Source organism: Mustela lutreola, chromosome 8, assembly GCF_030435805.1.
Source record: "Mustela lutreola isolate mMusLut2 chromosome 8, mMusLut2.pri, whole genome shotgun sequence".
NCBI classification, from domain to species: domain Eukaryota; kingdom Metazoa; phylum Chordata; class Mammalia; order Carnivora; family Mustelidae; genus Mustela; species Mustela lutreola.
In genome coordinates this window covers 109,338,780-109,460,675 of record NC_081297.1, presented here as the reverse complement: position 1 = coordinate 109,460,675, position 121,896 = coordinate 109,338,780, and the positions used below count along the sequence as shown (strand labels likewise).

The 121,896-nt window shown below is 41.6% G+C and overlaps 1 protein-coding gene and 1 long non-coding RNA gene across 2 annotated transcripts; both read left to right on the top strand.

Annotated features, from left to right (window-relative positions):
- Positions 1 to 4,481: 4,481 nt before the first annotated feature.
- LOC131839820 (uncharacterized) lies at positions 4,482 to 111,509 on the top strand. The gene is made up of 5 exons (XM_059187530.1): positions 4,482 to 4,688; positions 4,744 to 4,951; positions 19,015 to 19,138; positions 103,924 to 104,065; positions 110,396 to 111,509. The coding sequence occupies exons 1-5, from the start codon at positions 4,482 to 4,484 to the stop codon at positions 110,432 to 110,434; spliced, it is 720 nt and encodes a 239-aa protein (XP_059043513.1). The 3' UTR covers positions 110,435 to 111,509.
- Positions 77,064 to 82,903, top strand: LOC131839192 (uncharacterized). The gene is made up of 2 exons (XR_009356851.1): positions 77,064 to 77,670; positions 82,399 to 82,903. It is a non-coding gene; the product is annotated as an uncharacterized LOC131839192 (long non-coding RNA).
- Positions 111,510 to 121,896: the final 10,387 nt, after the last annotated feature.

The following is a 121,896-nucleotide window of genomic DNA, read 5'->3' as shown; positions in this document are numbered from 1 at the left end:
AATCCTGGAAATTTCCAGAGATTTTGCCAAGAATTCCGTCTGTACAGTCTGATCCTCTACGCAAGCTCTACAGACTGGCTTAAATAGAAGTGAATTTGAATAAGCGAATTTGAGACACTTCCTGCCAAATGACACTATCAATTACTGCCAAACCAAAAATATTCTTCCATTTTCATATAGTCCCCCAACCCAATTCATGGGCATTGTGACAACACAATAACCTCCTGAATTTCTAGTTTTCCCAGTTGATTTTAACTATGGCAGGTTAGCCACATACACTGAAAACCCTGTCACAGCCTTTGGCCCCCCACCTTGAGATGCATGTGCAGATGGAGAGCTAGCTCAGAATCTAGGGTGTTTCTCATAGGAGGGAATATGTTTAAGATTTCAAAATCAGACACAAGAGGCATCCAATTATGGACTTATAGCCCCAAGTAGGAAAGCCTGCAAACCATGAAAAATACATCCTTAAAAACCAGCACCCCTGGGGCACCTGGGTGCCTCAGTGGGTTAAAGCTTTTGCCTTCAGCTCAGGTCATGTTCCCAGGGTCCTGGGATCGAGCACCCACCATCGGGCTCTCTGCTCAGCAGGGAGCCTGTTTCCCTTCCTCTCTCTCTGCATGCCTGTCTGCCTATTTGTGATCTCTGTCTGTCAAATAAATAAATAAAATCTTAAAATCTTAAAAAAAAATAAATTAAAAAAAAAACAAAACCCAGCACCCCTGTGCTACCAGGCCCCCACCTGCCTCTGGGAACATCATGCTTCCATTTGGATATTTCGTCCTGGGTTTTTGTATCAGGGTACAAGCTGCATGATTTGGGGCTCAGTAAATATCAAGAAATAAAAATATTCATGATCTGTTGGGATTATTCCCAAGAGCTCCTGGTGGATTTATTTACTCCCAACAGGGAGAAAAATTGGTTGAATATGGCAAATTAAACATTTCACAAGCAGGCGGAAGATCAGCCTCTTAGCTCCCCACCTCCTGGCTGTGGCAGAGGTAGAGGCAGAAGCTGAGGGTCAGTAATTGCAAAGGCAGAGGAAGGTTCAGTGCAGACCGAGGTGCACAATTCTAGATTACAGGTCTATGGACTAAAAGGAGTTGTATACGTGTGCCCCATTTATTTTGCTTTTCTCTTGTTCTGGGATGATATTTTGGGCTTAAATACCAAAGTTGATATGGTGCTCAGACGTATAGTACTAGGTCCTCTCTGTCATCAATGTGTATGCTAAACTCATGCTGGCTGTCATCTTGGTGTCCTATGTCCTCTAGCTGTGTAGTTGCTTATATATTTAATGTTTAAACAGAGGTGGCTTCAGTCTCTATCCTACACTGTGGAAAGTCCCGTGCCTTTCCCAAGATTTCTGCAAACCTCAAGCTGCATCCATTGCTGTGTTTGCTCCTTGCTCAGACTTCCTGGTCCTGCTAAACTCTCAGTCATTCTTCTTCTATGGTTCTTCTCTTCTTTCTATCCTTTGGTGACTCATAAGGGAAAAACAGCACACACTTCCTTGATTTTGTCACCAATGAAAGAAGTTCACATGTAGCACACATTTGTCAAAATTTAAGATAACTAACAATTGTACAGTGCCAAACAGCACAGCAGATGATTTAACATAAAACATGCCTCTTCTTGGGGCGCCTGGGTGGCTCAGTGGGTTAAGCCTCTCCCTTCAGCTCAGGTCATGGTCCCAGGGTCCTGGGATAGAGACCCCTATTGGGCTCTCTGCTCAGCGGGGAGCCTGCTTCTCCCTCTCTCTCTGCCTGCGTCTGCCTATTTGTGATCTCTCTGTCAAATAAATAAATAAAATCTTATAAAAAAACAACAACATGCCTCTTCTTAAAGATCCTTGGAGTGGTGCCTGAGTGGCTCAGTTGGTTGAGCATCTGTTGATTTTGGCTCAAGTCATGATCTCAGGTTCCTGAGATGGAGCCCCAAGTCTGGCTCTGCATTCAGCACAGCATCTGCTTGAGATTCTCTCTCTCCCATCCTCTCTGCCTCTCCCCACACTCTACCACCTAAGGCTCTGACAGATTGATCTTTGAATGGAACTTAGAGCCTTCCCTGCTTGAACATCAGAAGCAGTAAGTGCCAAGAGCTGACCCAGGCCAGAGGGAGGCCTCATCTCAACTGCCCACCTATACAGTCTGTACAAGACTGACTTGGCCTTCCTTCCTTAGCTTCCTGCACCCTTCTGCCATCATGCTCCTGCTCTCTTTCTCCTCAAATAAATAAATCAATAAAATCTTTAAAAAAAAATCCTTGGAAGGGGCACCTGGGTGGCTCAGTGGGCTAAAGCCTCTGCCTTCAGCTTGGGTCATGATCCCAGGGTCCTGGGACCGAATCCTGCATCGGGCTCTCCGCTCAGTGGGGAGCCTGCTTCCCTTCCTCTCTCTCTGTCTGCCTCTCTGCGTAGTTGTGATCTCTGTCAAATAAATAAATAAATAAATAAATAAATAAATAAATAAATAAATCTTTTAAAAAATATATCCTTGGGGAAAAAATAGATGGAGTAAATGTGGTGAAAAGTTGATAAAGTCTAAAACCACAAGGCTACATAAGGTTAATTATACCAATTTTCTGACTTTTAAGTTACATAGTTTTCACAAGAGTTTCAAAAATACACTCATCCTAAGATCATGAAGATATTTCACTGTCTTTGTTAGTTAGGGTGACAGCAAGACTGCCAATAATAACAGTCTCCAAAACACAGAGACTGATAAGGTACATGCTTATTACACTCTCACATAACAGTCTTGAGGTTTACCCTCTTAATACATTTTTCAGTGTATATTACAATATTGCTAACTACAGACACTATGTTGTACAACAGATCTCTAGAATGTATTCATCTTGCATGACTGTAAGTTGATACTCATTGAGCAACAACTCCCCATTTTCTCTTCCCTGCAACCCCTGGTAGCCACCATTCTACTCTGCTTCTGTGAATTTGACTCTTTTGGACACTTGATAAAATGGCATCATAATGAGATATCACCTTCCACCTATTAGGTTGGCTATTACAAAAAAAAAAAAAAGAGAGAGAGAGAGAGAGAGGAAGGAAGGAAGGAAAAGAAAAGACAAGTGTTGGTGAGGATGTGGAGAAACTGGATGTTGGTGGTAATGTAAAACTGATAAAGCTGTTATGAAAAGCAGTATGGAAGGGGAGTACCTCAACAAAATTAAACATAGAACTACAATATAATTCAGCAATTCCACTTTTGGGTATTTACCCAAATGAATTGACATCAGGATCTCAAAGAGATATCTTTGCTTTCATGTTCATTGCAGCATTATTTACAATAGCCAAAATACAGAAACAACTGAAGTGTCCATTGGTGGATGAATGGGTAAAGAAAATGTGGTATAGGCTGTTGATTTGCAAGCTCCTTGGGAACTTCCCTGATGAAATGTGAAACTGGCCCCCTGTAGTGAAGGGCAGGGAGAGAGGGAAGGAAGAGGCAGGCCACTTCATGCTGGTAGGTGGCAGAGTTTAACAAGCACAGAACTAACATCTTGGGTGGCTGCAAGATGAGCAGATTTCCACACCTGCCTGCGAAATCAGTCAAGTTTATATAGAAGCTTAATTAGGTTCAGTCATATCTACCATCCAGATGGTCTCAATACCACTTCATTGTCACCAGTTCATGTCCCTGGGGAAGCCTCTGAGAACAGGGAAGGCAAGCAGAACCCACATTCCAAGGACAGGGGAGGGCTGTGAGATGCTCAGGCCCAGCTCATGGGTTAACCGGCAGTCACATCCTCTTGATGACCTCCAACATAAGCATGCAATGAAATATGATTCAGCCTTTGAAAAAAGGATGTCCTACCATACGCAACAACCAAATCCAGGTTTGTGTGGATGAACCTGGAGGATATCCTGCTAAGTGAAATAAGCCGGTGACAGAAGGAGATAGGGTCTTAAACAAGGCAGTTAAAATGAGGTCAGGAAATTGGGTCTTAATTCATTATGACTGGTGTCCTTGTAAGAAGAGGAAGTTAAGTCACAAGCACACACAAAATAAAGACCATGTGAAGACAGAGGGAGAAAATGGCCATCTACAAGCCAGTGAGAGGCCTCAGAAGAAGCCAACCCTGCTGACACACTGATCTGGGACTTCTTATCTCCAGAACTGTGAGAAAAGAAATCCCTGTTATTGAATCCCTCCGGATCTGTTTTACTTTGTTAGGGCAGCCCTGGCAAAGTAATACACTGCTCATTCTGATGTAGAACAGTTTTCTTCCACTCTTCTCTACCCTGAACTCCTGAAAGCCTCCCTTGGTAGATCCTTAACCTCATTAAGCCTCCTTTCTAAACAAAGGACCATTCTCCCAGGGTACCCGCCCTTGAGGAGCGCACAGCCCCCACGGAAGCTGAGAAATTAGTCTATCTTCAGGAAGATCAAACTGTTTGGCACATCAGTCCCCTTACGTTGGAAGGGAGCGGTATAAAAGTCTGTTCTTCCTTAATAAAGAATATGCCCCTCTTAAGAAGCGGGCGGCATCTCCCGCCGGAGTTTCTCTCGTTTGCTTCGACGGCGGCGGTCTCCCCGCCCCCACTCGGTTCACGCGCATGCACTCCGGGTCCCGAACAGCCTCCCGCGTGCCCGCCGCTCGGTCCGAAACAAGCCTGTGAAGTTCTGCTTCCCGGGGATCCCAGAAATGAACTGGAGCTGAAGGCGGATGTTGGAGGGAAGGGAGCGGTTCTTTTTAACTTTCTTCAGTTCTCTTTTTCCAAAGCCACGGGGAGACACGAGGTACGGGCGGGAACGACCCGACAGGAAGAGAGACCGAGGCGCGCGCAGGCGCTCAGGCGCCCGAGCAGGCGCGGCGCGCGCGGCCGCTGCACAGAGCCGGGCAGGACCGGTGAGAGTCCGAGCGTCCGGGCGGGACGTGGGGACACTGCGGAGGAGCCAGGTTTCTCAGGGGCCTGGGCGTGAGAGCACAGGCAAGTTCTCGTCAGCCAGCGAGGGAGCCAGGTTTCTCAGGGGCCTGGGCGTGAGAGCACAGGCAAGTTCTCGTCAGATTTTCTCAGGGAACTGAGAATCTAAGAGGTTGTGAGTGTTTTGTGGGGGAGGGGCCACTGAGGCACTTGAAGGAGAAAGTGTCAAATCCTCTCAGAAAGTGGGCGAGTACGTTGCTGCTGGAAGCGGCTCTCCGATTTTAGGGCACATGAGAATCACCTGTCTTGCGTGGTGTTTCTCGCTCAGTCCCTCTGGGGTAGGGCCCGAGAATTTGCATTTCTCACAGCTGGCCCCGGGATCTCCCCTGGGAGAACCGCTGGACGGGACTAAACCCGAGTTCTTGCACTTTGTAGACCAAAGACTGTAACACGGAGATGTAGGCTACACGGGGGCATTTGGGCAGGGGGCTGTGCAGAAACGTTCTTGGAATTCTGGCAACAGAAGAGAGTTGCCAAATGGGGATCCAAAGGGACTCTCTTACCAGCGCAGATAAGAGCTGTCAGAACGAGGACGCTATCTATGAAGGTGCACACAGGAGGTGTGTCTTTTCACGAGGTCAGCTTTATTCAGCTAGAAAGTAAAGTTAAATCACAGTTATAAAGCAGGTTCAGGATTGTAAACTCAATGACAATTCATCCTGTGTTTAAACTTGGCTTCTTACACAGCACAGAAAGGGAAGACAAGCCACATAACAAACAAGATGGCAGAAGGGTGCAGGAAGCTAAGGAAGGAAGGCCAAGTCAGTCTGTAGGCGGGCAGTTGAGATGAGGCCTCCCTCTGGCCTGGGTCAGCTCTTGGCACTTACTGCTTCTGATGTTCAAGCAGGGAAGGCTCTCAGTTCCATTCAAAGATCAATCTGTCAGAGCCTTAGGTGGTAGTTGCCTTTTTTAAGTGGTCATGTATGGAGGGGTGAGGTCTGAAGGGTCTGCCAGTTTGCTGCCAAAATCCTTCTCCTTTTAAGGGGATTTCCCTCAGTTTTGGGTCTCTGCAGACCTCCTCTGGTTCTCCTTCTTCCTGGTTCTGGGGTATCAGCTGACATTGCTCCCGGCAGTATCTCCTCGCTGCAGTACCTTAATTGCTTGCGTCATTGAGACACAGACGCTTGCTTGACATGAGAGACTCTGTTTTGCTGTCTACAACTATAGAGAGAAAAGAGGATGATATTAACACACACAGAGAAACGGGGCTAACCTACTTCTTGCCCTTACTTAGAAGTCTGAAAAGTTTGAGAAGCAGATTACAAAATGACTCCAGCAGCCAGGCACACAGGGAAAGTCCTTCCATAAACGATGGCCATTTAAGATGAAGGGGCTAAAAGATGGTGTCCACAATAGTTTGTGGAGAGATATGGAAGATAAAGATGGCCCAAGAGGGGCACCTGGGTGGCTCAGTGGGTTAAAACCTCTGCCTTTGGCTCAGGTCGTGATTCCAGGGTCCTGGGATTGAGCCCCTCATCGGACTCTCTGTTCAGCAGGGAGCCTGCTTCCTCCTCTCCCTCTCTGTCTACTTGTGATCTCTGTCTGGCAAATAAAGAAATAAATAATCTTAAAAAAAAAAAATATGGCCCAAGGGACCGTCCTGCCCAGTCAGCCATGTGAGTGAAATGAATGATCACATTTTAGAATTCAGGTAAATACTACATTTTGAAATTCAAGCAATTTTGGCTTCCATCTGGAAATGTTGACTTGATGGTTGTGACGTGCTAATTCCAAAGTTTGGCTGATTTCTTCTTCAGATAACTTTGGTAATGGTGTATGTTCTACAGTTCGAATATTTTCAGAAGCTCTGGAAAAAGGGAAATGGGTGAACAACAGTCGTATTCCAAGTAATAAATGGCAGGGGAATTGGTGAAACCTGTGCCCAGAAACCAGAGTAATAGCTGTTCCTCTTTCATATTTGATCTTTAGATGCTCTCATTACATCCACTTCCTTAAGTTGCCTTCTCAGACTTTGGCATCCACCACTTGGCTATTCTGGAAGTAATGTTGCCAATCTTTTCAGGCATACCCAGTCTCAAGTTCATCTCTGACCTCCCTACTCTGTCTAATCATTCCACTACCTTTCATTTCTGGCCCAGTTCTGCGTTAAGAGCGCACACCAGCACCAATCCGTAACATGGCAGGGTGGAAAATTCTCACCTCCCTATTTCTTATTTGCTTATTCACTCATTTGTCCATTCATTTAAGAAACATTTATTGAATGCCTACTATGGATCAAGAACTATGTGCCAGAGGAGGATGCTAGAGCCTGGGGATTGAGAGATGAATGTGACACAGATTCTGTTGTTAAGGACTCACACTCTGGTGAGGAGATAGACATGTTAACAAGTAATTGCTGTGTTGTGTACTGTGCTCACCAGTGGAATTACACATACTGTATGATGGTAAAACAGAATAAAGAGTAAATAGTTGTGCTTGGGGAAGAACACAGAGAAGACATCCCAAGGAGATTGTAATCAGTCTGTGTCCTAAATAAAGTTTCCACTCCAAGGAAAAGATAAGAGCATTTCATACAGAAGGAATGGGGAAGACTTGAAGGCTCAAAGGAGTATGGCACGTTTTGGAGAGGACAGTTGGTCTGAGGCAGTTTTACACTGTGCTTAATTGTGCAGATTCCAAAGCCAAGCTATGTGGGAAAATGTGGATAAAAACAGCTTCTATCTCATAGGTTTGATTTGGAGATTTAGTGAGTTAACACATATCACCTTTAGAACAATGCTTCGTGTATAGTAAATTCACAGAAAATATTGGTTATTATTGCTGACATTACTGGCTATTGTTCTTGTTATCGTCATCACCATCATCAACATCCTAGCTTTGCTTTTTCTTTTTATCATTGAATCTAACTAGTTATATGTCTCTGTTCTAGCCTACATTCTAAATATTTTTCAAATCCATATTCTCATGACTGTCTCTATTACTATTGTGTGACTTTAAGTTCTCATTGTCTCTTCTAATACCTGGAAAGGTTTAGCCCTCAGCCGTTGTGTCTTTCCCAGCATCTTCCAAGCTTTCTATCCCCTGGACTTTTTTTTTTAAGATTTTATTTATTTGACAGACAGAGATCACAAGTAGACAGAGAGGCAGGCAGAGAGAGAGGGAAGCAGGCTCTCTGCTGAGCAGAGAGGGGCTTGATCCCAGGACCCTGAGATCATGACCTGAGCCGAAAGCAGAGGCTTTAACCCTCTGAACCACCCAGGCTCCCCTCCCCTGAACTTTTTCATGGAGCAAAGAAATCAATGGAGATGAGGTTAGAAAGGTAATCAGGGGCTAGAGTATGAATAGTTTATATGTGCGATAAGAGGATTTAACTTCATTCTGTAGCTGATGGAGAGCCATTAAAAATTTTAAGCAGAGAAATGGCTTAACCAGGTTTGCATTTTATAAAGATGAGGTGGAAATTCTAGAAATGGAATCTTAAGTCTTTCTGGAAGATTGGGGAGGAGAGGAGAGGGCAAAGGAAGAATCAAGATGATCTTTGAGGCTTTTGGCTAGAGACACTTGGTGGATGGGGGTACCATCTTTTGACATGGCTAGAGCATGGAATATGGGAATAAGGGGGCTAGAAATGAAGCTGGAGAGGAAAGAATGACTTCAATCACAAAATATTTTGGTCTTTTCCTCTGAGTCCAGAACTAAGGGTACAGAGGTAGATGCTTTTTTTCTTGGGAGAGTGAGAACAATCCTTCTCTCCCATTGGCCTCTCTTTTCTGGGCATCCTATGATGATATTCCTCTCTTCCCCAGTTTTTGAATTCTCCCCTTTCCTTTTCAGGCTACTTAAAATCCAGTCATCATTAAAGAAACAGAGAAAAATACCTCCTCTAAACATCTATTGCATGTGACTACTCTAGCCCACATTAATATCTGTGGATTTCCCATCATACTGAATGTTTGGATATTTGGTCTAGTGCTTAAAAGGTCTCTTAGTTATAGCTTCTTTTTTTTTTTTTTTTTTTTTTTTTTTTTTTTTTTTTTTAGTTATAGCTTCTTTAATACAATAAATTACTGCCCTAAGGGCAAAACAAATGATTGAGCTTCAAAAGGCACATAGTAGGAAACCTAAACTACTTTATGGATTCAGAGAGTGTTTGAGGAAAACTGAGATCACCTTGTCTAGTGGTGTCCACCTAGAATCTAACATTCCAAGGCACTGTCATCAGTGTCCATATGCCATTTTTTTTTTTAAAGACCATAATAGCTATTGTATAATTTCTTACATCAGGTCTCTCCAGGCTGCTTTGGGCAATAGCTCTATCAATCCAGTTTAGTAACTCTGGTGATCACATAAGAAATGAAGTAGTGATTTAACAAACTGCAGATCCTTAGAAAAATATTTCAAAAAATGGAGGACATGAAAAGAGGACAAAATCCTTGTTAGTAGAAATTAGCAAACAGTGCTCTCTGCCAACTGTCATGTTAATGAGGGCCCTAGTTGAGAAGCTAGCCCAGGGGCACAACCTACTAAATAGCTCCGCTGGGGCTAGGATGTAGGTCTTCATGGATCGCACTGCATGGAATTCAGTGCTCCTCCACTGAAGGGTCTTCAGGATACCAGGAATTTCTACATGGCAGGACAGAAGAGAAGAAACTACCATTTTTGAGAGTTTACTATTTACTAGTCACTCTATTGGCTGCTTTGTTATGAATTATTGCATTTCTTCTCCACAAAAACCTATTCATTTCATTTTGCTGTAATAATTTTTTTTTAATATAATGAAACTGAGACCAAGTGGGGTTAAGAAATGCTCCCCAGGTCCACCAACCCAAAAGTGGCAGAGACTTTCCAAACTCAGGATGTCTCTGACTCTTAGGTGTATATTCATCCCATTTTTGAGAAAAGTCTATGATACAGGAATTTTGAAAGGTGCTGGGAAAGATAGAGGCCCAGGGCTCATGAGAGCACTGGGTAAAATGAGAGAAACTCCTAAGTAAACTAGAAAATTCTTTAAAGCCAGTTCTTTTTAGGATCATTATCTGGACTGAGCCTCATCCTTTGCCCAGCTCTGTACTTCAGTTCTCTACGTTTCTGTTGTCATAGCCCAAGCCCTCCCTTCTTCTCCCCAAATCATTCTCAGACATCCATCCACTAAGGGACATCTGTCTAGATAGGCAACTTTGCTATGAAAGCGCTCCTCTTCCCTGAAATCTCTCTTTACAACCTAGTTAGAAATTCAGATATCATGGTGAACTTCAAATTTAGAATATGTTCATTGTAAATTAGCTCCTTTTCCACTATTTCCAGTTTCTATGATGACATTTTGATTTTTTTTTTCATCAGCTGGGCTCAACACTTTAAAGTCCCTCTTATCTCCCTCCCATGCAGGTCTAAGATCTACCTCTCTGATGTCTTTTACAGCCTTCTCTACAATCCAAAGTCACTACCACTGCTCTGTCATGGCCTCCATGACCTCTTGTCTGGATTACAACAATAACCTCCCCTTTCCCATTCCATCTCACTTTCTCTTTCCGTCCATCCCATATATCTCTGACAGATCAATTTTTCTAAAGCTCTGTTCTGGTCATGTCCTATTACTCCTCAAAAGCCAATAATATTTTCCTGTTGCTGCCAAAATAAATACCAGTGCTCGGACTCCCATGCAAGCCTCACCCAATTTCTTTTCTCATCTCTGATCTCCCCATGTAGTATCTTCTATGGATGACCATAGTAAAGTGCTTCCATACACTGTTTCCCTCTGGCTTTTCCATGTCTGTGCATTTGCTGATACTTGGATGCCTTACACTCATCCCTCCACCCCTGCTGTCATTTGGAATCCTATATATCAACCTTAGATCCTACATAAAGTAATTTTCTGGTTACCCCCAGTTAAAAGGTTCTCTCGTTTTTAGCCTCTTAAAAACATTTTTATGCCTCTCTCTGGCATTTATCAAGACTGTTACAGTTTGGTTCTTTCTTCTCTTATGTAGTAGGTATAAATGTACAACTAAAATTCAGAAAGTCAATTCATGTCAGTTCAAAACTGTTTTATATCTGACTCCAAGTCCTAGTGCCCTGAGATGAGTGGAAAAATCAATTTTCCTCAGAAACAAATGAGAATCTAAGAAACCATGGTATCCACAGAGTCCAGGTAATGAAGTTATGAGCCTTTAGTTTCCAGCCTATCAACGAGTTCCATCATCTGACCCTTCAGAGTTCTTTGAAAGAAACCCATTGGTGGGACATGCCCTCTTTCTGCCACCTACTCTTCCCCCATTAAACTCTGTCTTCCTGTTTATGGTACTGGTGGAAGGAGGGACAGGCTCCTGCCACCCATGGATCCAGCTGAATTTTATTCCCTTTTCTGTTTGCGAAAAATTCCTCCCCTTTCTTGGCCTTCACAGATAATCCTTTTTTTCTGCCTCTCCTTACTGGATACCCAATATTTTCACAAAAATCATAAAGCCTTTCACAAAAGATTGAAGGAAAGATTGTCTTCCTGTATTTCTGTTTTCTGACCTGAAACACAAACCTCCCTAAGGCAAAGGACCCAGTGAGCTCAGCGATCTTCTTAGCCTGGGGGAGGCTGAAAATCATAGAGAACAAAAACACGAGTTCTTACTTCAATCTGGAATCCTGCCACACTTGTCTAAATTACCTGATGACAGGAATAACCTTACTCATATTTCTATCTTTTGCAGCCTGGGCACATTGCAAAAATATCTGGCTTAGCAAATGGACAGGGCTTAGGAGGATTCAGTCAGGAAATGTCCAGTTTTCCCTCTACCATCACACATCCGGTTGGTTCTCCTTTCTCTGCCCTTGGACAATATCTCAGGAATATCTCTTGGCTTTATCTGTCACTTCCAAGTATTAAAACACTTATGTTTTCAGCAATTGGGAAATCCAGACCCATCGAATGGTAGACTTCTGCTCTGTCATGTGATTCACAGCTAATCACATGACATTGTCACACCTAACCTGCAGTCAGAACCCCGGATCCGGGGTGAGGGGTGGGCCGTGGTCCATTTTGACTCCGCAACCTCTCCCATACCCCGGGGTGCTACTGACACCTCCACATTCAGAGCAAGGAGAGGAGGGGAGAAAGGATGGTAAGAAAGGGGGCAAAATGTGATTATTTAGCCGGTATTGATTGAACAGCTCTCTTGGCTGTTGAATGCCTTCTCTTGTGGAAAAAACCTGAATATTGCTTGTATTTCTCGTAAGGAATATTCGTGGGTTCTTTGGAGGACAATCTCCACACCTATTTCCAGACTTCCACTCCGCTGTATTCTCCACTGTGTGTGATACATACTTTGTGTCGTTCCCACACACCTCTTTTCCTTGTGCCCAGCTTCTCTCCCTGGTGTCCATTTAGCACCCTAGAACACTGATGTCTTTCATAGCAGTGAAAGGCAGACTTGCCTCCCTTGTCCCCTGCCCCCACTGAAATCTAACAAGATCAGGCCACTCCCCTTGCCCTGCCACCAGGGGCCATGTGAGGCAGCTTCTGTCTTCATCAGGTACATGCCTCACAGCTCCTTAGTTCCATGTAGATTCCCCACCCGGGTGGGAGGACTGGAGCATCTCAGTGAGGGCTAGGTGAGTGGTCTCTTTCCCCTGATGGATCTGAGAGGTTCTCTTGCTGCTTCCTTCACTTGGCTTAGGGATGAGAGACACTCCAGAATCTGCTCTCCTAACTGACAACTCTCTTTAAAGAGAGCCTCTGTCCACCACTAAATCTCTAGCCTTCTCTTAGACCGGCTGGAGGTGGTGACAGGTGAAGGGTTGTATGATCCCATTTGACCACTCTTCAGTCCTGAGTAGATGTGCCTGCATCTCTCTTTTTAGAACTTATAGTACTCCTCAGCTATTTTTCTCAGCTTTGGATTTCAGCTGAAATTCTGAGACAACAGAAATACCTGTTGAATTAAATAAAGTGCAAACCCATTCATTTCGGGGGGGTACATGAACACAATATAGTAAGTAAAGGAGACAACTTATGACCAAAAATAATGAACTTTATGCTTATGAAAATATTCTGAGCACCAACTGGATTATGTAGGCTGTCTGTCTCCCACCCTGCTAAGGCCTGTTGAATAGCCTTTCTTTATACCTATGATAGATCTTTCCTTGATCATTTTAATTTGTTACATGGCAAATGTTGGTATAAATTACATTTCAACTGCTTGGGGGAAATTAATATCTGTCAAACATTTACTTGTAAAAGTTGAGGTGCATTTGCAAGAATTAACCACATTCTCAAGTGCTGACTCTTTTCTGAACCTAGAAAAAGGACTAACACATTCACCTGTTTCCTACCATACCATGGGGGGAAAAAAAAGAGTTACAGTGTTCTAGAAGAACTGTTTGCATGAGGGAAAAAATAGCTTTAGATTCAGGCAGAACCTTCCTTACCATCCAAGCAGCTTGTGGAATTGAGGAGCCCGTAAAATGATGGGGTCAGAACCTCAGATTGCAGGCATGGGCAGATAGTTGGGGACAGAACCCAAAGGCAGGCTCTGCAGGGGCCTGGAATTTAACCTTGTGATCTGGAGGAAGTGCTTGTGTTTGCATTTGTAACATGTTTTTCTTTTAATCATTAAAAATCCTGGCTTTATTTGCATTTCCCAGAATATGGCCCAGGGACCATCTGTATCAGAATTAACTAGAGAGCATGTTTAAATGTAGATGCCTGGGCCCCAAGTAAGACTATAAATCGGGACCATGGTGTTGGGATCCTGGAATTTACATTTTCAACAAGCCACCAACCTGTCAAGTTTTAGAATCCCTGTAAATTTCACTCTCCTTGTGAGCACAGGCACTCTGAAGAGGTATCAGATCCAGGGCTGTTTGTCTTCTTGTAAAAAAACCACCAAAGCCCCCAGTTTTAACTTCCGGTTCTTCTTGGTGCCCTGCTCTCCTGAAATAGTGTCACGTTTGGTCCCCTTCTAATCTGTGACTCTTTGTCTTTTTTTTCTCCATTTTCTGTCTTTTATTCTTCCCACTTCCAACTCATTGAGATCATAGTTTTGTTGAGTCAACCAGAATCCTTAAGTTTCCATTTTTAGGGAAATTTTACAGTTTGTTTTTTATGTCTCTCTACGAATCATTTGTACTCTGGCCAAGATTGTTTTTTGTTTTTTGTTTGTTAGTTTGTTTGTTTGTTTTAAGATTTTATGTATTTGAGAGAGAGGGAGAGAAAGTACGCCGAGAGAGAGGGAGGAGCTGAGCAGGGACCCTGCCATGAGGCTTGATCCCAGGACCCCAGGATCATGATCTGAGCTGAACTCAGACTTAACCCACTGAGCCACCCTGTCACCCTTGACCAAGGTTGTTCTAAGGGTCACTCCATGATGGCTGTTTTCTCTATAAAATGTTTTCTCTGTAAAATTCCAGAATACTTTTTGCCCCAAACTTGAGATACACTTCTCAAGTTCTACAACTTGGTTTAATGGACGACTGTGAAAACCTGCCTGGCCTAATAACACAAATCTTTAGAAACATTCAGAGTCAAAGGCCCTGCCTACACATCCAAATCCAGGCCACAAAGTCACAGGTCATGGCACTGCCAAAGTAGTCCCTGCAGGTATATTGTTCTCAACCAAAATCCCACTGTTTCAATTTCTCAATATTCCCAGCCAAGGACCAAACACTGTAGTCTCTGAGAGGTCAGGCCTTTTCTCATCTGAGTTCCTAACCAACTGAGAAACAAGACAAAGGGTGGCAGATGGAAGCCAAAATATTGTTAATAATAATAATAATAATAATAATGGTGATGATGATAATAATAAATTCTAAGGTTGAAATAAGGATCATGACCAAATTGGGCAAAAGGCCAAGACCTAAGAAGGCAGAGCACCAGCTGCTTCCCAAGAGCAAAATGTGTGGAGCTGGGTGGACAATGCCCAGTTTATTTTTGCCAAGTGTACCAATCAGATTAATCACTGCCTAGCACCTGCCACCCCCATTACCATTGCTGAGTACAGGGCCATAGGGAGAGAGGCCAAGAGCGTAACTAACAGGATACCATTCATTTGAAAGGAAATATGAAATGCAAAATTATTTTGTGATCCAAAATCTGTGATTCCAAAGTCAAAAAAGCTTTGAAACAAAATGTTTTATTTTAAGTTCGTAGAAAACTCATGTGGTGGCAAAATTAGACCTGAACTGATACCTGTAGTCTTTATGTCATTTGGTTGAATATTTGTATTTTATGATACTAAAATATAAATATGTTTGATTATGGGATGCTTCCCCAGCCCCAGTTGGATGTATTATTTAAAATACAGGGGTGCCTGGGTGGTTCAGTCGTTAAGTGTGTCTGCCTTCAGCTCAGGTCATGATCCCAGGGTCCTGGGATCAAGCCCCACATCGGGCTCCCTGCTCAGCAGGAGGCCTGCTTCTCCCTCTCCCACTTCCCCTGCTTGTGTTCTCTCTCTCGCTGTCTCTCTGTGTCAAATAAATAAATAAAATCTTAAAAAAAAAACAAAAAATAAAATAAAATACAGTATATGTACCATGTTACCTTTCTAAAGTCCAGACAATTCTCAATTATGAAACCTATTAGATCTCAAAAGTTTTAGGGGATAAAGTATGTTCAGAGTGCGAGACAATGATTGAAGATAAATTAGTAAGACATGTTGCGGGTGTGAGGAAAACAAGTGTAGGGGAGGAAAAATATCTTTTTCCCCTGTCCTTCTGAGTTCTTGGTTGGGACACACCTATAGCAAAAGATAGGTTAACATTATACATTGATTTAGCATAAGTTTTATAGGACTTGGGAAACTTCATAAGGAAATGAAGACCCAAAGAAGCAGTCAAACCTGAGTGTGTCTTTTCTTACACTAGGTTTGATGAAGAGTGGAAAGTCGGGGGAGAATGTGACAGAATGAGAAGGGGTGTGAGCTGAGTCTGGTAAACATGGGGATCCGGCAAGCCCTGTTGGTTCAGATTCGTCTTGGTGTCTCAGAGATAAGAATGTTCCTTTCCTCTGGCTGTAAGAAGGGCACTTTTTGCATGAGAGTTTTGTGTCCTACTTCAGGGGGAGGTCAGAAAACTTTTTCCACTCATGCTATTTCTTAAATTCCCTTTGCTTAAAATATTCAGTACATCAAAGTGCCATGGTTTGGGGTGTGTATCCTGAACACTGTCACAAGGGAGGAGGGAATTTGCCTCGGCTTTTTGCTTGGGATATGAAAAACAAAGTGAAGGTTTATAGTAATTAGAATTTGGTATGGGATTGCATGTCATGTTTTAAAATTTTTGGACAATTATATATATTTTTTAAAAGCATCTAAATAAGAGACCCTTTTTCCACTGGGAGATGCAGATACTGATATAAGAACATTGCTGGCAGCAGTCCATAGGATTCATGGCAATGGGGATGTTAACAATCACATGGAGTGAGTTGGAGGTCAAGGAAGATCATTCCACTTTTCTATAGAAGATCCAGATTAGAGAGTGCACATTATAAGGCTATGCAAGGAAGGATTTGAATTCTCTTTTTGCTGGCTGAACATTTCCTGATTCAAGGCTGAGGACATACTTCATCAGCTAGATAATTCCGTACAGATAGTCAAAACCATCTGGACACAATCAGGATATCCCTGCACATGCCCTCTTGGAGAATAGACAGTATTCAATAAGTTTTGTAATGGCCAACCCTGCTTACAATTTCAAATGCATTTGAAATCATCCTGTTAGCAGTGGAAAAGCCTATGTTACAATCCTCAGAGAGTATTTTCTCCTGGAGGGAATCTTGGATAGCATGACAGTTTCTGATGTCAGAGGCATAGAAACATATCTGCCATAGATTGCCATATAGAGTTGCAGAATTTTTGAGTTACTGGCTACAAGTCATTTGTTTTCACCTGTCAATCAGTGGAGAATTTTTCTAGATAATTTCATTTTCTATTATTTTTGAAATAATTTCTATTTTCTAAATAGTAATGAGGTGAAGGTACCTCATCTTTATGGAGCCCTAACTCTATGCACACTGCTAAGTGCCTTGCAAGGATTATCTCATTTAATAACGGTAATTGCTTTTGTTCCTTGAGTGCCTTCTCTAAGCCAGACACTTGATTTATACTCTTATTTACTCCTCACATCATGTCAGCAAGCTAGGTGGTATTTTTACCCCTCATTTCACCGAGAAGAAAAAGGCCAGTAAGTTAAGCAATTCATCTTTGAACCCATGCGGTGGGTGAGTGGTAGAGCCAGGGTTGAAATTAGAATCACAAGTGTGGCCAAGGCAGCAGCCAATCAGACATTGGCTACTGAGGTCCCCTACTCTGCCAGGCATTAACTCTTCAGTAGCTGGAGGGTAGTTCCTGAGACCAATCTGAGTAAAGCAGCTTGCTTTAGGGTCTAATGTGAACGGGCCGCATCCAAACAGTTGAAGACTTTCATAGAACAGAAAGGTTTACCCTACCCCTTGGTAAGAAAAAATTCTGTTCTGGGGCGCCTGGATGGCTCAGTGGATTAAAGCCTCTGCCTTCAGCTCAGGTCATGATCCCAGGGTTCTGGGATCAAGCCCCACATGGGGTTCTCTGCTTGGCCGAGGAGCCTGCTTCCCGCCCACCCCCTGCCTGCCTCTCTGCCTATTTGTGATCTCTATCTGTCAAATAAATAAATAAAATCTTTAAAAAAAAAAAAAAAGAGAGAGAGAGAGCTCTGTCCTGGTGGCTTTGATCTGCGATATTGGCATTGTCTTGCCTTCAGAATAGAACTGAAACATTAGCTCTTCCTGGATCTCAGCCCCACTGGCCTTTGGATTACACCATTGACTCCTTTGGGTCTCTAGCTTGCTAATTCACCCTGCAGATTTTGGACTTGTCAGCCTCCATAATCATGCAAGCCAATTCCCTATGATAAATTTATATACACATACATCCTATTGGTTCTGTTCTTCTGGAGAACTCTGACTAGTACAGAGGATAATAATAGTAATTGCTTTGTCAGGTTGTTGTGAGATTAAAGTCCACGTATGGTACTTAATACACATAGTAGTTGGTCAAAAATTGTTAGCTTAAAAATTTTTCCCTGACTTTACATTATTTTTTTAAATGATTTTATTTATTTGAGAGAGAGAGAGAGAGAGTACGAGCAGGGAGGAGGGGCAGAGGAAGAGGGAGAAGCAGACTCCCTGCTGAGCAGAGAGCCTGCCATGGGGCTCAGATCGTGACTGAAGGCAAATGCTTAACCAACAGAGCCACTCAGATGCTCTTACATTCTTGATATTAGCAAACATAATTCCCATAAAAGTTCAAAGCAAAAAATCAGAAAAACTTTACTTATTCTCCTAAACAGAATCCATAGCCTCAAATACATCAGGAAAAAAAAAATTAGATAAATGGTAGGAGAGGTTGGGGTTATTCATTATCATCTGGCCTAAGAGTTTCACAATAACCAGAAACCCATGAAGATGTGAAAAGAAGGAGGAATAAGAACTAATATTTAATCCTTAGTTACCTTACATCAATCCTGAAAAGTAGTCATTAATTTTCTCATATAACAGTTAGAAGGGAAGGCCTGAGAAGATGGGCAAACTGAGGCACAAGAGGCAGGGCTTAGGGCTTGGACATAGGCCCCAGGTCAGTTTAGTCAGTTAGTCTGAATGCCCTTTTTTCTGACCACATCCCAGAGATGGTCCATCCCATCACGTTCAGATGCAGAAACTCAAGATGGGGAAGCTCAAGAGCCAAGTGTCTTACCCTGGAACTAGAACCCTGGTGTGTTCCTGGCTATGGATTTACCTTTCTCAAAATAGAATCTCCCACCACTACCTCTACTCCAACTGAACAGAATTATTTCTATTTCCTTGCTTCCACTGCTTGAAAATACATACCTCCTTTCTAGCAATTGAATATGTTTTATATTTGTGTGTTTGTATGTCCATCTTCCTATGACATTGTTGCTCAGAGGAGAAGACCAGAACTTTCAGTCCTTGTATCCCTCAGAGCCCAGCATAATTCTCTGCATACAGTAGGTGCTACTAACTAAACAGAACAAACAAATGGATGAACAGTTTGAAGTCTCTGCATCTATAACATTGATTCAGGCTATGTGGAGTAACTTGTCCCTCACTTCCACCTTTTCTCACCCTCCAGACCTCAAGAGATCAAACCAGTTCTCATTGACAAAACAGACAGACGTGCTCCAAAGCAGAACCAGCAAGACATCTGGTTCTGCAGATGTTCTCGCAGAAGACCTGAGAACACATTCCTCTGAAATGTAAGTGGTTCTAACTTGAGTATTCTGTGACCAGCACCTTTTGACCAAATAAGAGAGAACAAGACAGAGAGAGACAGACAAACAGATGGACAAGAGGAGGGAGACAGAGGAAAGAAAAACAGGAAAGGTGAAAGAAAGAAGGAGACATTAATTCTGCATGCACTTTCATATATTTATAGGAAGCAGGAACTATTAAAAACTCCTTCCAGAACAGGAGGTCCTGTTTCCTAGTACATCAGAAGGAAGAGGAATGTTGATCTTAAAATCAGGTCTTAGTGGAGCCCAGAGAGCAGGAAAACATTTTCCTTTATTCTTAATGTCTCAGCAGATTGATAGGATGGAAAAATGATACTGACAAGAAGGCCCATCTCATTCCCTATTCATATCTGCTAGAGGATGGTTCTTATTTTTTTTTTGAGCTTGAAGATCTGAGATCTTTCAAAAATCTAATGAAAGGAATAGACTATCTTTCTAGAAAATACGTGTTTTTGTGTATACATATGCATGAAATACATGTGAAACATAATTTTGAATTCAAAAACCCCTAGAATTAAGAATCAACCATTCGCATGGGTGCACCCATATATACACCCATGTCTATACATAACTCTCCTGGTGGTTTCCCATTCTTCCCAGCCCTGGATCAGCCTCAAGCCTGCATGACATAAACACTGAGGTCTGCTCTTCCTACCCCAAGTTGAGATACTGAATGCAGTTTTCCATAGAAGTATGCTTCTACCTGTTGATGACATTCTAGATTGTCATTAGATTCATATTTCTTTTTTTAAATAAATGACTTTTTATTTTTTATTTGTTTAAAGATTTTATTTTTTTTTAACAGAGAGAGATCACAAGTAGGCAGAGAGGCAGGCAGAGAGAGAGGAAGAAGCAGGCTCCCCACCAAGCAGAAGAGCCCGATGTGGGGCTTGATCCCAGGACGCTGAGAGCATGACCTGAGCCAAAGGCAGAGGCTTAACCCACTGAGCCACCCAGGTGCCCCTAGATTCATATTTCTTGTACCTCGTGGGTGAACAGGCTATGAGTTTGCCTGGGGACAGAACCACTCATCTTGTCTCTTTGGGGAAATGTGTTTAATCTATTCCAACCAAACAACTCCTGAATGAGGATTTGGAATTTAGTAAGTTGGGGACAGCCTGTGCTGCGTTTGTAAAAGAGGCGAAACTGTACTATCAGGCAACCATGGAATTGGGCTATAAGCCTTGTTATGGGAAAACACAATTTTCAAATAAAAAACTGAAATATATACCCCATCACCTGAGGCCTCTATACCTTTAAGCCCCTTGTGATCTTTGTGATCACCTCTGTTGTGTAGGGAAGGTAGGGTAAGTGTAAGTGTAAGTGTTGGTAAGCATAGGAAACGTTAGACTTCTTCCAGCTGGTAAGAATTTTTATATAACCATAGATTAAAAAAAATTTTTTTTTTACTGCAAGGCGGAATAACCAGCTCTTTTAGTAATCTGAAACCACCTAAGGTTTCAATAGTTTGAATTTGATTTTGATGCATAGTCTTCTATAGAAAGCACAAGAAAAAAAATGAATAATTCATGAATGATGTGGTACATTCATGATTTATTTACAGCCCAGCACTCATGGTAACTCTGAGAACATCAAACATCCTACACCCTGTCGTGCCATTTAAAAAAGCATTTAGGGGAAGAAAAAAAAAGGACAAGCATAACACAGGAAACGTACTGTTAATTTTACAAAAGGGCAATGAATAAGAAACCGAAATTTTGCTGAGAAATAAACTGAACATTGATGAAAATAAAAGTTGAAGAAGTATCAAGAGATTGACTATTGAGGCCATGAGAGAAATGATGTATGCTATTGTTTGTTATGGTCTTCTCTTTATGCTTTTTTGTAATTAATTCTTCGTGGTATCCTGGGATTTTGTTCAGTCTTTCTGAATATTCCTATTTCCTTGTAAAATGTTAACTATGAAAAACCACCTAAAATCCTCACAATCATAAGAGGGATATACTTTTGTCAGTTTTCCAACATACTTACTAGTCTGTTGTTTTGCAAATGTCTTGTAGAGTAGCACAGATCTCCTTTCTAGCCTTTGTCATCACCCTTTGCCCACAGAGCCTTAGCAGGGAGGCCTTTTCAGTTCCAACTTCATACTGGGTGGTGCAATGCCAGGAACTGAAGTCACACTCTCAGCGGTCACATAGTTGGGGGGTGGGGAGGAGAGAGTAAGGATGACGTAGTATCTTTCTTTTTTAGCAGTATATTTTCTTCTCCATGGGAAAGTGATCATATCGATTAAATTGGGGAAAATAGTTAAGAAAAAATAAATTTTTTATTATAGGATATTATTTATTTATTTGTCAGAGAGAGAGAGAGAGAGAGCGCACAAGCAGGGGGAGCAGCAGGCAAAGGGAGAAGAAGCCCCGCTGCTGAGCAGAGAGCCCAATGCAGGACTTGAGATCCAAGGACCCTGAGACCATGACCTGAGCTGAAAGCAGATGCTTAACCGACTGAACCACCCAGTTATCCCAAAAGTAAATATTTAAAAATCCTTCATCATGGGGGACCTGGGTGGCTCCTTGCTCAGCAGGGCTCTCTCTGTCAAATAAATAAGTAAGTAAGTAAATAAATAAATAAATAAATAAAATCTTTAAAAATATTTAAAAAAATAAAATCTTTCATGATTTTTAAAAAGATTTATTTTAAAAAGATTTATTTATATGAGAGTGAGAGAGAGAGATCACAAGTAAGCAGAAAGGCAGGCAGAGAGAGAGGGAAGCAGGCTCTCCTCTGAGCAGAGAGCTACCTCTCCAGTGAGCAGAAAGCCAAATGTGGGGCTCGATCTCAGGACCCTGAGATCATTACCTGAGCTGAAGGCAGAGGCTTAACCCACTGCGTCACCCAGGCACCCCCTTCATGATTTTTCATAAAGTGCAACTCCATGTGCACCAGGAACCTCAAGGCTAAAGCACGCCCTCCACTTGGACTTCAGGCCTAGGGAACAATGTGTGTTCCCTGAGGCCAGCCAAGGATTGGAGGGGAGGCCTAGCCACCCAGCCTGAGCTGATCCTACCATCCCAGTGGAGGTGAATCCCAATGATGAACAAGCTTTTTGTAAAAACAGGTGGCTCTTGAGGGTTTATTTCCCCAGGGGCCATCAAATCCCACCTTCTCCATGAAGCCACCTCAGCCACAAACACAGGGTCACTGGTGTCTTTGTCTTTACTAAAGAAAAATCCCAACTTTATTTATTTATTTTTTAAAGATAGATTTATTTATTTATTTATTTAACAGACAGAGATCACAAGTAGGCAGAGAGGCAGGCAGAGAGAGGTGGGGGGGCAGGGAGCAGGCTCCCCGCTGAGCAGAGAGCCGGATGTAGGGCTCCATCCCAGGACCCTGAGATCATGACCTGAGCCGAAGGCAGAGGCTTTAACCCACTGAGCCACCCAGATGCCTCCAAAAAACCCAACTTGAATACATTCCTATCCTGCTGGGATGATTCTCCCCATATAATGCATTCTTTCACCTTTTATACAGATAAGATAGATGGGATTAATTACCATCCTGGGGAGACAGTTTGGCAAGTGGTTCTTAGCATGGATTTTGCCTCTGACTGAGTCTTGTGGGTTTTTTTCTTAGCCAGCTCAGGCTGCTATTAACAAATTACCATAGACTAAGTGGCTTAAAAACAGCAAATACTTATTTCTCACAGTTCAGGAGGCTGCGAGGTTTGAGATGAAGGTGCAGGCAGATTCTGTGTCTGGTAAGGGACCTCTTTCCTAGTTTGCAGACAGTTGTCTTCCTGCTGTGTCCTCACATGGCAGAGAGAAAAGTGTTCTCTCTCATGTCTCTACTTACAAGAGCATGAATCCCATTCACCAGGGCTCCACCCTTACGACCTCATCACCTCCCAAAGGTCCACCTTCAGTGCTGTCACGCTGAGAATTAGGGCTTCAACATATAAATTTGTCGTATTCAGTCCATAGCAAAGTTTATTCCTGAGTTAGGAAAAATCAAGATAAGACAAGACAAAACAAAACAAAACGAACCCAGAATTCTGAACAGATAAAAGATTCTCAGTGGGCTAAGGCCAGGGGGGCACAGAGGTCCATGAGGTCCTGGCTTCCAGCTGTGATGTGCATTTGACTACCTGCCTTGTTCACTTTCAAACCTGCTGTACCACCATTGGTGGCTGCCCCAGAGACCCAATCATTTGAAGGCTTTGTGGGAGGCATGTTAAACCGTACAGGCAGTTAGAACAGCATTTAGGGTGACGGGTGAAGCAGGACTCCATGTCAAATTCTGTTATATCCACACCTGTTGTTGGGGCAGAGCCACACAGAGCAGGTACGATGTCCACACAGCGGGTCCCAGGCCAAAGACCTCTCAGGAGGATCATAAATGAAGACAAACTGGATCCATTAAGATTTTGTTTTCTTTCTTTCTTTCTTTCTTTCTTTCTTTCTTTCTTTCTTTCTTTTTTAATAAATGGTTCTTCTACTTCCTGTCCCTTGGGTTTTTTAATTAGTCTCTGTGTGATATTCGTAGCATCTGTCTTCCTTTCTCCTTTAGGACAAAGAGTAAAGTCAGTTGCTTTAGAAGAACATGTAAACATCTTGCAAAACAAGGAGGAAAACTGAGGGTTTTTTGGAATGTAAAGGGCCCCGTTAAATGGGAAAAAGTAAAACTGACCCCAAGTCATAGAAACAATAGTTATAGGATAGGGGCGCCTGGGTGGCTCAGTTGGTTAAATGTTTGCCTTCAGCTTAGATGATCATCTCAGGGTCCTGGGATTGAGCTGTGTGTCCCATCTGGCCTCTGCTCAGCAGGGAGACTGCTTTCCCTTCTCCCTCTGCTTGCCATTCCCCCTGCTTGTGCTCTCTCTGTGTGTCAAATAAATATCTTAAAAAAACCTGTTATCGAATGGAGTAAACACTTCCACTGGGAAATCTTAGACTCTTTTTGGTGTGGGCATCATACCATAAACATCTCCCACAAGCCATACACACCACAGAGCCAAATTCAACTCAGATTATGATATTTCTAGGGAGCTTGAATCTATGTACACAACATTAACAAATGAACTCCAAACAGGTTGAATACTGTGGACTAGCTGTGTTGTTAGTAAGTTCCTCTAAAACAACGATATCCGTAGGGGTAGGGTTGGAGGTTATTTGCCCCACAAGGCTATTGGTGGAGCACCAGCATGGAAGACTTTTCAAGAAATCTGCTTTTCCTGAGAGGGGTCCTCTTCTAGACCTCTCTCTGGAACAAACCACCTGCCATGAAACTGTAGTGACTGGTGGTGCAAATCACCTAACATGGAATTGAGCCTAGAGCATAGCAGTCTAGGGGGTAACACAGAGTGTGGGGGAGAGAAAAACAGCCACACCAGACTATTTATTTCAAAATGCTGAGATTCTCTGGTCTGCCTGATAAGCACAGGACGGTAAACCTGGAAGATCTGGTCTAAGCTGGAACTGATTAGACATGAGTTGCTCACAATGGCAAATGGGTTTTAACTGGCACTCTATGCCTACCCAGCTCATTAATGCTCTCTGGAGTATTGTGTTGAGGAGGATCCTGAGGCTGTATCGAGCCCAACAGGAAAGACAACTATGAACAATGGCATTATCTACCCATGGACCAGGCAGAGGTGGAAGAGTAATGGCCAGGTGCCGTATATGTACCACCATCTCTGAACCACACGCTGACATTGAAAATTTTGGGTCTAGAAAAGTAGGTTGGAATTGTGTCATGGGGAGCTTTGAATATTAGACCAAAGAGTTTAGCCTTTATTTTGTGAAATTTTGTGGTTCATTTGGTCAGAACAGTAGTTCTAAAAATAGGGAATGTAAATGCCTTGTGGAAGATTCATTCTCTCCACTTGTCAGCAGGCCTACATTGCTCCCTGTTGTCCTAAACATTCAGTCACATGTTATACTTAAATCATGTGAAGGTATTTGAGTTTGCAGCCCTGTTGCAGGAATTCCCGAATTACTGATGAATTGTGAGATGGAAAATGACAGGCTCAGAACATACTTTAGGAAGATTGTTCTTGTGGAGATGTGAAAGATGGATTGGAGGGGGAAAAAGGGTAGAAGCTTCCAGACTAGTTAAAGAAGTCCCTGGAACCTTCCATGTAAGAGTTGTACATAACTCAACTGGAACTATGAGAATAAAAAGTGAGCTCAGAGACATTGTAGTTGTGATATCAAGGTATAGATTGGGTGTAGGGGATGGAGAGAAGAGAGACTTCAAAATGATGTTAAAGTTAAGCCTGGGACTGGGTGCAGACTGGTGATCCCATTAAGAAATAAGGAATTCAAATAGAACAAATTGGAATGTGGAGAGGAAGGAGATAAGCAGATGAATTTTAGATACCCCGCAGTTACTTTTCTGATGCTGCCACTGTTATAGATGAGATGGTCTCACTCACAACACGGCATTTCCCTAGGAAGAGCTGTGGGTTGGACATGGTGTCTTGTTTTATCTTTTCCAAGAAAAATGGAGGGAATCCAATTTGGACAGCTGGCTGTGGCTGAAGGTTTAGTCTGTGGCCATGGAATGAAGCCAAATTAACTGGGTGAAATCTGTGCCCTTGTCCACAAAAACAAAGGACTAACTGGTAATCACCTTCAGCCATTTCTGCTACAACATCTCATCAGGTATTGGCTTCCTGTCCTCAAGACCATGCCAGCTGGGTGATCACCTAGCCTTACTGCCTGGCGCAGGTATGGATGGATGTCCCACTGTCACACTTGTTTGATGCCTCATCTCTCTTGATCAAAAGTGTGGGATTGATGGGATGAGCATGATGGAGAGTGGAGGAGTGTGCTAGGTTGACAACAAATGTGGGGATGTCCAGTTTGCTGGACACCTGCTATTGCACCCTGCCTGCCCATCCAGTCTCTGAGCCCTCGTTCAGGATGCTGACTGACTGTTTTGCATCTGTTGAGTGAGGGATGGGTAACCATCTTCTCACTGATGCTTGATGCCACGACTGATTATCGCCTGCTGAGTCCTGATTTGGTGATCAGCTAACACAGTGGCTTGGTATGACCTTTTTATTGCTTTTCATGATTCCATGGGTGGACGAGGATACAGGTAAATGGCTCAAAGGTCACTCACAAGGCTGTGGATGGGGGTGCAATACCAAAGAGGCTTCATGCACATGTCTAGCCCTTTGACAAGTATAGGTGGAAGCTGGAGCCCATGAGCTGGGCTGCTATGACAGGATCTCTTGCTCTCACCGTGTAGTGTCAGGTCTCTCCCTTGCTCTGTGTCTCCCTCACGTGGTCTTTCCAGCAGCAGCAAGGTGGCTGAACTTCTTAAATGGTGCTGAGAGATTTCCGAAGCACAGTTCACATGTTTCACATGCCGCCATGGTTTCTGATGACTTAGGCCCAGAACTGGCACAGTAACCCTTTCACCTTGGTCAAACTGCATCACACAGCCAACCTAGATTTAGAGTGGAAGAGACTATGTGAGGATGTGGATATGAGGAGGTGCAATTCATGGGCTATATTGGACGTCCCCACTTTTCTCTCAGAATAAAATCCTCTGAGGACTTCTGTGAACTATCTCCCACACCCTCCAACCTCAACTCTGTTCTCCCTCCTTCCCCCACTTCTCTCTAGCTACTCTGGCCCCCTTCAGCCTGAGAAAGATGGGGTAGAAGGAAGCCATCCATGAGGTGGTAGTGGGAGCCTGAGTGAGTCTTGCCTGACATGTAGGGATCCTTTAGATAGACAAGTAATGGTATCAGAATCCCAAGACAGGGTAGAACACTTAAGAGCACTGAGGGCTTTGAATATTACCAATTGTGTGCTTAGAACATAGAGTAGGTAATGAGGTATTGTAGAAGATGAAGCTAAAAGAGACAAGGAGAGGCCAGCTGACAGGAAGGATTGTAAGCAGGAAACACTTCATTGGGCTTGAATTTTAGAAAGAGCACTCTTTGGCAGTTTGGAAGATGCAGTAGAAACTGTGGAGATTTAAAAAAATTGAAAGTCAGGCAAGACAAAGGGAGGGGCTCAACAGCTCTTTCTCTAGAGTGTGTGAGTCCCTGGGCAAAATATTTGGGGGGAACCCTGTCTATATTTAAAAAATTGATTGAAAGTGTATTACAAAGTTTTTGAACCCATAAAAGATAATTAGCTGATGGTTTAAGAAATGGATATTTTCATAATTGTTTTCTATCCAATCAGTGCATTAAAAGATTCTTTGTAGGATCCAGGGCCCTGTCTCTTCCTGTTGAGGTCCAGGAACTATCTCTTCATGCTCTTTCATGTTAGATACGCGGTTCCTGGCTAATTTAGATCTCCCACTGCAAGAAAAAGGTAGCAAGGCAGTTAGTACTCACAATACCATGGCTCTTTGCAAGCTATTTGTACGGAAGTAATACAGATCTTTTTGTCCCTGCAACTCGCTAACATCAGTTATTTCGTGCTGGTTACATCATCATTCACACCGTGGCATCATCTGATGTGTTGCCTCTGGATACTGCTTCCAGTGCTTCTCTCGGGTGTTGTTATGGTGTGTCATTGACAATGACCACAAATGCAAGTCTTGCCCAAGGGTATGCTAGGAAAAGGTGAGCAATAATTTGTTTTCTGCTCATGTGACATTTATTGATCAGAATTTTATACCTTAAGTATAAAAGAGCACATATCCAGCCATGACTTCTTTTGAACTCTTTAGGCTGGAATCCCTGCATTCCTAGAATGTTGTCTCTTTTAGTGTTAATCCCACTGGTGCCTTCCACACCACCACCTGCAGATAGGAGAGGAGCCTGTGGGAAGAGCATGGTCCCACTAGTCAAGCAATGTCCATCCTTTGTCGGGAAGGCCTTTAGAATAACCTGAGAGGGGCACTTGGATGGCTCAGTCTGTTAAGCATCTAACTTTGGTTCAGGTCATAATCTCAGGTCCTGGGATCAAGCCCCATGTCGGGCTCCTTGCTCAGCAAGGAGTCTGCTTCTCCCTCTGCCTGCCACTCTCCCTGCTTATGGTCTCTCTCTCTCTCTTTCTCTCTTTCTGACAAATAAATAAATAAAATATATAAAAAAAAAAAAGAAAGAAAGAAAGAATAGGCTGGTGGATATTAAAGCTGCCTTGCTGTTCACCCCACTATTAATTTTGTAGCCATCTGCTAATATTTTCCCTGTGGTGGTTTCTAATCTGCTCTGAAAGTTTGTAGAACTTAATCCACTTTTAAAATCTTTTTCAGTTTCCCTTTTTCCTCAGGAATTCATTTAAAATCTTTACTAAAGTCTCATCATTCTCCCTTGCGTGCAACCCTTCCTACATAAGACCGTAAGGAAGATTTAGGGAAGGGAGTTGCTACTTACAGATAATTTATTATGACTCAAAAAAAAAAAAAAAGGAAATACCAGAAGAAATCAGCAGCCCCAAATCCTTACAACTCAAATGGATTGGAGCAAAACATGCCAATGAGTGTCACGCACCTGTGCTTATTCTGCATTCAGGAGGCTGTTCTTGTGATCCCATTAACGCCTCACTTAAAAATGAACTATTTTTGCTGGAAAGTCACATAATTTCTTCTCCTTTTCTTCTTCTTCTTCTTTTTTTCAAAATTCCTTTACCAAATGGTGACAGGAGCGTTTCCCTGTTTTCCGGAGAACAGTAGGCTATTGTGCCTAAAACTGGAAAGACAAACAGTGAAGGAGGCCAACCTGACAGCCCCAACCCAGAGACAAAAGGGTTGCTTTGAGATTCTTGCCGACCAGCAGACAGTATTTTCATTATTTCAGTGAAGCTGAACACTGGAAACCTTTTAAAGGAGCAGCACTTTGTGTCTCACACACAGGGCAAGTTAGCTAACATAGGCCATACTCTCCCTGTCCCAAAGCTTCCAGAGACTACTGGCTAACAATCTATATAAAAGTGACTTCACTCAAGATGCAGAGACAAAACCCAGGCTGGTTGTAATGATGTCAGATCAAAACTGACCTCTGAAAAAACATGGAACAACTGAGAGGAATCTATTTCAGTGGCCTGCAGGCAGATGCCTGGTTAAAAATTAAGAGGAAGGATCCAGAACAGCAGTAAGGACCAGAACAGAAGCCAGGTCTATTCCAGGGGAGGATGGAGTGAGTCATGCAGGAGGAACTGCTTTTGGATCACTTGTCTTTTCGAGTCCTTGCACAGTGACCCCTGATATGTGGAGCCCCATGTCTTACTGGAATTTGAAAAGGTTCCACTGCGGGAGAATTGTGCAGACTTGTTCCTCTTATCCTCCCTTCCCTCAGACCCCCTGCAAGGCCCTGTCAGCTGGAGAGGTGCTCATTATCAACTCACACATTTCACCATCCATCAGGACACAGCTCAGTGTCACCTCTTCTGAAACCTGCTTGTTCCTTTCACTCAGGATTAAGCTGTTACCATCATGAGCTTTAAACCTTATCTTTATACAGTGTACCTTGCATTTTATTGTGCTGTGTATTTTAATGAGATGAGCCTCGCAGACACGATTTTTTTTTTTTTTAAAGATTTTATTTATTTATTTGTAAGAGAGAGAGTGAGAGCGAGCACAGGCAGACAGAGTGGCAGGCAGAGGCAGAGGGAGAAGCAGGCTCCCTGCGGAGCAAGGAGCCCGATGTGGGACTCGATCCCAGGACGCTGGGATCATGACCTGAGCCGAAGGCAGCTGCTCAACCAACTGAGCCACCCAGGCGTCCCACGATTTTTTTTTTTTTAAAAGATTTTTATTTACTTGTCAGAGAGAAAGAGAGCACAAGCAGGGGGAGTGTCAGGCAGAGGGAGAAGCAGGCTCCTCAATGAGCAAGGAGCCCAACATAGGGCTCCATCCCAGGACCCAAGATCATGACCTGAGCCAAAGGCAGATGCTTAACAAACTGAGCCACCCAGAGGTCCCAACAGGCACGGTTTTTGTCTTAGGCATCCCTGATCCTCTAAGAGCACTGGCACAGCACTTGACTTTTCTGGATTTTCTGATCCTTGGACATTAATTTAGAATGCCACAGGCTTGATAGATTTCAAAACAAATACATGCATATTAGCCATTTTGATTATCTCTTTTGTGAAATACCTGTCTATGTCTTTTGCTTACTCTTCTCTTAGGTAACATGGCTTTTCTTACTGGTTTTAGGATGCTTTATCTATTCCGGATAAGAATTCTGTGTGGTTGGGACGCCTGGGTGGCTCAGTTGGTTAAGCGGCTGCCTTCAGCTCAGGTCATGATCCCAGCGTCCTGGGATCGAGTCCCACATGGGGCTCCTTGCTTGGCAGGGAGCCTGCTTCTCCCTCTGCCTCTGCCTGCCACTCTGTCTGCCTGTGCTTGCTCTTGCTTCTCTCTCTATGACAAATAAATAAAATAAAAAATCTTTAAAAGGAAAAAAAAAAAGAAAAAAAGAATTCTGTGTGGTTGTAAGTATTGCAAATACCTTCTTCTACTCTGTGGCTTTACTTTTCATTCACTTAATGGTGTCTTTCAGTGAAAAGACATTCCTGGGGCACCTGGGTGGCTCAGTGGGTTAAGCCTCTGCCTTCGGCTCAGGTCATGATCTCAGGATCCTGGGATCGAGCCCCACATCGGGCTCTCTGCTCAGCAGTGAGCCTGCTTCCTCCTCTCTCTGCCTGCCTCTCTGCCTGCTTATGATCTCTCCCTCTCTCTCTCTCTGTCAAATAAATAAATAAATGATTTAAAAAAAAAAAAAAAGACATTCCTAATCTTATATAGTCCAATTTATCATTTATAGCTAGTGTTCTTTGTCTTAAGAAATCATTGCCTGGGCAGCCTGGGTGGCTCAGTTAAACATCCTAGTCAGGTGAACATTCGTGGTATTGGGCCCTGCTGAATAGGGGTCTGCTTAGGATCCTCTCCCTGCGCCCTTCTCTCTGCTCTCACATGATCTCTCTCTCTCTCTCTCTCTCTCTCAAATAAATGGTTAAACTTTAAAAAAATATAATAAAATTTAAAAAAGAAAAAAAGAGAAATCATTGTCTAGCCCCAAATTATAAAAGTAGTCTCCTAAATTTTCTTCTAGAAACATTATTTTTTTTTCATGGTTAGATAATCAAATGTGATCAATTTTTTCTAGACAGACATGTAAATATCCATGGCTCTTAAGTCTACCACTGTTCAGCCTAGTTCTATTTACAAATACGTAATAATACCTTGTGTAAGTTCTCAAACATTTACCTTTAATATCTTAAAAGAGAACACTAGCCAAGTTGATACCGTTTCCTACACTATGTTTACTTCTCCGAAAGCCCTTTGAACACAAAGCTAGATTAGGAAAGGCAGAAAAGATGGTATGCCAAAAAAATCTTTGGTGTTCGACAGTGCCAGGTTTAAATCCCACTGTTACTTTTTCGTTGTTTGTGACCTTGGGTAAATTACTAACTGCTTTCAGCCTTTGTTTTCTGATCTGGAAGACAGGAGTAATAATAGCTAAGATGTTGGACTGTTTGTTATGTGCTGATGTTTAACTCTGTGTCAAGTGTCTCACCTGTATGATCTCATGTAAGCCTCAGAGCAACTCTGTTAGTTCTGTACGGTTAATATCATATCATGTCCTCTTTGCAGATAATAAACAAAGCCACATAGCTCATGTTCTTGCCATAAAATGAGATAAACCATGTAAAGTGCTTAACTCAGTGCTCGGACCCTGTAAAGAGCTTCATAAATTAGGGTTCGTGAATACAGTAGTAATTATGGAAATAATTTGCATTATCCTCATCCTTAGGCACTTCGAAAGTTAGAGCTACATTCCTTATCCTCTTCAGGAAATGACATAAGGAAACCTTTCGAGTTACACATGAGGAAATTATGACATCATGTGTTGGTGTGATTGGGGTTAGAAATCCTTACTGATTACACAACCAGTATCATAATTTCAGTGAATTGCTCAGTCTTGCTTACTCCATTCTACCAATCCTTCCTTCCTTCTTCCACCCAGCCAATATTTATTAAGGGCTTAGTATGTGCCAGACCTGTTCTAGAAGCCTGTAACATAGCAATAACACAACAGTCAAGTTCTTGGCCCCATGGAGATTACTTTCTGGTTGGAATAGATGGACAATAAATAAATAAATTGGTAACTGTGTAATATTAATAAGTGCCATGAAGAGAAATGCATATTAAAATAGAGAGTGAAGAGGCAGGGGCAAAGGAATTCATTTACGTATAGAGGGGTCCAGAAGTCTGCTTTGTTGAGGTGACATTTGAATAGCCACCAATAGAAGTGAGAAGAGTCATGAGGATACTTGAGGGGGTAGAGGTTTGCAAGTAGAGAGAACAGTAATTTGGGGGACTGAGGTGGGAATGTATTAGAAATATCCAAGGAATAGCAAGGAGGCCAGTGTGCCTGGAATGGAGTGAGCATGGCAATAAATGATACCAGAGAAAAACATGGGGTCAGATCATAGAAGGCTTTAGGACTTTGGTAAGGGAGGGTATTAATGAGAGGTAATTTTGCATAATGATTAAGAACAGAGCTTCTGTTGGCAAGTTCTCCAAGTTCATATGCTACTTTTCTTCTTATTTATGTGACCTTGGGCATTATGGTATCTCTTTGTGCCTCATGTGTATAATGGGTACACTTTGGTGCCTTATCTATACAGTTTCCTCATCTATAAAAGTGTATTAATAACATCAAGTTAGGACTGAGCAAATTCTGGATTTTTTAGCCTTTTTTTTTTTGGCATCCAGGCAAAATGCTGAAATTAAAGCATTTCTCTTTTGGAGTTGTGATTCATTGAAGGTAGTAAGATTTCACTTGCATAAATACCAAACTGGATTTTTTTAAACATTTATGTATTTATTTGAGAGAGATAGATTGAGTGGAGGAAGGGGCAGAGGGAGAGAGAGAATCCCAAGAAGACTCCCCGCTGAGCACCAAGCCTGATGTGGGACTCAATCTTACAACCCTGAGATCATGACCTGAACAGGAATCAAGAGTCAGACATTTACCCAGGCACCCCAGATTTTTTATTAATTATATAGAGGATGGTATTTCAGACTTCTATCATGACACAGTTGGCAAAAGCATATCAGTGATAGTATTTCACTAATCAGTAATAGTATTGATCAATAAAAGTACTAATAACTAATTACAATGGCTAATCAGTAATAGTATTTCAACCAACAAATGGCTTTTATGTTACCAATGAGTTTCCAGCGAGACTTAAAGATAGGTCTGGATCTGAAGACAGATTGCATATCAGACCGTGTATCAGAATGAATTTCTCCTAGACTCTAGGAAGTCTGATTCAGGGCATTTTGTCAGGATGGCTCAGGTACTATGAATGAAGACGAATTTAGGCCATAAGGATACAGCCTATAAAGGAAGACAGACGTTGATGGAAGCACATCAGTATTAGTGTTCTCATTATGCAGTATAATTAGATTTCAGGTCTAGACTCCTCTGAAAACAACACAAGAGGACAAGTACATTAGGCCAAGATTTTAATTCAGAGGGTAGAGTAAGAACACATATTTTGTGGGGTTGTTCTTTCTTAGGAAAGGGTGATACAGAGTATGTGTTGGGACTGATATACATTTGGCAGCCCCAACATCTTCAATGGCTTTGATTTACTCCCCCAAATGGAAAAAGAAATACAAGTGAGAAGGAAGTTGGGGTTTATTTGGATTTCTTATTTCTAAATGGAGCATATTCTGCATTTATATCTCTAAACTGCCTTAATTTGCCATTAGCCCAAGACTGAAGAGATTATTTTTTCCTCCGGGGTGATAAGTAAGCAAAAGGTTTGAGCAGCACCCTCTATGCTGCGTTCTAGGTTAGGGATGGTTGCCAGTATAAGAAGTCTTGCTCCATTTTCATTTATTCAACCATCACTTTGTTAAACATCCACCTTATTGACCATGAGAAGCTCAGAGTTCCACCCTCTCTGGTATCTTTGCTCTTTCCTCAGCAACAGGTTCAAGGGCAAGGAGAGTCCCTATAACAGGTTTCTGGGGAATACAGTGTTATTGGAAATGTTTAAATTAGTTGTTTCGGAGAAAGCATTCTGCTGACACTGAATGTGTGGGTACTTATCATCCCAAAGGGCCAGTTAAGATGAGCCTAGAAGTTAAGTCTCTAGAACAACAGGTCAAAGAATAAAAATCAGGGATGCTGTTGCCTAGCAGGGACACAGTAACTCCCATTCCCCCCATATCTTCTCCTTTCACTCCCAGCAGGGAAGAATGTGGCCATACCATGCGTTCTAATGCTTTTCCTTGATAGAGCCAAAACCTAAAACAGGAGGCCTAAGAGCTCAGGCTAGTCTAGGTAAAATACACTCACCAAGTTGCATCTGGTCTGCTCTAGGTCTCAAGGGAATGTGCTTGGGCTTTGGCTAGAGCCCAGCTAAATATAATATGCTCCATTGCCAGTGTCATTTTCTGTCCATGTATTTCACTCCAGAACAGAATTCAGGTTCACGGGGTTCCTTGGTATCAATCCCTCCATTGCCCGTATCCCTAACAGGTGGTATAAATTTGGTTAGCCAAGAAAGCATTTTCACTGGCAAGTAGAGCATCTGGGGAGGAGAGGTCCTCAGAGAGTGAGGGAAGCTTTTATAGGATTTGGTATTAGCAGCAAAAGGGATTCCTTTTGGATGCCAGCTTGTCCAGGACTTAAAATGCTGGGGCCACAAAGAGCTGTGAGAGCCAAAACCAGTGCATCAGTCAGGCTGCCTGATGGATCTGGAGGCTCCTGACTGCCACTGCTGTGGAAGCTCAGCCAAGGAAGCCAAGCCAGGAGGATGAGCTCACCATTGCCTTATTAATGTCGCATGTGTAATACAAGTGGGTGGCAGGGAGAGTTCTCGTTCCAGAGAACACTATGTCTTACTGCCTAGTCAAATAAGGACAAGTACGTTTCAAAATGTGTGACATTTCAGCAGGAGACAGTCACAAGTCCACAATCCTTTCTCTGCAAATACAATATCCCCAAAGCTCTGAAAAACAGAAGGCTTTTTGTAAGTGCAGGGACAAAACTCATTTGGGGGGTAAAACCAGTTCTGACCATTACTTGCGTCTCAGGGCACCTACCCATCACAATCATATCTGCTGTGTGCATTTTTGTTAGTTTGAAATTTGGGTTTAATTTCACTCTTGAAAATATCTAGGTGGCAGATTTTTCTCAGGGGTCACACAGAAGTTTCACCACTATTTTCCTAGAACTCCAGATATTTCTCTTCTTATTTATTATAGGATCGATCCATGCAAGGACAGTTCTGTAAAAATACAGGCCACACACGGCCATCTGCTCTGTGTTACAGAACTCTCTGATGTAGGGGTCAGGAGGATAATAGCCACAGAGCTTGTTGAGAACTGCCTGGAAGGATCTCTGCCATGGCTTCAAAGCTTGCTTGAGCAAAGCCTGCTTCCTGTAGCACACCACCAATTATCCCAAATCACTGCTTACCTATTGTAGGGTTTGCCGTTATGTCCTTCATACCCATTTGTGAATATTATGTGAGATTTTAAGTTGGAGTAAATAGAAGGGGCTATAGTATACCAATGCATATTAGAATTAGCCTCCCTGGTTTCTTTTTACTTAATGGGGTAACTAGAAACTTCAACATTATATATGGGGTTTGCACTATACTTTTATTGGACTGAGCTGCCTTAGAGGGTTCTAGCTACTTTTTAAAATGAAACATATGCGTACATTTATAGAATACTTAAATCTGAGGGATCACTAACACCTTCCAGGCTTTCCCCTCAGCCTCAAGGCCTCTCAGGAAGCAGCTTAAATTGCATCTTCTCTTACAAATGACCAAAACCTCAAATGTTTGGAGGATTAAAGAAAACAGAAGGAAGTCAGAGAAGGGGAGATGGTCTCTGCTGGCAGTGTCCTTGTCATATGCTGTGAAGTGAGTTGGCCAAATGGTACTTCCCATGTGACATGTGAAAGGGAAGAAAACAAATTAGTGTTTAATCCTGATGTTGTAATCCAACCTCTAATCTCTCTCCTCCCTCTGTCTTCCAGGAGAGTGGGAGGCTTTGGGTTGGGAAGTTGAGTGACCTTCAGCATGACCAGGGTAGGGTGAGGGGAAGCTGGCTCCTCAAAACAAAGAGATAAAGACAAAAACCAAAAACAGAGAGTAAGCATTTGTTTATACTCAGTGGTCTGCTTTCATAGGAACCAGTAATCTCAGTCTGAGACAGTGGGCTCCAGAGAAAGTCAAGGCAGTAAGAAGGAAATTCTAGAAGCCCCCATCCACAGGGGACAGGGAGTAAATAGCTAAGTGAGCAGTCTTCCAGTAGATGATGAACAGACAGCTCTCCACTAAGGCTTATCCCTGGAGGCAAAATGGCAACACCAAAATTATCTTTCTAGAATCAGAGTCTTCAATTTTCTCTCTTGCCATTCACATGTTGTCATTTTGCCATTACAAAGTAGAATGTTGGGGGAACCTGGGTGGCTCAGTTGGCTAAGCATCCAGCTCTTAGTTTTGACTCAGGTCATGGTCTCACGGTCGTGGCATCGAGCCCCGGGTGGGCCAGAGAGATTCTCTCTCTCGTTCCGCCTGCCCCTCCCCCAATGCCCACTTGTGCTCTCACTCTCTCTTTTAAAAAAAAAAAGAAGAAAAAGAAGAAGAAATGGAATGATGTGTGAAGTAGAAACTACAGAAACTCCCCATGTCCACCCACAGATAATGTATGGATAGCAACATCTACAAATGTGTCACTCATTTATTTCTGCAACTGCAATATTCTGAATATTATTACTAACTGTCTTACACATAATGTCTTGGAACATTTTAAGAGAGGTGGAAATTTTTTAAATATCTTGCTTTGAATATGGTAGTACAGAAATATCTGTACTTTACAATTGATTTTCTAAGCACCATATAAGTATAGAATCAGAAATTTGCAGAAAATTTCTAGAATATTTTAACATTGAAGATATCATTGAAAGGTTGAGGTATTAAGATTTCTAAGGTGCTCATACTGTCTTGGTATCTGATTTACCCTCTCTTTCCATGGTTTCTCTGTTACTTTAAGGTAAGATCATTGCAACATTTTTTCCTAACACCAAATACATCATTCCAACACCAAGCAAATCTCTAATTCTCTGACACCAAATGCATGTCCAACAATGCAGTTAAATGCTAACACTAAGTACCCAAAGTTAGCATAGACCCCACAGGTTAAGGGCTCAGTCCTACAATGCTGCCCCCGCTTCAGACTCTGTTACAAATAGGGTCTCCACCCCCCAACACTTATGCCTGGCTGACTACTAATTCAGAGGTTCCCATTATCCCCTCTCAGAGTCAAGAATTCATAATAATATCTTGCAGAGCTCAGGGAAGTGATTTATTTACTAGTATTTGTTTATTTCAAAGGACATAACTCAGGAACAGCAAAATGGAAGAGATACAGAGGGCGAGTATTGGGGGGAGTGGTACACTCCTGGCTAATTCCACCTTCCCATACCTTGATGTGGTCACAAACCAGGAAGCTCTCTGAACCCCATCATTTTAGGTTTTTGTTTTTTTTTTTTTTAAGATTTTATTTATTTATTTGACAGAGAGAGAGATCACAAGTAGGCAGAGAGGTAGGCAGAGAGAGAGAGGAGGAAGCAGGCTCCCCACTGAGCAGAGAGCCCGATACGGGACTCGATCCCAGGACCCTGAGATCATTACCTGAGCCGAAGGCAGCAGCTCAAACCACTGAGCCACCCAGGCGCCCCTCATTTGGGGTTTTTATGGTGGTTTCATTACATAGGGGTGGTTGATTAAATCAATAGCCATTGGTGATTGATCTCAGTCTCTAGCCCCTTTCCCCTCCCTGGTGTTAGAGGTAAAAGTGGGGCTAAAAGATCTAACCTTTTAATCAGACAGCAGTCTTCATGGCAACCAGCTCCCCATGCTGAAGCAATCTAGGGCCCCTCCATGAGTCATCTTATTAGCATAAAAAAGAGAGTAAATTTTAAGAATTTTAGAAGCTCTGGGGGGCAGCTGACTGTCTCAGTCAGTTGAGTTCAGACAGTCAACTCTTGATTTTGGCTCAGGTCATGATTTCAGGAGTGTGAGGTCAAGCCTTATATCAGGCTCTGTGCTGAGCATGAGGCTGGCTTAGATTCTCTTCCTTTCCCTCTGCCCCCCCACCACTGATGCCCCCTCTCTCTTTCTAAAAATAATAATAAAAATTTAAAAAATAATAATTTTAGGAGCTCTGTGCCAAGAATCAGGAACAAAGACCACGTGTTTATTTTTTTTATTATGTCCCCAAAATTATCATGATAACTAATATTAATCATTGACATTTGAGGATGTCAGACAGTGTTCTGGGTGTATGCAGGTATTTGCTCATCGCTGTGTGGTAAGGGCCAACAGGGTTAAATTGGAGAGAATGTATAACCCTCAGAGATTCTCTTGTCATAGATAGGAGAAGGGAGACACAGGAGTCAGCATTTTTAATAAATACTGTAGGTGATTCTAAGGTACTCTACAGATTACTCCTTGGAAAGAGAAAATATACTCTTAAAACAGTTTGACATTGTTCTACTTTGTTTAGCCCAAATTGCAGTAAGATAAAATGGTATGTTTTATTCAGATTCAGAAATGTCTAATTGATTTTCTTTAAAATATTTTTTTAGGTATTTATTTGTTTGACAGAGAGTGACCGAGAGAGAAAGAGAGAGAGTGAGTGAGGACAAGCATGGGGAGCAGCAGAAGGTGAGGGAGAAACAAACTCCCCACTGAGCATGGAGCCTGATGCCAGGTTCAACCCAGGATCCTGGGATCATGACCTGAGCCAAGGGCAGAGGCTTAGCTTACTGAGCCACCCACGTGCCCTAATTCATATTCTCTAAAACTGATATATCTAATATTTGCAAAGATTTTATTCTAATGCTAATTTCACATCATAGAACTCAAGAGGCACTCAGGCCAATTTGGTTTCTGAAATGGAAAGCAAAGAAGTACTTGAAAATTTCTAGTGCTCCCATAGACTTAGTCAAGAGTTACACCTTAGCAATAAATCCAAAATCTAAAAGTAGACCTCAACCTCATCACTATTGACATTTGGGACCAGAGAATCTTTGTGGGGAGCTCTCCTGTGCATCAAAGAATGTTTAGCAGCATCTCTGACCTCTACTCACTAGATGCCAGGAATGTGCCCCACTTTCCTGCCTCTAGTTGTAACAAGCTGTAAAATCTCCAGACATTGTTCCATGTTCTCTGGGAGGCAGAATCTGTTTCAGTTGAGTACTGTGATTACCTCCCCTCATCATCCTTCTCCTTTTTTTAAATGGTTTATTGTGGGGGGAGGGTTACTATGCAAATAAGAAAGCTAATTAAATGTAAAAATGAGCTCAAGGTCAATAAGAACAAACCACTGGATCTTCCTCTGGCCCACCAGGTGCCTTCTGGAACTCAAATAAGAGTGCCTAGTGGGATGGGATAATGTCAGAGAACTTTGTGCCTGAACTTTCCTCCCAGCATTTAATGTGATCTTGAAATACAGACTGAATCATTCTGCCCATTTTTGTCACAATTCAAAGTTCCCAAATTAGACCGTTAAAAGCATTACCTTGTCCACAGGAACATTTCCAGGAGCTTCCATTTTCCACATTTCCAAGAGTCCTTTGGGGTTGAGCATGTGCTTCTACATAGGCCTCTCTGTAACTATTACCATCAGAAGGAGGACCTGGGGTTTCTGGGGCCTCAGGGGATCCAAGATGCGAGAAATGACAGCACAGGAGATATTGCCCATGTTACTACTAGTTTGCCTCAGGTTGTTGAGACTGGTCCAAGCCATTCCATCTTGCAGGAAAGATGCAGGTGGCCAGGCTGCATGGAGAGACATCAGCTGATCACTAATTTCCCTGTAGATTCAGGAACTTTATGCGTAGCAAGGAAGAGGAAAACAGAGATAAAATCTTCTCCTCACCTTTGCTCTCCAGAAAATGAAATATATCCTCTTAGAATCTGTTTGGATGATTCTGTTTCCACAGGATGATTCAACTGTGGAAACCGTTTTAGGTTTTTAATAAGAAATGAAAAGGAGCTTTCTGAAATTGTCCTTGTAAGGGGCCTCTCGCATGACTGGGCCTGGCCAAATGTAATTGGACCAACTGGTCTGTGATGGGTCCAAGAGTGAGGGCTACCAGAAAGACTTCTTTCCCTAAACCCACTCCCCTAGTCGTCCCACTCTTGTCTGAAATTAGAAAAGCATTCAGAGGAATGAAGTTACAGCTTACAGCCCATCCACAGCCCTTTAAGAAATTCAAATATCCCTGGGAAGAGTAACAGTTGAGATGACATCAATCATTCACACTTCAATGTGAATTAGCTTACTATCTGGCACAAAAATGAGGAATTAGTATTGACACTGAGACTTTGAGGGTATTTTTGAGGGAGGTGGGAAGGGAGGAATTGTTTGGGGCATGGTATTTTAACACTGATTATCTAGAATGAAGAGTTTGAAGCACAAATTAAGTGCTAACAATTTCCTTTTTTATTTAATGCTTTATTACCATTGCTGTTTCAAACTATCAAAATAACACATGAAACCAAACAATACAGAAGCCTGTAATATAAAAATGTACAGTTTCCTCCCTCATCCAGTTCTACTGCCACATAAATCAGTATTAACATTTTGTTTATTAGGTATCTTTTCATTGGGTTTCTTGGGCATGTTTTTCCATGTTTATACAAACTCACATATGCATGTATACTATATAAGGAGAGTTTTTTATGGTTTTTGGTCTTTTGTCTTTTTTTTTTTTTTACAAAAATGAGATTATCCTATATACTTAATAATTTATCATGGACATCTTTCAAAGTTAATGTCTTTCTCTCATTCTTTATAAGAGTTGTATATATTCTATGAAATAGATATTTCATTATTTATTCAACAATTTTTCAGTTTGCAGCTTTGCCTTTTATTTCCAGTTATTTCCTATTAAAAGTAATGCTTCATAATGTGGTGATCTATAAATAAATTGTGATGTAGTCATATAATAGAATATCATGGTCAAAAGGAAGGGACCAGATGTAACAGCACATTTAAATCTTAAAAACCAATCTTGAGTGAAAAAAGTTGCAGAATAAAATTACCTAGTATATAAAATGTTAATCATATAAAATAAAACCATGTATTGATTATAGAAATGTATATATGTAATAAAACTTTTTACAGAAGAAAAGTACTTCCAAAAATATCCAGTAGCTGTATCTTCATGTGCTGTTGCTTTACTTCTATAAGACGCATTTATAGGATATGTGACCCAGGACAAAGACAGCGAATTTCTGTTCCTTTTTCATATGACAGGGTTTGGGGTGAATTCACTATTCTGTTTACCAGCTTTTAAATATTTTTTCAGCTTGTCTAATTATATAAATCCTATTTGGAAAAGATAGAGACATAAGAAAAATAATAATAATTTAAAATTCTTCTTCAAGTATATCACTCAAACTGAACACAGAATTCCTAGGGGAGTTTGAACAGGATGTATTTAAGCTGACAATTCACTTTCTTTGTTCTCAAGCCTATACTCTAGGGATGGTGAAGAATTGTGTTCACTCTTGAGGGCATCAATCTTAGTAGTTTGATGCTGAGTCTTGAAATGATAAATATTCCAAAAGGCATATGAGAAAATATTTTCTTAATGGTCCCAATACAAAGCTTGAACAGTTTGTCAACCCCAAAGAGATACAGAGTAAAAGAATGAGGACTAGGCAAGTCTGTACCCTTGAACTTTAGGTTCAAGGGCTTATGCAGTTTGTACATGGTATAGATATCGAGGTTGAAATGTGGGATGCAGGAGACAGGAGTACACAGATACACAACCCAGCCAGGATCCTCCATGTCAACAGTCTTCCTTTGATGGTGTTGTTCTATCTGCATTGATGTGCTTCAACAGACCAGCAGGTCCTGGGCTGGTGTCCGGGCACATGGCCACTCTGGGAAAGAACCTTGGGTACAGTTTGCAGCTATGGTGCCTCTAGACTCTCCACCTGTGACTGCAGGAAGCCTGTCTCCTGGTGCTCTTGAGTGGCGGTGCTCTTCTGCTTTCCCGCATTCTTTGCCAGGCAATTTGGCAAGGGCAACCGAGGGGAAGTAAAACAGGCACCCTTCAGTCCTTCAGCAAAGGACAGGCTTGCTTGCTTCCTTCCTTCCCCTTTCTTTCCTTCCCTCCTTCCTCCCTTCCTCCTGTCCTTCCTTGCTTTCCTTCTCTCTCTCTTCTTTTCTTTCCTTCTTCCTCCAGAGATACAGTTGACGTATAACATGGCATAAGTTTAAGGTGTACAACCTATTGATTTGCTCTATTCATATATTGTAATATGATTACCACTGTGGCTTTGCTAATACCTCCGTGGTCACATAATTAACATAGTATGTTGTGATCAAGATATGTAAGATTTAGTTTCTTAGCAACTTTGAAATACATAATATAGCATCGTTGACTATAATCTCAATGTTGTGCATTAGATATCCAGAACTTATTAATCTTCTAGGTGCCAGTCTGTATACTCTTAAACATCTCCCCACTTACCTCATCTTCTGAGATCTACTACTCTACTCTGTTTCTATGAGTTCTGCTTTTTTTAGATTCCACAAACAAGTGATATCACACAGTATGTATCTTTCTCTCTCTGACCTATGTCACTTAGCATAATGCCCTCAGGTTTTATCTATGTTGTTGAAAATGGCAGGATTTTCTTCTTACTCATAGCTCAATAATACTTCATTGTATGTATATATACTATATCTTCTTTATCCATTCATCCATTGACAGATCCTTAAGTTGTTTCCATATCTTGGCTATTGTGAATAATGCTGCAATAAACATGGGAGTGTGATACCCTGTTTTCATTTCCTTTAGATATATACTTAGAAAAGGGATTGCTGGATAGTATGGTAGTTCTATTTTTAATTTTTTGAGGAACCTCCATAATGGCTGAGCAAATTTTATAATCATACTACAGTGCTTAAAAATTCCCTTTTCTGGGGCACCTGGGTGGCTCAGTTGGGTGGGCGTCTGCCTTCAGCCCAGGTCATGATCCTGGTGTTCTCGGATCGAATCCACATCAGGCTCCCTGCTGGGTGGGGAATCTGCTTCACCCTCTCTCTTTCTTTTTTTTCTCTCTCTCTCAAATAAATAAAATCTTTTTAAAAATAAAATAAAAAGAGTTCCCTTTTCTCCATATCTTTGTAATTTCTTGTCTTTTATTTTTAAGATTTTATTCGTTTATTTTTCAGAGAGAGAGAGTATGTGCACATAAACAGGGGGAGCAGCAGGCAGGGGGAAAAGCAGGCTCCCCACTGAGCAAGGAGCCTAATGCAGGACTCCGACCCTGGACCCTGGGATCATGACCTGAGCTGAAGGACCCAGGACCCTGGGATCATGACCTGAGCTGAAGGACCCAGGACCCTGGGATCATGACCTGAGCTGAAGGCAGACACTTAACCCAGGTGTCCCTATTTCTTGTCTTCTTGATAATAGCATTCTAACATTCGTGAGGTGAGATCTCATTGTGGTTTTGATTTGCATTTCCCTGATGAATAGTGATGCTGAGCACCTTTTCATGTTACCTGTTGGCCAATTGGATTTTTTTTTTTTTTTGAAAAATGCCCATTCAGTTCCTACACTCGTTTTAAAACTGGATTGTTTGTTATTGAATTGTATGAGTTCTCTATTACATATTTTATTTTATTTTAAATTTTTTTAAATGATTTTATTTATTTATTTGAGAGAGAGAGCATGAGAGGAGAGAGATCAACGGGAGAAGCAGACTCTTTGCCGAGTAGAGAGTCCGATGTGGAACTCGATCCCAGGACTCCAGGATCATGACCTGAGCTGAAGGCAGACACTCAACCAACCGAGCCACCCAGGGGCCCCTCTATTACGCGTTTTAGAAATTAACCTCTTGTCAGAAGAATGGTTTGCAAATATTTTCCCTTATTACTTCGGCTGCCTTTTCGTTGTGTTGCTTTTTCTTTTGCTGCACAAGGTTTTTTAGTTTAATGTAGTTGCCCCTGCTTTTGTTGCCTGTGCATTTGGTGTCAGAGAATTTCCTAACTATATATTTTTAAAACCTCTCACCTCATCCACTTGTCAGAATTCCCTCCTCAAGGTAAGTTATCCTACCTTAAACACTACTTAGTTGTAGAGGTCACAGTCTGAAGTCTCTCTAAACACTTGCTGAGAGGGCCCAACGGGACAAGGAGGAAACCACTAAGCCGAGTGTTCATTATATACCCCAAGTTCTAGAGAGGGAATCGGTATGTCTCCCTGCCCTATTGCCCATCCACCCTTGAAACTGTCTTTCATACTATTTGTAAGTAACCGGAATGTGTCAGGTGATCCTTCTCTTTGTTCCTATAGTTCACTATACTTACTACTATCTCTGAATTTGTAACAAATCTAAAATTTTAAAATGGAAGTATTCATGAGGGCATGTTCCAACTGATACTAAGTCTCTTTAGGTCTTTAATTCCCTAATGCAAAGCCAAATTTATTATTTATTCACGTTATGGGCAGTATGGAACTTCTGCTCCCAAGGTATATGCAGCCTTTAGGTACAAGACAAATAATGTTCAAATGACACCCTGGTGTACCCTATTTCCCCACAAAAGTCAGTAGAACGTCTTGGTCTAGTTTGGGAGTCCTGTACGTATTCCTAACCCAGCGTTGTGACAGAACGCACACCAATCAGCCTCAGCTACTAGATCATTAGCCTCTAGAATTCAGAGACTTGTTTTTATTTAGATTCATCTTTTTATTTTTAGCTCCCAGTATAGTGCCTTGTACATAGTTGGCACTCAACAAATGTTTGAAAATGGAAGAAATGGAGCAGGGATGAAAACCAACATGTACTGAGTGCCCGCTGCATAGCAGGCTCTGGACTAAATGCTTGCAAAAGTTATTGCATTAATTGGTGTTTGTTAGTGTTCTGTATGCTGGATAGCTCCAAGAGTTGCACTAGGGCTAGTGGAGACAACAAGAAGATATGTTTCTGTTCAGTAATAAGAATTTTGTATTGTTCAGAGGTGACCAACTGTGGAGCCGGCTGTCTCAGGGAGGGTGAGTTCCCTGTGACTCGCATGACTGAAGATGGTATGTAGGGACTCAGGCATCAAGTGGGGTGAGGGCTGTCATCCAGACCAGAGCTCCTCAATCAGGTGTCTATGGAGGCCAAGCAAGGAGCATAAATCAGAGAAGTGACCAAGTGTAGAAAGTACTTCACTTTTCCCTTAACTCCATGTAAAACAGTTGCAGCAACATGATGAACAGTGGTTGACTCTCAGCCTCTAAATTGGAGATATAATAGGGAGCAATGGGGGTCTGGGTAAACTTCCTCTAAAGAGCACAATTGTCACTCAGCACTGATAGTTTTCATGCAGGAACATGGATCCTCTTTTAAGAAATCTTTCTATGTTTGAAGAAAAGCCAGGAATTCACCTTTTTATAGAAAAGCTTCTGATTCTTAAATGTGCTATCAAATTTCACTAGGAGAGAAAACCCCACTACGGGCCACATAACACATATGTACATTTGGCCTATGGTCAGTTTGTTATCTCTGTAACTAATGATGTTTAAGGTAACTTTAAACCTGAGAATCTGGGAATATTTGCTTTATAGAATGGTTTATTTTTTATTTTGTTTTTAAAGATTTTATTTAATTATTTGACAGAGATCACAAGCAGGCATAGAGGCAGGCAAAGAGAGAGAGGAGGAAGCAGGTTCCCCGCTGAGCAGAGAGCCCAACTCCAGGCTCGATCCCACAACCCCGGCACCATGACCTGAGCTGAAGGCAGAGGCTTTAACCCACTGAGCCACCCAGGCGCCCCTATAGAATGGTTTAATCTGGTGTTGGGTTATAAATGATAAACCTTGACGTTGAGTGACAATGTCTTAGGTTCACAAAGTTACTCACTTTAACTTTTATGCAAGGGGATTGATTTGTGTTGGCTCTATTTTATTTCCCTGCTTTTTTGTCATTATCATTGCATCAGAGGCTTATCTGATTATTTTACCTAACTTCATCAAACACAGCAGTTGATTGATAGCACAGAGACAGAGAAAGCCAGGTAATCTTATTATGACTTCCTAGCACAGAGCTCAGTTCTCAGGGGCCATGGACTGACTATGATGAATTAAAACCTTGTCTGAGATGATGTACACATCAGTAGTCATATTTTGATGGTTCTGGAAACCATCTGGAAACTGGAAAGAATGATCTTTCCAGTGCTCTTTTAGCAATTAGAAAAGCCCCATTTCTAGTGAAGCTTTTTTGACCAGGAGGTCAAAAAAGACTTCAAATAGAAGCTTTTATCCTTCTGTATCTTTATCCTTCTATAAAAGTGACATCTTAATTTGGGTTGATAAAAGCTGTTTCCTGTTATCTGGAATTCAGAAAAAATGGTGCAGAAACCACTCCTGTCTTCTCAAGGGAGGATATACAATGTCCTAGAAGGCTGAAATTGTTGATTTCTAAAATGATCAAGATCAGCTCTGCTGTAGACTATAGAAGAAGCCCAAGGGCAGATCTTTCCTTTCTTTTCTTTCTTGAGTTAGCCTGTTTGTTTGTTTGTTTGTTTGTTTCATCACTGAAATGACCCTCTTTACCATCCTTACAATTTTCGTGTGGTCTTAAAGTAATGGTGCCAAGGAGGCTATTTGGCCCACTTGTAGCGTTGTAAGACTTAAGAGTTACCTTCTTAGAAAAAGGAGACCTGGAGTCCCATATGGGGTATCCTCTTCTCCAGGAAACAGGATTAGGGATAAGCTTGTGGTAAGGTACAAGAGATAATTTTTCTGGGGTATCCCTACTATCTGTCTCTTTCCTAACATAACATGACATGAGCAATGTTGGGAGAAAAGCCTCCTTGGGGCTCTAGGTTTCAGGTATTACAAGTTAGGTACTGACTTCTAGATTCCGACAGCCCCAAATTTCCCTTTGCTTCCCCAGGCAGAGGGAGTGGTGGCTGTTTCCTATACTTGCTGTCTGTGTCACCTCGCTGTGTCTCCTTTTGCACTTTGGTCCCTCCGACAACTTGTGTAACCGGTTCTTCATATGAATTTGTCTTTTGTTGCAACTTCTGTCTCCTGACTGGACCCTGACAGATACAACTTGCTTTAACATAAATTCTTTACTTCTACTTCTGTCAGAGAATTATGTTGTCGGTAAATATGAGGGGGCCTTAAGACTACCAATTTGACTTTTATAACTTCGTTTGAGGCAAGAAGTCTGATGGAGGAAAGCAGTTAAAATCATGAGCAAGTGTGGATTTTGAGATGACTTACTATCCCATTTCCTTTTTGTCACTGTGGGTCAGGTGTATCTTGGAAACAGCATTTAGGGCAGTTTATTCTTTTTAAGCTCACGCAGTTTCTGACTTTAATGTGCGAATTCAGTCCATTCATAATTATTGTAAAAACAGATGGACTTGGTTTTAATTCTTTCATTTTACTCTGATTTTTACAAATGAATTTTACAGTTGGTTCCTTTCCTCTTTTCCCTGTTTATCCTGGTTTGGTCACCCTAACTTTTATCCCCATGACCCTGAATAATCAAACGTTAGCTATATGACTATAGAAAAGGGTCTTGTATGTTTTTAATTTGAAAAAAGACCAGAGCTTTAAAATGCCTTTTCTTTGGGCGCCTGGGTGGCTCAGTGGGTTAAGCCGCTGCCTTTGGCTCAGGTCATGATCTCAGGGTCCTGGGATCGAGCCCCGTATCAGGCTCCCTGCAGGGAGCCTGCTTCCCTCTCTCTCTGCCTGCCTCTCTGCCTACTTGTGATCTCTGTCTGTCAAATAAATAAATAAAATCTTAAAAAATAAATAAATAAAATGCCTTTTTTCTAATGGTCATGCTGTCATTCACATGGTTCTGCCAGGAAATATTTTAGGGAAACCAGGTCAGTGGAAGAGATCCAGAAGATGTCATCCTGGGTACTTTGGACTCCACAATGGTGAGATTGCTTTAGCTCGCCATTAGATATTTCCACAGACACACTCTAAAGTGTAAAGAAAAACAAATCAAAAGAGAAAACCTTGAAATAAAAAAAGCTCTGCTATGAACTTTAGTAACCAACTTAATGTGAAAGTTGGAGCATGCCTTTCTGCTCTGACAATCTTGCTATGCTTTTCCTCTCTTGGTAAAATGCTGCTTATACTGGCAAGCTCCTATCCTTTGAGATGCATCCCAAGAGTCTTTTCAGTAAATCTCTCCCTGACCATCTTCTCCAAACTTGCTTCCTCCTTTGTGCCCCATCCCCACCCCCCAGGACTTACGCATGCCTCCCTTACAGCCCTTATAACACTGTTTTGCAATTATTTTCCTTTGCTCTAGGTTATGTGCTCTTTGAAGGCAAAAACTTTCATTCATCTTCCTATCACCAATACTAAGTGCCGGTGCTTAATAAATGCTTGTTGAGTAAATGATTAATTATTTTGCCAATAGTAGTGGCTTATTTACAGCTACATATTTCTGGCATCTCTTTTATTTTTGCTTTTTTTCTAAAGTGACAGGAAAAAAAATTTCAGAGTTAATGTTGCCTCTAAGGAACACAAGTAGTATCCTCACTAGTCCTATCGTGTTCCCCTAATAGTTTGAGAATTTGGGTTGAGGTTCTCTGCAGCCTTGTGTCTCTCTGCGCCTCAAAGATTCTTTGGCAGATTCCTGTGTGTGTATCAATGACTAGCCATCTGAAGTCAATTTTCAACCTTCTTGCTCATGGGCAAACATTGGCATGGTAGGCCTACTCGCTAAAATCATTTCCAATAAGGCTTCCTTAGGACTTAACCCAGTTTTGAGTAATTGGAGATTTCATTAAATGAACCCCCATCCTTTAACTTAAAATGATCTTTTTAATCTCCTCTTCCCCAGATTAAAGCCTTTATTTAGTATGACAGCAACTGAATTCCCCAACTCTGCCAGACATTCAACTTGATTATAAGTTCAGTGAGTACCTAAAATCAATGCAAAAAAAGTAAAGTCAGAAGGTTTGAAATATAAATCCATTAAGGTCTGACATTTTCTCAAAATTGTAGTGAATAACACACAGTCACTCTCTGCTCCAGCTGTAAAAATAACACTTTGAATTTAAACTAAAATAAGTATGTTGGACCTCCTTTATAAGAAATGCACCATTTTTAAAAATGCAGAGAGACTATTGGGAAGTAATTTCCACAAATGCAAGGACCCCTCATTTAGAGTGAATACAGTCTACACATTAGAGTGAATACAGTGAATATCACCACCAAACTGGCTCAAATACAAGGGCTAACGGAACTTTTGTCATGGAATCCACTTGAGGGAAAGGGATTGTTGGCAAGACAAATTCCTCCGGAGGGTTTCCAACCTCAAGCATTCATGGAGGCAGGAGACTGTGGGGTGATCCTACGAGATCCATGCCACATTTGGCAGAGTAGACGCTCGTGGTCTCCTCCAGGAAATGAAAACCCAAACCAAACCGTAGAGGCCTCTTGCTTTTGCCCACTGACAGGCTGAAACAGTGAATCAGCTACACAACCTGCAGATATTTAACTCTGTTACTAGACGGAAGAGTTTGGATAGGTTTAGTCACGTTATTTCTTTCTCCTTCTGGGCTTTCAGACTGCCTTTTCCAGCTCTCCTACAAATCAGATGTGGCCACGTGCCTGAGTTTTGTCCATGAGAAATTCCCACTAGACACTGACCAGGTGCCCTACAATCCAACTCAATTCTGACACTACTTATCAAAAAAATAGCATCAGATCCCACAGGTTAAGGACTCAGTTATGTAAGACTGCACCTCTACCCTCTTGGGAAGTCAATGCCAGTATAGGTCTGTTATGTGTGCTTCTGACCAGGTGGCTATAGATGGGAGGTTCCTACAACCCCCAGCTTAGATTCAATTAATTTGCTAGAACATCTCACAGAACTCAGTTCTGTGAGTATATGTTTATGTACAATAAACATATACATAAAATGTTTATGTATAATAAACATTTACCAGTTTATTATAAAAGGATATGTAACAAAACAATACCTGTGGGAATGGGCTCAGAGCTTCCATGCTCTCCGAGCATACCACAGTCCTTAAAATTTCCATGCAGTCACCCACCCAGAAAGCTCTCCGAATCTAGTCCTTTTGGTTTTTTATGGAAGCTTCATTACAGAATCATGATTGATTAAATCAATGGCCATTGGTGATTTATCTCAATTTCCAGCCCCTCTCCTCCTCAAAAATCAGGGGGCGGATTGGAAGATCCAGCTGTCTGCTGTCAACACCTAGGTGATTCCAGAGGTTTTAGGAGCTCTGTGCCAGGAACAAGGATGAAGACCAAATATGTATTTCTTATTATAAATCGCAATACCACAGATTAGACATAATGGATATTAAAAATAATGTTTGCAAAGAGTTTTTAATCATGTAAATGATTACTGCTAAGTGTAGCAGAATGAGTCATCTTAAAATATGAGTGTAGGAGTTCTGGACATGCCACCTTAAAATATGCTGCTTTGGCATATTAATTATTTTGAGTCACAGGCATTTGAAAAACATTAAATGCAAGGAGGAGCTTTCTCTGAACTCCTCATATCTGCCCCAAGACAGAACAACAAAAGGAACTCAGTTATCCCCTTCCTGGGAGTTTTACCAACTAGGAATTACTGACACAGCACCCAAACTTTATCGCATTCTATCATCTCTCCCATCTATTTTTTTCTAAGAACCCATTCATCTTCCCTAAAAATCACTTACTTTCCCCTAAGAGGCCTATATTCTCCCTTCCCTTCCCAATTAAGATGGTAGTTAAGCCTGAACCCTGAACCACCTGAGTTACTCATTTTTCCCTGGGCATCTCCCAAATATACATGAAGTATACATGTTTATAAACTTCTTTTACTACAGAGGTCTTTGCTAAGAACTTCTAGGGTAGAGAGAAGATTAATTTTCCTCCCCCTGCAGTTGTTAGAATGATATGTGAAACGAACAAGATATAAAATATTTTTTCTAAATCATCTCCAAAGCATTTTTGGAAAGTGGGAAAAAAATATGCCAAAATGTTCAAGTTGAAAATGAAAGAATAATTTCACTGGAAATCCATATCTCTTCACGTATATCCAATACTACGCATCCTTTGGAGGGCTCCTTTTCTCCTCTAGCCTTGGTCCTCCCCAAGGAATGAGAAGTATTCTGAGCTAAAAGGCATGACTATCTGGAGTTCAGCTCCCACCACAGCCCCTCACTTTTATTCCATGCTGCAGGTATCCTAGACTCTGGAATTCCTGCTACTTTCCTCATTTGGGGTCTGTTTTCCTGAGGTAAGACAGCGTCTATTATGCATATCCTTTAACCCAAAAGGTGGCCAAGGAACAGCTATTTGTGGGAGTGGGGAGCTGTGATATGGGTGTGTAGGGGAGGAAAAGTAATTTCCCTCTACCTTTTTAAGTTCTTGGTTAGACTTCTATAACCAAAGACAGATTAATAAGAGAAAAACAAACAGAAGTTTATTAATATGTATACCTCATATTTGCATGGGAGATACCCAGGGAAAAATGAGTAACTCACAGTCCCTAAACCTGAGTTTAGGGACACCTGGGTGGCTCAGGCAGTTACACATGTGCCTTCAGCCCAGGTCATGATCCCAAGGTCCTGGGATGGAGTCCTACATGGGCTCCCTCCTCAGCAGGGAGCCTGCTTCTCCCTCTGCCTGCCACTCCCCCTACTTGTTCTCTTTCTTTCTTTCTCTGACAAATAAATAAATAAAATCTTTTTTAAAAAATGAGTTTACATAGTATCTTAGCAAGGAAACAATACATTTTTATAGAAGTGACAAGACAAAGGAAAAAGACTTTGAGTCTCAAAGTACAGCAAATAATAGGGGGGCTGATATGTAGGAAACTAATGGTAGACAAAAGCTGGATAGTAAAGTTTGTTATATAGATTTTTCCAGTGCCATCTCTAGCCTGATAGGATCTAAAGTCATATATGATAATCAAGTTTTGTCCTCTTGTTAGAGAGGAGAGAGGGATACCTTTGAAAATTTATGTCCTGGTTTTAGGCAAATAGAGAGCAGAGAGCTTTTTTTTTTTTTTTTAATTTTTTTAAATTTATTTATTTATTTATTTATTTGACAGAGAGAGAAAGATCACAAGTAGGCAGAGAGGCAGGCAGAGAGAGGAGGAAGCAGGCTCCCTGCTGAGCAGAGAGCCTGATGCGGGCCTCCATCCCAGGACCCTGAGATCAGGGCCCGAGCTGAAGGCAGAGGCTTTAACCCACTGAGCCACCCAGGCACCCAGCAGAGAGCTTTTTTATACCTGTTTCTTCTCAGTTGCGTTCAGCTCAAAATAATCCTTATGTGAAAGGGGTATGTTTTAGGGTTTCATATTCTGCTACCCCACAGATGGTGCTTGAATGCATGACCTGAGGTCCACACAAATATGCATAGAGCCCCTTATGATACAAATGGTCTTAGGGATGGGGAGAGAAATGGAATTGGCTGCAGGCCAGGAGACCAGGGCTGGCTTTCCTTGAATTACTATGTTTTACTGTAAAACTTGCAGGAGTTTGTGAATTCTAAATTTAAACTTGGTTTCCAGATCATTATGAAGATGTAGAAGTCAAAATTAAAGATAGAGGGGCGCCTAGGTGGCTCAGTGGATTAAAGCCTCTGCCTTCAGCTCAGGCCCTGATCTCAGGGTCCTGGGATGGAGGCCCGCATCAGGCTCTCTGCTCAGCAGGGAACCTGCTTCCTCCTCTCTCTGCCTGCCTCTCTGCCTACTTGTGATCTCTCTCTCTCTGTCAAATAAATAAATAAATAAATAAATATTATTTTATTTATTTATTATGCCTACTTGTGATCTCTGTCTGGCAAATAAAGAAATAAAATCTTTAAAAAAATTAAAAATAAAAAAATTAAAGATAGAATGTATTTTATTATTTTATGAGTTTGCTTTATAACTTTAAATATTTAGGCAGGGTATATGAGTCTCGTTTTGTGCTTTTGACCCAGGCCCTGCAGGGTTAGGAACAGCCTTACTTAAATATACCAGTTATCAGCATTTTGCCACACTGGCTAGCTATATCTGTTATCTATCTGTCTGTCTGTCTATCTATCTATCTATCATCTATCCATCCATCTCCATGTACCTTTTTTTTAATGCTGAACAAGTTTTAAAAAGATTTTATTTATTTATTTGACAGAGAGAGAGATCACAAGTAGACAGAGAGGCAGGCAGAGAGAGAGGGGGGAAGCAGGCTCCCTGCCAAGCAGAGAGCCCGATGCAGGGCTTGATCCCAGGACCCTGAGATCATGACCTGAGCCGAAGGCAGAGACTTAACCTGCTGAGCCACTTAGGTGCTCCAGTGCTGAACCATATGATAGTGTATTGTAGACATCGTGACACTTTCCTTCTAAATAGTTTACCATGTGTTTTCTAAGAGCAAGGACATTCTCCTATATAACCATAATACCATATCACACTAAAGAAATTTAATGTTGATATAATAAATTATCTAATATATTGCCTATATGCAAACTTTCTCCACTGTCTTAATAATGCCCTGTCATAAGTTTTTTTGTCTTGGGGTTTTTTTTCAATCTAGGATCCAATCAAGGATCACACATAACATTTGTTTATCATATTGTATAGAAATGAACTTTAAAAAGACCAAGAAAACCTTTCTCTTAAATGGAGGTCAAGTTAGATTGCTCAGCATAATTGGTGGAAATGTTAAAACATTAACCACATATTTTGGGAAATAGAATGCAAAGTCTCCAAAATTTTAAGAAGTGAAGGGAAATTAAATGCCAACAGCCTTTGAGCTTTAGTTTCAGTTTTTTCTGAGGCTGTTATTCCTAAGTGATATGCGTTTGCTTTTTCTTGTAGGCTTCTGTTATGATGTTATATTTGTCCTCAAATTTAGGAGCAATAAAGGCGGTGTTAGATGAAGGAATTTTTTAAGTAAATAAAACTTTAAGCTAGTTGTTTTTAATAAAGAAATTTGCACTTTGCCCATTTGCAAAACTTTGCAGTGCTAAACACTGATTCCCTCACTTCTCTCGGCCAGATTTTTTCCATTTCCTCATACAGCAGTATGACATTGATGTTTATGAAAACTCAGTCATTTTCTGATAGTTCACTATTTTTTGTGGCAATAAACTGTAATGTTATAAGCAGTTGTCTTGTAAGATTTCATTCACAAATAAAAATGTTCTTAACAAGAAACACATTAAACAGACAAACATTGGGTATTAGAAATCAATACCCATAGATATGGGGTGTCCAACATTTTTATTTGAACATAAGAATCCATTGGAAAACTGACACTTTTTTAAATATTTATGAGTGCAAGAAAATACACAAAGAACTAAAAAGAACTTCTCAGAAAAAAACTTGATTCCTTAAAGATTATGAACTTCAAATGATTTGTTTTATTTTAAAGGCATAAATAGGGACACCTGAGCAGCTCACTTGGTTAACTGTGTGCTTTCAGTACAGGTCATGATCTCATGGTCTTGGGATCAAGCCCCACATCTGGCTCCCTGCTCAGTGTGGGAGTCTGGTATTTCCTCTGCCCCTCTCCTACCTATGCTCTGTTTCTCACTCTGTCTCAAATAATTAATTAATTAAATCTTTTTTTAAAAAGGCATAAATAGTTGAAGATCAGAAATAATATTGCCTATGCAGTATGTTGTGGATATGCTAGAAATAATAAATTTCTATTTATTACACAACATTCTACATAGATAAATCATCATGCATCTAAGTCAATGCTATTGAAAGTATGACGCATGGTCAGGTGCCAAATAGCAAATTATTTATCACCAGTTTTTGAAATAAATCTCTAGTTAGAAGATGGAACTGTTCCTTCCCTGGGTGCCACATCAGCAAACTGAAACTCAGATCTAACTTTCATGTCCCTGGAAATGCTCAGCTTCACCACAAATGGATTACCCCAGTCAGCTAGTCCCCAGTTGCCATGCCAGCTCTGAAGTCTATGCTTATTTCCTTCTTCCTTCTCACCCCAAGCAAGTCCAACGATGTAGCCCTGGCCAATCTTATATTTTCTATTTCTCCCTTCCTTGTTCTTTATTCTTTGTCCTGTAGAAGTTTTCGCCTTCCTCCCCATTTTACAGGTCTCTGAATGGAAGCCGTCCACTTCATGAAGTTTATCATCTAATTTGTCTTTTTAAATCATTTTTTAACACAGTCCATAAGGAAATAAGTAATAAATTGAGGGTAAGCATTTAGAAACTTTTAAAGCAACAATGTCAGAGTACATTTATATATATTGAATCTAAGAGCAGAAAACTTCGTTTATATTATGTATGTCTTTTTATTCCATTTTTCTAGTTTTTTTCTTTTTTTGTTGTATTTTATGAAAGTTTGAGTTCATGATGGATTAGGAAAAGAAAACCTGGTTCTTCTCCTCAGATAGTTTGAGAAGTCCTGTTCTGGACATGGTGTTGGGCAGGAGTGTGAAGTGTGTGTGTGTTTATAGGGTTGAAGGAAAAGAGAGGTTAAGTGGAAATTCATTAGATTAAATATAGTATGATTGGCCAAAGAGCTGGGGTTTATGTTTAATAATAAAAGACCGTATATATTTCCTAATATAATGCAGACAAAGGAGTTCAGAACAAGACCATTTCTTCCCTCCCCTCCAAAAAAAGAAAAATGCCACTCCTGCATGAGGATTTCTTTGAGCTGAAGGCAGTCAAGACCCAGAAGGCTCAGAAAAAGCTTTTAATCTCCCCCTTAAATGCCTAAAAGAAATATAGATTTCTCCATTTGTGGGGGAAATCTCCAATTGGAAAGGAAATTTGCATTAGAAAGGGGGCCTATATCAGGAAGAGAGTTACTACCAGAGATAAACCATTTTTACTTAGGAAACTGATCTACACAAACTGTGTTTGCCAAATATTTCCTCCTCTCCCCTACCTATAAACTGCCTCTTCATTTTGAAGCCCCAGGCCCCTTTCCTTTTCTTAGCTCAGGATGTTATATAAATGTCAATTGACTGGCTCCTTTTTGGGTCTCCTGTAAAAATGTACATAATTAAAATTGTTTTTCTTCTGTTAATCTGTCCTATGTCATTTTAATTATTAGACCAGCCACAGAACCTAGAAGGGTAGAATAAAAATTTCCTCTCCTACACAAATTCAGAAACCAGCAAATGGTTAGCTGTTAATATTTGAAACCATTTTTAGGAAATAAATGAAATAACAAAAGATGTGTCAGGTCACAGCACTCCAACACTTTTAGGATTTTGTTTTGTTTTACTTTCCTCTAGTTTTCTTTCTTCTTCTCCACTTGTTTTTTTTCTCTTGCATTGTCCACACTATCCAATAATGGTTTCCAATGTTACTAATGTAGGTCTCTTTACCCTTCTAAGTTCTCAGCTGGAGCCCTTTAAAAGAGACAGATTAGGGGTGCCTGGGTGGCTCTAAATTGGCTAAGCATCTTCAGCTCAGGTCATGATTCCAGGGTCCTAAGGTTGAGCCTGAGGATGGGGCTCCCTGCTCAGCAGGGAGTCTGCTTCTCCCCTCCCTCTGCCCCTCTCCTGGCTTGTGGGCTCTCTCTCTAGCTAACTCTCTCTCAAATAAATAAATAAAATCTAAAAATAAATAAAAATAAAAGAGAGGGTGCCTGGGTGGCTCAGTGGGTTAAGCCTCTGCCTTCGGCTCAGGTCATGGTCTCAGGGTCCTGGGATCAAGGCCCACATCGGGCTCTCTGCTCAGCAGGGAGCCTGCTTCCCCCTCTCTCTCTGCCTGCCTCTCTGCCTCCTGTGATCTCTCTCTCTGTGTCAAATAAATAAATAAAAATCTTTTTAAAAAATGAAAATAAAAAAGATTAAAAAGAGAAATACAAACAGAAGTTGGTAACATATATCTAATGTATGATGTACTCCGAAAACTGAGGAACTACCTCTCGGAGGTGCTGTGGAATTAGGCTTGAAAACCATCTTTAGCTAAGGATGAAAGAAGGGTGTGGGGGAAGTCAGTTATAGGGAGATAAGCAGGACAGGTATGGTAAACAAGAATAAGATTTGCCATGATGATTTAGGTCATGACTCCTGCATTGTTGAGTTTCTTGTGACTAAGTCATCCTTCTCTTCCTGGTACAGAGAGGGAGACACACTTACAAATTGAAATTTCCTAATAAATATGAACTTCTCTTAAGAAAGGGTAACTTCAGAGGCACCTGGGTGGCTCAGTTGCTTGGGCCACTGCCTTCGGTTGGGTCATGATCCCAAAGTCCTGGGATTGAGTCCCGTATCTGGCTTCTCCTGCTCTGCAGGGATCATGCTTCTCCCTCTCCCTCTGCCTGCCACTCCCCCTGCTTCTGCACGCTCTCTCTCTCTGTGTCAAATAAATAAATAAAATCTTAACAAAAAGAAAGGGGGTAACCTCTATTCTGTTTCAGCGCTTCTCCAGTGTCTGCTGCTTCTTGGAGTACTCCTCATGCCAGAAAGGTATCCTGGGACTGGTATATTGTGTCAGCCTTCCCTAATCAGGGTCAATATCCACATTCACTTCAGATTTGCTTCAAAGTCTGTCAGCAGTTTGGGTGTGAATCTCTTCCCCACCCTCTCCCATCTCCTGTTCTTCGGGGTCCATCTCTTTCACTCCTCCAAATGTCTTTTCCTTTTACTTGCCTCTACTCTTTCTTCCTTCCTCCGTCATAGCCGTTCCTGAAATCCCATTTTCTCTGAATGCTTTCCTTCCATAAACCTCATCACACACAGATAGCTTCATTAGATGATCTCAGTATTTAGATATATTTGGTATAATTTTGAATTTTATACAGTTTGTAATTGTTCTCAAGCCATGCCTCCTGCTGGCCCCCCACGTCTACAACATCATCCCTTTGGATTCTAAATTCCTGCAAGAGAGAAGTAGCTATCCTGGTTCTAGAGATGCATTGCCAAAGGTAACAACTATTGAAGTCAAACATTTTGATTTTTAAAAGTTAACATTAGGGGTGCCTGGATGACTCAGTCAGTTAAACGTCTGCCTTGGCTTGGGTTATGATTCTGGGGTCCTGGGATTGAGTCCTGCATCAGACTCCCTGCTCAGTGGGGAGCCTGCTTCTCCCTCTGCCTGTTCCCCCTGCTCGTGCTCTCTGTTTCTTTCTCTCTGAAATAAATAAATAATCTTTTTAAAAATTAACATTAAATTAAGATAAATTAACATAATCTTCTTGAAAATAATTGTATCTATTACCTAACTCCCAGTATAAGACTGATTCAACAAGTAACAAGCAAGTTTTACAATTGTAATGTTTTGGCTTTTTAAATTCATTTTAATTATAGCTATGTATGTCACGCTTATTTAACATAATCCCTATTGTATTGATTTCTTCTGTACTTTTTTTTGGATTTTGTAAAACAGAAGTTTAAGACCACAAGTAGGAAGGAAGGTCACATTCTTCAACCAAAAATAGATGGGGCTCTGAAAGATTTGTATCTCTGTGCTTAAACTTGAATGGCCTTAGACCTGTTCCCCCTTTAACAATAGAATTTTACTTGGGCAGTATTTGCCCATTCTGGTGTAACTTGTGTGACTCTAGGGCTTAGCCGCTGCCGTTGAAGCCAGTATTCTAATTTCATTCTATAGCATTAGAATATCTGTTGTTGATGACGTGAATGAAGTGTACATGAGCATCGACGGTTGAATCCACTTTTGTGCTGTTTTTGTAAATATGATAGTCTAGCACAACCTCTCCAAAAAAATGTAACATTCGATTCCTCAGTTGTATTAGCCAGATTTCAAATGCTCAATGGCCACATGCAATTAGTTGCTATCATAATGGACACAGTACCTTTGAAAATGCTTAAACGCCTAAAGTTGAACAAAAATCAAAATGGATGTACCAATGCTTCAGCCAAGCTTGATTTTAAAGTAAACTTTTTCCTTTCTTTTGCAAGCCTCCCCTCTTCCCTTCTTAACCTTTTGCTTCAGGAGTCTACTACCACCGTAAAAACATGATGAACAAAGCTGGCAGCCGGTATACTATTCCTGTCAAAACTGGCTCGATCCTGTATTTCCTCCTAAAACCTTCCAGCCCCTTCCTTCAGGCGGGCTTGCAGTCTCTGAGGGCCTTAATCGGCCACAGCCTCTCCTGCTGGCACAGCAATCAAACTATTGTTCTTCTTTATGCCACATTCTCTCTTCATTTTATATTTTGGCTCCATAACACAGAGGTCAGTTTTCGACAACTCGTTTAGAATATTTTCATTACTGCAGAAAGTTCTACTGGACAGATATGGTCTCATATTCCCCTAGCACTTCACTGTTTACAGAAGATAGTCAACAAATGAATATCAAACAAATAATATAGAACACATAGTATTACTAGTAAGATTACTATTATGAAGATCAGGAAAAGGCCTATTTATAATATATCACAAAAACACTGAAGGGTTGGAATGGGAAGAGATAAGATAATGTGAGAACTTAAAAATAAACAGAACAGGGCGCCTGGGTGGCTCAGTGGGTTAAAGCCTCTGCCTTCGGTTCAGGTCATGATCTTGGGGTCCTGGGATCGAGGCCGGCATCGGCACGGTCTCTCTACTCAGCAGGGAGCCTGCTTCCTCCTCTCTCTCTGCCTGCCTCTCTGCCTACTTGTGATCTCTGTCTGTCAAATAAATAAATAAAAATTTAAAACAAAACAAAACAAACAAAAAAAAAAAACCAGAACACCAACAATAAAAATAAAAGAGAATACCTGCCCTATTTATTTTCACAATTGTGTGTGTGTGTGTGTGCACGCATGCACTCACACACAGGAGATCCTTGTGAGAATATGTGATGCTCCATGAATTATAAAGTCTTAGACAAGTGTGAGAGATGGTTAGCCGTAATTACAACAATATGAACAATAATTTGGCAATCATTCCCTGTTATATGACAAAAGGAGATGGGATAGTAAAGTGAAATGATTTGAGATTCACTGGAGTGTTTCCTTCATTATTTTTTTCTCACTCTGTCTTACCCTAGTATTTGCAGATTTGGTCTCTCCAGGGGAGCTGAGCACACAGGGAGCACACGGCGGGGGCGGGGGGGGGGGGCACTGACAAATATTGTTGCAGCTTTCAGAAGCATGGCTATCCAACTGAAGCTTTGAGCCCTGTGAGGACAGGAGGCCTTCTTCATCCCGTGAGCAACATTCTGGGGATCAGAATCCCATCTCTAGAGAACCAGCCATCTAAGGCAGAGAAGCCGCCCACTGTCCGGGGACGCCCAGTCCATGGCTACCCACCGGCCCTGACGCTGGGCTGTCATTTGCTTTTTCTCCATTCCTTTTTCTTTTAAATCGTGTTCAGGGGGTCTGTGGGGTGGGGTGGGGGGGTCGTCAGTTCACACAACAGCTTCTGGGAGGATAGACAAAATAAGCTTGCTAAACGGAAAGTAAACTTTTTTTCTGGGAAAATGTTGCTGTGTCATGTATAATTGGATAAAAATACAAAGACTGTCTTCATTAGTCTAACTGTTAAACAGAAAGACTCTCCGAGTTGGAAGAAGCATGAAGAGCCATGTAGCCCCATAGATGGCAAAATTCCTGTTGAGAAATGGTCACCCCATCTCTGCTTAGGAACTATGCATGTATTAGTGGCCTAGCAGGAAAGAGAGGGCACTCTGACCCAGTCAGTGGAAGGTGCCTATAACTCGTGGGCAGGCTTTACGGAAGTCAGAAAGGAATAGCACAGGGCTTTGAGACAGGTGGTATGGGGAGCCCCTATCTCCCCTGTGCCTGAAGAGGCCATGGAGGGCAGTGGTCCTGGAATTCTGAGAGGGTAACTGTCTTAGGGTGCTGGGCTGCTTCAACAAAATGCAACAGCCTGGGTAGCTTGAACAACAGACGTTTGTTTCTCATAGCTGGAGCCTGGGAAGCCCTAACTCCAGACCTCGGCAGATTCGGTTCCTGGTGAGAGCTGGTTCCCAGGCTTGCACACAACTGCCTTCCCATCACACGGCAGAGAAAGAGCAAGCTCTGGTCTCTCTTCTTCTTCCTAGAAGAAAGCTAATCTTGTCATGGGGGTTGCCTTTATGATTTCGTCTAGACCTAATTGCCATCAAAAGGCCCTACTTCCGGGACTCTCGGGTGGCTCAGTAGTTGAGAGTCTGCCTTCTGCTCAGGTCTAGATCTCAGGGTCCTGCAGTCGGGCCCCACATTGGGCTCCCTGGTCAGCAGGAGGCCTGCTTCTCCCTCTCACACTCCCCCAGCTTGTATTCCCTCTCTTGCTGGGTCTCTCTCTGACAGATAAATAAATAAAATCTTTAAAAAACAAACAAACAAAAACCCCCACAAAGGCCCTACTTCCAAATATCACTTTGGGGATTAGGGTTTTAATATATTAATTTGAAGGAGGGGGACACAAACATTCAGTCCATAACAGCAGCGATAGAAAGGGCTGCCTGATGGGAAGAATGAAGGCAATCCAAGGGAATATGACAGAAAGAGAGCCAGTGGAGTAAGTACCCAGATCCCCCTCTCCACCAGTCCTCCCCATAAGAAGCGGCAAGGATAAGGAGCTGGTGGTTCATATCAGTGAGCCTCTCTTGGCACAGAGCGAAGTAGATAAGGCTCTGGAGCAGCAAATAGAAAATACCCAGCCAGGCTCTCAGATTACTTTTTCCCCTGGATTGACTAAATGTGATAATGTGTATAAGGCTCTGAGCCTAGTGCCCGTAGTACCCTGGAAACTCAATAAAAGCTAGTATGCTGGGTATGAATTTTATAGTTCCAGCCCTTGTTATTCAGGTTTACACATTCTCGGCTTTAAAAAAAAAAAAAAACAAAAAAACCTGCTTAAGGGGCTCCTGGGTGGCTCAGTTGATTAAGCATCTGACTTCAGTTCATATCTTGATACCAGGGACCTGGGACTGAGCCCCACCCATAGGGATCCCTGCTTTTCTGGGAGTCTACTTCTTCCTCTCCCTCAGCACTAATACCCACCCCCACTACCTAACCCCACTCATGGGCTCTCTCGCTCTCTCTCTCTCAAATAAATAAAATCTTAAAAAACTGCTTAAAAATGGAGTTTGGATTTCAAGCCCCCAATTTCTGTTGAGTAGATTGCAGAAAATGTAATCTTGCCAAGTCACTATAACGTAGTCATTTTTGGAAAATTCATTTTCTTTAGATAAATTGCCACATTCAAGGGTTTTCTCTTGCACCTTCTTCTCCCTTTCTCCCCTTGTCTTCAGGCCTGATCCAAATTTCTGGAAGGGTCTTATGAATTATCTAGGCATTGGTAGTATATGACTCACTACCATCCTCTATAATATTATCACCTATTCTTTCCAGCTCTGTGGCTTATGACATGTACTCTATGCTCTGAGTCTTCCAGGTTTTATCCCTAATATTCACAGTCAAGCTTTGGAATTAAAAATATACAAAACCAAAAATCTTTCGGCCTGCCTTGCCCCCTTAGCTAGATATCTTGGTACAATGAATGATATGTACAACCACACGCTGCTATTTTCAAACTTGGTGTTAAAATGTTTTATTCAGAGTCAAATGTCATAGAATTCTGTCTGAAGTAATTGAATTAAATAGCAGAAGTTATATTTAATCAGAGACAAGCAGCCAGCTATGATCCTATTTATTATAAAGTTGACTTTTTTTTTGGTGCTTTGTATTTACCAGGGAGTGAGTAAGACTGACCATCCAACAGCCCCACATCAGTGATATTTGACTTACTTTGTCAGGAGAGACTTTAATTTTCATAGATGTGTATGTTTGAGGTTTGGCTCTCCATTGAGTTTCTGTTTCCAGATAATAGTCCCCCTCTTTCCCCCTTTGGCCTCACTGGTATGTAAATGGAAATAAGTTTGCTGGAATCTTTGGGATTCAGTTTGGTATATGCTGTGAGGGGATGAAGGAATAAAACCAATGATAATACTTTGAGTTTTTTAATGTATTCTCAAAGGATATTTGCACAGCTTCACATGGTCTGAATATTGGAACTTTGACATTTTGAAATAAGATTAATATGGTCTGTGGTTTGTGCCAATATTCAAACTGGGAAAGACTGGTGCTGGTTCTAGAAGTGAAGGTCATCGCCTAAATCCACCAAATGACAAAGGAATGTGGAACTACAGCAGTCGTGAGGATTTAGCTAATCTGCCTGCCCTTTGTGGTCAGTTTTGAACAGGTGAGAGACTAAGGTTCAGGTTACTTTATCCGTTTTTTTTTCCTAAGATTTTATTTATTTATTTGACGGACAGAGATCACAAGTAGGCAGAGAAGCAGGCTCCCTGCCAAGCAAAGAGCCCGATGCGGGGCTCAATCCCAGGACCCTGAAATCATGACCTGAGCCCAAAGCAGAGGCTTTAACCCACTGAACCAGCCAGGCACCCCTACTTTGTCCATATTAACAAAGTAGTTAATATGACCATGTGTGCTTCCAATAGAAAAATAAGGATGATGAACATTCTGTCCTCAAAATACACACTGAGAGATTCAGTAGCAATCACTGCAACTTCCTTACTTGTTGAGGGCTTGTTAAATTATATAAAATAGCAAGTATTTACATATATCTTCATTGCTAGGACACAGTGTATTCTCAACATCTTACTCTTATTCCCTCTTGAGAGGCGTTGCTTGGTGCTCATTGAGTAACAAGAGAAGAATTGGTATAAATGGTTAGGGAGATTACAAGCCAAACACCTCTTCAGTGCTTTCTCTGTGCCGGGCTCTCTGATAACACTTTATGTATACTAACTTACTAAATTCTCCCAACTCTATGGTGTAGTTACTATTCTTTTTATTCCCATTTTACTGATGAAAAAACTGATACAGATCATTTATTGTCTAATATTTACTGAGTGTCTGTTATGTACCTGATACTGAACTAGGAACTAGGAACAAGAACTAGGAATAACTGAAGGCATCCCTGCCTTCATGGAATTTGCTATTTAATGGTAAGAGACAAAAATAAAGTATAAAAATTTAAATTATATGGCAAGTCAGAATGTGATAAATGCTACTGGAAAAAGTAAAGCATCGAAGAAGGAAAGGTTTCTATGTACGTGTTTCTGTGCATGTGCATGCGGTTTAAAGGCTGATGTGAGAAGGGACTCAACATTACTCACTGTAAGGGAAATGCAAATTGAACCCTCAACAAGAAATCACCTTACACCTGTCGGAATGGCTAAACCCCAAATAATATGTAATAGCAAGTATTGGTAAGGGTGTGGAGAAAAAGAAACTTGCGCTCTGTTATTGAAAATGTATATTGGTGCAGCCACTGTGGAAAACAGAATGAGGTTCATCAAATAGAAGAGAAATAACATATGATCCATAATACCACTACTGAGTATTTACCCCAAGAAAACTAAAACACTAATCTGAGAAGATATATGCACCTGTATGTTTATTGCAGTATTATTTACAATAGCCAAGATATGCAATCAACACAAGTGTCCATTAATAGATGAATGGGTAAAGAAGATGTGGTGTGTGTGTGTGTATACACACACACACACACACACACACACACACACAGAGAGAGAGGAATATTATTTGGCCATAAAAAAGGATGTGCTCTTGCCATTTGCAACAACATGGATAAGCCTAGAGGGTATTATGCTAAGTAAAATAAGTCAGACAGAAAAAGACATGTATCATAGGGATTTCACTTATATGTGGAATCTGCAAAAACGAAAAAACAAAAAGCAGAAACAGACTCAAAAATACAGAGGATGAACTGATGGTTGCCAAAGGGGAAGGGGTTGGGGGGGGATAAACAAAGTGGGTGAAGGGGAGCGGGAAGTATAGGCTCCTAGTTCTGGAATGAATAAGTCACAGTGATAAAAGGTATGCAGAGGGACTATAGCAATGGTATTATGGTAGTGTAGTATGGTGAGAGACGGTAGCCACACTTGTAGTGAGCATAGCATAACAAGAAGATTTGTCACATCACTACCTTGTACTCCTGAAACTAATGTAACATTGTGTGTCAACTAAATGTCAATAAAAGAAAATGGGGAAAAATTAAAAATAAAAGATAATGAATAAGGAAAGCCTCACTGAAAATGTGACTTGGAGCAAAGATTAAGGGAGATGAAGAGACCCATATAGTAAACCTTTCAAACAATAAAGTGCCAAATACAAAAGCCCTGGACTATTAGAGACAAAGCAGGGAGGCTCTCGTGGGTTGAGTGAATCAAGTATGTCAGGGAAGAACAGAAGAAGCTGGAGAAGTAGGAGGAATGACCAGATCATGTGGGCATTGCTGTCATTAGCTTTTATGGTTGACTGATTTCTAACTTCTGTTGTAAAAATGTCATCTGGATGGGGTACCTGGGTGGCTCAGTTGGTTAAGTGTCTGCCTTCAGCTCAGGTCATGATCCCAGGGTCCTGGGATTGAGTCCCACATCAGGCTCCCTGCTCAACCAGGAGCCTGCTTCTCCCTCTGCCTGCTGCTCCCCCTGTTTGTGCTCTCTCTCATGCTCTCTCTGTGTTAAATAAATAAAAATCTTTTTTAAAAAAATATCATCTGGCTGTTATATTGAGAATAGACTATGTGGGGGCAGACAGGAGACACATACTGGTAGGCCAGGGTAGAAACCCACAGAGATGGGTTGGGAGGCTATTAGGATACTCTGGGAGATCTAGAGACCATTACCAGCAACCCGGGAGAGTACTGGAGGGGAATGAACCCATGTGTTTGCAAAGGAGGTTTTGAGAATCATTAGATGCTAAGTGTATTCTGCAGGTGGAGTCCACGGGATTTGCTCATAGAATGGATATGACCTAGAAAGAGAAGAGAAGGAAAAGTTGACTCTAAACCTGGTGCTCTAATCAACTGGAAAGATGAGGTTGGCACAGACTGAAATTGAGGAATACCTAGAGAGGAGCAGGCTTGGTAAGATCAGGAGGTCAATCTGGATGTGCTAGGTTTGACATGACTATAAGGCATTTGTGGAAGTCAGGGTAATGACCCCACAAAAGGGGCCATCCAGTTCCTAATCCCTGGAACCTGTGAATAAGTTTGGTTACACGGCAAGGGGGAATTAAAGTAGTACAATTAAGGTTGCTAATTAGCCTACCTTACGATAGGGAGGATATCCTGCACGATCCAGGTGTATGTAATATAATTATAAGCCTTTAAATGTGGGAGAGAGAGACTAAGAAGTCAGTGTCAGAGTAATGTAAGTGAGAAAGACTTGACAGCCATTGCTGGCTTTGAGCATCGAAGGGCCCACAAGCAAAAAAATGCCAGCAGTCTCTAAAAACTGGAAAGTCTAAATGAATTCTCCCCTAGAGCCTTTAGAAGGAATGCAGCTCTGCTGACAACTTAACTTTACCCAGTGAGACCCATTTTGGATTTCTGACCTCCACAACAGTAAGATAATAAATTCATGGTCTTTTTAAATTATTATGAAGATTTTATTTATTTGAGAGAGTGTGTGCATGCCTGGGGGGAGGGGCAGAGGGAGAGGGAGAAGCAGAGTCCCTGCCGAACAGGGAGCCTGATATGGGACTTGATTCCAGGACTCCGAGATCACGACCTGAGTCAAAGGCAGACACCCAACTGATTGAGCCACCTAGGTGCCCCTTTAAATTCATGTTTTAAACTCCCCAGTTTGTTGCAGCAGAAATAGAAAAATCTAACATCCAAGTGGAGATAACTTGTAGGCAGCTGGCTGTTTATGTCTGGACTTGGGGTAGAGGATGGGATATAAATTTGGATTATCAGAATATGGATGGTACTTAAAACCAGGAGACTGGATGAGATCACCAGGGAACTGAGTAAAATCAAGGAAGAGAAGAGAAAAATCCAAGGACTGAGCTTGGAGGAACTCTGACATTGAGAGATCAGGAAGATAAGAAGGAGCCAGCCAAGAAGACCTAGAAGGGGGAGCTAGTGAGGGAGGAGGACAGGCACGTGGGTGTGCTGCCCAGAAGCCAGGTGAAGGAAGTGTTTTGAGAAGACTGGGTGGTGACACATGTCAAGTGCAGACGGGTCATGTAAGGAATGGGAATGGATCGTTGAACTAAGCAACATAAAGGTTATCAGTGACCTTGACAAGAGCCACTTGGGCAGAGTGTGTGGGCTAAAACCTTTTGGAGTACGTTTTAAGCAAAAATGGGAAGAATGGAATTGAAGACAGTGAGTACAGACATTTTTTCAAGAGTTTTGCTGTAAGAATGAACAGATAAGGTGTTAGCTAAAGATGAAAGCGGACTTTCTGGGTGAGAAAAGTAACAGCGTATTTGTATGTTGATGTGAGTGAGCCAGCAGAGAGCGCCAGAGAGGCCAGGAAATTGCCTCAAGGACAAAGGCCTATGTGGGGCAGAGATGACCTGTCCCAGCTGAGGTCATCTTAGATGAGCCCTCCCATAGAACTAGAGCTCTTTAGCCAACCAGCCAATGACCACACCCTGGTGGGTTAGTCCAGCTAAGATCAGAAGAGTGGCTCCTCTGAGCCCAAGTCAAATTGCTAACCCAGAGAATTGTGAGGTAGTAAGTGGTCGCTGTGTTAGGCTGATAAGTTTATGGGTCATTGCTATACAGAACAAGGTAATTCGTATTGGGTCAAATTAGTTACATGTGTTTGGGGTATAAGGGACCATATAACTTCAAGATCATAACTGATTAATATGGTGTTAGTAAGCAAGAGGTGTTAGTAGTTTTATTGTAATGAGGTTATAAAAAACTTTTGCTCTTATAGGTCTGCCCAAGTATAATAATGTATGTTTTATGGTGAACTTTTCAGTTTCCTTTTTCTCTGGGGAAGGAAGGGAGAATGTAATCATCTTCAGTGACTTATTTATGACGTGAAAATTGATATTCTTTCTCTCGATAAGTGGTTAAAAGAAAAAGAACAAGTAATACTGTCCCTGCTTTCTGAATGCCTGTCTAGACAACACCCAGGAACTGCTTTCTCTTGTGCTAATATTCTGTCGTTTAATTTTTTTTTACAGTTTGTCTTCATTTCCTTTGTAAAATCATGAAGGAATCACTTGCAATTCAATTTTTTTAAAATTTGGAAACATTTTTTTCATGTTACTTAGCTTGATTGTGACAATTATTTCACAATGTGTATTATGTCAAAACCTCAAATAATGTACCATAAATATGTACAATTTTATTTGTCACTTATACCTCAATAAAGGTGGGGAAAAGGGAAAATAAATTTTGGTTCTTCAAAGTAAATTCATCAAAGGAAGGAAGGAAGGAAAGATAGAAGGAGGGAAGAATTATTTTCCAAAGCTTTAATTGCCCTTAGTTCTGACCCACAAGTAATTGTGCAAACTCATTTTGAGGATATTATAATGGCCTATACCTTTGCAGATCAGGTAAAATGTATACATGGTTTCCTAGAGGTGTGAGGCAGTAAGTTGCTAGCTTAAATCTAAGAAATGTGTTTACCCAAAGGCACAGTAATGTGTTAATTATTGACACATAAAACCATGTATACATTTTATCTGATCTGCAAAGTTATACTCAAAGTAAGTTTGCACAATTATTTGTGGGTCAGAACTAAGGACAATTAAAGCTTTGGAAAATGATCAATTCTTCCTTCCTTCCTTTAATAGTATCTATGGATATTAACTATCCACAGAAGTTTTTGAGTCATTTTATGCTAGATCATTATACAATGACCTATCAAGAAGCATTTGAGAGACCAGCTTTGTTAATAGCTCTATATGACAGATGATGGAGAAATCATAGAAACCATGCTATGGGAGCGTTCTTGACTAGAATTATAAGAGCTATTCTGAATTTGACATCCACTGTAGCGTCCAAGCTGTTAGCAGATAATTCTTCCCTACTTTGATCTCTATGTATTAAGCACATTAAGCATCTCCTTATCTATATAATAGGGAGTCAATATGCACTTCTATATAAATAATAATTTTACTGAACACATATGCTAGGAACTGTTCTGAGACCTTTATATACATTACCTCCTAGGTCGAAACACTGAATGGCCGAAGCAGTTGAATTCCATGTTTTAACTTACTTTTACTTATTTACTTATTTATTGAGAGAGAGAGAGAGCACACAGTGGGAGGAGGGCAGCAGGAGAGGGAGAGAGGGAATCTTAAGTGGGTTCCACAGAATCCGATGTGGGACTCCCTCTCATGACCCTGAGGTCATCACCTGAGCTGAAATCAAGATTCGGATGCTTAACCAGCTGAGCCCCAGGCGCCCTACTTAATGTTTTTAAATTCTTAGACCTAAAAACATTCTTCAAAGATCTTCAAAGAACATTTTATCATGAACTGAAGAGCAAATGTATGAATTAAAAAAGTATTGAAAGAGAACCAAACCCTATGAATGTGATTCCTTTAAAGCAATCAGTGGATTCAGAGGAAGATTCATAGGAAGTAGGTAAGCATGATGGAAAGCCATGAAAGAAGGGAAATTTTGGTAACAGTAACATGTAATCTTGAAATACTAGAGCTGGAAATCACAGTGGGACCCCTACTACAGCCACTCAGGTCGTTTTTCTCCCTTTTTAAAGTTCTGGCTTGAGTGAAGCTGATTTTAAAACCAGGTAGCTAAGAAAATGCTGGTACTAAATTGTTTCTTTTCTTATGAAATATATGTTGCCAAACAAAGTGCAAAATGTCTAGGAATGGTGAAAGAGACATTGCTCATATGCCCTAGGAGAGGGGAGGACTTTGGGATGAAAAAATGTCTTAGTGATCTATTGCTGCATAACAAATTACCCTAAAACTTAACAACTTTTTTTTTTCAAGATTTTATTTTATCTTTTTGACACAGAGAGGGATATCACAAGTAGGCAGAGAGGCAGGCAGAGAGAGAGAGGGGGAAGCAGGCTCCCTGCTGAGCAGAGAGCCAGATGCAGGACTGGATCCCAGGATCCTGAAGTCATGACCTGGGCTGAAGGCAGAGGCTTCACCCACTGAGCCACCCAGGTACCCCAGACTTACCAGCTTTAAACAACAACAGTGCAGAGTCCAGGAGCAGCTGAGCCAAGGGGTTCTGGTTCATGAGGTTGCAGGCAATCTGTCAGCAGGGATGGCTGTCTTCTGAAAGCTTGAATGAAGCTTTGAGTAGAATTCACTTGCAGATGTGTTCACATGGCTGTTGGCAGAAGGTTTCAATTCCTCACGTTTATTTTATTTTTATTTTTATTTTAAGATTTATTTATTTATTTATTTGGCAGATAGAAATCACAAGTAGGCAGAGAGGCAAGCAGAGAGAGGTGGGGAGGCAGGCTCCCTGCCGAGCAGAGATCCCGATTCAGGGCTCGATCCCAGGACCCTGGGATCCTGACCTGAGCCGAAGGCAGAGGCTTTAATCCACTGAGCCACCCAGGCACCCCTCACCTTTTATTTTTATAGCCTAATCTAGGAAGTGACATGTCACTAGTTCTGCTGTATGCTAATGGTCAAACAGACCAACTCTAGCATGATGGGGGAGGGAACTACACAAGGGTATAGATCTCAGGAGGGGGGACTGTTGGAGGCTGTCTTGGAGATGGCTTTGTTTATGGATTATTCACTTACAGAAAGTCATTTAGCCCTGCCAGTTAACAGACTGGCATCTGTGAATATATACCTATATCCTTTTTTAAAAAACATTTTTATTTATTTCAGAGAGAGGCAGAGAGAGAACATGAGCACGTGGAGGGGCAGAGGTAGAGGGAGAAGCAGACTCCCCACTGAGCAAGGAGCCCAATGCAGGGCTTGATCCCAGAACCCTGAGACCATGACCTGAGCTGAAGGCAGATGCCCAACCGACTGAGCCACCCAGGCATCCCAGTAAATTAGTTTTAAAAAAGAGTTGGCATTAAGCCCAAGATCTGCATGGCACCATGAAAAATGGGTTCTTCCCAAGGACAGGGGATGCTGCAATTTCTTCTTCCAGCATTATTGTTATTGTGGCTTCTTCAGTCAAATGTTTGGTTCCAGCAACCAAACCATGAACTTGTAAGGAAGCTCACTGTGTAGGAGATAAATGGCTTCTCAGCAGTAGCTTCCCAAATCAAATAGATTTTGGATAGAAAAGTTCTCTTTGGTTGATTTCTGGAAACCCCATCCTGTCTAATAATGAAACTCCCATGGATTTGCTCTCTGACTGACTGACCTGTAAACATTGGCTCCCAATACCTATCATTCAGGCCTGGGTGCTACATGCTATGTGTATTCCATTTGTTCATAGGCACCTCTGCTGCCTCTCCCAGTAACCAGCCAACTAGAGGGGGAGATGGAGCCAGAGATAAACATTCTGGTTTAATATTTTCTGCATAATACCTAGCAGAGCATCACAAACAAGAAGGCAGATAATAAGTGTTCTTTGATAAAGCTCAAAACTGCTGCTAGTGTGGTTTCCAGGCCCAGGATAGCCTGGACTTGTTTCTTCTTTTCCTTGATAATACTGAATGTAGGCATTTATTTTTAAAAATTCCTTAGCATGAGAAAGTAGCCTAGAAGCAAAAGGAAGATATGACTGACACAAAAGATCTGAGAAAACCACGGTGAAACAGAATAGGCTTTGGAATTAGATATTTATTTATCCATCCATTCTTTCAACAAATACTTCTCAAAAACTGTACACATACTAGTTTAAGTGAATTGACAAAAATCCTGTCTTGGAACTTGCATTCTAGTAACTAAAATGTGTGGTGTCAGAGAGTGATAAGTGCTATGGGGAAAAATAAAGTGGGGAAGAGGTGAGGGACAGCCATGAATGAAGGTTAGGTCTAATACAAGGAGGAGGGAAATCCTCGCTGATAGGCGACATTTGAACAAATAATGTGGAGGAGGTGAGGAAGGGAGGCATGTGGATATGGGGGAAGAGCATTGAGGCAGGGGCAACAATTAAGTCAAAGGTCCTAAAAAGGGTCTGGCAAGCAGGCCAGTAGAGGAGACTGAAGTTTAAACCTTGGCCTGCTTCAGAAGTCACCTAGCCTCCTGGAGCCTCAGTGTCCCCTTTCCCCCTGCCCCCCCAAAAAGTAGAGATGAGAATACCTAGACAGTTTGCAGGACTGTTGGGAAGACCAGATGAAGTAGTATATGTAGAGAACGCAGCACAGTGCCAGGTGTCCAGACAAGAGGTTTACTTAAAATATGAGGAATGTTTCCCAGCACTAATGTTGCTTCTGTTTCTTCTTCCTGGAAAAATGAAGGGAATAGAAGTACCTGGCTGGTTTGTCGTGAGGAGTGAAGGGTGGTAAGATGTGCCACCCCAAATCTTTGGTGTAAGAATTATTTTGAGAAAGAGAAGACAAAGAAGAAGTTCTGAAAACAGATTAGAAGTTACCCTTTTGTAAGGGAACTTTACATTTATAAGGAAATCTCCATTTTTAAGGGGGTCTCCCTATCTGCCCCAGGGGGAGAAGAATGACTAAATCAGAAGAAACTCAACCCATCAATGGAGAAGGCACAGGACTTAAGTCTGCATAGCAAAACTTATTCTTGTTTACCATGCTTTTTCTGCTCATCTCCCCATAACTGACTTCCCCCATATCCTTCTCTCTTTTGTCTTTAGCTGAAAATAATATTTAAGCCCAAACTCTAAACTACCTCTGAGAGTTACTATCTCCCATTCATATATGAAGTATACATGTTAATAAATTTCTGTCTGTACTTCTACAGACTATTAATCTGTTTGTTCTATTAATCTGTTTTTTGTTACAGAGTTCCCAGCAGAGAACTTAGAAGAGTAGAGGGTAAATTATTTTTCCTCCCCTACAGGAGTAAATGCAATAATACATAAAATATTTAGCTTAGAGGTAGACACGTGGTAGACCCATACCCAATGGCAGTTCTCATTATTATCGCATGCTTCAATAAGGCATTTTTCAGGATGGGCATAGACAAAATTGGAAGAGCAACTTCATGCCACTAACCAACAGGACTAGGCAGAAAACAGGAGCTAGGTTCAGGGCCCACGAAAACCAGGAAATAAAAGAGTCATTGATCTGATAATCAGGGCAAAATGATGATGAATTCCTTCAAAGTTTTACTGAAGCCCAAGGCAGGCTTTGTAGGTAATGTGATTTATTTTAAGGGGCTAGAGTGGGAGAGACAGCAAAACAGGGGCAAAAACTAGGTGAACTTGAGGCTTCAATATAAGGCAAAAAAATATACCTAATAGGCATCATAAAGTCAAGTGAGTAGAATCGGCATTAACAGACTTGGCCACAAATGGACATGACTTGAGATATCCACATATGTGGAAACCCATATCTGCTAGGTAGGAGTACAGTGGGGAACTTTCGGATGACAATAAAAGTAGAGAGAAAGCAAAAATGATATAGATGTGGGAGGATACTAAAGACAGTTCCATCAGAAGGAGGAACTAGAAATTGCATTCCTGAATGAGACAATAAATGCTGACCAAGCTATCTAGACAGTTTCTAGATCCCAGGTTCTATTAAGAACAATGCACCAAATAACTTCTTGAAAGTCTGAGTATTTTGGTGGTTAACATAAGGGATTATGAAGGTGACTAGATCTAGTTTCAGATGTGTTAGGTAAATTTGGATAAATTAACCTCTCTTAGCCCCAATTCTTTAACAAGTAAAATGAGGATGGTAAATAAAGTTCTCTTGAGGACAATATATGAAAAGTCTTTTGAAGATGGTTAAACATTTCCTTAGGATTTTATTTTTCACTTAATATAGAAATGAAAAAAAGAGTTGCTATTTTGGTTTTAATTTTGACCAACAAGGAAGAAACTGTGAGCTGAGCTGGGAACTTAGAAGAAAGGGGAGAAAAAAACAATTATCTACATGAGGGCTGTGGATAGAGAGAGCAGCACTCAAGGCGTCAAGCCTTAGATCAGAATGTTCTATTCCTCCAAGAGTTTCCCAAAGCACAACTTGAGAAAAAAATTTTTTCCCTTTTTCAACCAGACCACCCAGACTGCCACACACTTCACACTTCTTTGAAATGTTCCCTTTCCTTTTGTCTTTCTGTTTGACATTTTTGTGCAAACATTAATCATTTTCTCCCCCTAAGTGGTGAAAAAAGTGCTGAAGGTAGAGTCAGGAGCACTTAAGGTCTGTCTTTCATTTCACACCCAAGTACATAACTGTTGCCTCTTTTCTCCATCCCTCCTTTACTTCCTCTTTCCCTTCTCTCTCTCCCTTTCTTGTTCCAAATTCAAATTCCAAATATATGGATTGAAAATGTGAGGATGGCGAGAACTCAAGTTTAGTGGGTAGGGCCAGGGTCAGGGCAAGGTGCAAGAGCTGGTAGCAGCCATTGCAATCTCTCTGTCACTTACCACTCCCCTCTAGGAGCAAATGCAGTATGTATTCCTGCCTTCACCGCCCCTGACAACAGTATCTTGATTGTGTTCAGGGCTGCAGTGTGCCCAGCCCTAGGTAATGAATCCATACAAAAAATTGTTACAAACCTGCTGGGCTTCCCCAGCTTCCCTTGCTGCTAGAGGTGGGGTGGTAGATTTCACTCTGGACTTTTTTCCTGGACATAAAGTCCCTGAAGTTCAGCATGGCTATAGGACTTGCTTTTGCTAATGAAATAAGAATGGAAATTTTACCTGTCACTTCTGGAGGGAGGCATGTAAAAGCCAATGCACAATACACCATACTCTCTTTCTGCTGCCACCTTGGCTCTACCCTACTGTTCCACTTATCGATTGCTGCATAACAAATCACCCCCAAAACTTAGAGGCTTAAAGCAACTACTATCTCATGCTTCTATGAATTAACTGGGATCAGCTAAGAGGTTCTTCTGCTGGTCTTTTCTGGAGGTTTTTCATGTTGGTGTTGGTAAAATCAGGTCATGGCCAGGGCTACAGTATCCAATGGCTTACTCACACATCTGGCATCTTGGAAAGGAGGGCTGGAAGGCTGAGCTTGGCTGGGTCTCCCTCTTTCTCCATATCATCCAGGGCTTGTCAGTCTCTATCTGAGCTTTTCATGTGGTTTCGCTATGTGATCTTTCTAGACCTAGTGAAGAGTAGATGAATATGCCACCCCAAAATATGCCACTTCGGTGTAAGAATTATTTTGAGCTAAAGACAACTGAGAAGAGTAGATGCAAGACAAACTCTCTTCTTACCCCCTATTTGTCCAAAAACAGGACATAAATTTATAAAGGTGTCCCCCCTCCCCTCTCTACCAGGAAGGACAGAAGTTAATCACCAGAGACAAGTCTAGACCCTTATCAGGCCATGGACCACACCAGAGCAAATCTTGCTCTAGCTAGCCCTTATCTAACATTTCTCCCATATAATTTACCTCCCCCAGCCTGCTGTCCTAGAAACAAAAACTCTTTCCCTTGTCTTGTCATTTCTCTAAAAATTTATTGTTCTCTGCTAAGATACTATATAAGCCAAAGTTCTAATCACCTCTTTGAGTGACTCATTGCTGAATGATTTTGTGTGTATGTATGTGTTGCGTATGTTAATAAACTTCTGTTTGCTTTTCTTGTGTTAATCTAACTTTTGTCAGATAAGGTGGCTCTAACTGAGGTAAGGTTCCTAGGAGGATTTTCCTTATCTATGATAGCTGTGTAGTGACCGTGAAGTTTTGAAAAGCATAAACTGCCGGGCTTTTAAAGACTTAGGTTCAGAATCTGCAGAGCATAGCTATCACCACATTCTCTTGATTCAAGCAATGACAAGGCCAAACCAAATGCAAAATGGTGGAAAATAAATACCACTTTTCTGTATAGGAAGTAACCAACAACTGGCGGCCACTTTTAATCTACCATATTAGCATTGACCATTGGAAAACTTGATCTGTGGGGCACCTGTGTGGTTCAGTCGGTCAAGTATCTGCCTTAGGTGGGATCAAGTCCTGTGACAGGCTCCTGGCTCAGTGGGGAGCCTGGATCCCCCTCTCCCTTGTGCTTGTGCTCTCTCTCTCTCAATAAATAAAATCTTTTAAAAAAAAGAGAGAGAGAGAGAAAATTCGATCTCCTTCACATAGAGCTGGAAGTGCTCAGATTTGGGAATGGAGTTAGGGAAGATATCTGTCCTAGTTGTAGCCTGTCAGCTCTCACCCCAAATTCCTGCTCCCAGATTCTTCTCAGTTGCTTCTGGTCATTTTATCACCAAACCTCCATTTCTTTCTGGTTTATTTCTTCCTGGAATAGGATCATAACTGCACTTCCATTCTCCAAGATAGTGATATGACAAGGGCGACAATGGGAGCAGATGGAGAGGAAATCAGATATCAGACACCCCTATTACTACTGTCTGCAGCCTCCACCCCCACAGGGAGTGTCTTACTGGTAGCCATCCCTCTCCCTCAGGCCTGCTTTCCTGCCAAGTTTTTGAGAAGAGCCCTAACTCTAGTTTTTCCTTCTCCAGTTTCCTTTCTTACGCAAGTTCTACTTTTTATATTTATCCAGGTAAGATAGAAAAACCTCCTTAGCCTAGTGAGAAACACTTTGACTTTATCATGCTGAGCCTTACCTCAACCTCCCCACTCCACGGGACTGGCCCTGGGCTTTGTCTCCCACACCTAAAATGCTCCGTCAGTGTGTGAAGTGGAAGTAACAAGGATATATCTTGTGCTTTTTTTATTAATGACTTACACTTTTTTAAAAAATGATTACTTATTTATTTATTTGACAGACAGAGATCACCAGCAGGTGGAAAGGCAAGGGGGAAGCAGGCTCCCCACCGAGCAGAGAGCCTGACGTGCGGCTTGATCCCAGGACCCCGGGATCACGACCTGAGCCGAAGGCAGAGGCTTTAACTCACTGAACTACCCAGGCGCCCCTAATGATTTACACTTTTATCTTTTATAATTTTTATGCATGGCCAATTCACTGTTCTGCCAGAGCTGACTGCTGGCTTTGGGGAGGATTAGATTGTAGCAGTAGGAATGCAAAGACGGCCGAAAATCCATACCCCACTTTTGACTTCCAGAACAGTTGGAGACTAAATAGCTGTCTTTTTTTTTTTTTTTAAGATTTTATTTATTTATTTGACAGACAGATCATAAGTAGGCAGAGAGGCAGGCAGAGAGAGAGGAGAAAGCAGGCTCGCCGCTGAGCAGAGAGCCTGATGCAGGGCTCGATCCCAGGACCCTGAGATCATGACCTGAGCCAAAGGCGGAGGCTTTAACCCACTGAGCCACCCAGGCGCCCCGTAAATAGCTGTCTTAAAAGACAGTCTTTTTCAAGAGATGAGATGGTTTTCAAAATTTCCTGAGCCATCATTAACATATCAAGAACAAAATCTGGTGAGCTAAAATGGAAGTAATATTCCAGAGAGAGAGAACTCAGTAAAACTAGTCCCTGCTACAAGAGTATAGAGGGATTGGGAAGTGAATGTGTGGACAGCCCACCTCCTGCCCTGAGGAATTATGGGAAGGAGAAGGGAGACACAGGTCACAGAACAGGTAGTGAGGCTGGGAGAACCTTGTGTTGTTCCTATCTTCTCTAAGGAAGGAGGGAGGTCATCAGATCAATAAGAGGAGGGCAGACAGCATAGGGTTTTTCCTTGTTTATGTCATTAATACAATTACAATAAAGTAATACATTTGTATAACATTATGTTTCTCTTGCATTTGTCCATAAACTCTGCAGAAGCTGTCTTGTTATTGCTTAGCAGTGCCACGCATGTAGTCGATAATCAAAAAAGAGAGGGAGATGTGCAAAGAGACATCTGAGGTAGAGCTCCTGACTCCTTAGGGTCTGTATGGCATTTGAGGAATCTAGAAGTTCTCAAATCCTCTGAGGGGCTGCTGAAAACAAAGGAGATTCAAGTTGTGAAACTGGCTACAAGATATCACTTATGCGGGGGTGAGGCCAAGAAGCCTTGTTGCTGGAAACTCCAGGTCGGATAGGAAATATCTGGTGTTAGTGGCTGGACTTCCAGTGGGTGCACAACAACCAGCAAGTGGAGGGGGAGAGGAGCTAGGGCTGAGTACCGAGGGTGACCCTAACCAAACTCAGAGAACAGACCAAGATGAGTTCCTCAGTTGCAGACTTTAGCAGCTCCCACCTTCAGGATACTCTGAAGGAGACCAGACCCAGCCCCCCTTAGTGGGCATCAGCCTGTATATACTTGAGGACAGGACCAGGTGGCCTGCAGGAGATACACCAGAAGGACAGGCACCAGGCCAGCCCCAGCCCTGTCTCCCTGGTGTCAGCGAGATGCAACCTTCCTCTACACCCAGGTGCCACATTGAGGAAGGGAAGGGAAAAGAGAAATCCAGCTCCCACAGGAAGTTTAACTTTCAGTCAATAGAATGTTTCATCAACACAGAGTATTTTAAAGGAAGTGGGGCATTCATTAGAAAAGTTCATGTGTTCTTCCTACCACCCCACCTCACCCCGCCCAAACTGGCCGCTACCCATTGAGATGGGACTCCTGAGGACTAGGTCTGTTACAGAAAATGGAAAGTATGTGGTCTTTGTATATTTCAGTTTTGCAACTTCATTGCAACTTCATTTGCAACTTCATTCTTTGTACATTCCTTAACAATGAGCAGGTTTCCTACTGAAATGAATTCTGCAGTGCCCCAGGATCCAGAAACAGCTGCATTAATTTTTACAGCGAAAGTATTACTTGCCATTTCAGCAGAAACCATTATCCCTTCTAAGATCCCCGTCTTTCATGCTTTGTGTAGAAAGATCCAGAACTGCAAAAACAGGAAACTGAGATTACTAAGCAAATTTCTAGCACCTACCCTCTAAAGAACTTGACTCCTGGTCGCTCCAGTCACCTTTCCATGAGTTTGCTGCTTGTCAGAAGGAAGCTGTCAGAAGCGGTCACCGATCATGCTGAGCAGAGCAGCCCAGGTGTGTGGGAGCCGCATCCCAGCTGCCCCAATTCTGTAATCTTTTCTAGGTTCCCATCTGTCTCAGCCTGAGGTAACTGTCCTGCTTAATTACACACCAAAGACTTTAAATTCCTCTTCTTAGTTCAACAGAAATGAAGTTGGAATTATTCAAGAGATATTTTCAGCAAGCAATTAAGACATAATAAAAAACATCAAAGTATAGGATAATAAAAAACATCAAAGATAGGATCAAAAAACAAGGATTTAGGGGGGTACAGATTTATTATAGTAAATGGAAAAAAACAAAACAAAACAAACAAAAAACAAACCTTCCTCTGTAGGGAGAGCCTCAGATGGATAGCTTTTTGGGCATTCAATCACAGCTTCATTTTCCTCTTCTACCTGCCAGTGGACTCTTGTCCCAGATTCAGAAAGACCTCCTGCAATTCCCTTCATTCTTTGAGCATTGTTTTTCGGTTTGGCAAAGTCTGGAGATAATTTTGGTTGTCACGACTGAAGGAAGGCAGTATTCGTGGCATGGAGCGGGTGGAGGCCCGAGTTGGGTTAAAATAGCCTACAGCACAGGACCGCCCTCCCCAACAAAGAACCATCGTGCCCAGAATGGCAACCGTGTTGTGGCTGAGAAACCCTGCTCCAAGCAGAGACAGGCCGAACCACCCCACTTCGAGAAGCCTTTCCAATGAGACAAGTAACTGCTGTGGTCAAAGGACAGTTCTCTTAGGGGAAGAGGAACAATCATAATTCTGTGTTAATTCATTAATCCATCTGTTTGCATATCAAATATTTTTTGGTATCTACCCAAAATGGCACTGTTAAGCACTAACAAGATGGGCAGCTTCTGCTCTTGTAGAGCTATAGACAAGTCCAAAGGAAAGTCATTAAACATAAAATTATACAGATGAAATTGTGATATGCCACAGACAAACTATATCGGCTGATACAAGAACATATTGTGAAGGGAAAACTGCCCGTCTAGAATCAGTAGATCTTACCATATTTTTTTTTTTAAAGATTTTATTTATTTATTTGACAGACAGATCACGAGTAGGCAGAGAGGCAGGCAGAGAGAGAGAGAGGAGGAAGCAGGCTCCCTGCTGAGCAGAGAGCCCGATGCGGGACTCGATCCCAGGACCCTGAGATCATGACCTGAGCCGAAGGCAGCGGCTTAACCCACTGAGCCACCCAGGCGCCCCAGATCTTACCATATTTTTAAATGGTAAAATCAATGAAAATAATTCTTAATGTTTTATTTCCTTGAACCTTCATCATGACTGTTTTCAATGACATAGTCTTTTTGGTCTTCTTAGTTTTCTAAAGGAGTACTGTGACTCTCCTTGTTTTCAAAATGGCCACTCAAAGACTCTCTTTTCTGATACAGTGGCCTATTGAAGTCTGTGTGCTGCTGAGCACCAGCCCTACCTTTCCTGAAGATACCAATGTGATTCCAGAAGAGGATGGGGTTAGAGGGAAATCCTGAGTTGCTTCAAGAGTTAAGACCAGAGGGACGGCCTCCAGTTCCTAGCTCGTGGTCAATGTCCTTCCCCTCATATAGATACTCAGTAAGCAACAAGACCCATATTTCAGAATTTGAGTCTATGATCTTTTCCCAGGAGTGTTGATTGGGGAAAGAAATACTTAAACTGAGACCTGAGGGTGAATTAGGTAACATTGGGAGAAGTGGAGGCAAGCCTTCCAAGAATGTGAAAGTCTGTTTGGTATGTGTTGGCATGTCAAAATAGTCCTTAGACACAGAAAAAGTATTCATTATGGTCCCCTGCTTCCTTGTTCTTAAGAGCAAAATCCATTTCTTCAAAGAGAAGATTGATCTTGGACTTGTAGGGAAGGGAGGGGGAATGGTGCCAAAATTTGTTTTACTGTGACTCCCAGCCAGCTATCCTACAAATGTATGACGACAATGCACGCAAATTTGACAAATGCAAGCAAAAGCAAAGCAGTGGGCATTCTCTATTGCAAATGCACAAGGCGATGCAGCAATGTTTCTGTAGATCTGACTGATTGCCCTGTCAGGGCAGGCCTTTCTTCACCTTTTGAAGTCAAGAATTCTGTGGAGAATCTGATGAAGGCTATTGATTTCTCCCCTGGAAAAGGCATCAATGTGCATATACAAAAATGTCTGCATACAGTTCATGGGGTTTCCAGTTCTGAAGCTCATGGATGGCCAATTAACACAGCTGCTTTCAGGCTGTAACAATGAATAAGGAAGAAGAACATGTTGGTGGTGGAGGTATTGTGTCCTGTCTTACGCGTAATGAGTCTGAAATGCATGTGGCAGGATATTCAGGTGGAAAGCAGTTTAAAATGCTTCCTGGTTTTGTATGATTTTATAGGCATGTTGAAATTAAGAGGAAGTGGGTGGGTGTGTATCAGTACAATGGGCCCCATCCCTAGGGTCTAGGTTCTCCTGTGTCTGTATTTAGAAAAATTTTTTTTTCTTAGAAAAATGTTCATTGTAGAAAATTTTCCTGGGTTTCTGCCTATTTAAAATATGACCACCCTCCTTTACAGTTTTTAGTTCCTTTCCATTATCACTCCCTACTGCCAAGACTGATTAAAGAGAAGGCAGCCATGTGGATATGTGGGGAGCCTGTCTATGAAGAGGGGCTGAAATGTTACATTGTTGAAAGAAATATTTGACAAACTGAGCCAACCTTCTGCTCCCACTCCCTCGGTTTGCTCAAGATTCTTGCCAGACTACCCTTGGAAGAAACTGAACCTATGAGCTATACTGCTTTTCACTGTGGTTGGGTATAAAGTTTGGGAGTTCTAGTAAGCTGAAAATGCCTCCCTCAAAGATATCCAGATCCTAGTCCCTGGAACCTATGAACGTTACCTTCTATGGCCAAAAAAAAAAAAAGGATATTTGCATTTGTGATTAAATGAAAGGTTTTGAGATGGGGTATTATATTGGATTATCTGGGAGGGCTACAAAGGCCATCACCTGTCTTCCCATGAGGGGAAGACAGAGGGAGTTTTGACACAGACCGAAGAGGGGCAGGCAGAGAAGAAGGGGGGGGGGCACGTGACCACGGAAGCAGCGGTTGCAGGGATGGGACCATAAGTTAAGGAAGTTTCCAGTGACCAGAATTCTGGCCTCTAGAATTGGGAGAAAATAAATTTCTGTTGTTCTAAATCAGCAAGTTTGTGGTAATTCGGTACAGCAGCCATAGAAAACTAACTAGGGACGAATCTGGACAAAGGAAGAGAGGACAAATTGTCTACATCAGAGCCTAACTATTTGTCTCAGATTTTTGAGAAGGTTTCTGGCTTCCTTTTCCTTTTCCACCCCAAATATTTCTTTCTGAATCCAAGTAAACCTTCTCTCACCTTGACACTTGCATTTTAAAGCTCCACTGTTCTCTACAAACTGATTTTGATTTTCTAGTATAAAATCCCATTTTGATTGTTTTGCCTCCTTCCCCCGCCCCCGCTTATATTCCCTGCCTCCAAATATTCATTATTGTTTTGATGCTCCCCTCCCAACTCCCCTCCTATTGGCCTTGATCTTAAAATAAAAGTTACTTACAATAAACAGCCTCTTCTCTCTTTTCTTGTTATTTCCTCCACTCAGCAGTACAGAGCTGTCGGCTGCTTGCCCCCAAGTGTTTGAAGCCACCCACACACACTCTGAAGCACAGTCCCCAGCCGCTGACGACTCAACACTGTCAAATGACAGTCACAACGCCTTCATCATTAGTTTGTGAAACGCACTATACAAATGGGGCTGCAGGGTGTAAGAAGAAGAGGAAAATGTATTTCACGACAGCAATATCTTAACTCTGAGAAACAGGAGATAAATTGGGCCAGGTGATTATTTTAAAAGAACCAGTAGCTAAGAGTGAGAACTAAAAGCAAATCTCTATCAGAGAATTTGAAAAACCCAAATAAGCCATGTCAAGCCTTCTTGCATGAAGACCTCCTAGTGCTTCAGGGAGAAACGTTTAAAGAAGGTTCTAGGAAGATGCCGAGAGATGGGGCACCAGGATCACAGGTGAACATCTTCACCCAGGGCTCAGCAAACTGACCTACAGGCCAAACCTGGCCCACCACCTATTCTTGTTAATAAAGTTTTATTGGAACGCTGTCATCTCCATTTATTTACATATTGTCTGTGGCTGCCCTTGTTCGTGAGAGTGGGGTAGAGTAGTTATGGCACAGACTGTGTGGCACATAGAGCCTAAAATATTTATGTTTAAAAAATGCCAAGCTCTGTTATGATGAAACTATAACAGCAGGACTGGGTATAGAAAGTAAATGCTAGCAATGAGAAATACCAATGTGTATTAATTTCTTAGGGTTGCCATAACAAATTATTATAATCTGGATGGCTTAAACAATAGAACTTTATTCTCTCAGAATTCAGGAGGACACGCATTCAAAGCCAAGGTGTCTAGAACACTGATTCTGAAGTCTGAAGGAGACTTCAGAAGTTTTGAAGTTTTGAAGGAGAATCAATTCCATGGGGGTGGCCAGTATCCTTGCCATTCTTTTGCTTGTAGACTCATAGTTTCAGTTTCTGCCTTCTCTTCACATTGTCTTCTGTCTTCTTCATTTCTATCTCTTATAGGGACACAACATTGAATTTAGGGCCCATCCTAAATCCACAATGATCCAATCTCAAAGTTTATACTTTCTCTAATTACATCCACAGAGACCATTTTTCCAGATAAAGTCACACATTTGCAGGTACCGAGGGTTGGGATTTGGACATAACTTCTGGGGGGACACAATTCCACTTACTGCACCACCACCCATAAAAAAGTGTTAACCATTTTGGGGAAAAAGAAGGCGGCTTGAGGAGCTTGGAGATGGCTGGGAATGTCGCCCACCGACTCTTGAATATGGCCTTAGGAAACAGCAATTGCATACATATTTAATTTTGACATAGTTTTTTGTATTTTATGAAATATATTAATTCCACAGAAAACTCTGACTCCGTCTGTTGATCTACATGTAGACTATGGGGAATTTAAGCCACTGTAGCCCTAAAAGCAGCCAAATGAACAAAAGGCAGATGAGGAGGAGGAGAAGCTCAGGGCCAGGAAAATGGGTTTCTGCAACCTCCCGTGGTTGACTCTGACAAGAAAAGCAGCATCTTGTGAAGCTGTTAGATAGCAGCGTGGAGTGAATTCAATGAGGTCCTTTCAAGTCTGCTAAAGTGTCTTTTGTCAGCTTTATTTTTTCATCACGACTTGGGAACAAGGAGGTGTTGCTGCACCCTGTCTCATTTCGTCCTTTGTTTCATTTTCTTCACCAGATTCCAGATTAATATTTCGACAGAACTGGGGAGGGGAGGTGCAGGGCTCATATTTCTGCTAGAATTCTTTTCCCTTTTTCTCTCAGTATGTACCGTTCTAACCTGAATTTACAAGCGGGGGCAGGGGGAGGGGGAGCCACAGTCAAGTTAGCACACTTTGGGGGAAAAGTCTGAGTAGAAGTGACAGTTTTCTTATAGGGATTGTCCCTGATTGGCACTAAAACCAGGCTAGAGAGAGTGAGTTAGGAAATCAGAAGGACTCTTCTCCCAAGAACCGGCTATGAGGTTACCTTGAGGATGTGTCAGTGGAGCCCCAGGGCATGAGAGATGAGACAGTTACAATAGGTGTCAAACTAGAAATTCCCTTTGTTGAGGTCTTTCTGCTTGATGTACCTAGAATAGGTTTGGTTTTCCTGTGTGAACTCTCTGTCGCCTCTAGAAGAGGGGACAAATCAAAGTTCATGACCTCTTTGTAATTTTAGGATATTTTCTAAGGATTGACACCCATTGTCACACTGGTTTCTTTATTCATTCCTCACTCATTACAAAGTTTCCTGCGCTCATTAAATATGACGCATTTCCCAAGTGCCTAAGCCTAGTTAAAAAGAGACCCAACAGGGACACCTGGGTGGTTCAGTTGGTTAAGCATCTGACTTAACTAACTGAAGGTTGGTTAGGTTAAGACTCCTGACTTCGGCTCCTGTCATGATCTCAGGGTTGTGAGATCGAGCCCCCGGTGGGGCTCCTCCCTGGTTGTGGAGCATGCTTATGATTCTCTCTCTCTTCCGGAGCACCTGGGTGGCTCAGTCTGTTAAACATCTGCCTTTGGCTCAGGTCCCCTCTAAAAAAAAAGGTCCATAAATGAATAAGTCATGAGAATAAAAGGCACAGCATGAAGAATACAGTGAATGATATTATAAAAGTGATGTAATGAGACAGATGATAGCTCCACTTGTGGTGGGCATAGCATAACATATAAACTTGTCAAATCACTAAGTTGTACACCTGATGCTAATGTAACATTCTGTGTTAACTACACTCAATTTTTTAAAAGGATCCATAATAGCAATTTTTTCTTTAAAGATTTTATTCATTTACTTGACAGACAGAGATCACAGGTAGGCAGAGAGGCAGGCAGAGAGAGAGGGGGAAGCAGGCTCCCCGCCGAGCAGAGAGCCCGATGTGGGGCTCGATCCCAGAACCCCGGGACCACGACCCGAGCCGAAGGCAGAGGCTGTAAACCACTGAGCCACCCAGGTGCCCCAATAGCAATTTTTTTTAAAATAAAAAAGCACTTCTTTTTCAGGATGTACCACAGGGAAGGTAAAATTTTTCCTCTACCTTTTTTTTTTTTAAGATTTATTTATTTATTTGAAAGAGAGAGAGGGAGCATGCAGCGGAGAGGGGCAGAGGAAGAGGAAGAAGAGGGGAGAATTTCAAGCAGATTTCAAGCTAAGCCAGAGTTCAGTGCTGGCTTGATATGGGGCTTGATCTCATGACCCCAAGATCACAACCCTAGCCAAAACCAAGAGTCAGATGCCTCACCAACTACATCACCCAGGCACCTCTGTTTAACTTCCCTTTTCTTTTTCCCTTACACAAAAATAAATTTATTTCCTTTGGAAACATCTTCAGAAGTAGAGTATTGGTTAGAGGGAAACTTTTTTAAAAAATTTAAATTCAATTAATTAACATATAATTTATTATTATTTTCCGAGGTAGAGGTCAGTGATTCATCAGTCTTATATAATACCCAGTGCTCATTACATCAAGTGCCCTCTAGTTATCCCATTCCCCCACCCTTCTGCAACCCTTAGTTTATTCCTATGATTAAGAATCTCTTGGGGCGCCTGGGTGGCTCAGTGGATTAAGCCGCTGCCTTCGGCTCGGGTCATGATCTCAGGGTCCTGGGATCGAGTCCCGCATCAGGCTCTCTGCTCAGCAGGGAGCCTGCTTCCCTCTCTCTCTCTCTGGCTGCCTCTCTGTCTACTTGTGATTTCTCTCTGTCAAATAAATAAATCTTTAAAAAAAAAAGAATCTCTTATGGTTTGTCCTCTCTGATTTTGTCTTGTTTTATTTTTTTCTTCTCTTCCTCTATGATCTTCTGTTTTGTTTCTTGTATTACACATATGAGTGAAATCATATGATGATTTTCTTCCTCTAATTGACTTATTTTGCTTAGCATAATACCCTCTAGTTCCATCCACATCAATGCAAATGGCAAAATTTTCATATTTTTGATGACTGGGTAGTATTCCATTGTGTATTTATGTGTATGTGGTGGATATATATATATATATATATATATATATATATATATATATATCTCCAATCATCTGTAATTGGACATCTGGGCTCTTCTTTCCTCTGTGCTTTTAAGATAGGGACTGACATAACACAGATTTAACAAGAGAGGCACCGAGAAGCTCAGTCTGTTAAGTGTCTGCCTTCGGCTCAGGTCATGATCTCAGGATCCTGGGATCGAGCCCTGCTCAGTGGGGAGCCTGCTTCTCTTTCTCCCTCTGCCTTCCCCCACCATGCTTGCACTCTCTCTCTCTTAAATAGTCAAATCTTAAAAAAAGAGAGGGACAGAGAGAGAGAGAAAGGTAGATTTAACAGGAGAAAAGCATGTGCATAAAAGCCCTCGTGGAAAAAATATATACCCAAAGAAGTGAGGAGGCCTAAGCCCTGACATACTAGATTGAACAAAGAATAGCAATTGTGGAAAAGTAACTGAAGGAACTTATTTTAACAGCCTAGACACCCTTCTCTGGTGATTAAGAATGTTTCTTCCTCCTGGCTCAAGGAAGGCACCTTTCTTGTGGGAATTCTATCTCAAGCTTTCAGGGGGAAAAAAAGGAAAAGTCAGAGTGCCCTGCTTGGATCTGCTGTTTCCAAGTGCCTTTAATTCAGAGTAACAGATATGCCAAAGCAGCATATTTGGGGAGGCATGTCCTGAACTTTTTCAGTACCACCTATTCTGCTGGAACTATAATGTTCCCTTCCAAATTTCTTTTGTACAGTTCCAGCGTACTGTGAGTCACAGACTAATGCTCAGGCTTGGGAATCAGAGATCTGAGTTTGTATTTCAATTCCACTGCTTACAAGTTAAGTAGTTGGCCTTTCTAAGCATCCTTTTCTTTCCTGATAAAGGGGGAGGCCATAAAAACATATGCACTGCATAGAAGAGAGTTCTAGGAAGCCTGAGAAGAGAGAGAAGAGAGTTCTAGGAAGCTTCTAGGAAGCCGTCATCGTTAAGGCCTGACTGCAGTGTTGGCTCTTGCCTGGTGTCTGGGAACTTGTCTGGTATTTGGGAGGGTTCCCACTGTTCCCAAAATGAGAAGCACGGTTCATTGTGCCTAAACTGTTCATAAAACAATGAGGTTTATGCTGAACCTTTGTTTTTCTTTTGGGAGTCTGAAATTCCGGCACAGGCCAGGCAGAGTGCCCACATGACCAGCCCCCCCAGAAAGACCCTGAGGCCTGAGCTTCCCTCACACTGCGTCTGTGTCCTCACAATTCAGTTCTGGGGGAATTAAGCACATCCTGTGTGACTGAGGACTTTTGGAAGCTTGCACCTGGTTTTCTTCACATTTACCCCATGTGTCTTTTCTCTTCACTGATTTTGCTTTGTATCCTTTTACTGTACTAAATCTGAGCCTTGGGTAAGATTGTATGATGAGTCTTATTTTCCTCCCAGTCACTGAAACAGGGTGTGTGTGGCGGGGAAGGGGTGGATTTGAGGACTTCTGTCTTTGGTCAGGCTGCTATAAGAAAACACCACAGAGTGGGTGGCTTATAAACAACAGGAATTTATTTCTCCCAGTGCTGGAGGCTGGGATATCCAGGATCAGTTTTGCTCAGGTGAAGTTGCTCTCCGGGGTTCATAGTTGGTGCCTTCTCTCAGTGTGCTCACATGGGGATATGGGTTAGGGATCTCTATTTGGGTCTCTCTTATAAGGTACTCTCCATAGGTCCTAACTAACCAATGGGCATAGTTACCAGGCACAGTTACCAAAAAAGGGAAAGTTCCATACCTACCTCAAAATATCCACAAGCTCTTTTATAAAGCCTTAATTCCATTTCTGAGGGTTCCTTCATGACTTAGGCACTTGCAAAAGGTGCCACCTGCTAATATGATCGCCTTCAGCGGTTTTTAGGACTTCATTTTAGCAAACTACAGGAAACGACCTCTCTTCTCTTCTCTCCCCTTCTCTTTCTGTTCTTCATCAGCAAAGTCCAGGAACCACCTCAGGGGAGGGTCAGGAAGCCAATCAAGTCAGATTCTCTGTGGCACATGGGGCAAAAGGAAATGACAGGGATCCTCCAAACATTATTTTTGCTTTGATACACATCTGAATTCGTGTTGTCCATGTCAAAGTAGTCTCCCTCCTTTATTACTGATGCCCCAAGTGCTTTGGGATATTTCCTTTTGGGACTGGCTTACAAACTACTGAAATGGAAATCTGCTGCATGCATCCCTTGTGGTCCCGTTGCACAGAATACAGCTCCCACCCGGCACCCCTAAGGCAGTCAGGATTTACCTCTTTAATTGTCACAGACCTCCATTGCTCTGAGCTGGGAGAATGGAGGGCTCATGGCCAGCCTCAGGCCTACTGATGACAATCAACCATGCCCAAGGCCCCCTGGCTGTAGACATAGGTTGGCACAGGAGAAGGGTGAAAGAGGAAGGAAGAAAAGAAAAAGTACAGAGAGGAGCAAAACGATAGGGGACAGAAGGAGAAGGCAAAATAGAAGAGAGGAAAGAATAAAGAAAGTAAACCCTTCTCGAAAGCAGAGGAACAGTTTATGACTCAGATTCTCCAACCTCTGAATACAGCTAAGTCTGTTCCTTTGGTTTATGGCAGGTTCCCAGCCACTTGGTGAAAGGGGCTGGGGGTGGGTGGGAGGAGGAGGTGGGAGGGTGTGAGGAGGGACTGTCCAGAGACACTGGTTTGAAGTTTTATTATTCTCTAAGAAGTTGCTCTATTGATGATTAAACTTTGCTCGCAGAAAGTGGGGCTGTGAAGCAAGCTGCTCACTCTATCAATAGAGAAATCGATGTGTCCTTTCTTTTCAAAGTGCTGAAGCCATTATCTGGGGTGTGACAGTTGACTACAATAGAATTAATTGTCATATCACAAATGGTGAGTTAGGGAATGAATGAGTGAACCAAGTGGGTGGACAGGCCTATTATTACTGAGAATACAGTTTGATTAATAGAAGGAAAGGCTGAAAAACAAAACAAAACAAAAAAAAAAAAAAAAGGAAAAGAGTACTTAAAAAAACAGGGAAAAAAGTTGATGTTGAGAACTTAAAAATATGTTGTAAACAATGTGCATAATGATATAAAGAGAGAAAAAAAATTCATGCTTTTTTTCTCACCCACACTTCTAAATTTCACGGAGAGGGGGGCACCTGGGTGGCACAGTCAGTTTCAGCTCTTGGTTTTGACTCAGGTTAGATCTCAGAGTTGTGATATCAAGTCCCAAGTCAGGGGCGGAGATCAGCTGGAGTCTGCTCGAGATTGCCTCCCTGCCTCTTCCTCTGCCCCTCCCCTCCCTCCCTCTCTCTCAAAAAAAAATAAAATAAATCTTTAAAAAATAAAATAAATTTCACTGATGGAATAGGCAAAAATCCTTCCTACATGTGACTGCAGTGCATAAGTGTGTGTTTGTGCACGCGTATCTGTAGCTCTAATATAAGTTTTGAAAATGAAAACATTGTGCACGTGTATAAAATCTTTTTGGAGTTTTTTTTCATCTTTTCTTTCCCATACTAACACCCAAAAGTAAGCTGCCTAAGGAATTAATCTGAATGTTTTGGCATCTTGTATGTTGATTTTTTCAGATAGTCTTTGCTATTGAATCATAGATACTGAAGTCCCCAATAAAGATAAAGAGATTACTTATTATTTATTTATAGATGTTATAGATATTATTATTATACTCAATACTTTAATATAAGAAATTTGTTTTTGTAGAATAGTTTGAAACCAGGATTACTTGGCAAAAATAGATTTTACAAAGAAGTGGAAGTGATAATCTAATGATAATTGAAAAGGAAATTGTTCCTGGGTGGATATAACATATGCTAGTCTTTTCAAAAATTTTTTTAATTTATTTTTTAAGATTTTATTTAATTATTTGACAGAGAGAAAGTACAAGCAGGGGGAGCAGGAGAAGCAGGCTCTGCACCCAGCAGGGAGTCTGATTTGTGGCTCCATCCCAGGACCCTGAGATCACAACCTGAGCTGAAAGCAGACAGCCAACTGACCGAGCCACCCAGGCACCCCAACGCTAGTGTCTTTTAAATTAATCAATTGGATATCTTAAGAGAAATACAAAAGATTACAAAAAGTTCATGCATACATTGAAATGTTTATTATTGGCTTTCATTTCATAAAATGAAAATTTCTAATAAACTGTGAAAAATACAATCTTACTACACTTACCGTCTTTGCACCCTTATACAGATGGTTCCCTACTTCTAATGGTTCAGCTTAATGATTTTTCAACTTTACGGTGGTGCAAAAGCAATATGCATTCAGTGGAAACCATGCTTTGAATTTTGAATTTTGATCTTTGCCTAAGCCATCAACACTCTTGATTCTATCTCATGCTGCTGGGTGGAGGCAGCGAGCCAGAACTCCCAGTCAGCTGGTAATCACCAGGGTCAACTATTCCCAATTCTGTCCATATACAGCCATGGTTTTTTCACTTTCAGTACGTTATTCAGTAAATTACATGAGATACTCCACAGTTTATTATTAAAATGGCTTTATGTGAGATGATTTTTTAAAATATTTTATTTATTTATTTGCCAGAGAGAGAGAAAGAGCACAAGCAGGGCTAGCAGCATGCAGAGGGAGGAACATGCTCCCCGCTCCTGAGCAAGGAGCCTGATGTGGGACTCAATTCCAGGACCTTGGGATCATGACCTGAGCCAAAGGCAGATGCTTGACGGACTGAGCCACCCAGATGATTTTGCCCAGTGCAGGCTAATGTAAGTGTTCTGAGCACATTTAAGGTAAGCTAGGCTAATCTATGATGTTCAATAGGTTAACTGTATTAAATGCATTTTTGACTTAAAATATTTTCAACTTGTGATGGGTTTATTGGGACACCGAGTTTTGTCATGCTTATCTAAAGTAGATCACAATTCTGGCTGCATATTAGAATTACCTGGGGAGTTTTTATTTGTTTGTTGTTTGCTTGCTTTTTAAATCCCACTGCCCAGATAGCAGCCCAGACCCGTAAATCAAAACCTCCCAAGGATGGAGCATGGTGGTTTTAAAGTATACCAAGTGATGCCAATGTTTCAGCAAAGTTGTGATCCACTCACTTAAGTAGTCCCTGATGAACCTCATTCTCATCATCACCCCTGTTAAAATCATTCCCTACTCAGCACTGAAAGGAGAGCACACAGCAAGTTGTATCATTGCCGCTGAGGTCCTTGTTTCACCGTTCTTCAGTCTTCAGCACCTGGCGGATGCTCAACAACGTAATGACAGGAGGAACACACAAATTCCCAACCAGCGCCATGGAACGAGGTTGCCACCATTTTAAAGATAACAGATTCCTCCAGAGCATAGAGGGGGGATGATGTGACTCATTTAGTTCCACTGCACAGCTCTGAGTCACCTGGCACTTGGCCAGTCAAAAGTTTCAGAGCCTGATGTTTCAGATTCTTATCCAATAGATATTTTTATCCTGGGAGCCTGACTGAGGATGCAGCTGACTGAATCAGCCTGGGGCTTCTCTTCGGGAAGCAGTGGGAAGCCACTTCTGCTCCTTGCTTATGTAACCATATGTCGCACAAGGCTGACCCATGCAATGTGATCCAAACATTATTTTTGTCTCCCACCATCACTTTAAACTAAATTCAGTGGAGATCAATTTCTCTTGTCCATGAATAAAGTCCTTTTTGCATCACTCTTGGTGTTTCATTGTAAGTCAGTCTCATTTCAGAACCTTAATATTTTCAGTCGCATATACTAATCAAAAATCCAAACTTGAAGTCGGGGTTAAACCATCACGCCTTCTCCAGCCATAGTGTGCTTCCCAAGATTGTAGTGGGGCATAGTGTGTGGTCCTTCTTTTCTTGCCTTTCTCCCAGTTCACCTGTGCTACCTGTGATTTCTCTCTGGCTGGGTCAAAGTAGGGCCTTCACTTGGATGAACCTGGCAGTGGTTAAAGATGGAACCCTTGAGTGGGGTTGGCAGGTGGTAGCAGTTGATTTGTTTCTCCTGTCGGAATTCTGTGGGTCCTTCAGAGGTTTCTTGTTGCTCTTGCAGCTCCCTTGATCTGGGATGATTGATCTCCATTCTTGGTGGCCACTTATGACACTTTCTTCACTCTGAGGTAAAGACATTTTCTTCACCTATACACTTTTTTCTTCAAGAGGAGGCTTTTTTAGTTGAGGTCTCTGGGCCCCTCCATACAGCTCTATTGGACCAAGAAGACTCCCACATTGTTCCTCTTCCGGCCCCACCGTGGTCCTTATCAGCCCGTGATCTGGGGTTAGGCCATCTCCATGCAGCAGGACCCTCCTGGCTCCACCATTGAGGCACCTGCCTTTAGAGTCCCGGGTGAGAGTCAGATACCATTCCCAGGCCACGTGGCCTTCCTCAGGCCTGAGTGAGGGACTCCGTTCTCTTTGTCTCTCGATCACAGGGAGCACTTCAAAGCTGTCCAAGAAGTTGCCTTGGAGCCTCCATCTTTAAGACCCACCCACTGTCTAGGAGGTACACTCCACTCTCTTAGGTCAATCTCTCTAGAAGCAGAGCCTGAAATGAGGATTCTTATTCAAGTGGTTTATTGAAAAAATGTTCTCATTAGAAAAGGAGTGGCAAAAACAGGATAAAGCTTGGGGAAGGGAGAAGGTAAGCAAGAATGTAATCCCAGCGGGAGACTAGTTTCAATCTGACCCCACAGGGGAAACCCTGCAGCTCAAAGTACATCACAAAGATAGTCCCACCTTGAGGCAAGGAGTTCAGTTTATACTCTCTTGATAGTTGGGCCAAGCTTTGCTAAGATGCTTACCGCGGGGGCGTTCAGGTAGCAGGTGCTATCTGGCTGAGGGCAATTCTCAGGAGAAGGAGGCAGCTGGATGTTATTATGGGTGGGGAAGCGGGGTGGGCCGATTGGTCAAGGAAATTTGGAAGGCCCTTAACAACATTCGCTACACCCATCCGATTCCCTACGGCTCAAGATATGTTCCTCCTTAATCTTATCTTGATCTCCTGGAGCAGTCTTAAATGGACTAATTGGGAAAGGGAGTGTCTGTCTCAGTCACTTTGGTATCTTATATCTATCATCTTGCTTCTTACTTGAAAGAAAGGCCAGAAGAGTTCCCTTCTAACTTTCTCTGACTCTGAGGAGTGTTCAGCTGTATGATACCCGTGACCACAGAGCTCATCTCCTTCTTTCTACAGAGCCCAGAATGGTGAGTGAATTCAAGACCACGTTTGGCAACTTCCCTGGTAGCCGTGATGTATTTGTTGTGCTCCACATATTCTTTCTCTCTCTACTTGCGATATGGCTGGTGAGAAAAGGGAGCCCTCTCTGTCCTTGAAATCAAATACAGTAACTAGGACAAACCCATATTGGTAAGCATATTAAGTAAACTGGACTAACAAGGCACAGAGAACAACTTTTAGAGTATCCATGACTATAAGGCTAGAACTGTTTTTTTGGAAATCTTACTGAGGCATGAGGAGCTGTAAGGAGAGTAACAGAGAGGAGAAACCATGATCCAGTGTGACTGGATCTCACCCAAATCACCCATATGGCTTCTTCCAGAGAAGCCATTAAATGGCTGGAGTTAATGAGGGGTGAGGAGTGACCCAGGGAGCTGAAAGAATCGTCTGGTTTCCCATGCCCGTTTCTTCCTTTTTCTTCCCTGTTACACAACAGAAAAGTCCCATAGTCTGGCATGACAATAACCACCCAGGCCTGGGTGATGATGATAATCTAGTTTGCTGAGTCCCATAGCCAGCCACTTAGATCTATCTTACCCACCTGGTTGGTCCCTATAGGTAACTAGGTTTGTGGCCTCTCAGTTAACAATATTTATCCAGAGTCATACAGCAAATGACAGGTTGGGGTAGGGGCCCACGCCAAAATTGAAACTTAGTAGTCACTGACAGGAAAATTCTAGAGGGACCAGGACCTACAAGGACTCCCCGCCTGGTCCAGGAGGGTTTGATGTTGAACCAAACTAAGATAAGTATTCAGCCAGTCTGGCCAATCATAGTTCTGCTAAATGTAATGAAGAGACAGGTGTTAGACAGTAAACCCGACTGGTCTGCAATACTGGTTCAGAGTCTTGGCAGAGTCAGTGGCAAGCTGCTGGTTGCCATTAGAAAAATTTGGCATGAATTAGCCAGGCCCTGAGGCTGGCAGTGGGGAGTAGGATCCCAATCCCAGCTTGGGGGAATGGAGCACTGGTCAGAAAAAGGCAGATTTCAGTCCTGGAAGAAGAGCTGTAAGATCAGGAGAGATCTGAGGTCAGAATAATAATACCAGGACATTGCTAGAAGTGGGACTAAAGTCCCCGCAAAGGTTGACCTTTGGCAGAGTTACTGAACTCTGCAAGTACTTCCTTGCTGAGGTCCTAGAGGTCGGGGTGGGGGCTAGAGGGGTCAGTGAGAGCTTAGTGTGGAGGCAGGAGTGTTTCCCACCAAAACAGAGATACATTTCCCGGAGCCCCTTTGCCAGACATCTCCCCCACATCTCTCATCCACCTGCAAACTCAACTTCACTGAGTAGAAAACCGACTTTGCCCTGAATCTTCACTACTTCATCTCATATTTCTAATACCAAAGCTGGAACAAAACAAAGGGAGAATTCTGAGAATTCTTCGGCTTGACAGCAGGTGGAAAAATGAAGCCCACAATGCTGTCAAGTACCATGTGAAACAACAATGGTACTTGGCAGCTGTTACTTTTAGTGGGCACTAAGGTTGATGAAAGAGCACAGTTGTACAAAGAGGGGGGGAAGTAAGTGACAGCTATGGAGACATCTGGTGAAAGACTTGTCCCTGCATGTACAGATACAAAGTTTTACTGCAATACATTTGAAGGTGACCTTCTTGGATAATCGCGCCTCACTATGTACGGACTTTAGTTTCCAGAGTGTTTCTTTCTGTTAAATTGTGGAATGGATAAGTTCTTTAATCTGGGCAAAAACCAAAACCCTTCAAAGGTCATCCAGTCTGAACGCATAATAATTACCTATATTTTCTGGGTCCTTGCTACTAGCCAGGTGCCACGTTAGCTGCTTTATGTCTCACATACTTATCACAACAACCCCAGGAGGTAAGGACTATTCTGGTCTCTATTTGCATGTGAGGAAACCGGAAGCTTAGAAAAGTGAAGTGAGCTACCCACACACGCAGCACAGGTGAGAAGTAGAGCTTGATTCAAAGTAGCTTGGCCTATCTCCAGAGGAAGAAAGTGTGTAAGTCCTTCCCAGTGGTACAGGCCCTGATGTGGCCTCTTTGCTCGTTGGCCACCCAGCATCCATCCTCACAAGAATCTCACACTTATTCAGGATGACAATACTGGGGAACTTTAATCTATCAGTGTAGTTTTGCTGGCCCCAAGGAATGACTTCCCAGTGCCCATGCCCTTTGCAAGGAGACTCATAATAATAACCAAGAGGACAGCTAAGCATATAACTAACATTTGGTCAATGCTTATGTGTTAGGTACTCTTCCAAGCCCTTTACGTGGATTTTGACATTTAGTTGGTTACCTAGTTATTCATTTATTACTAAATTGGTTATGTAGAATTAATATTTTTCCATGTAAACCATATCTTAAATATAGGCATATAAATACAAAATACACATATTATATATAAATACATATAAAATGCTGAAGTACCCAGCTTATCCATTAAAGCACTGTTTAATCCCTAATAACGTGAAACCGATGTGCTAGTTTGAGTCTGAGATCCCATGAGTCGACAGTCACTTGGTAAAGCAAGAATATGAAGATAGAGAATACTTGTACGCTGGACCGTTTTGAAATAAATATATTAGGGATCCTGACAGTCTCCTGTCTCTCTGTGTGTCTCAGTGTTCTCTGATCCCCCCATCCCCTGCCCCACACCCGTTGTCCTCATGTGGCGCAGGTCCTGAAGTGTGATACACAACATTGATCAAACTCCTTCCAGGTGCCTCACGATTCAAACCTGACTTCAGTCAAAATTTGCCTTTTCTCACTGTAGAAATTTAAGATTGCTTTTGGAGGAATATAATGTCCAGTCAGGGCCTTGTGGGAAAGAGAAGCGGGAAAGACAGCCTAAGCCTTTGGGAGCCAGGGGACACAGTATCCTGAGATCACACGTGCACAGTGGAGGTCAGGGGTTGGGGGGGTCACTTCAGGAGTCTGGCTTCTGCCTCTCCTGCCTCCTCCCTGCTGACGGCAGAGCTTCCTTGTCCATTACGGAGTCCGAGGATCCTCTCTATCTTTCAGATGTATTTTCTACAGTAGTCTCAGTGGAGGTAGGAAATCATGGTGTTTTTTTTCATATTTACAAGCCAGTTTGTCTGATATGTAGCAAAAGTAGGAAAATCTTTAAAGCTTTAAAATTGCTGGTCACCCCAGCAATTCCACACTTAGGAGTGGTTTTTCAGCAATGAGGGAAGAAACACACTAAAATGTTTGCCAAAGTGATATATTTTTTAAATATGGAAAACGGGCAACAACCTAATTTTCCCAATTAGAGGGTCACTGGAGTTTTTTTTTTTTCATTATTTCCCCAAAGTGTTATTTAGAAAAGAAATTTCTAGGGGCGCCTGGGTGGCTCAGTGGGTTAAGCCGCTGCCTTCCGCTCAGGTCATGATCTCAGGGTCCTGGGATCGAGTCCCGCATCGGGCTCTCTGCTCAGCAGGGAGCCTGCTTCCTTCTCTCTCTCTCTGCCTGCCTCTCAATGTACTTGTAATTTCTCTCTGTCAAATAAATAAATAAAATCTTTAAAAAAAAAAAAAAAAAAGAAATTTCTAGAAGTTATCCTTAAAGCCTGGAGGGGAAGGTGGGAACCCCCCCCCCCATTTCTTAAATAACATGTAACATTTTTTATGGCGTTTCTTGTTTGTTTTACAGTTAGAGTTGTGGCTTACCGAGAGCAGGTGCTGGGGCAGCCTCCTTAGGTGCAGGCAGCAAAGGAGTACATTTTCTGTAAAGGACTTATAAAAATCATACCTTGAATAATCAGTTCAAAAGATTGGTCTGCTTTTTGTTATCATGTGCTGGCTATTCTAAGCAATGTCAGTGATAAAATGTTCTTCCCCACAAAAGACATTTTGTTGGTTTAAGTTTTAAACAATTGCTGTGGTTACTGTGGGGTTTAAGTAAGTATACGTAAGCTTCGAAGTAGCATATCTTGCTCTTGCCTTTAATAAGCCTTGTATATTAGCGGCTCCTGGGTGGCTCAGTGGATTAAGCCGCTGCCTTCGGCTCAGGTCATGATCTCAGTGTCCTGGGATCGAGCTCCGCATCGGGCTCTTTGCTCAGCAGGGAGCCTGCTTCTCTCTCGCTGCCTGACTCTCTGCCTACTTGCAATCTCTCTCTCTCTCTGTCAAATAAATAAATAAAATCTTAAAAAAAAAAAAAAAAAAGCCTTGTATATTAAATGGGGGTTAATTTGGAGAACTATCTATATAGTTAATTTGGAGAACTATATAGCTTACTCAGTGGCTGCCTTTCTGTCCCCATGCCCCACCTGTCCCCTCCATCCCCATGGATTCATTTACAGACTCTTCTCTGTGATTCAGCCACAGACTCTTGTGAGAATACATTGTGAATTGTTCAGAATCATTTGAACTCACTTCAGGTGCATTTTTATGTCTCTATCCCCTTTGGTACTACGTATTTCATCTTTTAAGTGAGTAGACTTAAAAGAAATAATCATAGCATGGTGACTTCAAAAACAAACAAACAGAAGTTGTCTCACTTTAATTCTGACATTCTCTGTGACCACTCTGAGTTTGTTATTTGTATCTAAATTTTAAAAAGTGATAATAGGCATAAAATGCAAAGTGTGATATTTTTGTTGAGTAAGTGCAAATTTTACTTCAAGCATGAAATACTTCACTGAATTTAAAGTGGGTTTAAAAAAACAACAACAACACCTGAAACTTACTCTTCTTCTTCAATTATTGTTTGTTTTAAACCTAAGAAAAAATCAAGAAAAGAATTAACATTCCTGATTATTACATGCCTATTACTAAAAATAACTTTGTCTTATACAAGAGGGTCTTATAAGCTCATCAGCTTCAAGTGTCAAATATCCTAGGTGTGTCATGGCTTGGGGGGAAAACCTACTAAGAAACCAAGTGTTACTAAGATTTCTCTGAGACCTGTGAAGATTGTTGGTGGGAAAGCAACTGGCCACTGTGTGTGTGTTAGTTTTTCCAGAAAAGAAGTCCAGGGCACATGGATATGTAATCATAAATTCCTTCCTCTTGCACAGTTTGTCCTTAATATCATCATGGAAGATAGCAGTACTCCTGAGCAATTTCCAGACTTTCAAAAATAAGCACTGCTTTAGAAGCTGAGTTATTTAAGGATAGCAAAAGCACTGAGGGAAACATCTAACATCTACCATATTCATGAGCAGACAGATCTCAAAGCAACCTATTATTAGGGTAGTAATCTGGCATCCTAGAAGCAGCACAGACTTTGGAGAACACCTGGACTTTGGTCGTGCCCCTACCAAAATAATTTGCTATTAATTCATCCAAAATGTTTACTGATTCTCCACTGGGGAAGTGCTGGGAATATAATGATATATAAGACAGATATGGTCTTATCCCAAAGAAAGGGTACTCCCCACCCGAGGCAGGCTGTGTGTGGGGGGGAGTCAACACACAAATGGATGAAGCACTTATTTGTTCTTTTCAGTTCCAGGAAGGAAACAAATAAATGGTTCCTATTGCTCCTAGGATAAAGAAAGAAATTCTTAATATGGTCCCCACCATTCTCTCCAAGTGCATTTACCACTTCTCCCTGTCTCCTCCAACCACAGCCTCCTTTTAGTTCCTCAAAAGCACCAAAGCCTTCCTGTTTCAGGACCTTGACTTATATTGTCCGCCTACACCCTAATCTGCCTTCAGTTAGTTCCTAACACAACCTTGGATCTCAGGACAAATATGTTGGCAGAAAAACTTCCCTGATGTCTACCTACCTATATATCCACTCCATATCCCCCACCCCAACAATCAGTCACCAGCTCATATATTCCCCATAGCACCCTGGGCTCTTTCTTCATAACCCTAATTATTGATGTGTCTGTGTAATCATTTGGTTAACATCCCTGTTCTCTCCCACCATAATCTGCTGCCACTAGACTGTAAACTTCATGGGGGCAAAAGTTTTCTGACTTGCACCATTGAATTCCCAGGTCGTAGTACAAAAGATGCTTGTGGAATGAATGAATGGAGATAGGCATAGGTGAATATGAGTATGTGTTCAAACTAAAAATCCTTCCACCAGGGATGGGCCTTAAAAGAATTTTTCTATGAGGAAAGCTTGGCTGTCCAAGGAACTTCCTCATTTCTACTCTCTCTTGACTGGCCTGGCTTGTCAGGTTACTGTTGTTTTGAGTTTTTGCTTTTATAAGTACCCTCCCTCCCATTTTCTTTTACTTTCTTCTACTTCTTAAATTACATTAGCCTTACTTTTCTTTCTTTTTATGATTTGGGCTTTAGTCCCGTCTTAATTTTATAGCTTTCCATTCCAAAGCTTTCATCTCTATTTCACTCGCCCTCAGTCTTTTCAAAAATTATAAATATTTATTTTATTGTATTTTTATTAGTTAATCTTAATTTGGGATATTTTGCTCTAGTCTTATCCTGTTTGTCTTACTGCTTTCAGTTTTTTCTATATCCCATTTCAAATATGATTTTTAAATAGGTGTTATTTCTCTCATAATCTATTTTTAATTTGTTAATTTGCTTATTTTTAATAGATTAAACATCATTTGACCATGGAATCTTTCTTTCTTTTTGGAACTTTACTCCATTTGTTCTCACTTCCTTCTTTCTTTCCTTCCTCTCGCCTTCAACCCACTGCTTCCCTCAGTGCCCTTTATCCCATTTCCACTTTCCCACTTGTATTTACAGCAGCTAAAATATTGGAAGTCAGAAGAATAGAAACAGCAGAGAGAGTTTGCTTTATGAACATGGGAGGATAGCTGTCTCTTCTCTACCAGTTTTCCCTGCATTAGCCTCAGCTTTGTTAGTGATGGTTCTCCCCAGAACTCTATTACAGAAGATTTGGTGAATTCAGTTAATTCTATTAGGGGAATAAGCCTCGTTTGGTAGCTGGAATGTTTGATATAGAGAAACAGTGTTGTTTATTAATCCCTCACCATCTATCTAGTCCTTAGGTGTGGAATTTAGGGGGAGCTATGCCAGCTCCATCCCCAGAAGAAGTTTCAACCCTGGAGGGGATTCTAGAGGTGGACGCTCTCCAGGTCCTGGTGAGGTGTTCACAGAAAATGCTGGTAGGATGTTCCAAAGTGGGGAATCTACAGCCAGTGCTTTGGTATCACCTTAAACAAACTTGCATTCATCATTCTACCAAGGATGTTTCCCTTTCCTTCTTGCCAGGTTGAGAGGAGTATCTTCCTCGGTTCTGACTAGTCTCAACTTTCTTCCTTGTCCTGAGGGCTAGTAGAAGCTAGAGAGTCTGAGCTGAGGGCAGTCTCACAAACAGAGCTTTAACTAAGGGAAGAAAACTTGTTTCTTCAGAATTAGTTTAAATTTTAAATCCTGTATCTGGTCACTGAGTGGATCCATTAAGAGGAATGGATTTCTAGGAGGTAATAGAAAACCCCCCTCACTATCTGTTCCTAGGATATGGGTCTCTTCAGCATTCTAAGAAAAGTCCTTGCACCAGGGATTTAGGCTGAGTTAGCAGGATCTTTTGTCCATCACTCCAGGGGAGAGTTAGCTGGCACTCTGAGGGAGCAGGATCCCTGAAGGACATGCTGACCATACAATCACACCCCATCCTCTCTCCTCAAATCTAACATTGGATTCCTTTGTAGGCTTCTATTCTCTTTTTCTCAGTGTGATCTGCTCCACTCCACGACGGAGAGTCTAAATCCCTTCCCCCTCAGGTTCAAGAAGAGAAGCACTCATGGTGTAGACCTTCAGGTTCTCACTGTCTGGTGATTTTTAAGAACCTTCCTTTGAAAATCCTCCTTTGACCAGCTTATCACCTAGCCCTATTCCAACACCAGTGATCTGGAACTGCAGAACCAATTGAATTTCCTCAACTTTAAAATGGGGATAAGGTCTACCCCTTAAGGGTTCTTCTAAGGACTGTATAATATATTTATACAAAGCAGCTGATGTGTATATATACCAGTGTCTGGCATATATGAGAGGTGGGTAATAAAAGTTAGCTATTTTTACTATTGGATTTATCTCCTTGTCTTTTAGAAATAGATCTGATTCATCAAATCCATAGATCTATAGTTTCTGGCACAGAAAAATGTATTCAATACAATCTAGAAATCTTTCCAGGAGGCCGATCCCTGTCTCATACTGAAAATAATTAGTTGGGTTAGTCCTATATTTTATTTATTTATTTATTTTAAAAAGATTTTATTTATTTGACAGACAGAGATCACAAGTAGGCAGAGAGGCTGGCAAGGAGAGACGGGGAAGCAGGCTCCCTGCTAAGCAGAGAGTCCGATGCGGGGCCCGATCCCAGGACCCTGGGATCATGACCTGAGCCGAAAGCAGAGGCTTTTACTCTGAGCCACCCAGGTGCCCCTATCCTACATTTTATTTTTTAAAGAATTGAGTTTTAATCCCAGTTTAAGCAAATAGGAATTACTCTTACTTCCCATGGTTGAGTCTTTGCTGGTATGGTATATCCATTGACTGAGACAGTCCAAATGTTATTGTAGGACTTGAGTTCTAAAAGCAAAGGCCCTAGAGCACTTTCCATGAGAGAAGTGAGTTAATCTGTGTATGCTGGGCCCATTTATACATGAAAAATTAACCCACCAACATGATCTACTCCATTAGATACCCTCCATTTTCTTCCTCAACCTAAAATCAGATTGATCATTACAAAAATCTACAATTTTAATTTGTCAGAATTTTATTTTAACAGGGAAGGAGACATTTAGTGTTTTAGGGTTTAGATTAGATGCATACCCTATTTGTTTTAGAGAACAAATCATAGGAAAGCCCATAACCACTTAAACTTGCTGTAAGTCTATAACCAGTCTAAGTCAATTTGAGCAGAGTATGCCTGGAACAAAAGTTCATTTCTAGAAGACTGAGATGGCTTTAGAATTGTAATAATTATTATTTTTTATTCTTTACAGTAAACTTTATTTTCATTGGTATATCATTTGACATAATTTCAAAGTAGGTCAGTGCTCCAAGATGAGCCAAAGAACAGAGATCCTAAAGCTCATTAAGGATGTTTTTCACACTCTTCTGAGTAGGGCATGGGGTTTCAAGGCCCCCAGTATTGATACCTAACATTTACCCCTTTAGACTTCACCTGTAGATATAGAAAGAAGAGATAACATCAACATACAAGAATCAAATGGTATGAGAGTATAATAAAAAGCTCTTGGGTTATATATCACCCATCTTTTTAAGGTTGTAATGATATTGACTGATTTCTTCTCTTGGAAAGTTCAATTTGTTTTGTTTTAAGTAAGATGTCAGAATATGTGAAAATGCTATACTTGTATATACAGTAAAAATAATGAAAGTCTTTAAATTCTTCATGAGTCTAAGCTGGGCCATGACTATTACTGTAGAGTCTGTTCAACATACTAATTCCAAGTTTGGTGATCATCAATAAACTGGCACCTGTGATTAAACCTGGAAGAGTAATTTGGCAGAATGTACCCAAAGTTGAACATACACATACTCTATAACTTAGCAATTCTGCTTGTAGGTAAAAACCCAACAAAAATGCATACATATATGCACCAAAAACATGCTCAATAATATTCACAACAACACCATCTGTAATAGCCAAAAGCTGGAAATAACCCAAATGCCTATCAATAGTACAATGGATTAACAAATTATGGCTTATTCATAAAATTTAATGGTACCTGAGAATGAGCTCTTTACAACTACCTGAAGCAACATGGGTGAATCTCATAAGTTTACTACTGACTGAAAGAAGCCCAGCACACAAAAAAGCACATACTGGATGATTACATTTACATAAACTTCCAAAACAGGCAAGACATAATCTAATGTGAGAAATATACATAATGGTTGCCTTTGGGGGAAGAGTATTAACTAGAAGTAGCATCTAGGGCATTGATAAGATACAGTTTTTTGTCTCAGGTGCTGGTTGCATGGGTGTGTTTATTTTGTAAAAACTCAACAAGCTTGGGTACCTAGCTGGCTCAGTTGGAAGAGGGAACAATGCTTGATCTTGGGTTGTGAGTTTGAGCCCCATGCTGGGGGCAAAACAAACAAACAAAAACAAAACAAAACAAACAAACAAACAAACAACGCCCCCCACCAAGCCTCCAACTCATCAAGCTGTACACTTGATTCATGAATGAACTTTCCTGTATATATGCTACACTACAATAAAACTTTACTAAGAAAAGGCAAGGGCCAATGACTTTGGTTGGGGTAAGTGGTTGTCCTTTGAGCTCAGGAATGGAGAAAAACAAAACGTATACAGACATACACACTCAAAACAAAATGTAAGATGTACACATCAGTAAAGGCTATCACTGGATAATTGGATCAAGGGTAATTTTTTTCACCCCCATCTTCCAGCCCTTTCCAGATCCTTTTTAAGGAGTCTGTATTCGTTTTGCCACAGAACCGAGAAGACCCTTAAGGCATTGGATCAAACTGCTGACAGTGAGCTCTTCCTTGTTGCAAGAAATAAGTCATCTCTTCTTCCTTATTGCAAGAAGTGTGGATTTCATTCAAACCCTCTGTTTGCCTTCCAGGACTGTTGGGTAAGACAGTTTAGAGTTAACTATATTTGGAAATACAGATATAACTATAAATATAACTGTATTTGGAAGTTGGAGAGTTACAAAAAATAAATAGATATTAACCTTCAAGGAAGGAGTATGGGAAAATCAGGAAAGGCTTCCTGATGACGTTTGATCTGGGGGTCCGGAAGGAGAAGGAATTTGTGAAGCATAGTGGGAGAAGGGGGATAAAGGACAGGAGGGTCATGGTAGACAAGGAGTTAACACGGGTAAGGCATGGAAAACAACGACATGTTTATGGACCAGAACGAGTTTGGCATCATTGGGGAAGAATGAAGGGACAGGAAACTGGAAAAGAATTGAAGTCCCCCAGCACTTGTGACTTCGTACTCATTCCATATATTGTGTTTGTAGATATAGTTGTAACAGATGCCTAGCATGGTTCCTTGCATCAGACCTGTGGAAATATATAATAGAAGTCCTAAATTTTTAAAATTGTTTTCTAAAAAAAAAAAAAAAAAAAAAGTTTTATAGCATATTTATATCTCACTAACAAAAATAAGTGTTTCTGCATTAGCATTTATCCTGGAAGCCCTGAAGTAATCAGCTGGAATGAAACCAGTCTTTATAGAATATTCTTGAACTTTAAATTATTTAAGTTGATGAAAATCCAAGCATGAATATAACAGGTGTTATGCCAAGTACAGAGGATTCTCAAAATCTCTTTCCCTAGAATTATAGAATAACTTGGTACCAACATCAGCATCCTCACATGAAATGAGTTTTCAAGGAGATGATATTACATTTGGGTATATCGATATTATAGAATGCCTATTATTATTATTATTATGAATAGCTGCAGACACGTCTGTGGCCTATTGCAGAGCAGCTCCCCAGTTTGCCAAAGAAACACTTAAAAATGCATAAATGCTCTTCATGCTAATGGAACAGACATTTTTTATCGATTTCCAAAGAGAAGGGACTGAGAGAGAGAGAGAGTTTCTTCTGCCACTTCCCATGGTCCCACAGCAACATAACGAAATAAGTAAAGGCAGTTTGCTCTCTGGGCAACACCAAGCCAGGAGGGAAGATTCAGAGGATATCCACTCTTTCTTCTCACTTTTAAATTACACCAGAAAAGCAGAGGCAAGGAGGTGTGCATTCAAATGCATAGCTTGTGATTGGCTGGGGGGAGGGTGTGAATTTAGCAGTATAGGCAGTGGCCAGGACCAGCTGGTGACTGCTTCCTTTAACTGACCACTGACGGCTGTGAATACAAAGGCGACCTCAAGGTACTGTGGTGCAACAGGCAGTCTCTGCCTTCAGATTTTGTTCCTGGAGAGGAAGTCACAGAATGAAACACCCTGGGGCACATTCCTTACTGCACAGAGTGCTACAAATTGAAAGGCACAACACTCTGTTCTTTCACTGGTTCCGACAGGAGCAGAAATGGCTGAGTGATCAGACAAAAGGCCTTGGAAAAGAAAATGGAAGGGAATTAATCTTGCGCAGTTGCTCTGTGCCGGGTGTAGGGTGTAGACTTGGAGTGCTCAGATGTGCTACGGGGGTGGCACGGGGCTGGTTATGATTCTGGGATTCCACTTGCTGGCCATGTGAACTTGGATGGGCTCCTTCACCTCTGTGGACCTCAGTTTCCTCATGTCCCCCTCCTAAGGCTGTGTGGAAAGGAAATGAGAATCCATGTTCACGTGGCATACAGTATGTGCTCTGACAAAGTAGGTATTTTCAGTCCTTGTCTTTACTATCATCATTTAATCCTCAAACCAGCATCATGACCCACTTTACGGATAAGAACACTAAGGCTAAGAGAGGTAAAAGGTTTACTTGGGGAATATAACTTTGCTACTATGATTCCAGCCCCATATCAGAATTCATACTCCTTACCCCTTTGGATCACATTGCCTTTATCAGTTAGCTTTGAATAAATGCATCACAGAAATGAGAAGCAGCAAAAATGGGCTCGTTTGCAAATATCCATGAGCCAAAAGATGGTATGGTGTGTTTGTGTTCTTCAGGGAAAAAGAAACAATAGGATGTGTACACACACACACACACACACACACACATTGAGAGAGACAGACATCTATATATCTATATCTGTTGAGATAGAGGAATTTTACGAAATTGGCTCACCCACTTGAGGAGGTTGACAGGTCTGAAATCTGCAAAGAAGGCTGGTAGGCTTGCAGGCTGAAGACTGGTGCAGAATTGATGTTGCAGCTTTGAATCTGGAGGCAAAATTCTCTCTTTCCTGGGCCACCTTGATCTTTTTCTCTTAAGGCCTTCAACTGATTGGATGAGGCCCGTCCACATTATGAAGAGTTATCTGCTTTATTGGAAGTTTACTGGTTTTACTATTAATTTCACCCCCCAAAAGACATGCATCATGTTGAAATCTCTTTTTTTTTTTTTTTTTTAAAGATTTTATTTATTTATTTGACAGAGAGAGATCACAAGTAGGCAGAGAGAGGCAGGCAGAGAGAGAGGAAGGGAAGCAGGCCCCCTGCTGAGCAGAGAGCCCGATGTGGGACTCGATCCCAGGACCCTGAGATCATGACCCGAGCCGAAGGCAGCGGCTTAACCCACTGAGCCACCCAGGCGCCCTGAAATCTCTTTAACTAAATATTTGAGTACTGTGGCCTAGCCCTGTTAGCACATAAAATTAACCATCACAGGTGGGGAGCAGTGATCCGTGGCAAATACGAACCTCAGAGCCTAAATGTTTGAGCTGAAGTACTATCCTTAACTGACCTCAGCTATCACACTGCCTAGGTTTTGACTGGGTTTTGTTCATAATTTTTTTGAAAAGATTTTATTTATTTATTTGACAGACAGAAATCACAAGTAGGCAGAGAGGCAGGCAGAGAGAGCGTGCAAGGGCTCCCTGCCAAGCAGAGAGCCTGATGCAGGGCTTGATCCCACCTGAGCCAAAGGCTGAGACTTTAACCCACTGATCCACCCAGGCGCCCCATTCATAATTTTTTAAACCCATACACCTTTCCAGCATTTTGGCTAGTGCAATAAACTAAGATTATTAATACAAAATAAAATAAATAAAATCATAGTGAAAAATGCAGGCTGTGGGTTCTAAGCAGCAAAGATAAAAAATACAGCTTCAGGAAGTGACGTCCTTTTGCCTGAGTGACTATTTTACCTAATCCAAGCTCGAGGATGAGCCTTTATTTTAAAAATAAAGGAAAAGATTTGTATGTTTCCCTTCTAGTCGCTGTCACTGTGGAACTTACTCATAGCAAGAACAGAGCTAAACAGTTGTTGAGGTATTTTTTTGGGTAGATGTTAATTGGTTATTTCCTAGACAAAACTGGAAAATACTTTTATTATAATCACTCAAAAATACCCATTTCCCCAGGTAGCATCTGCAATAGAATAATTTTGCTGACTTTCACCTGTGAAAATGGTTCCCCACGTCCTCGGTCAGGATCATGCCTTCCTGCCCAGGTTTTCCTCCTAATTTTAAGGTGTTGGAAAACAGAGAGGTTTGTTTCTCCACTAGCCCTCACCCACCAGACCCGGTATTTGGGAGAAAGTAGTGCTGGACTGAGAAAATGATCTTTACCCAAGGAATCCAGCTGAGATGACTGCCTATGACAGAAACTGCTGGTTGGTCCTCTCACTTCTTAGTAACAGGACCCCAATTTCATTTGGGGTGCCAAAGTGCCCAGCCAAAGGACAACATTTCCTAGTCAGAAGATGAGCCATGATTTGTCTATTTCCTCTTGCTCCCAGAACATAGATGTAATGGTTGGCATCCCAGCAGTCATAATGAATTAGGATGTAACCTTGAGGTTAGCAGTCCCACACAACAGAACTTCATAAAGTTTCTTCATAAAGTCACAGTACCTGCTATAGATTTCCTGCCTCCCAAGTTCTTTTATGTCATAGAAGTAACCTCTGAGGGGTTTTTTTTTGTTGTTGTTGTTGTTTTTAAAGATTTTTATTTATTTGACAGAGAGAGATGACAAGCAGGCAGAGAGAGAGGAAGGGAAGCAGGCTCTCTGATGCGGGGCTCGATCCCAGAACCCCAGGATCATGACCTGAGCCGAAGGCAGAGGCTTAACCCACTGAGCCACCCAGGCGCCCCAACCTTTGTGTTTTTAAACCACAGTAGTCAGATCTCTTTTTTCTTGCAACAGTTTTGTCTGTACTAAATCACTAGCCCAGGAAGTGATTGAATGTTAATTGAAGGGTAAAAGACCACAGAATCAATATAATTTTTGTTTTAAGATTTTATTTTCAAGTAATCTCTACACCCAACATAGGGCTTAAATTTACAACCCCAAGATCAAGAGTTGCATGCTGTACTGATTGAGCTAGCCAGGTGCCCCAGAATCCATATAATTTTAAAATCCATTGGGATTTGATATATAGGACAATTTAAATAACCTAAAGAAAGGAAGAAAGTTGTTGGTCCTTATTATCTATACCCATAACATAAAGAATCTGTTAGACCTGGAAAAGTTTAGAAATCCCAAACTCACATCATACTCCACCATTCATTTCACAGATGAGGAAGCAGAGGCCCAACATTCAATCCAGCAAAGATTCTCAATAACAGGCCAGAACCCAAACACAGATCTCCCAGTACCAATCCATTGCCCCATGGTCGTTTTTCACTCTTGATCTACAAATGGAGACATAAGCTGACATAATCTGGATATTTTACATAATAGTGAAAGAAACTAGGAACCATTGCACACACTAGAGTAGTGTTCATCTGGTACCATTTTGTCTACTTTGTAATGTAGCTCTGCCCAATTTATGGTTAGAATAATCTGATCTCACACCATAGTGATCATTCCGCATTTGAGTAACACAGAGCAGTCCTCACCCAGTGTCTAAAGCCTTTTGATGCCCCACTTTTGGCTTTTAGTGCCAGTTCTTGTTAGCTGGAGACAAATTATCTACAGTCCCAGCAAAGAAAGGGGCCCATTTGGCAACTATTCATCCTTTTCAGATTTGAAGCCATTCCGCGAAGGCATTTTAATTAGGCAGTGGGAGAGCTGCCACATTTAGAAGCAGCTCCTAAATGGGAAGCAGAGAATTTCAAGACCAACTGAAATTCTTGGTGCCTGTGTTGTTTACCATTTAAGACAGCCCCGGTGATCCTTCTCCAGCCCTCCTTTCGTACTCCAGGCTTTGTTAGATTCTGAACGGTTCAGTGATTTCTTGAGGCTCATGCCTAGCAGTTCTCGTTGTGCTTCTGCCTGCATGGTTTTCAGACAGGACACGGGTCCTTTGATCATACTTTAATGAACTCAAGCTATGTACCATATAAATGGTGATTGTTTTGATTATTATCTCCAGTTTTTCCTTCCAGTGCGAAGAGACAACACATTTTAATGGAGGCCTTTACAATTCATGAATTTTAAATGGTTTTTGTTCAATCAAAGCAATAAACCAAAAATCAACAACGTCCTATGTTAATTAACTGCCTGCTTACAAAAAGCTGAACAAGTAGCTCAGTTGTTGAGCGTCCTTGTCTCTATTTCACAGTGAGGAAGCTGCAGGAGAGAAAGATTAAGTCCACCAGCTCATGAAAGACAGGGTAAGAACTCAGAGCCAGAACCCTGATCCTATTGTAGCAGTTGTTCAAATGAGAAATCACAGTTTTCATCTCCCAATCGATGTCAAGCATTTGGACAGTATTTATAGAGGCTCGTGAGTGAGCATCTATCCAAAGGAAGTCTTGCAGCTTGCATAAGGAGAAGTGGAACGTGGCCAGGTGATAGAACAAAGAACTGTGGACCAGAAATTCGGACTTGATTTCTGTCCTGAGCTCTGTACCTGACAACTGCTGTGACCTTGAGCAAATCACCCCACGTCCCTGGGCTTCCAGTTCCTCACCCACAAAATGAAGTCTCAGCATCAACAACCTGTTATCAAAAGAAATATTTTGCAAATCCCAGTGTACAAAACAAATAAGAAAAAGCAGAGTGCTCTGGTGGAAGAGGGGCCAAGGGGGTCTGCCTGGTGCTTAACGCTCTTCCCCTATAGATCAATAGCTCGCAAGGACCCTTTTCTAAGCCTAGGAAATTGATCTACATAACTGTAAATTCCCTTTCAATACTGTATTTTATTTTTAAAATTTAATTTTATTTAAATTTAATGAATTAGCACGTAATGTATTATTTGTTTCAGAGGTTCCAATACTATATTTTAATGTTAATTTTCTCCCTACTAGGCTTTTCTGAAACTAGAGGAAAACAGAGGTAATATGGAAAATTCAGGCAGCACCACTATTTGCCTATCGTGTAAACCTTGCTTTGTCTTAGAAGACACCAAGCAAAGCCAAATCTTGTTGCATTTCAGGACGGAAGTATTTCTTCAGTGCTGATCTGGGGGCTTTGACCAAGAGTGTTGACGGCTGGCAGCTAATGTCTGTTTTCACTTCTGTGGCTTCTGGTGAGAGAGAACTTGGTGAGCCGGCCACTTGGGAGAAGAGGGCATATTACCCAAGAGCCATAGTCTGCAGAACCTGTTTGTGGGTGAGATGGGGATGCAGACGGGAGAAGATTTCTAGTACAATCTGATTTTCCCTCATTATCAACAAGGAACCTAAAAAAGTGGGGCAAGTCCTGGTTGTCCAGGCTAAGAGAATTGCCACCTTCCTCAGACGGAAGGTTCTCAGACATCACGTGGAAAAAGAGCCTACTTTGCAACAGTTCCTGCAGTTCTTGTCTCACTGTCTGTCTCTCATCCAGGGACTGAGTCATGACTAAATGCCCTTTTTATGGTCACCAAGTGTGCCCCCTCACTAAATCATGTGTACACGTTTTTTTGCCCAGTGAGGCCACATCTATTGTCTCTCATTAGACAATAGTGTTATTACTATTTCCTTCTGTTTCTGTCACCTGTTCCTCCATGGAGGCCTCATGGAAGGTGAAAAGGTCACCTGACTACCTTATTTTTTTTTTTTCAAGATTAAAAAAAAATTATTTATTTAACAGACGGAGATCACAAGTAGGCAGAGAGGCAGGCAGAGAGAGAGGGGGAAGCAGGCTCCCTGCCCAGCAGAGAGCCCGACACAGGGCTTGATCCCAGGACCCTGGGATCATGACCCCAGCGGAAGGCAAAGGCTCAACCCACTGAGCCACCCAGGTGCCCCACCTGACTACCTTAAAAAGCGGATTCTGACAGAGCATGGGTGGGCTTTCTTCACCACACATACCATCTCAACCACACTTCTGTTCAACCGCAGCTGCTCTGTGTGGCCACTAACTCCGCAGGTAATTGGAAGGCTAAAAATTGGAAGGCTAAATGCTCTGCAGGAAGCCTGCTTCTCCTTCTCCCACTCCCCCTGCTTGTGTTCCCTCTCTCACTGGGTCTCTCTCTCTCAAATAAATAAATGAAATCTTAAAATGAAATCTTAAAAAAGAAAGAAAAGGAAAGCTAAAATGGTGACAGAAAAGTAGGGATTTGTGTTGCCCAGTGAGATTTCTTTTTTGCCGGACTTGCCCAACTTGCAACTCCACCAGCACAAAAGGCTAAAATGAAATATCAACCACAGTCATTTAACTGTGGCAGATGCCTCATCTGTATTTTTTAAATATTAAGCTTTTTATTTTTTATTTTTTTATAAAGATTTTATTTATTTATTTGACAGAGATCACAAGCAGGCAGGGAGGCAGGCAGAGAGAGAGAGAGAGAGAGAGAGAGAAGCAGGCTTCCTGCGGAGCAGGGAGCCCGATGCGGGGCTCGATCCCAGGACCCTGAGATCATGACCCGAGCCAAAGGCAGCAGCCCAAACCACTGAGCCATCCAGGTGCCCCAATATTAAGCTTTTTACAGACTAGGCACTTGTGCTGGATTGCAGAGAGGGCCACAATTTTCCCATCTCTGTAGCCACGCCCCTTTACAATGTGAATTCAATTTCTTCCATCAAGAGGTAGGTTCCATTTCATGACATCTTGAACCTGGGCTTGGCCATGTGACTTGACTTAGGCAATGAGACTAGCAAATACGGAGCAAGCAGAGACTTGCTCCTTAGGCCTGGTTGTCTTTTCCTGTGGTTAGATCTCTGAGATCACCATGGAGAGGGAGCTAAGCTGGCCTGCTGAAAGATGAAGGGCACGAGGAAATGTGAGGTATCCTCGCCAGCCAGGCCCCAGTTATCAGCCCCCAATAGCTGGAGATGCCAGCCAGCCTGCAGTTAAGCTGCCGGCTGACCACAGACAATATAAGGAAGCTCACTCACCGAAGGACAGCAAAACCAGCCTAGAGAAGAGCCACACCCCACAGGGCAATGAGCTAAATAAGCGCCACTGACCGCCTTTCCACCCCGGATCCCCCATGCAAGTGTGGACAGAACTAACAAACTCTTGTTCAGAAAGAATCTAGGGCTCCTTGGATGACATGGGAAGGACAAAGCATTACTGCTGATACAGTTAGGAACAGCATCAATGGTCTCTGCCTTCTTATGTAGCAGGAGCGAAGCATGTTAGGAAAGGCGATGTGTTGGTTCTGCAGCCAGGGATAGAAACTTGAGAAAGCCGTGGGTGGGTTCAGGAAGTATGGGGAGTGGTATGAGTGTGAGAATTTCAAACAGGTTCCTATTTTTAATGTTGGCTAGGCAATATCTGTATTTTAGTCTGTTCAAAGAGTACACCTTCTCAGGAAATGGTGAGGATATAAACATAGGTATAGCATTTGCATCCCAAATTACAAACTTCCTAAAGATTTTACTTTTCCAGCAGCCTGTCTGCTAATACTTTATAGTGTATAGCTAGGCAAACTATGCAATATAATAGTTTTGCTGAGACGGAAATATTTTACTTATTTGAAAAGATTTCCCAAGTAAGAAAAGTTTAGAAAATAAGTTGATGTTTTTATACATCTTCATAACTCAAAACTTTTTTTTTTAAAGAACAAAATAGTTACGCTTTTCTCCCCAGATCAGATTTCATTGTTAAAACATCTCTTTAGTGTGTACAGTAGGACCCAAACTCTTTGGTCATCAGAGTTCCTAAGGCTTTCCAACATATAAAAACCTTGGCCTCACTCACAGATGCTCTGAACCAATGGAACCTAGGATTCTATATTTGGAGGAAGGTGACTCTGTAGATCAGCCAGAAATCACTATGAGAGAACACAATTAATGGGTGTAATCTTTTGACTTCTCTATAGTCATCATAAAGAGATGCATCTCAAAATAACGTTTTTTTTTTTTTTCAATCTTACATGAGTGCCTGGTCACTGTTAGCAACTGGACTGTTTCTGAAGCAAAAACACCACTGTCTTTGTTGAAAAAGAATTACTATCTGTTGCAGAAGGAGTTACTTGAAGCAAATGCGTTTTCTGTTTACTTGTACCCTGTATCAGACACAATCATTCGAGCTCACACACAGATCAATTCTTAACTGCAAACTACTAATGAGACTTATCAGCATTAATATGCTCTGGGCCTTTCCCCACCTGGCTCTTTTCTCCAGGGAAGGGGAAATGACTTCAACTGTTTGAGATTTTTGATGGAGAAACTGGGGATGCCAAGCCCCACCTCTTTCCTGCATCTTCCCTTTGAAAGAAAGTTTCCTGGCTGACTTGTTTATTATTCCTCCATGCTCCCAGGCCTTACCTGGCTAGTGTGTCCTGTATGTAAATCTACTTTATTCTGGAATTGGATATTATAAATCACTTGCTGAAGATTAAAGTCATATGGTTCTTTGGTTCTTCATAGGTTTTAGGAGTCCTGATGGAAATATTTTGGCCTCTATCAAGGGAAAGAGTATGAGTTTTGAGATCCTCTTCAAATATTACCAATATGTTCCTTTGAAATAATTATTTTTATTATTTCCCTCTTAGAGATGAATAAAATAAGATTTAGTAGACCACTTGAGCCATAAGAGTTAACCTTGAGTCTTGCACACAGTTGTGCTGGCTCTAGTATAATTGGGAAAAAAATGTTACATGTGGGCTTTAGTTAGTAATGTATCGATATTGGTTCATTAATTGTAATAAATATACCATACCAATGTTAGATGTTAATAATAGAAGAAACTGGGCATTGGGTATATGAGAGCTGTCTGTACTATGTTCATAGTTTTTCTGAAAATCTAAAAACTGTTTATTTTTAAAGGATCATGTATGAAATGAATGGCATCATAAGAAAGGATACTGTTTCTGATTTTTTTCTGGATACTAAATAAAAATAATACAACTTCTAGTCTGAGGATATCTGCATTGCCTCTCTTCTAGATCTTGCAGAGTACAGGAGTTTAAGAAGGTTCTAGAAGCAGACCCTGTTTTGAATCACAACTTTATGACTTGCTGCCAGTTACTGAATGTCTCTGAACTTCAGCTCCCTTACCTGTAAAAGGGGACCAATAGCTGACTAATAAGATGGCTGAATGAATTAAATAACATTATAATGGCAATTATAATAGTGCCCAAAATAATAAAGGTTCCTAGAGCAGTGCTTGGCACAGAGTAAGCACGCCATCCTGTATCCACCCCATCCCCATCTGATTCAAGGGGCCTGGGTAGAGCCAAGAGTCTGCCTTCTTTTTTTTTTTTTTTTTTTTAAGAAAAATTAATATTTGTATTAGTTATCATCTGACTCACCTCCATAATGCTTTACTTCCACAAAGTGACTAGATACTTTTTGCCTCTTACATGACAATTACTCTGTAAATCATTTTCTACAAAAAGAAGAGAAAGTTTATTTCCAGTTTTCCCTTATCAATACTGCTACGGTTTGATTTTATTACTGTTAGTTTAGAAAAATACATTTCCAAAAAAAATACATTTCATCGTACCAATTTATCAATGGTTATGTACTGAAAATATTTTAGAATTGCTATCAAATTTGGAAAAAGCTCTAACAATTTTGTATCAGCTCTGATCTGTTTGATATCAGGTCTTTACCAAGAGTCTGTTTTTTAAATGCTCCCCAGGTGATTCTAATGGTTTGGGACCCATGAGTGGAGTCTAACCTTACCTGCACATGCAGAACTTCACCTGACTTCCTGGACTATCAAATGTAAGCTCTCTGACTAGATTTCAAAACTCACTCTCCCCTTGCTTTTCACCCAAGTTCTCCATGGGGTCCTCATCTGGCACCCTTCCTTTTAGAAACCAGCAGTGCTGGCCAGAGCCAAGGAAAGATCCTATCATCTCAGGTTACTTCCTTATTCACTTCTCTCTGTTCCCTTTGAACTCTGATTCCTGAATAATTCCAGAAAGAGAGGAATTCTTTCCACAGCACTGGAATCACATTCTTTTTTTTTTTTTTTTTTTTTTAATTTATTTATTTATTTATTTATTTATTTGACAGAGAGAAATCACAAGTAGATGGAGAGGCAGGCAGAGAGAGAGAGGGAAGCAGGCTCTCCACTGAGCAGAGAGCCCGATGTGGGACTCGATCCCAGGACCCTGAGATCATGACCCGAGCCGAAGGCAGCAGCTTAACCCACTGAGCCACCCAGGCGCCCCTGGAATCACATTCTTGAAGCATATACTATTTTCAATATTATGACCATTCGAGGTCATAATATGCATTATATGCATGGTCCTAGTGATGAGGGAGCACAAGGCTGGCTGAGGACAAAGCAAAAGCTGGCGCCTTGTGCCCCCCCCCGCCCCCCCCCCCCCCCGCCCCCGCATCCGCTTCCCCTCTGTCATATGTGTAGCATCCCTCAGGCAGCCCTGACTGCCATGAACAATAAGCAAATAGTTAACTTGCAGAGCTCACAATCCTGCTAGACAGGAGTCTCCCTTGGCTTACAAATGTCCTAAATCTCACTAACAAAGACGATTGATAGCAGGATTGCGTCACCCCACCAAAAAGTCTCCCAACTATCTTAATGTTAATGGCTGGTCTAAAGACAACATTGATCCAGCCTCAAGGGCAAGGCCTCCGGCAGGCCTGGGACATCCTGGCACCTTGTAGCCCCTCTTCAGCATATGAAAACTCCACTGACACCTCCCTTCCCCTCCCCTTCCCCCAACCGCAGGGTACAGAACCTGCCATCCCTCACAACCCAACCCGGGGCAGCAGCTCTTCCTGCCCATGGGTCCTGTCCCCGTGCTTTAATAAACCACCATTTTGCACCAAAGATGTCTCAAGAATTCTTTCTTGGTCATGGGCTCCTGACCTCAGCCCACCGAACCTCACCTAGGTTCTAGAACTTCATCACTAGTAAATGCATAGAGAGCTATGCCGTCACAGAATAAGACAATAGACATTCCAAACATACCAGTATTCCCCTGCCTTGAATTCTACCCATGTCCGTGGCTTCTTCTGGTTCTAACATGCTTAATAATCTATCATTTCATAGAAACTTCTGCCATGGTGACTGGCTATCTTTTCTCCATGATAGCTTTCTTACCACACCTTAACTATGTCAAAATCTTGGGGAAGTAGATGGAGATATGAGGAGTAAAGGCAAGAAGAGGTTAAAAAAGAAGAAATCTATACTTCAAGGGGAGAAAATTCTTTCAGCTGCCTCAAAAAATATTTCTGCTTCATTCGGAGAGACATTTAAAAAATCTGTTAGAAAAAAAAATCTTTTTATTAGCCTAGCATGAGTAAAAATAAATACAAAGGTAAAACACAAAACAGGAAATGCTAAGAAACCTAGAAAAATATTCCTTATAGTGATGGATAGAACTGTCTAGGTATTGATGGTATGTTGATACATCTTCTCTTTAAGATTATCATGAAAGATGGGCGCCTGGGTGGCTCAGTGGGTTAAGCCGCTGCCTTCGGCTTAGGTCATGATCTCAGGGTCCTGGGATCGAGTCCCGCATCGGGCTCTCTGCTCAGCGGGGAGCCTGTTTCCTCCTCTCCCTCTGCCTGCCTCTGCCTGCTTATGATCTCTGTCAAATAAATAAATAAAATCTTTTTAAAAAAAAGGCTTTTGTACTCAAGCCCATTTAAACTGGGCTTTCTTTCACTTGCAACCCAGAGTCCTGACTAAGAAAGTGTTTGATAATAGTTATTTGTCTCTAATGTAAAACAATATTTTTAAAAAGATTTTATTTATTTATTTATTTGACAGAGAGGGAGAGATCACAAGTAGACAGAGCAACAGGCAGAGAGAGGGGGGTAAGCAGGCTCCCTGCTGAGCAGAGAGCCCGATTCTGGGCTTGATCCCAAGACCCTGAGATCACAACCTGAGCCGAAGGCAGAGGCTTTAACCCACTGAGCCACCCAAGTGCCCCATAAAACAATATATATTTTTTAAAGATTTTATTTATTTATTTGACAGAGAGAAATCACAAGTAGATGGAGAGGCAGGCAGAGAGAGAGGGGGGAAGCAGGCTCCCTGCTGAGCAGAGAGCCCGATGCGGGACTCGATCCCCAGACCCTGAGATCATGACCTGAGCCGAAGGCAGCGGCTTAACCCACTGAGCCACCCAGGCGCCCCTAAAACAATATTTTTAATAAAAAAGTAATTTTTTTTGACAGTATGAATATTTAAACAAAAGAACTCCTCCAGTGTCTCTGATTTGGTACAAAAGAGTATTTCTCATGAGCTCATTTAAGGTGATAGTAATGATTTCCATGATTGAGGTACTTTGCACCAAACATGTGCTCCGTGCTGAGCTTAGAGTCTCTCATTCCACCCTCACAACACATATTCCACATTTTATGGATGAGGAAACTGAGGCCAAGAGCCAGAATTTGAAAGTCTGTTTCATTTCAAAGTCCATGTCCTCAATTTCCTCTCCTCTTGGATATTTTCATATTAGAAACATGCAGAGTTTAGATACAGTTTAATGGTAAGCTATTAAAAATTTAATCACTTATTCTAAAACATAAGCAGAAATATTTAAAAGGGTTCCTGTTCCTTGTAAATATTAATATTAATGTTGTCAACTAAGCTTGACTCTCAGCCCTCCCTCCCCTGCTCCTGCCCATGGCTGTTGTCTTCTCAGTATCACCACACCTTGCTTGGGGACACACTCCCTCCCTCCATCAGCTGCTGTAGAGCCCCTCACCCAGGCCTGCTGTAGAGAAGAATCTTATGGCACGTGAATTTTAGCTACCACAGTTCTTGAATTTCTTCAGCCATCCCTACCCCTAGAAAGTTCTCTCCAATCACCCTGCATTATGCTAGTACCTACCAGTACCCTGTTCCCCTCTTCTCTTCAAATCCTAAGACTTTCAAGCCTCCCATCTCTTAGGCTATTTCAAGAAGACAAACAAACCCAATAGTTATATATCCAGTACAGTTTAGACCTCCTGCATTAATCTTTCTCATTCAGTTTAACTCAGGGGTCTTCCAAAAAAATCCAAGAAGATGTTTTCTTAAACAAAATAACCCCTCTAGTAGTAATACAGAGATCAAGGAAGAGCTTGAAATTTTTTTTTATCCTATCTTATTTTATAATTGCAGTTGTTTAAAGATAAGTAATGATCTGAGTTTCCCTTCATTTTTCATGCAGCTGCAATCTAGAACATACAGTGGGAGGTAATAGCTGGTTGTTAACAGAGTATCCACTGAATGGCCAACTTTCTTTTCTTTCTGATGCCATTGTATAGACTTAACATCTTTAAAAATGCTCTTTGAGGGGCACCTGGATGGGTCAGTCAGTTAAGTATCTGCCTAGATCATGATCTCAGGGTCCTGGGATTAAACCCCCTTTGGGGTGCCCTGCTCAGCAGTGAGTCTGCTTCTTTCTCTGCCTCTCCCCCTGCATGTGCTCCCTCTCTCCAAATAAATAAATAAAATCTTAAAAAATATATTTTTAAAAAATAGATCTTCAAGGTACTAAACTTGGAGAATAGCTATACTAAATTCAGCATTAAAACATATCTAAAGTTCCAAGAGGTTTAAGCTTAGTGTTCCGAAGAATACTGAGAACTTGAACCAATCCAAACACGATAAATCTACAAAGACCAAAGAATAATCTCAATCCTATCTTTATGAACAAGTGCAGACCATGTGTTTTCCTCTCCACCAAGTCAGAATACATGGTTGGATAATGGGTCATGCCTGGGCGTCCCTATTTTGTAAAGTTTCTCTGGAAAAGATTCTAATCATCACTGAATTTTCAATAGCATTTTAAGGGTTAAGAGGGAAGACATATGTACAGATACCTTGATTTCTCTATGTAGGAAATGGACACACTTTAGTATCTTCTTTCTATCTGTCGAGTCAGGCATTCTAAGGAGGAACCAGATTTTGACTACTTAGTGCTTTGGGCTCTTGAGAAGAAAAACATTTTTAGATATCATCATTAATAATTCATAAATGAAAGAACTTTACCAGGTCAAAGGAATTCAGTATTTCTGCTTGTAACTTATGTTTAAATTTTGTCAGTGCCTTTAAAATGCATGCTTCCTGTGAATCACTTTGAATGATTTTTTTCAAATGATTAATGGCATCTCACTGCTTGGTGAGATGAAGATTGATGGCTGGACCCCAGCCCCAAGTCAGTGCGTTCCTCAGCAGACCTCATTTGAAAGCTTATGATCAATATGGAATAACTCTTTTAACAAATCATGTTAATTGTTGACTTGGGGATGTGTACACTTACATTTCACATCTTTTTGCCTGTACTTTAGATTATTTTCTCTAAGGATAAGAGAAAGAACAGTTTTAGCCTGCAGCTTCTCCATGACGGTGATGGAATTCAGGAAGAACAAGGTCATTTTTCTCTGCTGTTGATGGCAAGGTCCCCTGCTTCAGAACCTGAAGGAATGACAAATGAAAGGATCTTCTCCTTCCCTGTAAGCTTTACAAATCAGAAATGACATGCCCTTCCTAGAGTGTGGTGCTTGTGTAAATATGATTTTACAATTTCTGAAAGGTATGGTTTCTTGATCTGATAGAATATTTTGGGAGGTCAGAATCATCTGGGGGAGGGAACCTTTTCAAATAGGTGAGTGTATACACACACACACACACACACACACCCCTATACATACATACTGGTTTAACAGTTTACCATTAAACTATATCTAAACCCTGCATATTTCTAATGTGAAAATATCCAAGAGGACAGGTAATTGAGGACATGGACTTTGAATTGAAACAGACTTTCAAGTTCTGGCTCTTGGCCTCAGTTTCTTCATCCATTCCTCACCCAAATGCAGAATATATGTTGTGAGGGTGAAATGAGAAGCTCTAAGCTTAGCACTGAGCACATGTTTGGTACAAGGTAGGTCAATAATTGGAAATCATTATCACTCTCTACACAGAATGCTTCACCACCTACCTAGATGTCCTTTAGAAAAGTAAGGCCAGCTGAACCATGATAGAACGCTGGGCCCACTCTCTGCTCTGTATTACAATGGAAGGGCTGTGCACGTGAGGATGGATTGGTCCCACAGTGTATCCAAATCTGTAGGACAATAATGTATAACAGGGCTTCACTTGCTTTGCTCACTTCTCTGCTCTTCTGGGAGACTCCCAGAAAGAACTGAATGGGCTTTCTGTCCAGTTTATTTGATTAGTAACAAAAATCTCTGCTTCATCAATGGTCATTGGAAAGGAGAAGAGTTTAAGGAGGGAGTATTTTATAGGGAAAAAGATGACAGTCCCAGGGCCAAGCATTTCTAACATGGCTCTTTGTTACTCTTGGCTGTTGAATCCTAGGGAAGTCAAATCCTTTGGGCAAGTAGCTTAACCTCATTGTGTCCTAGTTTCCTTCTCTGTGAATGGGAATAATAATATAGGTAGAGTGTTGGGGCGCCTGGGTGGCTCAGTGGGTTAAAGCCTCCGCCTTTGGCTCAGGTCATGATCCCAGGGTCCTGGGATCGAGCCCTGCATTGGGCTCTCTGCTTGGCAGGAAGTCTGCTTCTCTTTCTCTCTCTCTGCCTGCCTCTCTGCCTACTTGTGATCTCTGACTGTCAAATAAATAAATAAATCTTTTAAAAAAATAATATAGGTAGTGTGATGATGATGATGATGATGATGATGATGCTGACGATGTTGTAGAAAAACTAGTGCAATAACAACAAGGTAAAAATTGCCACCTGAAATTTTCTGAGTGCTTCCTATGGAGCAAACACAGTTTTGAGGAATTGACACATGTGAGCTCATTTAATCCTCACACTATGAAATGAGTGAATATACAAAAGGTCCTCAAAGCAAGACGGGACCCATGCAAGCGCTTTTTAATTGTTAGCTGTGATTCTGAGTAACTACTAAAGAATAATCCATGTGATTAAACCCATTTCCCTCAGGGCACCTGGGTGTCTCAGTTGTTACATGTCTGTCTTCAGCTCAGGTCATGATCCCAGGGTCCTGGGATCGAGCCCAGCATGGGATTTCCTGTTCTTCGGAGAAGCCTGCTTCTCTTTTTCCCACTCCCCCTGCTTGTGTTCCCTCTCTTGCTGCCTCTTTCTCTGTCAAATAAATAAAAACAAATATTTTTTTAAATAAATAAACGCATTTCCCATTCTAACGGGCACTTGTCTCCCCATATTTCGTCTTATACACTGTGCTTCCATCAACATTACTGTACATGTCTCCTGTGAACATGGGCAAGAGCTTCTGGGTGACAAACGGGTATGGGAGGTGTGCCTACAAATCCATGGCTGTCATGAATCTAGCTTGTTTCCTTCTTTCTTAAAAAAAAAAAAAAAAAATTAGTGGGGATTCCTGGGTGGCTCAGCTGGTTGAGTGCCTGCCTTTGGCTTAGGTCATGGGTCCTGGGATTTAGTCCCACAAAGGGCTCCCTGCTCAGTTGGGAGCCTGCTTCTCCCTCTGCCTGCTGCTCCCCCTGCTTGTGTTCTCTTTCTCTGATTAAAAAATATATATGTATTTTTAAAAATCAGTGGCATATATTTCCTCCCCTCTCAAGAGAGGTATCAAAAAAAAATTAAATTAAATTAAAAAAAATAAAAGATCACCTTTTTTCTC

What these genes read in the sequence shown, in the direction of transcription:
- LOC131839820 (XM_059187530.1), top strand. Translation starts at nt 4,482, where the DNA reads ATGCCCCTCTTAAGAAGCGGGCGGCATCTCCCGCCGGAGTTTCTCTCG. An exon ending in AACTGGAGCTGAAGGCGGAT is followed by an intron (nt 4,689 to 4,743) that starts GTTGGAGGGAAG and finishes CTTTTTCCAAAG; the next exon opens with CCACGGGGAGACACGAGGTA. An exon ending in GCCTGGGCGTGAGAGCACAG is followed by an intron (nt 4,952 to 19,014) that starts GCAAGTTCTCGT and finishes CTCACCCTCCAG; the next exon opens with ACCTCAAGAGATCAAACCAG.